The sequence below is a fragment of the Mesoplodon bidens genome (assembly GCF_964165515.1).
Source record: "Mesoplodon bidens genome assembly, chromosome: 18".
Classification (NCBI taxonomy): domain Eukaryota; kingdom Metazoa; phylum Chordata; class Mammalia; order Artiodactyla; family Ziphiidae; genus Mesoplodon; species Mesoplodon bidens.
Window position 1 is genome coordinate 5,063,701 of NC_138175.1, and position 140,126 is coordinate 5,203,826.

The 140,126-nt window shown below is 48.8% G+C and overlaps 2 protein-coding genes across 4 annotated transcripts; one reads left to right on the forward strand and one right to left on the reverse strand.

Moving 5' to 3' along the window:
* Positions 1-25,870: 25,870 nt before the first annotated feature.
* MEAK7 (MTOR associated protein, eak-7 homolog) lies at positions 25,871-63,993 on the forward strand. Of its 3 annotated transcripts, XM_081216444.1 has the most exons (9): positions 25,871-25,912; positions 29,388-29,422; positions 37,470-37,647; positions 39,924-40,154; positions 40,517-40,661; positions 49,652-50,074; positions 54,391-54,509; positions 56,164-56,343; positions 56,814-63,992. In XM_081216444.1, exons 3-9 carry the CDS (start codon positions 37,495-37,497, stop codon positions 56,925-56,927), a joined length of 1,365 nt encoding a protein of 454 aa, XP_081072570.1. In that variant the 5' UTR covers positions 25,871-25,912; positions 29,388-29,422; positions 37,470-37,494; the 3' UTR covers positions 56,928-63,992. The 3 variants fall into 3 exon arrangements, with proteins under 3 accessions (XP_081072570.1, XP_081072571.1, XP_081072572.1); XM_081216445.1 differs by lacking the exons at positions 25,871-25,912; positions 29,388-29,422 and adding an exon at positions 25,918-25,948; XM_081216446.1 differs by lacking the exons at positions 25,871-25,912; positions 29,388-29,422 and having other exon boundaries at positions 37,639-37,726; positions 56,814-63,993.
* A 7,362-nt stretch (positions 63,994-71,355) lies between these two features.
* ATP2C2 (ATPase secretory pathway Ca2+ transporting 2) lies at positions 71,356-120,888 on the reverse strand (the record flags this gene model as incomplete). The annotated part of the gene is made up of 27 exons (XM_081215304.1): positions 71,356-71,571; positions 73,048-73,189; positions 73,287-73,385; positions 75,339-75,486; positions 76,680-76,796; positions 76,874-76,942; positions 77,388-77,554; positions 79,085-79,135; positions 79,232-79,329; positions 80,107-80,277; positions 81,564-81,720; positions 83,506-83,607; positions 84,536-84,625; positions 85,803-85,904; positions 86,814-86,911; positions 87,060-87,184; positions 93,312-93,378; positions 96,920-96,995; positions 97,323-97,391; positions 97,478-97,627; positions 105,519-105,627; positions 109,555-109,616; positions 109,721-109,756; positions 111,014-111,103; positions 118,696-118,812; positions 119,899-120,009; positions 120,817-120,888. 27 exons carry the CDS (start codon positions 120,886-120,888, stop codon positions 71,453-71,455), a joined length of 2,814 nt encoding a protein of 937 aa, XP_081071430.1. The 3' UTR covers positions 71,356-71,452.
* Positions 120,889-140,126: the final 19,238 nt, after the last annotated feature.

Genomic DNA, 140,126 nt, shown 5'->3' on the forward strand with positions numbered 1-140,126 from the left:
TGGGGGCAGTGGGGGGCTAGCAGCCTGAAGGGGCCAAGGGGGCTCTGCAGTATGTGGCCCGTGGATGAGCAGCAGCCACTTCGGGGTGTGGAAAGCTTCATGAAATGATGATGAGGTCGCGATTCATAATGCATGAGGGGTCGGGTGGAGGCGCCTCTCGGGACACAGGGCCTTTGTTCCCGGCTTGTAATCATCTCAGAGAGGAAGGAAGCAAACAAGATTTATCTCCCAGAGTCTAATCAACTTCCTTTTGGGGCCGCCCCTATCTGTGGCGCAGAACTCTGAATGCCCGCCAGGAAATGCCTTGCGATGAGTTAGTATTGGTCAGACTTTGAAGGGCCGAAGATATATAACTTGCTTACAGTGTCTTAGAAAACACACGTTCTATTGTGTGTGTGTGTGTGTAGCTTCTTTCCAGACCAGCCATTTCACAGATCTCTGTATTGTTCACCCTTCCGGCCTCTCTGAGAAGTCGTCTTTATTTCGGTTTGGTTTGTTTTTAAATGGGAGGAGAAAGAAAATGACAAGAGGGGAGATGGTTTGCCCCAATCAATATAGCTCAGCTGGAAATGGACTTAAGGTCAAAGGTCAGCTAATCAATCACCAAATAGGCTTTGAGGAGTTCCCGGCCTAGAAGTGAAGTTCCTGGGAGACTGAACACCCGGTGCTTAAGCCATAAATTCCGGGAGGCTTCGAGGCAGATTTGTCTCTTGCCAACTGCTGACTCTGTTTTCTGCTGGACCCTGCCCCCTGGGCCAGAACGGATTGCACGAAGGCTGGACACCTGATCCGCGCTGGGCCAGTCAGCGTCTCTGCCCCTTGAAACGCCATCAGGACTGATTCTGGAACAGAGGAGATGAAATCCTGGGTGGGGCTGGCAGCCGTGTGTGTCTTGCTCAGAGAGAGAATAAGCAGGGGTGCAGAGGGAAGCTCGAGGGGGAGGCAGGGGCGGGGGAGATAGAGAGAGAGAGACCTCCTTCCTGTTTTCCAGGCCCTGCTTCCAGCTTGACACCTAACCGCATGCGTGCCTTTGGGTTCTCTGAGACACCCCCTGACCTTGCACTAAATCTCCTTTGGTAATTCAACTTTCTAGAATGGCTTTATGCAGGACCAGCCACATAATGCTGGGGTCTTCGTGCAAAAGGAACCCGTAGGGCCCCTTGTTCAAACATTATTCAGAATTTCAAGCTGGTGACAGCAGAGCGTGAAACCAAGTGGGGACCCTTCTAAGCCAGGCCCTGTGCTGTGACTATGCAGGCTGTGGGCCCCTGGGAGCCGGCCCTGGGTTCGTGTTACCTGCAACCCAAAGAGTCTTGAGCTAGACACACAGGCCCGGCCGGAAAGGTGGTCTTCCCACCTGAACAAAAGGTATTTCAAAATTCTTCCCAGAACTGCATCAAAGAGGGCAGCCACAGGCCAGGAAACCAGAGTGGACAGAAAAGAGTCCAGGAATAAAATGAAGGAAAAGACATCTAGCAGGGAGCCCTGCTAGCAGGCATCTAGCAGGCGTTAGCAGGGAGCCCTGGGGTGGGATGGGAGCTGGGAGCAGACTCCTTTACATTCCCTCCTGCGGGACAAGTGCAGACAGAGCCCGAGGTCTGGGGGAGGAACGCGCCGAGGGCAGGGCAGTGCAGCCTGAGGACCCCAAACGGGGCCACCACAGTGTATGACAGTGAAGAGGGGAAGTCTGGATCAGATCAGAGCAAAGAGAACCTTCCCTTCACCCAGTGCAGCGGAGGGGGGCCCCATCAGCACTGCGGAGAGCGGGGCTGCAAAGCACCATGGGTACCTCTCAGGAATGCAGGTGCACATCCCCTCTCTTGGTGTCTGCTGCTACGTTTAATTAACTGAGGAATTAACTGAATCCTCTTCTCGTTGTCCTTTGTGAGTTCAAGTATTCCCTTCCTATCTACACCCCCAAAGGCCCATCCCCAGCTGCTTGTCACGTTTGGGGGTTAAGGCTTCAACATACGAATTTTGAGGGGACACAAACATTCAGGCGATAACATCCAGCTGTGGGTCTTTGCCTTCTGATCTGGCTCCGCTGCTGTAAATTCATCTTTGCCGTGGAAATGACTCTGTGCTGAAAACTCGTGACTTCTTCCAGTGAGTCTCTGAATGTGGGTGTGGTCTGGGAACCCTCGCCACAACGGGTGTGTGTGATTTCTTGCTTTTTTGTTTCTGGCAGGTAGTTATGTTACTTTCACAAGGAACACATAAATATGCTTTAAGATTGTTTTGAAGGAATGCGCAGCCACAATGTTATTTCAGCAACAAGATCACCTTCTCGGTGCAGCATCCACATTGAGTGTTTCCAGCAGCCGCTCAGCCCTGTGGCTTCCTTCCCACTCCTGGCCCTCGGCTCTGACATCCCTCCTGTGAGGAGGAGATGGTCAGAACCCACGCCTGCCTCTCCTCCTGCCACTGAAGCCAGGAAGCTGCTGGGGTATCCTGGGGCAGGGCCTCGCCCCTGGAAGGGAGACCAAGTGTGTGCTTGCAGCCAGAAACCAGAACTCCCAAGTAGAGAAGGAGACTGTAAGCAGTGGAGGGGCATGCTTCCAGAACTGGTTCCGAGGTCCTCAGTCGCTCCTGGGGAATTCCTCTCAGGAATGCAGAGGCGACTGGCCCTTCTTTTCTGGAAAGGTCACTGCTCGCATCCCATTCACTGTCCCGGTGACTGTCCTGGTTGCGCCCCCGAATGAGAGAATCAGAACAGAGTGATATCAGCCAGCAGAGTGGGCAAAAGATCGCTGCGCCAAAAATGCAAACCCGGCAGAGTCCAGAGTGCTCCTAAATTTGCAAGTCGGTAACATTGTTGTGTTTCTTTGTTCCTGTTCTGGCTTGTCTGCTTGGACAGCGCGTTTGTCCAGAGTTTCCCAACTGGTCCCCGGGGGCCGTCTTCACACCAGGGGATGACTCCTCTCCCGGCTCCTGGAAGCTGAGGATGGAGGAGGGGAGAGAGCGGGCCCGGGGGTGGCTCTTAGAAATGCAGCACACAAGCCCAGGGTTCCAAACGGTGCAGGCTGAGTGACATGGCGAGAGAGCGCAGTGGTTAGAACAAGGGCTGGGGCATCAGACAGACTTGGTCCCCAGCCTGCCTCGGCCCCAGGGAACGGGGGCAAGTCAAGGGACGTCCCTCTCTGAGCGTCTGCTTCCTCATCTGTAGCGTGGTGACAGTAGATTCTCCTTCACCTGAGGGACACTGAAGGTGACATGAAGTTGTGTATGTGAAGGGCAGGCACTGGGCAGCTGCTGTTCACCGCTGGCTCCCCAGGGCCATCGTGATCGCTTGCTGGCGGAGGGCGGAGCCGGGAAGGAGCTGGCCTTTATCGAAGCCAGTAAGGTACCAGGAACTTTCGATTTTCTTTACTCCAGACAAGAATCCCATGAGGCATGGCAGGACTATTCAGAATTTAACGTGCATGCACACTCCCTGGGGGGTCTTGCTTAAAATGTAGATTCTGGTTTGGCAGGTCTGGGGGTGGGGGGTGAGATCCTGCATTTCTAACAGACCCTCAGACCTCACTGGTGCTGCTGGACCATGACCACACTTTCCTGCAGCCTGGCCTGATGTGTCCTCTCTCCTTACTGTCCATCTCCTAAGCTCCCACCCTCCCTGACCAGGTCGCATTCTTTTTTGTTGTTTTTTAATTTATTTATTTTATTTTTGGCTGCGTTGGGTCTTGGTTGCTGCGCGCGGGCTTTCTCTAGTTGCGGCCAGCGGGGGCTGCTCTTCGTTGTCGTGCGCGGGCTTCTCATTGCGGTGACTTCTCTTGTTGCGGAGCACGGGCTCTAGGCGCGCTGGCTTCAGTAGTTGTGGCACACGGGCTCAGTAGTTGTGGTGCACGGGCTTAGTTGCTCCGCGGCATGTGGGATCTTCCCGGACCAGGGATCGAACCCGTGTCCCCTGCATTGGCAGGCGGATTCTTAACCACTGCGCCACCAGGGAAGCCCAGGTCGCATTCTTCTGTGACCCTTTCTTCTGGTCCTGTTGTATTATCCTTCACAACACTTGTGATCAAGTGATTATGTACATTTTAAAGACGGGGAAACTGAGGCCAGCTAAAGAGCGGGCGCAGGTCACACAGCTAGGGAATCTGCAGAGCTTGGCTCCTGGGCCGCCTGTCTTTTTTTTTTTTTTAAACCCCGCATTTGTTTATTTATTTATTTTTGGCTGTGTTGGGTCTTTGTTTCTGTGCGAGGGCTTTCTCTAGTTGCGGCAAGCGGGGGCCACTCTTCATCGCGGTGTGCGGGCCTCTCACTATCGCGGCCTCTCTTGTTGCGGAGCACAGGCTCCAGACGTGCAGGCTCAGTAGTTGTGGCGCACGGGCCCAGTTGCTCCACGGCATATGGGATCCTCCCAGACCAGGGCTCGAACCCGTGTCCCCTGCATTAGCAGGCAGATTCTCAACCACTGCGCCACCAGGGAAGCCCTGGGCCGCCTCTCTTTACCCGGAGGCTCTGCCGTCTCTGTTTGATGGTGGGTTCATCACAAAAGCTGTTCGACGCTAAAGGCCAAGGGGATTTCTGCCCTTAAATTCAGTGAGTTTTGATCCTGTTCATGAGCCAAACCCACTTCTCTTTTCTTTGTGTTTCTTTTCTTTCCTCTGTGGCAGAGGGCAGCAATTAAAGCTCATTGATTCTTAACCACATGCCCGAGTGTACATCCCAGCTCCGACCTCCTTGTGTGATTTTGAGGGAGTCCATTAACCTTCCTGTGCCTCGGTTTCCTCGGCTGTAATACTTGAACCTGCCTAATGCCTGAACCTGCCTCCGAGATGATCAAATGAAACAGTGCCGGTGAAGGGCTCAGAGCAGCACCTGGCAGGTTGTGAGCACGATACGTGTGCTTGGTGTTGTTACATTTTAAAATAACAACAAACCTATGTTTGCTCAAAGAACAGCTCTGTTGGAGGATTCTTTTGGTCGGTTTCTGGGTGGCCAGACAAGCTGCCCTTTCCAGCTGTGTGACATTAGGCAAGTTCCTAGACCTTTCTGAGCAGCCTTTCTCCCACCTGCAAAATCAGGGGTTGTCCTCCCCACAAGATTCCTCTGAGCAGTCAGAGAAATACTGGGTCTAGAGAGCAAGGAACTGAACCTGAGACTCTCTGCCTTGGAACCAACGATCTGAGATTCACACGGGCAAATACAACTTCAGAGGGAGAATCATGTTTCTCTGAGCCTAGCGCGTGCACCGCTGGAAAGCCTCTGGGTCGTTGATGGCGCAGCCTCTGTCTCCCTGTTTCCCACCTTGTGGGCTGCCGAGGGGCTGGGCTTGTCATCTCCACGGTGGGGTTGGTGGGCCTTAGAAGAGCATCGGGAGCGCTTCAGTCCTGACCAGAGGCAACACACCCGAAGTTCTCCGAGGCCTCAGCCTCCACCACGAATGTGCTGGGGCCACTCGCCCCCGCTCTGGGTGTCCCGTGGCTTTCCGGAGCTGGAGGTTATGGAAGGTCGGGGCAGCCTCTTGGACTGGCGGGGCTGGCAAAGGCGGATTGTGCTTTCTGAGGGCGATTTGCATGGAATCTGCTTATGCTCTTAGCTTGGCCGGTGCGGATGAACAAAAGATGGATGCAGAGCCCTGGGGCCACGCGGCTGCAGGGAGGCCAGGAGGGAGTTTGGGGTCAGCAGGAGAGGGGGGGCCCTCCCCAAGCCTGGGGCTGAGGTGCTTCTCTGCACACAAGGCTTGTGGGGTGGAGAGTGGGGTGCTGTCAGTTTCAAGGTCGGGCTGGGGAGAGGGGCATTGGGGGCACCCCGAAGGCAGAGCTCCTGAAAGTGTCTGGGGACCACTGGCTGGTCAGGAGGGGCCTTCCTTAGGTTCTTCTGGGCAAATGGTCAGCAATTCCCTGAACTTTCATCTTGATGTAAAGTAAGGGATGCTTAGCAGTAACTCAAAAAGCGAGTTATTAAGTTATCGTAATTATGAAGTTGGTGTCCATGGGATGGGGAAATATTAACAAAAAGTATGCACATCCTTCTCCGCTCTTCCAAGTGGGGCTGATGGCAGGATTGCCTGGTTGGCATCTCTCAGATCTTTATAGCTCTGATCAGGGAAATGGGTTATGTTTCTCTGAGAAAGGGCACAGCGGAAAGATGCAGGGAAGAGGAGACCAGGTGTTTAAAAGGGAGAGAAGGATGGGAGAGAGGAGAGAGCAAGGGTGCTGGGGAGGGAGACGGAGGGGCGGCTGCTGCTTGGGGTGGGACTTTGGGGAGAGAGACGCACGCAGAGGACACTTGTCATGTTGTGGCCATGTGTGTCTCGAATCCCATGCCTGGATGTGGGGACCCACCCACCTGCTGGGTCCTGAGCTAGAAGCCACGTTGAACTCTGTGCCAATTCAGATGCCTGGTTGGAATTAGACGTGCAAGAGCCTGATTGGGTGGGAAGCCTGCGATGGATCGGTGGGGAGGGAGAAGGAGGGGAGACCTACGGTGCGGGTCTGACACCCGGGAAAGGAGACGCAGAAGGAAGAGGCTCGGCCTGCAGGGCAGCACAGAGGGAGTCTTGGCCCGGCTGATGGGGAGCCCCAGAGAGAAGGTGAGGTGATGGAGGAGCCCCCCGGGAGGCCAGAATGCCCCATTCCTCCAGGTCTGTCCTTGGCTGGGAGCAGGGAGGCTGCTGAGTTCTCTCTTGGAGAGAGATGTGAGCAGTGCACCCCCATGGCCACCACAAACCCAGGAGCACAGACAGAGTAGCCCCGAAGAGCGTTGGTTCTGGAGGCAAAAGTCCGCTGCAGGACAGGGTTAGAGATGAGGAGGGTCCCAGGCTGAGAGCCGCTGGTCTACACCAAGAGCGACGGGAAGTTGGATCTTTCGACTCAGCTACGCTGTGGATCCAACAGCCTGTGCTGTCCAAGTGTGTGTGTCACATGTGGCCCAGCTCAGGTAACCTCCAGCACCTGAGCCCCGAGGCCTGGGGACACTCACAGTCAGTGGGTCTCATCAAACCAACTCCCAGACCCTTCAGTGTCGGGTGTTAGGTGTTCAGGAAGCACCGCCAGATGCTCAGATAAGAACATCCTCTTATTTAGGGCCAGATCCTTCCCTGGTGGCCTCTCCTGGGCGCCCCAGTTTATTTTGTGAAATTTGCTGGTCGGTGGGTGGGGCCCTGTCTCAAGGCCACGCCCCCACCCCTGGGGGTGGAGTGCCACCTGGCAGTCCCTCTCCAGCCTCAGTCTCCTGGCAGGTGTCAATAGCCGCTGGTGCCACTGTCATCGAGGCTGGTGGCACCTGTCTGGGGTGAAGGCAGCCTCCGCCATTAGCTCTCGGCAACTGAAATCTCTTAAAGGAGGATGCAGCCTTTCTTCCTCCCAGATGAGAGTGGAGATTTAAGCATAAAACCTCCAGAGAAGAGGGGCTGAAATACTCAGAGGTGTAAGCCACAGAGCCGACCTTTGGGGGGCTGAATGGCAGCCCCCCTAAAAAGGCAGGTCCCAGCCCTCATACCTGGCCCCTGGACACGTGACCTTGTTTGGAAGTAGGGTCTTTGCAGATATAATTAAGAGACAGAAGTCACAGCCTCAGGAAGGCCGTGTGGTGATGCAGGCGGAGACTGCACTGATGCGTCTACAAGGTCCCTAATGCCCAGGATTGCTGGCAGCCACCAGAAGCTAGGAGAGACCTGGGACGGTCTGTCCCTCAGAGCCCCGGAGGGAACCCACTCTGCCGACACCTTGATTTTGGATGCTGACCTCTGGGACTGTGAGAGAATACATTTCTATTGTTTTAAGCCCCACAGTTTGTGGTGCTTCATTAGAGCAGCTCCAGCAAGTAATATTTACAAGAGCCATTCCAGGAAAATCAAGCTTGAACACTGTCTTATGAAGAATAGGTGGGCTTGGAGGCCTGGGAGGCCCAAACCCGGGAGGCCACCCCATTGACCATGTCCTTGCATTTTGCCTTTAGTGAACCAGGTTGAAGCTGGGTGATGCTGGGTCTGCCGGGGGTCTTGTTAAAATGCAGATCCTGAGTTAATAGTTGAGGTCGGCCTGAGGTCCTGCATTTCTAACAGACTCCCAGGTGATGCTGCAGGCCCAAGGACCACCCCGGGCAGCAAGGCCCTAGGATAGTGGGTCTGTGAGTGCTCCCTGGACCACGTGTGCCAGGGACACCTGGATGCTGAGCAAGGATGGGGACGTCCCAGGCCCCCACTCCTGACCTGCAGAGTCAGCCTCTCTGGGACCATGCATCACATCTGCGTGTTTAGCCACCTCCCCAGGACAGCCTTACAACCACTGAATTTAAGGTGCCCAGGACCGTGTGGGTTTCTGGGGGTGGTCAGGGCTGGGGAGACAATGGCCCTGAGGGAGCCAGAGTCCCTTTATTGGGGCCAGGGAAAAAGCATCCATGTTTTTTGAGCTCCTACTGTGTGCCAAGCCCTGTGACAAAATGCCTTCATTCATTAGCATATTTAATCCTCAGAACAACTCCTGGGAGGCAGCTCTTATTCTTACCCCATTTTACAGATGGTGAAACTGAGGCCCAGAGAGAGAGAGGCATCTTACTCAGTGTCCACAGACAGACATGGTGGCGGAGTGGGATGCACAGCCAGCTGTCTGACAGTTCACTGCCCCCAAATTCACGCTGTCTGACTGCGTGCCTTTCTGGGTCTCTGCAGAGCTCGGCTTGGGCAGCCCTTCCCAAGCTTTCCGGTGCCTGCGAGTCACCTGGTGAAACTTGGGTTCTGGCTTCCAGGTGATGCTTTCTGCTGCCCTCAGACCAGGCATCGATGGGCCCAGTTTAGGAGACATCCGCAGGATCCCTCTGCAAACACACACAGGAGGTGTGCGACGGCGTGCTCTCAGGGAGTTGGGGAGGGGGGTCAGACCGCCGTCCTGTTTTCTAGCCATTTTAACACCTGGATAGTAGAGACCAGGCAATTGAATTACGGAGCAGTTGGCTTCATCAGCTAGAGCTGAGTGAATGAGCACCATGCCAAAGGATTTCTTTGAGAATGATATCCAGTTGTCTCAAAAATCTCATCAGGCACGTGCTTGGAATTACCTTCCCCGAGCAACTCACTGGGCCCTTCCTCCTGAGGACAGAAGGCTCATTCTGCACTAGAGACACCTGGGACCGCAGGGCAGCACTGAGAGCAGGGTGGGGGCACCTGCGGGAGCCTCTCTTTACAAAACAACGCCCTTGGGGACGTTGGTGGGTGAGTGCTCGTGTGGAAAACCATTCCAGGAGGAAGTTACTGCAGGTCTGTAGTAACTGAGAAACGCGAATCTTCTACGAAGCAAAGCACGTCAGGTTTTTTTTTTTGCCTCTTAAACAAATCTTGTCTTGCTAAGATTTCGGTGTTAAAGTGGTTTTACTTTATGGAACAGAGGTGATGACAAATGGCATTACTTTTTTTTTTTTTTTTTTAACATCCTTGTGGGTAAATAAGAAGCAGGCAGCCTCGTGTCAGCTCCTTGGTGGTTTTTTTTTTTTTTTGCGGTACGCGGGCTTCTCACTGCTGTGGCCTCTCCCGTTGCGGAGCACAGGCTCCGGACACACAGGCTCAGCCGCTCCGCGGCATGTGGGATCTTCCCGGACTGGGGCATGAACCCGTGTCCCCTACATCGGCAGACGGACTCTCAACCACTGCGCCACCAGGGAAGCCCAGCTCCTTGGTGTTTTTAATTCATCTGTGAAATCCACAAATCTGGAGACCTTAGCGTTCGGCCGTTGGTATAAAGGTATATGCAAAAGGGTGTTAAACGTAACATCACACATAGAACTAAAAGATGGGGAGCAACGGAAATGCTCATCCATAGCGGATTGGCTCAAATCCGCTCAGACAGTGGCATGTAATGAAAACAGAGGCTTGTGTGGCTCCATGATTAAGTAGAGGAAGGAGAGGTATGAACTTGCAGTTGGCTGCTGGAGTGTGGGTTTAAGGGAAATGGATGGCTGTGAAGGTGGATTCATAGCAGAGCTCTGGGAAAATCCACCAGAAGCTTCTGGCCATGGTGGCCTCTGGGGAGCAGGACTGGGAACTGTGGTGAGATTTCCTTCCTCTCTTGGACTGTTTGAAATTGTTACTGTGTTGGTGTGTTAATATTTCAACCAACAAGTTAATTAACAAAGAAATTGGGAACCAGAGTTAGAGGGGGGATGTTGATTAGGAGGTCAGGAAGAAGATATCTGGTTTGTGGCTAGTGATGGATTTTGCTTCTTTTCACTGATGGTTCTTAAAACTCCCAACGGCTGGTTTGGATGGAGGCTGTTAAATGCACACCGAGCTCGGGGCCCACACCTCTCTGAGGCTTGTTCTCAAACTTGAGGTGCATGGGAATCACGAGGGGGGTGCTCCTTCAAACACAGCTTTCCGGGCCCCACCCCAGAGTCTCTGAAACAGGTCTGCCTGGGGCGTGAGCATCTGAATTTCCAACGAGCTCCCAGCTGGTGCTGAACTATTGGTCCAGGACCCCTGCTTTGAGGACCCCTGGCTTTGGGTATTTCTCTCCCCAGATAACTTGCTAGCCCTTTGCCACAAAGCAGTAGGCAGCAGATGATTTGCTGGCTGATGGTTAACTGGGGAAGCAGAACAGTGATTCCAGCCCGGCTACAGCTGGGAACCCCTCAGGAGCGTTACAAACGCCCACCCCTGAGCCTCCGCCTCAGACCCATTATATCAGAAGCTTTCAATGGGGGCTCAGCTGGGGGCACTTAACCCCCCCCCACCTTTTGAATACTGAGTGTCCTAGGCCTGGAGCTGCAAAGTACCACAAGGTGCATGGTTTAAACAACAGAAGTGTATCCCATCTTAGCTCTGGGAGCCAGAAGTGTGAACTCAAGGTGGCTCTCAGCAGGGGTGGTCCTTCTGAGGCCATGGGGAACGGGTCTGGTCCAGGCCTCTCTCTTTGGCTTGGAGACAGCCGTCTACTCTCTCTCTCTCTTTAAAATTTTTTTCTTAAATTTTATATTGGAGTATAGTTGATTTACAATGTTCTGTTAGTTTCAGGCATACGGCAAAGTGATTTAGTTATACATAAACATATATCTACTCTTTTTCAGAGTCTATTTCCCATATAGGTTATTACAGGATATTGAGTAGAGTTCCCTGTGCTGTACAGGAGGTCCTTGTTTGTTATCTGTTTTATATATGGTAGTGTGTATATGTTCATCCCAAACTCCTAATTTATCCCTCCCCCCACCTCTTCTCTTTGGTAACCATAAACTTTTTTTCCTAAGTCTATGTGTCTGTTTTGTAAATAAATTCATTTGTATCATTTTTTTAGATTCCACATGTAAGTGATATCATATGACATATATATCATGTGACAAACAGTCTTTCTCTGTCTTCACTTAGTATGATAATCTCTAGGTCATATTGCCGCAAATGGCATTATTTCGTTCTTTCTTACACTGTCTCTTCCCATCACCCTCCCTTTATGCATGTCTGTCTCTAATTTTTAAAATAAGGACACCAGTCATATTGGACTAGGGGCCCCACCCTATGCCGGTCTGACCTCATCTGAACGAATTACGTCTGCAATGACCCTATTTCCAAATAAGGCCGTAGTCCGAGGTCCGGCGGGGTTAGGACTTCAACGTATGGATTTTGAGGGAGACAGTTCAATAACAGACCGGATGTAAAGTTTGTTTCTCAAACTAATGGGCACACGAATTCTTCGGGACCTTACGGAGATGCAGAATCTGATTGAGAAGGCCTGGGGCAAGGCCCAGGACTCAGCATTTCTAATCAGCGTCCAAAGAGTGAAGAACGGCTTATACTGAGGAAATATTGTTAATGGCATTGTGGTTGGGTAAGAAGGTGTCATTTTTATAGAGATGCAGACGGATATATTTAAGGCTAAAATGTTAGGGTGACTATCATTTTCTTTCAAATACTCCCATGAACAGTAGGAAATAGGGCAAAATGTTGATCATGGTTAAAGCTAGGTGGTGGGGTAAGGTTTGTTTTATTACCCTGCTTTTCCTCATGTTAGAAATTTCTCTTTGTGTGTGTGTGAATGTTGGTCTGGTACTTTTTTTGTTTGTTTTTTTAAATTGAGGTATAGTTGGTTTACAGTGTTGTGTTAATTTCTGCTCTACAGCAAAGTGACTCAGCTATATATCCATATATGCACACACACATTTTCTTTACTGTTCTTTACCATTCTGGTTTCTCACAGGATATTGAAGATAGTGCCCTGTGCTCTACAGTAGGACCTTGTTGTGTGTCCATTCTCTATGTAAAAGCTTACAGCTGCTCACCCCAGCCTCCCATTCCACCCCTCCCCCGGCCCCCTCCCCTTGGCAGCCACGAGTCTGTTAGGCTGAGGCAGATGGGTGGACAGGTGGGCGATGCGGGACACTTGGGAGGCGGGCCTGAGTTCTCTGACTGGCAGCGCCAGCTGTATACGTCAGTGTCCTCTGTGTGTCGGCACGTTGTTTTTCCGCCACTGTCATTTCCTTCCCTGTGCCTCTCGCTGAGTTCTGGGAGGTGTCAGGAAGGGGGTGGGATTCTAGGATTCCCCTGCTGGATTTACCTGCTCTGGGGGCCAGGGACAATTCGTGTTTTTGAGCCACAGTCTTTGCTTCTGTGTCCCCAGCCCTTAGCGTAATGCCCAGCACACGACAGGCACTCAGTAAATGCACTGAATGAATGAGCAGTTGTACACTTACTCTGAAGGCCTGGTCTACTCCAGAGGAGCCAGGCTTGGGGAGGTCAAGTGACCTGTCCTAACCGCCAAGCTGGGTCTGAACTTCCAGGCCAGCGCTGTCCAGTGGAAACAGGCAAGCCCCGTGCACGATTCTAAATATTCTAGTGGCGCATTCTCAAAGCGGAAAGAAACGGGCGGCATTAACCCTAATGATGTATTTTGTTTAACCCAACACAGCCAAGATAAGATAAGATTTCAACATGCCATCTCTCTTTTCTAATTACTGTATCTTGATCATGGCGGTGGTTACACGAATGCACACATGCGATGAAAGGACGTAGAATTATACACACACGTCAGTTTCCTGGTTTTAATACTGTACAATAATTATGATAATTACATAAGATGTCACCATATGAAACTGAGTGAAGGGACCTCTGGGTACTGTCTTTGCAACTTCCCATGAATCTGTAATGATTTCAAAATGAAGCTGAAAATTTTGGAGATATTTTATAGTTCAAATTTTTTTAACTTAAAATTTAAAGATGCAACCAAGTCTCTGAACTCTGGTGTGTGTTCCACACTCACAGCACATCGCAGCTGGGACCAGTTCAAAGGCTTGGTAGCCACATGTGGCCCGTGGCTGCTGCGTTGAACAGTGATCCTTTTCAGAGGGGGATTCCTGGAGGCCTCTTCAGTCTCTCCTGCTTGCTGGTTGTCTGGTAGAAAAGCTACTTATCTTACCTTAGATAAGTTACTGCCTTCCTCTGAGCCTTAGTTTTCCATATCTGCAAAGTGGGACTAATAGTGGTACTTATCCTACTCAGCTGTTGTGAGCATTAAATGAGATACTGCGTCGAGCACTTGGTTCAGGCCTGGCCCATGGTTCACTAGAGCCGACGTTTAACTAGTATTGTCATATTCGAAACCCCAAACTGCAGCTTCATCTGGTTCCCCTAATGTTATAATGCCCTCCTGCCTCTGTCTGCTAGCTGCTGGCCTCCCCAGGCAATGAATGCCCAAGCATCTCTTCTGGTTTTAACTGCTGAGAAGGAAGTAGGACCACGTCCCCATGCGTCTCTGGCACCTAACTCCTGGCTGTTGACAGATACCCTGAGATACCCTGTAGCAAGCTGGCTGGGGCCCTGGAGGCCAGACCTGCAAAGATCCGTGCAAAGCTTCTTGCGAAACTGAGGACTTCCTTTCGGAGCCCTGGGCTGAACCCGCAGCGGGCGGGGCGGGCAGCTGCTTTTCACCTTATAAGGCAACCCCTCAACACACCAGGTGAGCAGGGGTGAGCGGGCCGCTGCAGGGGCCTTGCTCCTCAGCCCAGCCCCCAAGGCGCTGCTAACTGAGGGTGTGCACCACAGGATCTCAGCAACGAGGGCGGGCGAGGGGGCGATTTGACATCTTTTATGGTTTTAGAGAAGAAGAAAAAGACCGTGCACCACAAAAGCAGAAAAACAGCTTTATCGTGGTGAGAAATGCTGGGTTGACCTCCCAGACACTTATTGCAAAACCAGAATGTAACTAACCCCTCAGAGCGGAGCGCCTGGCTCACAGGATACCGCGAAGGAGGCTGTGTGTGCCCCCGGGGTGGCAGGAGGCGGCCACAGGAATCACCTGCAGAATTTAAGCCCCGTGGGGGGGTGGTCATTGGCTGGAGGGGGCGTAAACCCCCATCCCCCCTCCGGAGCCTCAGGGCTCATCCTTGGGGTCTTCCCTGCTGGCCAGGTTAGGTTTGCCCGCACGGTCCTTGAACCCTGTTCTATCTTCAGGGGGCATCACCCTCTCTGCTCCACTTCATCGAGGCATCTGGGGTGGGGATGGGGGTGGAGGCGGGAAGGTCTCTGGGAGGTGGGATCTGAGTCGAGGCCTGAAGGTGAGGGAGTGGAGAAAGTGGGGCACCTGTCCCGGGCAGAGTGGAAGGGCCCTTCCAAAGGCCCTGAGCTGGGGAGTTGGCGTGCCCCTGACCCGATGGGTGGGGGGATGTCGAGGCCCAGGGTGTGGAGGCCGCAGGGTCTGCCTGGGACCCGGGGAGGTCACACAAGGGTTTCTAAGCAGAGAGGTGTGACCTGACTTAACTCATGGAAACTCACTGAGCGACAGGGAGGCCGGCCTGGGCGGAGTGGGGTGGGGGCGGGGTGGGGGCACCAGTCTCCATTCTGAGCACCTGCTGCGGCGCCGGGGTCTGTGTGGGGCGCATGCGCGATGCCGCCCTCCTGGGACGCTGCATCCTCGTGCTGCTCCCAGGGCAGCGTGACAGGGTCCCCTCTCCCACCGCTCTCACTGGCCGCCCTCTCCTGTGCTCTCCTTCCTGTGACCCCTTCGAGGACACTGATGGAGGTTTACTTGGATCATCGGCGAGGTGGGAAGAGGCAAGAACCCCGAGTAACTGTCCTAGGCTCCAACCTTTGTACACCCTGGGTTGCATGTCTCCACTTACTTCTCACGCCATGTGAGGGGCACCCCCTGCCCCCCTCTTCTCACACCCACCCCCACTGTCCTAAGTGAACCAGGGGTGAGACGAAATGATTTTAAAAAGGAAACCTTGGGGAGTTCCCCGGTGGCCTAGTGGTTAGGATTCCAGGCTTTCACTGCCATGACCAGGTTTCAATCCCTGGTCAGGGAAACTGAGATCCTGCAAGCAAGCCATGCATCCAAAAAAAAAAAAAAAGGAAACTTAAAAAACACATGATCCAAGGAGCTCATTATGGAAAAGGGGGAGCAAGTGTAGAGAGGAGAAGCTGGACGGGACTGACCTCAGCCAGGTGATCAAGGCCAGCAACAGCAGAGAAGAGTCTTGGGGCCCGCGTGTGCCCTTGATACCTGCGATGAGAGGGCACTGGACCTCTGGGGTCCTCATCCGCCAAATCCCAACCCCCGTCTAATCATGAGAAAAACCTCAGACAAATCCCATTAGAGAGGCACCTTCCAGAACACCTATCCAGGTCACCAATAACCAGGAAAAGTCTGAGAAACTGTCATAACCCAGGGATGCCTAACGAGATATGATGACTAAATGTAATGTGGGATCAGTATTGGTTCATCAGTGCTGACAAATGTTCTACACTAATGTAAGACGTTAATCACAGGGGAAGCTCGGTCTGGGACACACAGGAGCTCTTTGTATCCTATTCTCAACAAGCTTGTAAATCTAAAACTATTCTAAAATATTTTTTTGTGACAACAATGACCGGAGCAAATTGTTTCGCGGAGATCATGAGCGCCACCTTGTGGGAACACGGCTATATTAGCTGTTTCGGGTCTCCTCAGAAACGCAGGGGCGCAGACTGGGCTTGGGGAATGGGATAGGCCTGCTTCCGGCTCTGCACTGGCTCCACATCCAGTGGGGAACGTGCAAAGCAAACACAGGACTCCTCATGGTAGCCAGCATCTATTTGCACCTTTACCTTGGGCGGGAGACGGAGCTGACCCATCCCACTGTCACTGGTCCAGGTCAGCCCGGCAGGTGCAGCAGCTTTATTTTCTGCTGTCCCTCCAACCTTCTCAGTGTGATGGAGGGAGGGAGCCGCCTTTTCATCCTTGGATGAAAAGCCCAGACATTCCCTGTGGTTTTTTCTTTCCAATCTTAGGAAATTAGGTCCCCGGGTCACTTTAGATTGAAAGTGGTCCCAATTCAGGAACTAAAACTGTCCAGTCCCAGCTAATAAAGTTTGGGGCTTGATTTAATATTAAATCTCTCTTCTCCCCTGGAGCACTTGCCGTGGGTATCAGGGAGAGGGCAGTTTTCCTCTTCTTTGCTCTTTTCTTCCCCTACAACTGCTGTTTCTGGCTAGGGTTGCCAGATACAGCCACAATATCCAGTTAAATTTGTATTTCAGATGAAAAACAGATCATTTCTTGTCAGTGTAAGTATGTCCCATGCAATATTTGGGACTTTCCATACTACAAAACGATTCATTGTTTATCTGAAATTCAGAATTAACGGGGCGTCTTGTATCTTTATTTGCTACGTCTGTCCATCCTATCTCTGTCCCCTCCAGGCTCGTGGCGGAGGGAGGAGAGGTGGTAGGTAGGCAGAAGGTTTTTACGTGACGGATGACAGTTTATTCATTTCCCATTGCTGCTGGAGCAAATTACCACAGATTTAGTGGCTCAAGATATTCACTTATTCTCCTACAGTTCAGAAAGTCAGAAGTCTGAAATCAAGAACTCCTTCCTTTGCTTTTTCCAGATTCTAGAAATCCTTCATCTTCAAACCAGCAGGCATAGCAGCTTCCAGTCCCTCCCTCCCTCCTTCCTTCTTCGCCCCTCCCCCGATCATCACATCTCTTTGTCTGACTCTGACACTCCCGCTCTCTTTTTTTTAAAATTAATTAATTTATTTTTGGCTGCGTTGGGTCTTTGTTGCTGCGCGCGTGTTTTCTCTAGTTGTGGAGAGCAGGGGCTACTCTTCATCGCTGTGCATGGGCTTCTCATTGCGGTGGCTTCTCTTGTGGAGCATGGGCTCTAGGCGCACAGGTTTCAGTAATTGTGGCACATGGGCTCAGTAGTTGTGGCTCGCGGGCTCTAGAGTGCAGGCTCAGTAGTTGTGGCGCACGGGCTTAGTTGCTCCGCGGCATGTGGGACCTTCCCAGACCAGAGATTGAACCCGTGTCCCCTGCATTGAAAGGCAGATTCTTAACCACTGCATCACCAGGGAAGTCCTGTCCTGCTCTCTCTCATAAGGACCTGTGATGACACTGGGCCCACCTGGATAATCCAGGATCATCTCCCATCTCAAGATCCTTAATCACATCTGCAAAGTTCCCTTTGCCATGTCAGGCCACATAGCCCCGCAGGTTCTGGGAATTAGGACCTGGACATCTTTGAGGGCTGCTGTTCCGCGTCCCACGGGAAGCACGCTGGCTTCAGGTCATCTGGGCCTGGCCCATGTTTTGAGCTGACTTTGATCTTATGGTCACCTCTGCGCATCCTTGGGAGGCCTCCTTGGCCACTGCAACTCCCCTGACTGGGCACTGCCTGCCCTGGGCTGGCTGATGCCCTGCAGCCTGTTGCCATGGGGCCCTGGGGAGACTCACTGTGATTCCAGGCGGCTGCGCCCAGGGTGTGTCCTGAATCCTGTCCCAGATCCTCCTCCTCTGACGGGCTGCTGGGTGGCAGGGTGGTCACCGCCGGGAGCAGAGCCCGCTCCGCTGCCCTCACACCTCAGCTGTGTCACGTGTGATGTGGCCATTGGCTGGAGCCCTCGGAGGGGCACTGTAGCCCCAAACTCCCAGGCCCTGAGGTCGGAGGCAGGCTCCCCCCTCTCCTCCCGGGGAAACAGACTCGGCCCTCCAACAAGTCTCTCCCCAGATCCCCCCCTCATCTCCATGACCTTGACCCTTTGACACCTTCCTCCTGCGAGGGGTTGAGCCTCCCAGCAGTGGAGATGTGAGCTCACGGGAGGGAAGAAAGAAGGCCTGCCTGGCAGTGGGAGAACGGTCGGTGAGGCTGGGAGAGATGCGGACTGGGCGGAACGTCCCAGAGAAAGCGGAAATACACAGGGGACCAGGGGGTTGGGGGTCCCCGGCCTGCAGGCCAGCTTCATAGAGTGAAGAAGCTGCCTTTGCTGGGTCCGTGATGAGCTGAGGGCTTCCCAAACCAAGGTCACAGTGGGACCCTCTGGTCAGAAGGGCCCATTGTATCCACGTAATTTATGACTGTTGATGTCAGCTGTGATCATCTGCGTGCGGTAGCCTGGTCAGTTTACTGCCCTGTATGGTTCACGCCCATCTCCATTTCCATCCTGATCTCTCTGGAAGGAAGTCACCATGTGCAGCCCAGGCCCAAGGAGAGGGAGTCATACTCCGCCTCCCCCACTTGGGAGCATCTGCATAAAGTACTGGGGTTCTCTGGAAAGGGAGATGTGCCTTCCACATTTATTTAATCCATCACATATATATGAACAAGTTTTATTAGCTTTGCTTTCAAGATTGCTTTCATGAAGCAGCAGCTGTATGAGTAGGGAAAGCTTTAAGCCTAAGGCTATGTTTGACAGAGATTCACCCAAATTGCATTACATTCTACAGTCCAGAAACTGAAAAGCATTTATGTCTCAGTTCCTTTGGGATTTATTCTAAAGGCTTTTAGATTGTTTTGGAGTTGAGAATTTTTAACCACAAAAAGTCCAAGTGGTCGTGTAGAATGTCAGCACTGAAGTAGCCCAAGGCCTCTTTCTTGGTCATGCGCATCACCATGTTTATGATGTTTATTTCAAATCTACTCTTTCAACGCAGGAATATGTCTCACAGGAGGGGCTGGAGACCCAAAGTACACCCTGAGTGACCTCAGAAAATTCCGGGTATTTCAAACTTGCTCTTGAGTTGAATGCCTGTAGCTGTATCCATGTGTGTTGGGGCCAGATCTATAACTGGGTATTCTCCAAATAAACCCAGTGTTTTAAAAAAAGTCTACTTTTTATTGAAGTATAGTTGATATACAATATTGTGTTAGTTTCAGGTATAAAGTGATTCACTTTTATACATATGTGTATATGTGTAATGTTTTTTCAGGTTCTTTTCCATTATAGGTTATTACAACATATTGAATATAGTTCCCTGTGCTATACAGTAGGTCCTTGTTTATTTTATACATGGTGGTGTGTATCTGTTAATCCCATGACCCTCTTTTCCCCTTTGGTAACCATAAATTTGTTTTCCTTGTCTGTGAGTCTGTTTTGTAAATAAGTTCATTTGTATCATTTTTTTAAAGATGTCACATATAAGTGATATCATATAATATTTGTCTTTGTCTGACTTACTTCACTTAATATGATAATCTCTAGATCCATCCATGTTGCTGCAAATGGCATTCTTTCATTCTTTTTTATGGCTGAGTTATTCCATTGTATATATGTACCACATCTTCTTTATCCATTCATCTGTTGATGGGCACTTAGGTTACTTCCGTGTCTTGGCTATTGTAAATAGTGCTGCTATGAACATAGGGGTGCATGTATCTTTTCGAATTGTAGTTTTGTCTGGGTATATGCCCAGGAGTGGGATTGCTGGATCATATTTTTAATTTTTTGAGGAACCTCTGTACTGTTTTCCATAGTGGATGTACCAATTTACATTCCCACCAACAGTGTAGGGGGGTTCCCTATTCTCCACACCCTCTCCAGCATTTGTTATGTGTAGACTTTTTAACGATGGCCATTCTGATGGGTGTGAGGTGGTACCTCATTGTAGTTTTGATCTGCATTTCTCTAATAATCAGTGATGTTGAGCATCTTTCCATGTGCCTATTGGCCATCTGTATGTCTTCTTTGGAGAAATGTCTCTTTAGGTCTTCTGCCCATTTTTCGATTGGGTTGTTTGTTTTTTTGTTGTTGAATTGTATGAGCCATTTGTATATTTTGGAAATTAAGCCCTCGTTAGTTGCATCGTCTGCAGAGATTTTTCTCCCGTTCTGTAGGTTGTCCTTTCGTCTTGTTTATGGTTTCCTTTGCTGTGCAAAAGCTTGTAAGTTTGATGAGGTCCCATTTATTTATTTTCATTTTTATTTCTATTGCCTTGGGAGACTGACCTAAGAAAACAGTGGTACAATTTATGTCAGAGAATGTTTTGTCTATGCTCTCTTCTAGGAGTTTTATGGTGATATATCTTATGTTTAAGTCTTTAAGCCATTTTGAGTTTATTTTTGTGCATGGTGAGAGGGTGTGTTCTAACTTCACTGATTTACATGTAGCTGTCCAGCTTTCCCAAGATCACTTGCTGAAGAGACTGTCTTTTCTGCATTGTATATTCTTGCCTCCTTTGTTGAAGATTTATTGACCATAGGTGTGTGGGCTTATTTCTGGGCTCTCTGTTCTGTTCCATTGATCCATATGTCTGTTTTTGTGCCAACACCACAGTGTTTTGATTACTGTAGTATTGTCTGAAGTCGGGGAGGGTTATGCCTCCGGCTTCGTTCTTTTTCTTCAGGATGGCTTTGGCAGTTCTGGGTCTTCTGTGGTTCCATGTCAATTTTAAGATTATTTGTTCTAGTTTTGTGAAAAATATCATGGGTAATTTGATACGGATTGCATTGTATCTATAGATTGCTTTGGGTAGTACACCATTTTAACAATACTAATTCTTCCAATCCAAGAGCATGGGTTATCTTTTCACTTCTTTGAATCATCTTCTATCTCCTTTATCAGTGTTTTATAGTTCTCAGCGTGTAGGTCTTTCATTTTGTTGGTTAGGTTTATTCCTAGGTATTTTATTATTTTTTTGACGCAATTTTAAACAGGATTGGTAAACTCAGTTTTTAAAGAAATGTCATAAAAATGTACAATTTGAAGCTTATATAAATATTATAAATATACATGAAAAAATATAAATACAAAATATAAATATTATTAAAATATAAGCTTCTTGGAGCTCACTGATTCTCTCTTCCATATGGTCTGCTCTATTTCCAGTGCTTTTTAATGCATTTTTCATCACATTGAGTTCTTCAGCTCCAAAATTTATTTTGTTCTTTTTTCGAGTTTAGTATCTTTACTAAAGTCTTTCTTCTGTTCCTTAATTTTAGTCCTGAGCTCATTGAACTGCCTTTCTGAGTTCTGTTGTAGCTCTTTGAGTTTCTTTATGACAGCTATGTTGAATTCTCTATCAGTTAGATCATAGTATTCCTTGACTTTATGTTTGGTTTCTGGAGACTTGTCATTTTCCTTTTGTGATACGATGTTATTGTGGCTCTTTATGCTTTACGAGTTGTTCCTCTGTTGGCACATTTGAAGTAGCAAACACCTTTCTTCTTTGGGTAAAGTTTTTTTTTTTAATTCTAAGAATTCATTTTATAAATAAAATATATAAATAAATAAAATATATAAATAAAAATATAAATATTATTAAAATATAAGCTTCTTCAAGCTCACTAATTTTCTAAGAATTCATTTGAATTCTAAGAATTCTAAGAATTCATGCTAGTAAAAAAAAACCCAAACAAAAAACCATAACAGTAACTGCAGTCCGGCCACTGTCTGCTTTTATACAGCCAGTGAGCTAAGAATGACTTTCACACTTTAAACAGTTGGAAACAAAATCAGAAGAATAATATTTTACGATGTGTGAAAATTATGTGAAATTCACATTTCTGTGTCCATAAATGTGTGACATAAACAGCCATGTCCAACTCTTTTTCTATTGCCTGTGGCTATTTTGGTGCCACAAGAGCTGTGAGTAGCTGTGACAGAGATGGTATGGCTTGAAAAATCAAAAATATTTACTGTCGGTCCCTTGACAGAAAAAGTCTGCCACCCCTGGTTTCGTGCTTAGCCCAATAAAAGGCTTTTTCAGGGAGGAGAATGATATCACTTGATGTTGCTTAGAATTGCTGGTGCTTAGGGATAAAAAGCAGACCAACTTTTAGTTGGTTTTATTGTCGGTATCTCTACAGCCGGGGGGCCCCCGCTGCACCCCATTGCCTGCACCTGGGACCACCATAGCCCCCTGCCCTGGGCGTGCTCTGGCCTCTAGGAAATTGCCTTTTTGCACAGAATGCCACCACCTCGGATATTCCTGAAAGTATACTCATGAAGTTTGCGCGCATAAGTACAGGGGATCTAATCCTTCCACTCCCTTGGCTGCAGGCAGCAGAAACCTGAGCGAGTGGAGACAAGAGCTGGGGTTACTCCCTCGTGTCCAGGAGGGTGAGGGCGCCTGGGCTGCGGAACACTTTGCTCCCACGGGGCAGCCTCGGTGCTCAAACCCATCTCTCCACGAGGGCCTGTGCCTTACGGGCGGAAGCATTCAGGCAGTCCCCAGGTAGTCCCCAGGCAGCAGGCAAGAGGGGCTGTGGCCAGGAAGCACCCGATTGGCTGGAACGGTGGGGACGAGGGTGAACTAAATGAGTCTGGAAGGCAGTAGTCCCTTGACACAAAAAAGGAAAATGTTCAGATGGCCTCTGAGTTTTTTTTTTTTTTAAGTGAAGTACAGTTGACTAAAATGTCGTGTTAGTTTCAGGTGTACAGCAAAGTGATTCAGTTATACATATATATATATATATATATTCTTTTTCAGATTCTTTTCCCTTATAGATTATTACAAAATATTGAGTTTAGTTCCCTGTGCTATGTAGTAGGTCCTTGTTGGTTTTCTATTTTATATATAGTGGTATATATCTGTTAATCCCATCCTCCTAATTTATCCCTCCCCTCCCTTCCCCTTTGGTAACCATAAGTTTGTTTTCTATGTCTGTGTGTCTGTTTCTGTTTTTGTAAATAAGTTCATTTGTACTTTTTTTTTTTTTTTTTAAGATTCCACATATAAGCAATATCATATGATATTTGTCTTTCTCTGTCTGGCTTACTACATCCATGTTGCTGAAAATGGCATTATTTCATTCTTTTTTGTGGCTTAGTATATTCCATTGTATATGTATGTATATATATACACTACATCTTCTTTATCTAGTCCTCTGTTGATGGACACTTAGGTTGCTTCCATGTCTTGGCTATTGTAAATAGCGCCATTATGAACGTAGGCATGCATGTATCTTCTCGAATTATAGTTTTCTATGGATATATGCCCAGGAGTGGGATTGCTGGATCACATGGCAACTCTATTTTTAGTTTTTTTAAGGAACCTCCATACTGTTCTCCAGCTCTGAATTCTTTTTTTTTTTTTTTTTTTTTGTGGTACGCGGGCCTCTCACTGTTGTGGCCTCTCCCGTTGTGGATCACAGGCTCCGGACATGCAGGCTCAGCGGCCATGGCTCACGGGCCCAGCCGCTCCGCGGCATGTGGGATCTTCCCGGACTGGGGCACGAACCCGTGTCCCCTGCATTGGCAGGCGGACTCTCAACCACTGCGCCACCAGGGAAGCCCCTGAATTCTTTTTAAGCCTTGAAGTCTCTGTGTATTTTTTAATATCCCATCTATTTTCCCACCATAGCTTCTTACCGTCCTGGTTTTTCTCCCTCTTATCTTCCCCAGCCTCTCCTCCACAGCCAGAAACCCCCCACCCATCCCCTCCCCTCCCCTCAATTTAATCATGCTTCTCCCCACTCATTCAGCAGGTGGATCTGAATGATAAAGGACTAGAAGACTGAGGGCAGGGACTGTAATGCTCACTGCTGTATCACCAGGCCTGGCATGTATGTAGTAGGTGCTCAATACTATCTGGGGACCTGTGACCAGCACTGCCCTTGCCCTTTGGACCTTACAGCTGTCCTTGCCCCACAGGCCCAAGACCACCAAGATCAACCCGCAGTCTGACAAATCAGGCCTGTTCACCCAGGGCACTGGGAACCCTGGGCAGCTCAAACTGACAAAGGCAAAGAGAGATTTCACAGGACTTTGTGGAAAGGGGTTTGGGTGAAACTTAAAAGAAGCAGCGTTTCAACAGGCTCAGGGCCAAACAGGGCTGTGTGGGAAGCAGCCAGCATCTCGTCTGGGCTGCAGTGTAGACTCGGCTCTCGTTCCCTTGGGAACCACAAAGTTAGGAGGGCAGTGGACCATCATGTCCAGAAACCACGTATATGGATCTGCACCTGGGTTGGAAATCCAGGCTGCTTCTCCGTCAAAGTTGACTTAAATTCTCAGGCAGGAGCAGGAAGTTTCATTCTGAGTGATAGAATTTCAAACAGCGAAGTTTCTGCTCGTCTATGATCTTACAGTTCAAAGTTCTTTTTGAGTAAAACAGTCACTACACAAAAAAGGGGGTTGTTATGACACTTCACAGCTGCAGCTGAGTGTCCTTGAGAAATGTTGTTCCTTGTGAACTTGAGGACAGCAAAACCCAGCAGCTGGTTTTATCTGTGTCTGTTACTCTGCTTGATCCTGTGATGCCATTTCTCAGTCTTGGGGGCAGGATAAGGATTTCTGTGCTAACTGTTCCATTGGCTCTGGCTGGGAGATGGGTTGGAGGAGGGAAGGAGGCTGTTATTGGGGTCTGGCCCAGACAGGGGGCCCTGGGGACATGGAGGGAAGTGGGTGGATGCAGGCCAGATCTTGGAGGTAAAACAGATTGAGTAAGTAATGGAACATGGGGAGAGAAGGAGGAGGAAGCATCCAGGATGGTTCCAGTTCTCTGATTTGGGCCTGGAAGGTGGTGGCCGGCCCTCAGGGAGGAGGTAAATAGGAGATGCAGTTTTGGAGGGAAGAGTTTGGGTTTGGCTGGGCTGAGTTTGAGATGCAGCCTGATGGGCGTTAGGGGTCAGAGTGCAGTCTAGACCACCAGCTGGACGTGCAGGTTTGGGGGTCAGCAGAGCAGACAGGTGGGAAGTGAAGTCACCAGGAAGACAGTCAGGAGGAAGGAATTAATCTCAGGGAGGATGCGTAGAGTGAAAACTACCAGGGAGGGAGGGGAGAAAAGCCAGGGCGAGTGACCTAGATGCCCAGGAAGGAGAGTTTGAATAAGGCAGGAATGCTGACTGTGAACCCCTGCATGTAAGGACTGAAAGTGCCCCATGGATCTAGTGACAGAGCCCCTGGGGCCAGGTTTCAGTGGTTTGGGGAACGAATGGAAGGTTTATAAATCCGGACAACAGTCCTGAGACATTTTGGAGTGAAGCTGGGGTCGAGGGGTTGGGGATGGGGTGGGAGAAGCTGGAGAAGGCCTGAGGGTCTAGGTGACTTTATTTATCAAGACTGGACAGACTTAAGCACGTTGAAATGCCACTGGAAAGGACTGGGGGTCAGAGAACCAAGACAGAAGTGAGGGCTCCCAGGAAGAGAGGGGGGCTGGGCTGCGGAGGGCCAGAAGCGGGGGTGGGGGGCAGGCAGGAGCCCGGGCCCTAGGATGCGAGGCTGCGCCCAGATTGGTTGGGGGAGGGGGAGGGGTGCCAGAGGAGGGTTGCCTGGGTCTTAATCCATGGAGGCCTCAGTAGTGGAGGGTCCCGAGGCTGGGTTACCTGCCTCTCTCGTCTCTCGCTGGGTCTCCCGTAGGCCCGCTCTCCTCTCTCCCAGCTCCGTCCTCATCCCGGCCACACCCTGTGCTCCCAAAGCCCAGCTACTTTACCCGAGGCCAGACAACCCCTCCCTCCCCAGGTGCTCCTCCCTGGCTCCTCCCATGAACCCTCAGCCACTCTCTTTAGCAGTTCCGCCTCCAGCGTCTTTTCCAGCTCCTCCCACTGCGGCGCCCCAGGAATCCCACCTCCTTCCTTCCTGCGGCCGGCCCCGCCCACGGCCCTGCCCTCACCCTCCTGCGCCGGCCCTCTCCCCATGAGGTGCATATCCATTGGCTGAATTCTTTATAAGGCTCCGCCCCCTAGACTTCAGCTTCTGCGATTGGGGCAGATAGCCGTCCGTCAGCGCCGTCGCCTGGCAACGGGGTGGGCTGCTCTAGAGGAACACCTGTGGACTGCAACCGGAACGGCAGGTCAGGTCGGCTTTGGGGCGGAGGGCGAGGGTCTCGGTGAGCGGAAGGGTGGGGGTGTGGGAGGGGGAAGGTCGTTGGTCAGGAGGCCTGGAGGGGGCAGCCTGGCCAGCTTAGGGGTGGGGGCGATGACCCTGGTCCTGGGAGCGAATGGTGCCAGAGTGGAGCTGGGCCCTGCCCCTCCCTGGCAGCCCGTGCCTCTCTGCCCTGCGGCGGGGTGGGGAGTGGTGGGGGGACAGCTGCGAGGGAGGAAGTCTCCCCGCGTGGTCAGTTGGAGCACAGAATCACTCCTCACATTCTGCTTCCCGTGTGGTTGAGATCAGAGGGTTCCGGCAGATTCTTACCCGAGGGTTCTCAGGGTGGAGGCCCGCTGTCAGAAGGGAAAGCGAGAGAGAGCTGTAGGGACGCAGGAGGAACTGGGGTGCATCGGCGGGAGGAGGCGAGGCAGGGGGCTGTACTGGAGTGTGTGCCGGGCTGGGGCGGTCTCTCTAATGACCACAGCCTACTCACTTTGTCCCCGGAGAGTGGAAGTGATGGCTAAATTCAGGGCAGAGGGGAGAGAAGTGCTCCTAGGCTGGCACCCTGCAGATGAGCCACTGGGGCTCCCTGGAGGGAGGGAAGCCAGCATAGGGCAGGAGCGGGACAGGTCACCTTCTGGCTAGCAGGGACTCTGCACAGCTGGCGGCTGGCCCAGGCTCAAGCTGACCCTTTGCAGAAGGGCTGCCGATTCTGGGATGTAAACAAAGCTTGAAGCAGATGAGGGGCTGGGAGTCTTCCCAGAAGGGGCATGCTGAGGGCCAGGTTGCTGCTCCCAGGACAGTGGCCCCTTGGAGGTGGAGAGTCCAGGGTGTCCCTCGAGGACAGGAGTCCTCAGAGAGGCTCTGAAAAGAGGTGCCTGAGCCATGCTAGGATGCCAGCATTAACTGCGGCCCATTCTGCAGAAAAACAGCTCCTGGCTCCCTCCCTAGCCCTGGGGAGTTTGTTCCTTCCAAGCTGGGCTGTTTGTCTTGTTCCAAGGCAAGAAACCTTCTGCTGCCTTGGGCTCATGTGTCTCCTCCTCTGGCCTCCGGAAAGCCGAATTATTGATAAATGCCCTATGCTGCCTCATTTAATCCTTTCCCCCTCATTACAGGGCTGGTGGCACTTTCCCTGTTTTACTAGGGTTGGAAAAGCCTTCATAACTTGCCCTCAGTCGTAACACCGACCAGAGTCAGAGCTTGAACTCGGATGTGTGCATCTTTGCTTACACCATCTGGATACCAGCGCACTTCAGTGCCCACCCTCCCACTCTGCCCCACGGCCCTGCATCTTTGGAAGCCAGTTTCTCATTCTCAGTCCTACTGACATTTGGGGCCAGGGACTTCTTTGTTCAGGGGGCGCTGTCCTGTGCGTTGTAGGGTATTTAGCAGCACCCCTGGTTGTTATCCACTAGATGCCAGCAGCACCCCTCTCCCTGGTTGTGACAACCAGACGACATTGCCAGCTGTCCCCCGGCAGACAAAACCGCCCCCAGTTGAGAACCACTGGGGTTAGCAATCTTAAAGGAACACTGAGGCGCGTCCTCTTGAAAGAGAACGTGATATACGTAAACCTGCAGGAGACTCAAGCCAGCGTTGGGTTGTTTTATGCACAGCTTGCCCGGAAAAAAAAAAAAGCCTGTGGCACATATCGAGGTGCACCCAGGACAGTCCCGTGAGAAAACCGTTGCCAGGGACTGAGAGAAAGTTCAGGAATATGCATCTGGGGAGAAGTAAGGATGCATCAAAGGCCTTCAGTTCCTCCCCAAATTTGATTAGAGAGATTTCAGGCCTGATAAAACGATGGAGTCTAGGCTGGATGAACTTGGGGATGCTGTATCACTGCCATTACTTCATCCTGCCTTGTGGAGCTCTTTAACAGGAGCGGGGTGTCCTTGGAGCTGTCTGAAGATGTGTCCTCTTAGCAGTGCCCTGCGGACGCCGAGCATGGTGGGCTGGGGGCCTGGGGCGTGGTCTGAGAGGCTGCCCTTTCTTCCACCTTTTGTTGACCCCAGGCCTGTGGCTCCTGCTTCAGGGTGTAGCAGTTCTCCCTCCAGGAGGAAAAACCAGTGTTGCCAGCCGCCCTGCTTCTGGGCCTTCCCTGGCATCTCTTCCAGGTGCCGCCCTGAGCCTACCGCATGCCGATGGGCTTCTGCCCTCCGGTCCTCCCTGTGGGCGCCTCGCCCAGCTCTGGTCCTTTCTCGCAGGCATTTGGACCCTGAGGAGGCCAGGCTGCTGTTTCCAGACGACAGTGGAGGAGCCTGTTTCCCGCGGACAGAGGAGGGGGCTGGGATGGGCTGCAAGGGAGGGGCTGGGTAGAGGCAGACGAGGCCACCTTGCTCTGTAGCCCCCTCTGGCCCCCTCCGCACACCAGACCTCGCCTGGACGATGTCGGTTTCACGCTGCACCTTTGTGTGCACTGCCCTGCTTCCTGGGTGAACCACCTGTGGGTGCCGGGAAACCCAGCCAGAACGTGTCCTTTGGGACATTTTCCACTCTCGCCCCATCCCTGCCGATCCCCGCAGCATTTGCTGGACGGGCCGCTCCTGCAGGCCCTGAGCCTTTCTGAGGCTTCTGTCTGCTCTCCCTCTGACGGGGCCTGGCCTAGGAGACACTGAGTTTGTTATCTGTTGAAGGAATTAGATGCATGTGCTGATGTCAGGAAGGCCAGGGTGCTAAGGAAGGATGTTTTCCCAGGATGTGGGGAGTTCGAGGTGCGTCATTTAGATGGAGCCCCCGTCCTTGCCGTCAGCTCTCCCTGGTGGCCCAGGCCTGGTGGGCCATGGGGTACAGAGGTGGGCAGGGGACTGGTCACGGGTGGTGGAGTGAGTGGCACTGATCCAAGGGGCCCTGAGTGCCTGGGGTCTGGGAGTGAGTCCCGTGGGGCCTGAACGTGAGGGACCCAGGCAAGGCCGCCTTCCTGGAGTTAGCACACGGGACCTCACGAGGTGGTGAGAGAACGGGCCGTCCACCCGAGGGGTGGGCGGGGAACAACACAGCCGTTGGACCGGGACGTCTGCATGCCTGCGTGTGCCAGGCTGGCTCAGGTGCTGGCCAGGTGGCCGTGCGGCGGTCTCTTTAATGGCATTCAGATTCTACGGTGGCTGAGTCAGGCATGCAGGTGTGGGTGCAGCGCAAGCAGAGTGAGTCAGGAGGGACCTGAGTCCACGTCAGCCAAGGCAGCAGTCGGTTCTGGGAAAGTCAAGAAGGCCGGGTAGTCTTGGAACCTGAGGCTGAGTAGATGGTGAGGGGTGCAGAGGTGGACATGAGGGTCCTCTGAGCCAGACAACGGGCAGAAGGGAACTGTCCGCAGAGACTGGTGTCTGACGTTCCGAGGGGACCACACGCATCCGCCAGGTTGGCCTTGGGAGCCCACCTGGGTGGGCACGGCTGTCAGCCGGCCTGGAGGGCCCAGCTCTGATATGAAGCTCTGCTGACGTCTCAAAAACCTTTCCCCCCAGGTGTTCAAAAGGCCGTCATCTCTTCCAGAGTTTAGGTGAGTCAGGGGCCTTCTCATGTCACACAAACCTTAAGGTTTTCTAGATGAAGTGAAAAAACGTGGTGATCTTTGCTAGGAAGACCCTGAGAACGAAACAGATTTCACTAGGGTACCTTTAAATTCATGTACCATTTCCAGGCTTTCAGCAGGATAACAATGTAGGGACGCAGGGAGAGTTGTGTGACAGGTCTTTTGGGGACTTGATAACTTAACACAGATTTTGAGAGAATCTTGAATTTCCGTGGTTGGAAGGGTATGAATCTACAAATACTTTTGACTAAAGCTATCGTGATTTATCACTAATGGAAGTAAAGCTGGGGTGGAACCAAGTGAAAGCAAAATCATACTGTGTGGACAGATCAGGTCACTGTGCGGGGTTCCAAAATAACCTGCAGCCTGCTTTCTGGTCAACAGAACAGGGCAGCATCCTTCTTAATGATTACCCTAGCCCTCCTCTGTTCCTCCTGCATCCTCGATGAAAAGGGTTAAGCTACCCAGTCACTGAATGGCACCAACCCCTTCTCTGAACTTTCCAAGAAAGCATTCCCCTTCACGCTCTCACCGAGACCCCATGCCTCCTCGCTGCCTTGGGTTGGAAATGTGACTCTGACCACACGCGTACTCCACTTGTCTTTAGCTAGGGGGCATCGACCTATTTTCTATTGTGACTTCTCTTAGGCGTTGCTTTCAGACACTTAATACTAAGAGCACGGCTTTGCAGTTGGCAGAATATGTTGAATTAACTGCAGCGTCAGCGATGTTCGTACCTTCTTTCTGCCTTTGCTTGGCAGTCTTTCCTGCTCTCTTCCGGAAGTGGCAGGTATTTAAAAATCAAATGATGATGGCTCGTCTCCTCATCAAGTCCTACGTGATCAGGTTGTTTCTTGGGGCTCTTAGAAAAGTTGACAAACAGGACGGGACTGCCTTGGCACGGCCGCTTGGGCTGTGCCCCCTGGAGGGGACCAGGCACCAGGTGGCACCACTCGCTGTATCTTAGACATGAAGAGAGCCTCACGCAGGCTGGACCTCGAGCCCAGGGCCGGAAGTTTTCCTTCTTGGCTCTTACACTGCTGAAAAACTTGAGAATTGGAACCATTTAGATCAGGTGGCCCGTGAGTGATAGCCCCAAACTGGGCTGCACAAGCACCCGTTTCCAGCAGCCTTGGCAAGTGCGCTACAGCTCCCGTCCATGGAGCCCTCTGCTGGAGGCTTCCTGTTTGGGGCAGATGGGCACCCCTGCCAGAATGGCTGGATTAAAAAGATGGAAAAATAGCAAGAATGTCAGAGAGGATATGGAGAAATTGGAAGCCTCATGCTTTGCTGCTGGGAATATAAAAACAGAAAATAGTTTGGCAATTCCTCAAAAAGTGGACATCAGATTATGCAACCCAGCAATTCCGTTCCTAGGTGTAGTACCTGCTGCCCCCAAATTTGAAAGCAGGGACTCAAACAAGTACATGTACACATATGTTCACAGCAGCACTGTTCACAACACCCAAAGGATAGAAACAGCCCAAATGTCCATCAGCAGATGAATGGATAAACCAAAGACGGTATCTCCATATACCATAAATATTATTCAGCCATAAAAAGGAATGAAGCACTGATCATGCTACCATGCAGATGCAATTTTAAAACATGCTGAGTGAAAAAAGCCAGACCCCAAAGACTGTGTACTGAATGATTTCATTTACGTGAAATGTTCGAAATAGGCAAATCCACAGACAAAGCGCTTTAGTGGTTGCCAGGGGCTGAGGGATCGGGGATGTGGAATAACCGCTAGTGGGTGTGGGCTGTCTTTTGGGGTGATGGAAATGTTTTAGAACGAGATAAAGGTGGTGGTCTCACAATGTGGTGAATGTCCCAAATGCCACTGAATTGTTCACTTTTCTTTTTGGTACCTGGAGTTTCCTTTATTTTTTTTTATCTTTTGTTTTTATAAATAGATCTTTATTGGAGTATAATCGCTTTACAATACTGTGTTAGTTTCTGTTGTACACTAAAGTGAATCATCCATATGCATACATATGTCCCCATATCCCCTCCCTCTTGAGCCTCCCTCCCACCCTCCCTATCCCACCCCTCTAGGTCATCACAGAGCACCGAGCTGATCTCCCTGTGCTTTGCTGCTGCTTCCCACTAGCTAACTATTTTACATTCAGTAGTGTAAATATGTCAATGCTACTCTCACTTTGCCCCAGCTTCCCTCTCCCACCCTGTGTCCTCAAGTCCATTCTCTATGTCTACCTCTTTATTCCTGCCATGGAACTAGGTTCATCAGTACCTTTTTTTTTTTTTTTTTTTAGATTCCATATATACACGTTAGAATATAGTGTTTGTTTTTCTCTTTCTGACTTACTTCACTCTATGACAGACTTTAGGTCCATCCACCTCACTACAAATATCTCAATTTCGTTTCTTTTTATGTCTGAGTAATATTGCATTGTATCTATGTGCCACATCTTCTTTATCCATTCATCTGTCGATGGATACTTAGGTTGCTTCCATGTCCTGCCTGTTATAAATAGTGCTGCAGTGAACATTGTGGTACATGTCTCTTTTTGAATCATGGTTTTCTCAGGATATATGCCCAGTAGTGGGATTGCTGGGTCATATGGTAGTTCGATTTGTAGTTTTTTAAGGAACCTCCATACTGTTTTCCATAGTGGTTGTATCAATTTACGTTCCCACCGACAGTGCAGGAGGGTTCCCTTTTCACCAAACCTTTTCCAGCATTTATTGTTCCTAAATTTTTTGTTAATAGCCATTCTGACTGGCGTGAGGTGATACCTCATTGTAGTTTTGATTTGCATTTCTCTAATAATTAGTGATGTTGAGCATCTTTTCATGTGCCTCTTGGCCATCTGTATGTCTTCCTTGGTGAAATGTCTTTTTAGGTCTTCCGTTCATTTTTTTTTTTTTTTTTTTGCGGTAGGCGGGCCTCTCACTGTTGTGGCCTCTCCCCTTGCAGAGCACAGGCTCCGGATGCGCAGGCTCAGCAGCCATGGCTCACGGGCCTAGCCGCTCTGCGGCATGTGGGATCCTCCCAGACCGGGGCATGAACCCGTGTCCCCTGCATCGGCAGGCGGACTCTCAACCACTGCGCCACCAGGGAAGCCCTCATTTTTTAATTGGATTGTTTGTTTTTTTGATATTGAGCTCCATGAGCTGTTTGTATATTTGGAGATTAATCCTTTGTCTGTTGTTTCATTTGCAAATATTTTCTCCCATTCTGAGAGTTGTCTTTTTGTCTTGTTTATGGTTTCCTTTGCTGTGTAAAAGCTTTTAAGTTTAATTAAGTCCCATTTGTTTATTTTTGTTTTTGTTTCCGTTTCTCTAGGAGGTGGGTCAAAAATGATCTTGCTGTGGTTTATGTCAAAGAGTGTTTTTCCTATGTTTTCCTCTAAGAGTTTTATAGTGTCTGGCCTTACATTTAGGTCTTTAATCCATTTGGAGTTTATTTTTGTGTATGGTGGTAGGGAGTGTTTCATTATTTCACATGTAACTGTCCAATTTTCCCTGCACCACTTATTGAAGAGGCTGTCTTTTCTCCATTGTATGTTCTTGCCTCCTTTTTCATAAATTAGGTGCCCATATGTGTGTGGGTTTATCTCTGGGCATTCTGTCCTGTACCACTGATCTATATTTCTGTTTTTGTGCCAGTACCATACTGTCTTGATTACTGTAGCTTTGTGGTATAGTTTGAAGTCGGGGAGCCTGATCCTTCCAGCTCTTTCTTTCTCAATATTGCTTTGGCTATTCGGGGTCTTTTTTGTTTCCATACGAATTGTAGTGGCATTCTACATTGGTAGTTTGATAGAGATTGCATTGAATCTGTAGATTGCTTTGGGTAGTATAGTCATTTTCACAATATTGATTCTTTCAATCCAAGAACATGGTATATTTCTCCATCTGTTTGTGTCTTTTTTTTTTTTTTTTTTTTTTTTTGCAGTACGCGGGCCTCTCACTGTTGTGGCCTCTCCCGTTGCGGAGCACAGGCTCCGGACGCGTAGGCTCAGCAGCCATGGCTCACGGGCCCAGCCGCTCCATGGCATGTGGGATCTTCCCGGACCAGGGCACGAACCCGTGTCCCCTGCATCGACAGGCGGACTCTCGACCACTGTGCCACCAGGGAAGTCCTGTTTGTGTCATCTTTGATTTCTTTCATCAGTGTTTTATAGTTTTCTGAGTACAAATCTTTCGCCTCTTTAGGCAGGTTTATTCCGAGGTATTTTATTTTTGTTGAGATGGTAAATGGGATTGTTTCCTTAATTTCTCTTTCTGATTTTTCGTTGTTGGTGTATAGGAATGCCAGAGATTTCTGTGCATTAATTTTGTATCTTGCAACCTTACCAAATTCATTGATTATTTCTAGTAGTTTTCTGGTGGCATCTTTAGGATTTTCTGTGTATAGTATCATGTCCTCTGCAAAGAGTGACAGTCTTACTTCTTCTTTTCCAATTTGTATTCCTTTTATTTCTTTTTCTTTCCTGATTGCCATGGCTAGGACTTCCAAAACCATGTTGAATAATAGTGGTGAGAGTGGGCAGTCTTGGCTTGTTCCTGATCTTAGAGGAAATGCTTTCAGTTTTTCATCATTGAGTATGATGCTTGCTGTGGGTCTGTCATATATGGCCTTTATTATGTTGAGGTAGGTTCCCTCTATGCCCACTTTCTGGAGAGTTTTTATCATAAATGGGTGTTGAATTTTGTCAAAAACCTTTTCTGCATCTGTTGAGATTATCGTATGGTTTTTATTCCTTAATTTGTTAATGTGGTGTATCACATTGATTGATTTGCATATATTGAAGAATCTTTGCATCTCTGGGATAAATCCCACTTAATCATAGTTTATGATCATTTTAATGTGTTGTTGGATTCTGTTTGCTAGTATTTTGTTCAGGATTTTTGCATCTATATTCATCAGTGATATTGGTCTCTAATTTTCTTTTTCTGTGATATCTTTTCCTAGTTTTGGTATCAGGGTGAAGGTGGCCTCATAGAATGAATTTGGGACTGTTTCTCCCTCCGCAATTTTTTGGAAGAGTTTGAGAAGGATAGGTGTTAACTCTACTCTAAATGTTTGATAGAATTTGCCTCTGAAGCCATCTGGTCCTGGACGTTTGTTTGGTGGAAGATTTTTAATTACAGTTAAAAGTTCATTTCTTGTGATAGGTATATTTTTTATCAAAAATATTTATTTTTTTAGGATATATTTTCTAATTCTTCCTGGTTCAGTCTTGGAAAATTGTACCTTTCCAAGAATTTGTCCATTTCTTCGTGGTTGTCCATTTTATTGGCATATAGTTCTTTGTAGTAATCTCTTATAATCCTTTGTATTTGTGCAGTATCAATTGTGATTTCTCCTTTTTCATTTCTAATTTTATTGATTTGTGTCCTCTGCCTTTTTTTCTTGATGAGTCTGGCTAAGGGTTTGTCAATTTTGTTTACCTTCTCAGAGAACCAGCTTTTAGTTTTATTGATCTTTGCTATTGTTTTGTTTGTTTCTATTTCATTTACTTCTTCTCTGATTTTTTATCATTTCTTTCCTTCTACTGACTTTGGGTTTTCTTTGTTCTTATTTCTTTAGTTGTTTTACATGTAGGGTTAGATTGTTTATTTGAGATTTTTCTTGTTTCTTGAGGTGAGATTGAATTGCTATAGACTTCCCTCTTAGAACTGGTTTTGCTATGTCCCATAGGTTTTGGGTCGTCATGTTTTCATTGTCATTTGTTTCTACGTATTTTTTAGTTTCTTCTATGATTTCTTCAGTGATCTCTTGGTTATTTAGTAGCACACTGTTTAGTCTCCATGTATTTGTGTTTTTTTTACAGTTTTTTTTCTTGTAATTGATTTCCAGTCTCATAGTGTTGTGGTCAGGAAAGATGCTTGATATGATTTCAGCTTTCTTAAATTTTCTGAGGCTTGATTTGTGACCCAAGATGTGATCTATCCTGGAGAATGTTCCATGTGCACTTGAGAAGAAAGTGTATTCTGCCACTTTTGGGTAGAATGTTCTATAAATATCAGTTAAATCTAACTGGCCTATTGTGTCATTTAAAGCTTGTGTTTCTGTATTTATTTTCTGTTTGGATGATCTGTCCATTGGTGTAAGGGGCGTGTTAAAAGTCCCCTATTATTGTGTTACTGTTGATTTCTGCTTTCATGGTTGTTAGCATTTGCCTTATGTATTGAGGTGCTCCTGTTTTGGGTGCATAAACATTTATAATTGTTATATCTTCTTCTTGGATTGATCCTTTGATCATTATGTAGTGTCCCTCCTTACCTCTTGTAACCGTCTTTATTTTAAAGTCTATTTTATTGGATATAAGTATTGCTTCTCCAGCTTTCTTTTGATTTCCCTTTGCAAGGAATATCCTTTTCCATCCCTTCACCTTCAGTCTGTATGTGTCGCCAAGTCTGAGGTGGGTCTCTTGTAGACAGCATATATTTGGGTCTTGTTTTTGTATCCATTCAGCCGGTCTGTATCTTTTGGTTGGGGCATTTAATCCATTTACACTCAAGGTTATTATTGATATGTATGTTCCTATGACCATTTTCTTAATTGTTTTGGGTTTGTTTTTGTAGATCTTTTTCTTTTGTGTTTCCCCCCAGAGAAGTTTTTTTAGCATTTGTTGTAAAGCTGGTTTGGTGGTGCTGAATTCTCTTAGCTTTTGCTTGTCTGAAAAGCTTTTGATTTCTCCCTTGAATCTGAAAGAGATCCTTGCTGGGTAATCTTGGTTGTAGGTTTTTCTCTTTCATCACTTTAAGTATATCCTGCCACTCCCTTCTGGCCTGCAGAGTTTCTGCTGAAAAATCAGCTGATAACGTTATGGGAATTCCTTTGTATGTTATTTACTTATTTATTTTTTAATAAATTAATTTTATTTATTTATTTTTGGCTGCATTGGGTCTTTGTCGCTGCATGCGGGCTTTCTCCAGTAGCGGTGAGTGGGGGCTACTGTTCATTGTGGTGTGCGGGCTTCTCATTGTGGTGGCTTCTCTTTTTGTGGAGCATGGGATCTAGGTGCATGGGCTTCAGCAGTTGTGGCATGCGGGCTCAGTAGTTGTGGCTCATGGGCTCTAGAGCACAGGCTCAGTAGTTGTGGCACATGGTCTTAGTTGCTCGGCAGCATGTGGGATCTTCCCGTACCAGGGCTCGAACCTGTGTCCCCTGCATTGGCAGGTGGATTCTTAACCACTGTGCCACCAGGGAAGTCCTGATCTCACAGCTTTGACCAACCATGATCACAGCCGTCTGAGGTTGGGCTCTGATTATTCCCATTTTACAAACGAGGAAACTGGGGCACAGAGAGTTTTGGTCGCTTGCCCAAGACCATACAGCCAGCCAGGTGGAGCCAGGATCACAAAGGGAAAAACATGTCTAATAGCACGTCTGCTCTGTAGGTGATATTTGCAGGGTGTTGATTTTATTTAAATATGTATGATCATCCAGCCTTATAGATTATTTTTTCAACTCAGACTTTTAAAAAATGAATATTGAGATTGAAATCCTGATTTTTCTACATTTTAGTTACATTAGCTTAGAAACTGTTTTTGAATAAAGAAATCGGCTGATGGGCTTCCCTGGTGGCGCAGTGGTTGAGAGTCCGCCTGCCGATGCAGGGGATGCGGGTTCGTGTCCCAGTCCGGGAAGATCCCACATGCCACGGAGCGGCTAGGCTTGTGAGCCATGGCCACTGAGCCTGCGCATCTGGAGCCTGTGCTCTGCAACGGGAGAGGCCACAACGGTGAGAGGCCCGCGTACTGCAAAAAAAAAAAAAAAGAAATCGACTGTTGGTTGGCAATTATGAGCAGGCCTCAGGCAGTCAGAAGAATTAGAATTGGGTTTTCCCACTTTATTTGTGTCGACCATTAATTTCTACCACACTGAAACAACATTACATAGCTCTGATGTGTTGTAGCTGCATTTTGCAAGTAGGTCAATATTGATTACCTTGACCATATGATTATCGATGTTTATTTTCTATGATTATTACATTTTGATTTCCCTCCTAACTGGTTGTGAACTTTCCTTCTGCAGAGAATCCTGCCAGCTACCAGGACAGATGGGGAATAACGGGAGCCACCCAGGGCAGAGTTTCTCCTCACGGTTTCGTCCTGAGGAGCAGGCCGAGATTGACAGATTGTTTGATGCTCTGTCGTCAGAGAAACTCGGCTCCAGTACCTCGCCCAGATCCTTCTCTCTGCAGGCACTGAAGGCAAGAGGAACAGTCAGAAGTTCATGTTTAGTTTGGAGAGGGGTCAGGCCAAAATCGGCTGTCTGTTCCTGTGAGACAGGTGTGGGAACCACGGGGGCATGTGTTTTCTAGAAAGGGACAGATAGTACCTATTTTCAGTTTTGTGGGTTCTGTGGTCAGTGTTGCAGCTGCGCTGCTCAGCCTTTGTTTCACAGTGTTTTGGGTCTTTTCCCACCTGAGGTTGACTGGAGGGGCTGGCCTCTTCCTGTCTCTTGAACCACTGTCCCTGGTTTCCCTCCAGACGAGAGTGACAGGCTGTCCTTCACTGTATTTGTGGGTCCAATAACTGCAAAGTTTCAAGTCCACCTTGGCCTTTAGGATTCGTAAATGTTTGACGTCCTAGGAATTGTGTGGTTTTCCTAACAAAATAACGAAGTTTCAGAGTCAAGGTTCACCTGACAACGCGTGAGAACTGCCCATTTACCCATTTTCGGCCCCATTCCATGGGGCTCTTAGCCACGCCTGGCTCTGGCCAGGGAGGATTGGGGTCACAGCTTGTGTGTGTGTGTGTATGTGTGTGTATCATGTGTGTATCGCCACTAGACCAAAAGCACTCCAGTCCGCTGGGTCGCCCACTAAGCTGGAGCAGACAGAACAAGACAGGCCACTTAGGGGCTTAACTGCTGAGTTGGTGACAACGTTCACACGTGTTTATCAAGAAAAATAGGGTGGGGCTTCCTTGGTGGCCCAGTGGTTCAGAATTCTCCTGCCAGTGCAGGGGACACGGGTTTGAGCCCTGGTCCGGGAAGATCCCACATGCCGCAGAGCAGCTAAGCCCATGCGCCACAACTACTGAGCTTGCGTTCTACAGCTCGTGAGCCACAACTACTGAGCCTGCACACCACAACTACTGAAGCCTGCGTGCCTAGAGCCTGTGTCCACAAGAGAAGCCACCGCAATGAGAAGCCCGCACACCGCAACGAAGAGTAGCCCCCACTCGTCGCAACTAGAGAGAGCCTGTGCACAGCAACGAAGATCCAATGCAGCAAAAAAAAAAAAAAGATAAATAGGGTGAAAAGTTGGTCAGAAAACCTTGGCCACCAAAGAAAGGTTCCTTTGGGAACGAATTAGAGGTTTCTCTTCCAGTAGAACTTTGGAAACACCGACAGAAATAGGAATACTCTTTTTGAGCAGTGAGGGTGGGAAACTGCTTTATAAGAAATGCAGAATATCGATGTTGTCACCGTGTAGACGCGGGAAGTTGTTACAGGAGAGTTCAGTTTTCAGACCCCACTGATTCAGTTCATGGTTTGCCTTCTCTCCCCCTGTATTTATGATCCCTGGACCAAATCAGATTTGATGTTGGAGTCAAAGAGAAAAGGATATTTACAGAATGGTACTGGCAAGGCAATTAAGAACTACATTTTTTTTTTAATCTTTTGGCCGTGCTGCGTGGCATGTAGGATCTTAGTTCCCTGACCAGAGATGGAACCCATGCCCCCTGCATTGGCAGTGTGGAGTCTTAACCACTGGACCACCAGGGAAGTCCCAAGAACTAGATTTTTAAATTAAAAAAAAATTTTTTTTGGAGTGTAGTTGATTTACAGTGTTGTGTTAGTTTCTGCTATACAGCAAAGTGAATCAGTTATACATATGCATATATCCACTCTTTTTTAGCTTCTATTCCCATATAGGTCATTACAGAGTTTTGAGTAGTTCCCTGTGCTACATAGTAGGACCTTATTAGTTATCTATTTTATATATGGTAGTATGTATATGTCACTCCCAATCTCCCAATTTATCCTCCCCCGCCTTTCCAATGCATACTGAGCACAAAGAACTTGGATTGATAAAGCTAGCTAATATATTTGGAAGTCCATACTATAGAGGAGACCAATTTAGCACTACACAGACCGTATGTTCCATATGGAAATAAATTTAGACATGCAAATGACAGCTACTAGAATCTAGAATTGAGGAGATGTGAGCAGAGTGAAGAGCAGACGATGGCCAGAGGCAGGAATGACATGGCCAGTCTGGGGAGACTGGGAAGTCTGGAGGGCAGGATGGGAACAGATGATGGAAGAGTCTGACGGCCAAGATGAGCCACAAGCCAGGACGCATTAGGTCCTGGGGTGTCATGATGCCCTTAGGTGGGGAGAGATGGTGCATTTGGGGATCTAGGAAGGTTATGTGCTGGTAGCAGTGGTTGGTCTTTCTCCCTTAGCTATTTTTCCATCATCCTGCCTCATTTGACTGGCACCCTGTCTGACCTTTTCACCTACCTGTCCCCGCAGAGCCATGTGGGGGAAGCTCTTCCCCCAGAGATGGTCACCAGACTGTTTGAGGGCATACGGAGGGTGGACGTGACTGGGAAGACCAAGGGGCCCAGTGAGCGCATCTCCCAGGAGCAGTTCACAGTGTCCATGTCCCACCTGTTGAAAGGAAATGCTGAGGAGAAAAGTCTCGTGATCCTGAAAATGATTTCTGCCACAGAAGGTCCAGTGAAAGCAAGAGAGGTCCAAAAGGTAAGAGGCCACCAGGCCCTTTGCAGCCATCCCAGGCAGCCTTGGTTTCCTTTGGTGGGGGACCTAGGACGATTAAGCAGCTGATGGAGGCATTGTGCACAAGTCCACCCCGGGGGGTGGGTGGTACCTAGACCATGTCACTGGTTGAGGTCAGAACTCCTGGACAAAAAGGCACTGGCAATCTAGACCAGCCAAAGGTATCATTAGAAAAATGAGTAACTACCCAAGTTACATCATCTGTTTCAGATTGTGGTCCATCACATTTGGCCTTAAAGAGATGAGACACCCTTCCCCATGTTGATATGATGTAGGTCATAGGTCACAATGGAAATGCGATTAATGGTAAAATTGCGGTCTTCAAGTTTACAGAGGATCTGGTTGGCTCTGTGGCACACGTGCTAAACTACAGACAGGAGCTGAGAGGCTGGACTCAGAAGCAAGCCCCAGGCTCCCTGTCCAGGGTGCAGGTGCTGGCTGCTCAGCTGTGCTCCGAGATGAAGCTTCAAGGCAAGTGCCCTTCCTCAGTCCTTAGACCTTGGCCTTGTAGAGTGGTATCACACCATCTCCATTACTGTAGGCTTGTAGTAAAGTTTGTTTGTTTGTTTGTTTGTTTGTTTGTTTTGCGGTACGCGGGCCTCTCACTGTTGTGGCCTCTCCCGTTGCGGAGCACAGGCTCCGGACGCACAGGCTCAGCGGCCATGGCTCATGGGCCCAGCCGCTCCGCGGCATGTGGGATCTTCCCGGACCGGGGCACGAACCCGTGTCCCCTGCATCGGCAGGCGGACTCTCAACCACTGCACCACCAGGGAAGCCCTGTAGTAAAGTTTTGAAACCAGCAAATGTGAGTCTTCCAACTTTGGAGGACTATTTAGATTATTTAATTGTGGGCAGTCGTTCATAGTATTTCCTTATAACCCTTATTTCTGCAGGGTCAGTAGTGATGTCCCCACTTTTATTTCTGATGTTAGTTAGCCATTTGATTCTCCTCCTTTTTTCTTGGTCAGTCAAGCTAATGGTTTGTTCACTTTTTGTTACTTTCAAAGAGCCGACTTTTGGTTTTATGGGTTTTCTCTGTTGTCTAATCTCTATTTCATTTATCTTCATCCAAGTCTTTTATTTCTTTCTTCTGCTTCTTTTAGATTTAGTTTGTTTTTCTTTCCTTTTTTAAAAAAAATTTATTGAAGTATAGTTGATTTATAATGTGTCAATTTCTGCTGTACAGCAAAGTGACTCAGTTATATATATATATATATATATGAATATGTACATTCTTTTTAAAAAAATATTTATTTATTTTTGGCTGCATCAGGTCTTAGTTGCAGTACACAGGATCTTTCATTGCAGTGTGCGGGCTTCTCTCTAGTTGTGGAACATGGGCTCAGTAGGTGTGGCGCATGGGCTTAGTTGCCCCACGGCATGTGGGTTCTTAGTTCCCTGACCAGGGATTGAACCAGAGTCCCCTACATTGCAAGACGGATTCTTAACCACTGGACCACCAGGGAAGTCCCTATATTATTATTCATTTCCATTATGGTTTGTCATGGGATATTAAATATAGTTGCCTGTGCCATACAGTAGGACCTTGTTGTTTATCCACCCTATATATACTAGTTTGCATCTGCTAATCCCAAACTCCCAATCCTTCCCTCCCCTCCCTCACCCTTGGCAACCACAAGTCTATTCTCTATGTCTGTGAGTCTGTTTTTGTTTCATAGATATGTGTCATATTTTAGATTCCACATATAAGTGATATCATATGGTATTTGTCTTTCTCTTTCTGACTTACCTTTCTTAGTATGATAATCTCTAGGTCCCTCCATGTTGCTGCAAATGGCATTATTTCATTCTTTTTTATGGCTGAGTAATAGTCCATTATATATATCTGCCACATCTCCTTTATGCATTCATCTGTTAGTGGACATTTAGGTTGTTTCCATGTCCTGGCTATTGTAAATAGTGCTGCAATGAACACTGGGGTACATGTGTCTTTTTTTTTTTTTTTTGCGGTACGTGGGCCTCTCACTCTTATGGCGTCTCCCATTGCAGAGCACAGGCTCTGGACACGCGGGCTCAGCGGCCATGGCTTACGGGCCCAGCCGCTCCATGGCATGTGGGATCCTCCCGGACCGCGGCATGAACCCGTGTCCCCTGCATCGGCAGGCGGACTCTCAACCACTGCGCCACCAGGGAAGCCCTGTATGACTTTTTTAATGTGTTGTTGGATTCGGTTTGCTAATAATTCGTTGAGAATTTTTGCATCTATATTCATCAAAGATATTGGCCTGTAATTATCTTTTTTGTTAGTGTCTTTGTCTGCTTTTGGTATCAGGGTGACGGTGTCTTCATAGAATGTCTTTGGGAGTGTTCCTTCCTCTTCAGTGTTTTGGAAGAATTTGCGAAAGATTGGTATAAGTTCTTCTTTGTATGTTTGGTAGAATTTGCCTGTGAAGCCATATGGTCCTGGAATCTTATTTTAGGCAGGTTTTGTTTTGTTTGCTGTTTTTTTTGTTTTTTAACAGATTTGATTTCTAGTGATTGGTCTGTTTAAGTTGTCTCTTTCTTTGTGATTCAGTTTTGGTGGGCTGTATGTTTCTAGAAAGTTGTCCATTTCTTGGAGGTTGTCAAATTTGTTAGCATATAATTGTTCATAGTATTCACTCATGGTTTTTTGTATTTCTGTGGTATCTGTTGTGATTTCTCTTCTTTCATTTCTTATTTTGTTTATTTCATTTCTTATTTTGTTTATTTGGATCTTCTCTCTTTTCTTTTTGGTGAGCCTGGCCAAAGGTTTGTCAATTTTGTTTACCCTTTCAAAGAAACAGCTCTTCATTTTAAATAAAACTATGGTTTTATTGATTTTTTTTTGTTTTTTAATCTCTCTTTTATTTATTTCGTTTCTGATCTTTATTATGTTTCCTTTGCTTTATTATCTTTTCCTTTAGGTTTTGTTTGTTCTTTTTCTAATTTTTTTAGGTAGTGTGTTAGGTTGTTTATTTGAGATATTTGTTTCTTTTTTTAAAAAATATATTTATTTATTTAGTTTTGGCTATGCTGGGTTTTCGTTGCTGTGCACGGGCTTTCTCTAGTTGCGGCGAGCAGGGGCTACTCTTTGTTGCAGTGTGCAGGTTTCCCATTGCAGTGGCTTCTCTTTGTTGCGGAGCACAGGCTCTAGGCACGCGGGCTTCAATAGTTGTGGCACACAGGCTCAGTAGTTGTGGCTCACGGGCTCTAGTGCACAGGCTCTGTAATTGTGGTGCACGGGCTTAGTTGCTCTGCGGCATGTGGGATCCTCCCGGACCAGGGCTTGAACCCGTGTCCCCTGCATTGGTAGGCAGACTCCCAACCACTGCACCACCAGGGAAGTCCCAAGATATTTGTTTCTTAAAGAAGGCCTGTATCACTATGAACTACCCTCTAAGAACTGCTTTTGCTACATCCCATAGTTCTTGTATGGTTGTGTTTTCATTGTCACTTGCTCAAGGTAGTTTTTAATTTCTTCTCTGATTTCATCATTGACCCATTGGGTTTTTTTTTTAATTATTTTAATTTTTGGCTGCACTGGGTCTTCGTTGCTGCATGTGGGCTTTCTCTAGTTGTCGTGAGTGGGGGCTACTCTTTGTTGCAGTGCACGGGCTTCTCATTATGGTGGCTTCCCTTGTTTTGGAGCAGGGCTCTAGGCTCGTGGGCTTCAGTTGTGGCACATGGGCTCAGTAGTTGTGGTGCATGGGCTTAGCTGCTCTGCAGCATGTGGGATCTTCCTGAACCAGGGCTCAAACCTGTGTGTCCCCTGCATTGGCAGGCACATTCTTAACCACTGCGCCACCAGGGAAGCCTGACCCATTGTTTTTTTAGTAGCATGTTTAGTCTCCATGTAATTGTTTTTTTCTCGTTTCTTTTCTGTGGTTGAGTTTTAGTTTCATGCTGTTGTGGTCAGAAAAGATGCTTGAAATAATTTCTATACTCTTAAATTTGTTGAGGCTTGTTTTGTGCCCAAGTGTGGTCAATCCTAGAAAATGTTCTGTGTGCACTTGAAAATAATGTATTTTTTTTAGATGTAATGTCCTGAAGATATCAATTAAGTCTAACTGTTCTAATGTATGATTTGGGACCTCTGTTGCCTTAATGATTTTCTGTCTCAAAGATCTGTTCATTGATATGAGTGTGGTGTTAAAGTCTCCTACTATTACTATATTCCTGTCAGTTTCTTCCTTTATGTCTGTTTGTTTTCTGTATTTGGGAGCTCCTATATTAGGTGCATATATGTTGACAAATGTAATATCCTCTCCTTGTATTGATCCTTTTATTATTATATAGTGTCCTTCCTTATCTTTCTTTATAACCTTTGTTTTAAAGTCTTTTTTGTCTGATATGAGTATTGTGACCCCTGCTTTCTTTTCATTTCTGTTTGCATGCAGTATCTTTCTCCATCCCCTCACTTTTAATACACACGTGTCCTTTGCCCTAAAGTGGGTCTCTTGTAGGCAGCATATTGTAGACTCTTGTTTTTTATCCAATCTGCCACTCAGTGTCTTTTGATGGGAGCATTTAGTCCATTGACATTAAGGTAATTATTGATAGATATATATTTATTGCCATTTTAAACCTTGTTTTCCTGTTGATTTTATATTCTTTTGTCCCTTTTTGTTTTTCCTTTTGTGGTTTGATGCTTTTCTTTTGTATTTTGCTTATAGTTTTTTCTTTTTGATTTTTGTGAATCTGTTGTATGTTTTTGATTTGTGGTTGCCCTGTTTTTCAAGTATGTTAACCCCTTCCTTTATCTACTTGCTTTAGACTGGTAGTCACGTAGGCTCAAACACATTCTAGAAAAATAATTGTGATTTTCTCTTTGTTATAGATTCTTACTACTTTTCTATTTAGAGAAGACCTTTCAATATTTCTTTTAGGATAGGTTTAGTATTGCTGTATTTTTTTTAGTTTTTGCTTGTCTGAGAAACTCTTTCTTTCTCCTTCTATTCTAAATGATAATCTTGCGGGGTAGAGTGTCCTAGGTTGCAGATATTTCCCTTTCAGGACTTTGAATATATCTTGCCACTCCCTTCTGGCCTGTGACGTTTCTGTAGAGAAATCAGCTGATAGCCTTATGGGGGTTCCCTTGTCATTAACTCTGTGTTTTTCTCTTGCTGCCTTTAGAATCCTCTTTTTATGTTTAACTTTTGACATTTTTATTATAATATGTCTCAGTGTAGGTCTTTTTGGGTTTATCTTGTTCAGGACCCTCTGTGTTTCCTGTATCTGGATATCTGTTTCCTTCTTTAGCTTTGGGAAGTTTTAAGCCATAATTTCTTCAAATACATTTTTAGTCCCCTTTTCTCTTTCTTTTCCTTCTGGGATCCCTATTATGTGTAGATTGGCAGGCTTTATATTCTCCCATAGGTCTCTTATATTATTTTCATTTTTTTCACTTGGCTTTCTGTCTGACCTCCTGATTGGGTGATTTCCTTTACCCTGTCTTCCAGATCACTTATTCGTTCTTCTGCATTATTTATTCTGCTATTCATAGCCTTTGGTTCTGCTTTCGTCTCAGCAAATGAACCTTCTAATGTTTCTTGACTCCTCATTATAGTTTCGAGTTCCTTTTTACAGTAATCTGCATTTCTGTCGACAGCCCTTCTTAATTCCTTCAGTATTTTCATTATCTCCTTTTTGAACTTGGTATCTATTAGACTGAAGAGGCCTGTTTCATTGTTCTTTTAGGGGAATTCTCTCGATATTTTAATTGGGAGTGGTCCCTCTGCTTTTTCATTTTACTTATGTTTCTCTTGCTCTATGAGTTTAGGAGAAACAATTATCTACTGTGGTCTTGGAGGGCTATTTTTATGTGGGAGTGTCCCTATGTAGCCTGCATAGGTTTAATATTTTTTTGGTGCAAGGGCTGTTTTTAGTAGGGATGCCTGCTGCCGCTTTCCTCAGTGTGTGCTGGCTGTTATCCCCTTGATAGGAGGTGCGACTGGTGTTGCAGTGACCAGAGCCTGCACTGGACAGTGAGTGGGGACTCCTCTTCCCTCTGTGGTTATCACTGCCCTGTCCAGGGCAGGGTCTGCTCTCTAGTTGTTGGTGTAGAAGCCCCCAGCTCTGTTTCTTAGCTGCATTTCTGATCTGCACTGCAAGAATAGGCAGGATTGGAGCGCTCCCACTGGGAGAGGAGCCACTGAGTATTACTCTGCTGGAGCTGTTCACCTGTGAGTGTGTCACCTTTCACCTGCTGTGTGGGCTCACAAAGTACACTGTTGTTGGCACTGCCCTCAGCCCCACCTCAACTGTGGGTGTGCTGGCAGTCAGCCCTGGTGCCTCTCAGGCTTTGTTTTCACAAGGCCACCGGCGCAGATCCACTGAAGTCAGGTCCCAGGACTGCAGTAGTTACATACCTGGACCCACTGTGGGAGCTTATGGATGCAGCTCAGACCCTGGCCCAGCCCAACCCATGCGTGTACGTGCCCACAAAGCCCAGAACTGCTAATGCCAGACCCGTCCCAGCTGCGGGAGCACCAGTTGTCTGTCTGGATGTTCCACAGGCACTGAATTTACAAAGTCGGCCGTGGAGGTATAAATCCAAGGTTCACGCAGCCGTGGGGAGAGATTTCAGCTCTGCTTCCTAAGTCACACAGCCTGTGGGCCTCAGCTGTGATTTCAGCCCCAGCTCTGCATACGGGAAACCCACTGGTGTCTGCTTCTGGGGGCACCAGGGCAGGGGCACACGAGCCTGCCCAGGCAGGAGGGGACCGGGGTGGCCGGGGTGTGTGACCTGCCTGGGCAGGAGCCTGTCCTGGAGCCTGCATAGGCAGGTGCCGGCGGGTGGGGAAAGAGGCTGCAATGGCAGCCCCACCTCTACCTTGGCATGCCACTTAACAATGGCGCTTCGCTTCTGTGGCGGCCCCGGGTTCTTCCGCAAACACTCCTGGTTGCTGTGCCCCACGCTCCAGCCCCTTCAGGCTGTCTCTGCACAGCCAACAGCAGTCCTCTCCCTGGGTCTGTCCTCTAAACCCCGTGTTACAGCACCCAGCCCCCACCCATACCAGCGGACGCGCGTCTCAGGCTGGGGCACACAGGGCGGTGGCACAACTGTCCATGTAGGTCTCTCTCTGTCCTGCCTGCCACTGACTGGTTGCTGTGCTCTCCTTGAAGCCTCTGAAGGTCCCTTTCTGTCCCGGCCACTCTCCCTACCGGTGAGGCTTCCCTGGGTGCGGGAACCTCTCCTCTCCTTCAGCTCCACCCCGCCAGGGGCACAGGTCTTGTCCCACTTCCTCTGTTGTTTTTTTCCTTTGTCCTGCCCAGTTACTTGGAGATCGTTCTTGTCCTTTGAGGTGTTTGAGGTCTTCTGCTAGTTTTCTGAGAGCATTGTTCCATTCATAGATGTATTCTTGATGTTTTTGTGGGAAGAGGTGAGTTCCACGTCCTACTACTGACCATCTTGATTCTGATCGCTAGTTTGATTTTCTTTTTTTCATTTCTCAAGTTAGAAGTTTAGGTTATTGATTTGAGATCTCTCTTCTTTTTCATATAGGCATTTATGACTATAAATTTCCCTCTAAGCACTGCTTTAGCTGAAGCCCATAAGTTTTGGTATATTGTGTTTTTGTTTTCATTCATCTCAGTTTTTTCTTTCTTTCTTTTAAAAAAAATTATTTATTTATTTATTTATTTATGTGGTCGTTCCGGGTCTTAGTTGTGGCAGGCGGGCTCCTTAGTTGTGGCTCGCCGGCTCCTTAGTTGTGGCATGCGCACTCTTAGTTGTGGCATGCATGTGGGATCTAGTTCCCTGACCAGGGATCGAACCCGTGTCCCCTGCATTGGGAGCGTGGAGTCTTAGCCACTGTGCCACCAGGAAAGTCCCTATCTCAGTATTTTCTAACTTCCCTCGTGATTTCTTCTTTGGCCTGTTGGTCGTTTAGAGGTATATTCTTTTTTTTTTTATTATTATTTTTTTATTTTTTTATTTTTATTTTTTTTTTTTAGAGGTATATTCTTTAATTTGTACGTGTTTGTGAGATTCCCAAATTGCCTTGTTACTGATTGGTAATTTCATTACATTGTGGTTGAAGAACATACATTACATGATTTCAGTTCTTTTCAATTTATTGAGGCATGTTTTATGGCCTAACGTATGGTCTGTTCTGGAGAATATTCCAGGTACACTTGAGAAGAATATATATTCTGCTATTGTTGGCTGAGAAACAGTATATAATTAAATTTACTTGGGATTTAAAAATACCTTGTGGTGAATCTCTGCAAAGTAGATTCGTTTTATAAAAGTGTTACTGTTTTATTATAAAGCTGGATTTTGAAACACAGTTTGAAAAATTAAGTGAGGTATTTGGAACTTGGAAAGAATAATGACAATATACTGTATAATACTGTTATATATATAGACACATATATATACACATATATACACATACATACACACATATATACACATATATACACATACATACATATATATACATATATACACATACATACACACATATACACACATATTACACACATATACACACATATATACACATATATATGTATACACATATATATATATATGAATGAAGTACTGATAGCTTGTCTTTTGGTATCACCTCCATGTCACCTCTGTTCTTAGTAGGTAAGAGATGGAAATCAGAAGGACGGGTGCTGGTCGGAAACAATTAAGTATAATTTGTAGTTAATGAAATCCGTGCTCCCCAGATAAACTAGAGGGGTGCCCAGGAAGTAACCGACCACTACCCTGCCGTAGCTGGAGGACAGCACACTTTCTAAATCCTTTCCAAATGATTTTGTTAGGACTAGTGGCTTTTGGTGTAGCCCTCTCAGGAGGGATTGCTGGGGAGTCTTGGGGCCCTGGGGTGAGGGTGTAGCTGTCTCCTGTGTCTCTGAAATGCAGCTTGGAGCGGAGAGAAAAGATAAGAGTGTCGATGTTGAATTGTTTAGATGAGCACTGTCCGACAGAGACAGAATGTGAACTCCAAAGCCAACCACATACGAAATTTTACATATTTCAGTAACCACATGGAAATACCAAAAAGAAACAAGCAAAATTAATTTTAAGAATATGTCCAGGGCTTCCCTGGTGGCGCAGTGGTTGAGAGTCAGCCTGCCGACGCAGGGGACATGGGTTCGTGCCCCGGTCCGGGAAGATCCCACATGCCGCGGAGCAGCTGGGCCCATGAGCCATGGCCACTGAGCCTGTGCGTCCGGAGCCTGTGCTCTGCAACGGGAGAGGCCACAACAGTGAGAGGTCTGCCTACCGCAAAAAAAACAAAAAAGAATATGTCCAAAGTATACTTTAACATGGGCAATCAATGTAAAAAAAATGAGATATTTTACGTTCTTTTTCTTTTTCACGCCAAGCCTTTGAAATGGGGTGTGCATTTTACACTTACTGTGCATCTCGATGCGTGGCTCTTCTGCTGGACAGAGCAGGTTTAAGTAAGTAGATAAAAGGTGATGTCATCACCCACTAATACTGTTTTCTCCTCCCCTAGGCGGTGAGGAGCTTCTGGGGCCTCAGCGGCTGGACTGTGACCAAGCCACGATTGAGGACTGGGTGTTCAGGGCCCCCCACGTGGCCACGTTTCTGAGCGTGGTCATCCACCAAGGCTTTCTCCTCCTGTGCTCGTCCCTCGATCTGGCCACCCTGGTCCCTGAGCGCCAAGTCGACCAGGAGCGGGAGTTTGTGAGCATCCTGGATGTCCTGTCCGTCATCTACATCAACTCCCACCTGCCCAGGGAGCAGCGGCACCACTGGCGCCTGCTGTTCTCATCCGAACTCCACGGGCACAGCTTCGCCCAGCTCTGTGGGCGCATCACACATGGGGGGCCCTGCGTGGTGCTGCTCGAGGACCATGATGGCCACGTGTTCGGTGGCTTTGCTTCCTGCTCCTGGGAGGTCAAACCTCAGTTTCAAGGTAAGTCTTGGCCACCAAAACCCCACGTGGTAGCACCAGTGCTCATTACAAGTTCTGGTCAGACGGCTGCCGTGTGGAGGCCTCCAAGCCCCACCAGGGGCTGTGCGTGTTTCTTCCATCTCCTCCCATAAGCGTTTTGCTAGACATGTTTGGGAGGATAGTGAAACGTGGTGTTTCTTTATGATGGTTTAACTTCATGGATTTCTTTATAGATTCTGGCTGCAGGGTCAGGTAAGCAGGACAGCTGTCCTCACCCCTGAATTTCAGGTGAGGAAACAGCAGATCAGCATCATTAAATGATGCCAGGTCCTGACCATGGGCGAGGCTGGGCTGTAGGTGCTGCGTAGGGGACTGGGAGATACCGGCTCTTGCAGGTGGGGTGTATTTTCTCGCGGAACCGTCTTCCTTTCTTGGAACCCCCTGTGTGGGTCTGCTTTGCTGCTAATGCCCGTAGTTTTTCGGTTTTGTGATTTTGCTGGAGATAGGAAGCTCTTTGCTAGACCTTGAATGCCCTGGATGAAAGGCCCTAATGAAATACTTCCCCTCCTCAAAAAACTACTCTGATAAACGCTCTTAAAGGACTCGTTTTGAAAACGCTCATCTCCTGTCAGTGGGCTGTCCTCATACTCAGAGGTGAACCTGTCTTCCCAGGATGGATGTCACTGTGTGTCCCCTGGGACCTGCCCTGGGCTGCCTAAGTCTGTGTTCTCAGAAGGTCTCCTGGGGGCCAACAGCTGTGAGGTGGAGGGCTTTTCCTAGTGGCTCTGAGCAGCCAGATACAGGCCTGTCCTCACTCCCCTCAGCTAAATGGGGCAGCCTGGCTGACGCAGTTCCGGGGAGGGTCCCTCCCAGTGAGGGGGCGAGGCTAACACCCTCCCTGGCTGGGTCAGTGGAAGGGAGAGCCCAGGGTCCTGAGATACGAAATACGGGGGAGAAAGGCCACGTGCTCCTCTGGGGTGGGGCCTGCACGTCGTAGCCAGACAGCTGTCAGCTGCGTCCCCGCCCCCCCTTCTCTCCACCCCGCTCTCACCTGCATTGCTGCAGGTGCCTTCTGCCTGGCCCTCGGCTCTTGGTCTCACCCATCCAGGTCATTTGCCACATCCCAGCCCACCTGCTGTGGTGCTTGTCCCCCGGAGACCCTTGGACGGACCCCCAGTGCGCTCAGAATGGTGAATCCTTTATCTCCAGGCTCACGACCTCTACTGTGCCCTGTGCTCTGGACTCAGTCTCACTGAATTACCCAGAGTTGCCACAACAGGCTGCGCTCTCATCTCAGGACCTGGCACGTGCTGCTTTTTCTCCCTCTTCCACCTGTTGGCACAGTCAGCTCCTTGTCGGGACTCAGTCCAGGGTCACCTGCTTCAGGAAGCCTTCCCGACCACACGAGTGCCACCTACTCCCTGTGGTCCTCTACGGGACTGCACGCTTCTGGAATTGTTCCCATCTTCCTTGCACCAGGGAAGCTTCTGCTGGTTGGGGAGCCGTGTCCAGGTGCAGAGGTGCCATTGCGGGAGAGGTTTTAGCCGTGGTGGGGTGGCCCTTGTCTGGGGTGGGTGGAAGGGATCATGGTGTGAAGGCTGGGTGCCTCCATTCCTGAGATCCTGTTGTTTCCAGGGTTTGGTTTTCTCTAGGTTTTAGATTGTTCTAGATCTTTAATCCAGCTGTTGCTACCAGCCCTTCCCCACTGTGTCAGGGTCCCTAAGACCACCCACGTGTCAGTGAGTCGCTAGGAGGACTCGGGGACTCAGCACAGAGCTGTCATCACAGCTGATCTATTACAGTGAGAGGATGCAGAGCATGACCAGCCCTGGGGCTGGGTAGGGGTTGGGGGGTGAAGTCCGGGGGAACCAGGCTCCAGCATCCTCTCTAGTGGGGTCGCACAGGACGCGCTAAGTTTCCCCAGCCACGAGCTGTGACGGCACGTGTGCAGTGTCGTCCATCAGGGATGCGTTAGAGCTTCAGTGCGCGGGGTCTTTATTCGGGGGGCCGTTCACACGAGCACCCTCTGCCTGACGTGCACCCAAACGTCAGACTCGCAGGAGGACAGCAGGAGTCCGGCACCACCGCCCCCCGTCTGTTCACACGGCTTAGGCACAGGGAGCCAGTCACCAGTCCTGGGACGGGGGACCCTCCCCAAATCCACCTTCCCAGACGCTGGCTGAGGGCCGACCCTGGAAGGCGGCCCTTCTGGGGACCCCAGTCTCAGGCCTGGGCTTCCACACACCCAGGTCTCTCTGCCACGGTGTCACGGGGAGGGGCTCTGGGGGGGTGACGGGCTGGGTCTCTATGTGGTTGGAGGATGTGGAAAAACCCTGAGAATCATTATTGTAGACGGAACTTCCGCTTCTTCCAGCTCCTTTGGTATTAACTCCAGGTCAGCTCTGCTGCGTCTTCATGTTTTATTAACAAGCAGAATTCATGTTCTTGAAGAAAGGTGGAAAAATGCAATTACCGAGTTTTCAGACTTGAGCTCATTCTATTCTGAAGTGAGGACGGAGTTCCAGCAGAGGGCAGCCTAGCATCACAGGTTCCAGTCAAGTTCAGGGCGTTCCTGTCCATTTGTCCTGGGAAACAGTCACTTCGAGTATTTGAGCCTTGAGTTGATAGGACAGCCGCTGGGTCACTTCCTTTTCGCCTCTGTCGTCCATGGGGCAGCCGCAGGCCCGCAGCTCTGGGCTGAGTCCGGCTCTGTCCTGGGCAAGCTGATGACCCTCTCTGGGCCTCCGTTCCCCAGAACCACAGGAATGGCAGCTTGTAACCCACTGGGCGATGGGTGGTGGGGTCACTGAGAGTTGGCTGAGGAGCCCCTCTGTGGAAGTGATGTTTTTACGGGTCATGTGACTCCTTGGTCCTTGCCCTGCACCCTCGAGGGTCATCTTCCCCACGGGGCCCTTCTCTCTGGGCACAGACCCCAGGATGGACTAGAGTGGGGTCCGTTGTAGCCAAGGGGCCCACGCTTTGTGGCCCCGTCACCTCACTTAGCATCCGGGACCCAGTAAATGTTGGTTGAAAGGCAGCCTTAGGATGGCAAGGCAAAGTGATGCTTAGGCCCAGTGCCCGGGGCCACAGGTGGGCCCAGGCAATTCCTTGAGGCTAAACCCAACCTTCTGAGGCACATGGACTCAAGCCGGAGTCTTTAGCCTGGAGGGGAGCCCTGTGCCACCTGGTCCCGGTGAGCTCCCCAGGCTCACCTCCCCCTTTCCCTCACCAGGGCTCCCACCCTGCGCTATAGCTGAGGGCCCTGCTGTTCCCCCATGCCCTGCCACGTCCCTGCGGGGTCCCTCCTCCATGAGTGGCTCTCACCCAACCGTCTCCACCTCAGGACGTCCTTCCCGACTTCGGGGGAGCTGAGTCCCTGCAGAGGCCCCCTGGGGTCCATCTTGATCAGGTCACAGGTCCTGACTCTGCAGGTCCAGGCCCATCTGTGGCCGAGGGCTGTCCTCCCCAAGGCCCCTCTGGGGCTCAAAGCCCCCTTCCTGTCCGCCCTCCACATTCGGGCTCCCCGTCTGCTTCCTGGAGCTTCCTTCCCACCTGACGAACGGCCCGACCCCCAAGTACCTGAGCTTGGTCCTGTGTCAGGTGCCCTCACGCTGTCACCGTGCAGGGGCAGTCCTTCCGGCCAAGGTCTCACAGCTGTGGGGAGCATCCCTGGTTTGGCTCTGGCCTAGCCGCGAGTTCCCTTGGTGAGGTGCAGCCTCCGTCCCCTCCCTAGTGAGTGCATCGGGGAGGGGAGGAGTCTCTGAGATGGAGGGTGCTGTTCATTTCCAGGATTTTGACCGGTACCTTCTCTGAGTGGTGGCATGCCCACTCCTGTGCCCGGGCAAAGGTAGAGGGTCACCTTTCCCTGCGTGTCCCCTCCCCTCCCTGTGGGCAGCTGTGTCTACAGGTACCCTGCCTTCTCCGCTCTGGATGGTGTGCCTACTTGAGGCCGTGTGAGTGCCCAGCCAATACCTGGAGTGGCCGCCTGCCCCTTGCTCCGTAGTTGAGACGAGGCTGCTCTTTCTGACTCTGGGGCGGTGGGGCAGGGCTCCCACCTCCCCGGGAGAGCGCTAACAGGTGTCCCCAGCAAGCAGATGTCACATTCCTTTGTAACGGTCACGCTCAGCCTGCACCCGCAGCTCATCCTACGGTCCCGGGCTCCGCTCGCTGGCCCGCCGGCCCTGCCCCCGATGCACAGGAGCCCCGCGCACGCTGAGGACCCGAGGGGAGCTCTTCCTGCTCAGCCATCCGAGCCGCGGCCCGTTTCCCTTTCCTGCTTCTCCCCGTGCGCAGCTCCGATGGCTGACCTTGCTTCCTTTTGCTCTGGTCAATTTCAGGGGATGACAGGTGCTTCCTGTTCTCCATCTCCCCCAGCATGGCCGTGTACACCTGCACGGGCTACAATGACCACTACATGTACCTGAATCAGGGGCAGCAGACCATCCCGAATGGACTGGTAAGGACGTGGGAGGGCAGGGCACGTCCCCCCCACCGTGGTGAGGCACTGACCCCGCCGTGCCCGGGGACACTCCGCCCTGCGTCAGGGCAGCCGTTCGCGCTCAGTGCGTTCTGCCCGAGTGTCCGGGTGGTGGTGCGATGCGCGACAGTGAGGACGGCATTTCTCTCGTGGAGAAAAGGGGCCTCTGCGGGGGCATTTCCGGGTTTTGTGTGCACGTGACCGAGTCGGCCGGTGTTCCTGGCCATCACGTGGTTGGTCTGTGGCCTTTGTGACTGGAGATGCTGCCCTGCCCGGGGCACGACCCGGGCGCGGGGCCAGGGCTGGGCTCCCCAGACCCTTTGGACCCATTGTGGGTTGTCTGCTCTGTGCTCCAGCCGGGACTCGGCCACAGGAAGAAGAGGACGCGGGGGAAGCCTGGGGGGCGATGGTGGGGACAGGGCTGGGGTGAGGCGCGGGGACGGGCGCCCGCACAGATGCTTAGCTTGGGTGAGAAATGTGTGTCCTGGCAGCACCAGCCTATTTCTTTCCCCTGCTTCTTAAAAAGCCCCTCTCGGGAAATTCTAGCCCTGTGTCTGCAAAGCCAAGGGCCGGGGAGGCTGGTCCATCTTGTCGGTGTGGAGAGGGCCCCGCGCTCCTTCCCAGGCTCACTCTGAGGCTCCCATGGGGCCACCTGATGACCCCGGACGCCTTTCAGAAAGGTCAGTTTGGTGATGACAGGGCCGAGGGCCTTGGCCTCAGGAGCAGCACCCAGTGGGTCCCGGTGGTGGTCAGTAATCGGCCCGAGGGGAGAAGTAGCCCCGAGGTTAGCTGCTTTTCCTGCCCTGGTCTCTTGCTCAGCGTTAGCTCCAGGCTCCCTGGGCCCGGGGGAAGGCGCTGGTGGAGAGGGCACCTAGAGAAAGGGATCAGAGAGGTTGAACAGCAGTCTGTTCCCATCGGCCGCTAGCTCAGAGCCGGCAGTGTGCCGAGTGGTTCCCGCCTTCCCGGGGCTGCTTCCTCCTTTCCCTCCCTGCTGTGCTGAGTGAATGACCTACCTGCTTGAGCACCCGGTCCTGGGCCGGGTGAGGATCAGCATCCCTGTCTGGGAAGTGCTGTGTAGACCTCTCCCCTTATTTTACTGATTGGGGTCTCTAGGCCTGATGGCCTGTTTTCTTTTTTTTTTTTTTTTTTTTGCTGTATGTGGGCCTCTCACTGTCGTGGCCTCTCCCGTTGTGGAGCACAGGCTCCAGACGCGCAGGCTCAGCAGCCATGGCTCACGGGCCCTGCCGCTCCACGGCATGTGGGATCCTCCCGGACCGGGGCACGAACCCACGTCCCCTGTATCAGGAGGCAGGCTCTCAACCACTGCGCCACCAGGGAAGCCCGGCCTGTATTCTTTTGTCCTCTGTTGTCACTTATGTTTCCCGCCAGGGCATCCCCGTGAGAAAGGACCATGGGGTAGGAGTCAGGACACGGTGATGAGTGTTCTAGGAACTTGTCATGGGATACTTAAATTGTATCAATCTGTGAATATGTATTTCACAGTTAAAAAAAAAAAAAAAAAGGAAGAAAATTGCGTCCACTTCTTATACGCCCTGGTGGCATGACGGCTGGGGTGGGCTTCAGGTGTCTGATGCGCCAGACCGAGGCGGTGCTGATGCCTCTCCCTCCGCAGGGCATGGGAGGGCAGCACAATTATTTTGGCCTGTGGATCGATGTCGATTTCGGGAAAGGACACAGCAAGGCCAAGCCCACATGCACCACATACAACAGCCCTCAGCTCTCGGCCCAGGAGGACTTCCGGTTCGAGAAGATGGAGGTGTGGGCGGTGGGAGATGCTTCGGTGACACAGCTGGTGAGCATGGGGGTGTTTCTCCCCTTTCTCAGCTTTGTCCCTTTTACTCCTCCATCTGGAGATGGTTTATTCCAATTTGTTTCCTGCAGCCGTTGCTGGCCAGAGGGATGCCAGTGGGTGCACAGGAGAGGAGAGAATCCTGTCTGGGGTCTGTGGAGGTTTAGTAGAAAGAACCACCCCAGGGAGGTGGGATCCCGGGGGGGTGGGGACTTGTCTGCAAGATGAGGAGGGTCTGGGGTTCCTTCTAGTTCCGGGGTTTGACGATGAGTCGCCGTTGGGGCCCCTGCGCCTCGTCACCTCCCGACGATGGCATCCCAGGGCCTGGGGGACTCTGGGGCTCGGGGGAGGGCCTCTACCACATTTCCCTTGTGGCAACAGTGGGAAATTCCCCTCTGATAAACTTGACAGCAGCAGGACGTCACTGCCTGGTTTTGGTCACTGAACACACCCATCCTTCCCTTCTTCCCAAGGCCAAGAACACCAAGAGCGTTCTGGACGTGGACCCTGCGGCCCAGGCCCTGCTGGAAGTCAGTGGGCGGATTCGCCACAGCGAAGGGCTCCGGGAGGTGCCTGATGACCAGTGAGGAGGAGCCCCCAGCACGGGCCTTCCTGGAGCTGGAGCACAGCCTGCAGACTGTGCTTTACTTTAATCCAGAGCGTGCTGGTCACGTCTAGGTGGTCCTGGAGGTGCCTAATTGAAACAGAGTACAGTTCCTCTGATGCTATATATCGATTGGTGGGTGTGTCTCCCCCGAAATCCTGAGTGTCCAATTACCAACTTGATTCTTAGACTTTGCTCATTTTGTACAGATGAAATCCAAAGACGATGCTGAGACGTTTGAGGCCGACTGGAATTAGCAGTGGTTGGGGATTTGAGTTCTTGCTGTAGGGGGGGGTGTCCACTCACTGAGGGTCACTTGGCCTCTGCACAGGCCTCCCAGATAAAAGCCTCGATGTCCCATTTCTACTGGTAAAGGGCAGAGGTGCTCAGATGGGAATCTCAACGCTTTGGGGAACAGCTTCCTCTGACATGGAATTTCTGTATTTCGAAAAAAAAAAAAAAAAAGCACAAGAGTGTACTAACGGGGGTAATAGCTGGAGATTTTGAAGATAACGGTGACATGGGTCTTCAGTAAGTTTCAGTATCTGCCTTTCTCAGCTGTTTTTAACACATTACTGACCAGAGACTTATTAATGCGTCTTTTGTTACCCAAACATCATTGACCGGAGACGTTTCAGTATTCATTTACATAACAAATTGCTGTCCTCAGGCGTTAGTTTCTGCAAAAATCCCCCAGTCAATGATGAGTTAAGTGAATCTGTGCTATGAGCAAATGGGAAAACCAGGAGGTCTACAGAGAAGCAAAGTTGTGGTTCTCCTACTAATTTAAACGTGGGGACATGCGGGGCCCTGAGGCTAAGATTCCTGTTAATACACGTATGGCTTGTCGCAGGAATTGGTGGTGAGTAACTTGACTGGCCCGGGCTCCTGACCTCCCAGCATCACCCCCACCCCATGCTGCTTCCCGAGGGGATGTTGGGTACTTTGACAGCGTGGACTTGCTTTAAACGAACAGTGACCCTGAAGGGCTAGCAGAGATGTTGGTGGGCTGGACCTCAGGCAGGGCTGCCGTGTCCCTTCCAGTCCCTGCATCCCTCGGAGGCGGCCTGAAGAACCTCCGGACACACCGAGAATCCCGCTCAGCGGAGCTTTCTCCTTTGCTACACATTGCCCTTCTGCAGATCTGACGAAAATGCTGCCTTGTTACTGAGTTGCCCCCAGTTATAAGCCATAGTAAACCGAGCTGTTTGCATTTTACAGGCTCTGCATTTTCTACCGGGAGGCTCATCAAACTCTGCGCTGAGCCCTGAGCAGAAGGCCTTGCACGTGGGCCTTCGGAAGAGAAGTGCTCAGACAGTGACATGCACACTCGGTCATGATTGATTTTCCTTATAAAAAGCTAGTTTTTAATAGCTTCTCAGGTACATTTTGTGCCTTCTTAATTGATGGGAAGCAGATGCAGCATCTTAGGACCCTCAGATATCCTTACCATAATCGGAAGAATTAGGCCCCGAGTCTTCAGTGTCTTACAGAATATTTTTTTTAGAAAAATGCAATGAAATAATGCCTCACTAATAAAAGGTCCGTTGAAGACCCCTTACCACCGCCTCTGTCTGTGGCTGTCAGAGAGGCTGGATGTGTCTGCCCGCCTGTTTTCTGCCTTGTGCCTCTTCTAACGAGAGTGCAGGTCATACCTGGGGGCCTGACGGTTTCCTAAGACAGCACACCTCCATGAGGGAAGCTGGGCGCCCAGCCCAGGCGCTTGGTCACCTGGGGGTGTTCGGCCCTCACAAGGGGTGTGGGGCAGCCGTGTGATTCCCCAGCACGTGTGGTCCCGAGCACACAGACCAGTTTGGTGTCAGCCGTGCCCAGGGCCACAGGACCCGAGGAACCACGCTCCTCCTGGGCCTGAGAAACCCGTGATGCTAGTTTTAACATGTGATGAGTTTGTTCTTTGATAAAATGGGAATAAGAATTCAGGTTGTAAGGACTAGCGGTCTCCCTGGAGGTGAAGACTCATAAGGGCCCCTGCTAGGCGCTGGAAGGAAGGAGTGAAGAAACGCTGTTCATGGTATGGCATGGCTGTTGTTACTTTTTTCCCCCACCATATTTTTTTCTGGAAATTTTTTTTTATTGAATGGAAGAATCTTTAAATTCTCCAGTGCTTTACAGTTTTAAAAGGTTTCACACACATGATCTTATATAATCCCATAATTCCCCCCCCATTGCCCCTCCCCACTGGTAACCACTAGTTTGGTCTCTGTATCTGTGAGTCTGCTTCTTTTTCATTTTATTCACTAGTTTGTTGTATTTTTTAGATTTCACGTATAAGTGATACCAGACAGTATTTGTCTTTCTCTGTCTGACTTATTTCATTTAGCATAATGCCCTCCAAGTCCATCCATGTTGCTGCAAATGGCAAAATTTCATTCTTTTTTATGGCTGAGTAATATTCCATTATATATATATGTACACACACACCACATATTCACATGTATGTATATATATGCACACCACATATTCTTTATCCATCCATCGGTTGATAGATCCACCGTATTTTTTTTTAATTAAAAAATTAGCTTACGCATACACAGCAAAAAAGGTCAAAATACAAAAGGATGTACCTTGAAAGCTAAGTCTTCCTCCTGCCTCCGCTCCAGCATTTTGTTCCCAAGAGGTAACGTGTTGTACCCACTGGTCTGACCCTCACCTTTGTTTTGGGTGGAAATTGCTCTGTATCTACCCATTTATTCTCATTGTCTATGTTATGTCCCAGGAGATGGATGCCCCATCCTTTCTGGTGTTCAGCCATCCCCGGCTGGGGAACGGTCTGTTTGTAGCTAATCGTTACTGGAATGAATATCGTTTATATACATCTTGGTGTGGTTTTGTCTGGCGAATAAACTCTTTGAAGCTGAATTTCTGGATCAAAAGGTACATGCTTTTTTATTTAGATATTAACAAATGAACCTCTTTCAAGCTAGATTTATACTTTTGAGACCTGGAATGCCCGTTTGCCATGTTTTCACCAGTACTATATTAAAATTTAGTTTTTGTTTACCTGATGCCTGAAAACTAAATTTTTTTTCTATTTCTCTTATGAATGACAGTGAAGAGCTTCATTTTTCAGGAACGGTGTGTGTCCTATCCCTCACCTGGTTTCCGAGGGTGTGGGTTTATTGGTTTGCAAGAGTGCTCTTGTTTTAAAATACATTTTATTTATTTATTTATTTTTGGCTGTGTTGGGTCTTCATTGCTGCACGCGCAGGCTTTCTCTAGTTGTGGCGAGCGGGGGCTACTCTTCGTTGCAGTGCATGGGCTTCTCGTTGCAGTGGCTTCTCTTGTTGTGGAGCATGGGCTCTAGACGTGCGGGCTTCAGTATCTGTGGCACGCGGGCTGTGTAGTTGTGGCTCGTGGGCTCTAGAGCGCAGGCTCAGTAGTTCTGGTGCACGGGCTTAGTTGCCCCGCGACATGTGGGATCTTCCCGGACCAGGACTCAAACCTGTGTCCCCTGCATTAGCAGGCGGATTCTTAACCACTGTGCCACCAGGGAATTCCAAGAGTGCTCTTATGAATTAAGTAAAATGGCATTGGCCATGTGTGGTAAATGTTCTCTCCAGTTTGTCTGCCTTTATTTTTCCGTACATAAATTTTGCATTTGATGTCCTCATATTTGCCAGCTTCTGAGATCTGTGGTTTGCTTAGGAAGTTTTTCTCCACTCTGAGATTAAACAAAAAGAAATACCATGTTTTCTTCTACTACTACTGCGCTTTCCACTTATACTTCTGAATCTTTGATCCATTCAAAACGTATTTTAATTTTTTATTTATTTGTTGTTTTGATTCTCTTTTTAAATTTTTTTATTTTATATTGAACTATTATAGTTGATTTACAATGTTGTATTAGTTTCAGGTGTACAGCAAAGTGATTCAGTTATACCTATATGTTATTTTCCAACTTCTTTTCACATGTATGTTGTTATAGAATATCGAGTAGAGTTCCCTGTGCTGTATAGTAGGTCCTTGTTGGTTATCTGTTTTACATATAGTAGTGTGTACATGTCAATCCTAAACTTCCAGTTTATCCCCCCATTGCCTTTCCCCTTTGGCAACCATAAGTTTGTTTTCGAAGTCTGTGAGTCTGTTTCTGTTTTGTAAATGAATTCATTTGTATCATTTTTTAAAGATTCCTCATACAAGCGATATCATATGATATTTGTCTTTCTCTGTCTGGCTCACTTCACTTAGTATGATAGTCTCCAGGTCCATCCATGTTGCTCCAAATGGCATTATTTCATTCCTTTTAATGGCTGAGTAATATTCCATTGTATATATGTACCACATGTTCTTTATCCATTCCTCTGTCGATGGACATTTAGGTTGCTTCAATGTCTTGGCTTCTGTAAATAGTGCTGCAATGAACATTGGGGTGCATGTATCCTTCCGAACCATGGTTTTCCCCCCGATATATGCCCAGTAGTGGGATTGTTGGATCATATAGCAAGTCTGTTTTTAGTTTTTTAAGGAACCTCCATACTGTTCTCCATAGTGGCTCTACCAGTTTACATTCCCACCAACAGTGTAGGAAGGTTCCCTTTTCTCCACACCCTCTCCAGCATTTATTGTTTGTAGGCTTTTTGATGATGGCCATTCTGACCTGTGTGAGGTGGTACCTCATTGTAGTTTTGATTTGCATCTCTCTAATAATTGGCGATGTTGAGCATCTTTTCATGTGCCTGTTGGCCATCTGTATGTCTTCTTTGGAGAAATGTCTATTTAGGTATTCTGCCCATTTTTTGATTGGGTTGTTTGTTTTTTTGATATTGAGCTTCATGAGCTGTTTGCATGTTTTGGAGATTAAGCCCTTGTCGGTTGCTTCGTTTGCAAATATTTTCTCCCATTCTGTGGGTTGTCTTTTCATTTTGTTTATGGTTTCCTTTGCTGTGCAAAGGCTTTTGAGTGCAATTAGGTCCCATTTGTTTATTTTTGTTTTTATTTCTATTACTCTAGGAGACAGATCAAAAAAGATATTGCTGCGATTTATGTCAAAGAGTGTCCTATGTTTTCCTCTAAGAGTTTTATAGTATCTGGTATTACATTTAGGTCTATTTTGAGTTTATTTTTGTGTATGGTGTTAAAGAATGTTCTAATTTCATTCTTTTACATGTAGCTGTCCAGTTTTCCCAGCACCACTTATTGAAGAGACTGTCTTTTCTCCATTGTACAGTCTTGCCTCCCTTGTCATAGATTAATTCACCATAGATGCGTGGGCTTTCTATCCTGTTCCATTGATCTATATTTCTGTTTTTTTGTGCCAGTACCATACTGTTTTGATTACTGTAGCTTTGAAGTATAGTCTGAAGTCATGGGGCCTGATTCCTCCAGTTCTGTTTTTCTTTCTCAAGATTGCTTTGGCTCAAACTATATTTTAAAATATACCTCTATCTTACCCCCAAATAAATTCCAGTACACTTTATACTAAACTCTGTGTCTCTTTCCCACTGACTTAAAATGCTACTTTCTCACTGAAGGTCTCTGTCTCATCTTTTAATTATCAGAGTTTTATGATAGAAAGATGTAAGAGCTATTCCTTTATTACTACTGGGTTTTTTTGTTTCTTTGTTTTGTTTTTCCTTCAAATACTTGCCTGCTTATTTTGTCTGATCTTTGGTAGCACTTTGACTACGTCTAAGAAGTTTGATAGTATTTTCTTTTTCTTTTTTTTTGATAGTATTTTCAAGATGGCATTAAGTATCAATGAACGTAAGCAGAACTGACATTGGCTAATGCTGATTCTTCTTATCCAAGAACAGGAACATCTCAGTTTGCTATGTAAATTTTTGTTGTCATTGCTGGCACTGTGAGTGGACTTGCCCCCCGCCCCAACTGATGGTTCTTTGAACATTGGAAAGCTCTTGATTTTTCTACATAGTGTTGTACCCCGTTACCTTACTGAATTCTTTTATCTAGTGGTTCTCGACCTTGAGCCCGCATCAGAATCACCTAGAGGGCTTCTTAAAGTACAGACTGGGGACCTCCACTCCCAGAGTTTGATTCAGTAGTTCTGGGGAGGGACTAGAGAATTTACATTGCTAATAAATTCCCAGGTGATGCTGCTGTGACTGGTCTGGGGACCTCACACAGAGAACCACTGCTGTTCATTGTTTCTGATAATCTATGAATTCTCTGGGAGTTTGCAGCTGTTATGATTCTTTTTGTCTGAAAAAAAAATTTTGCCTTTATTTTATTTTGGCTGCGTTGGGTTTTCGTTGCTGCGTGCAGCTTTCTCTAATTGCTGTGAGCAGGGGCTACTCTTTGATGTGGGCTTCTTACTGCGGCGGCTTCTCTTGTTGTGGAGCACGGGCTCTAGGCACGCGGGCTCAGTAGTTGTGGCGTGCAGGCTCTAGGGCGCATGAGCTTCAGTAGTTGCGATGCATGGGCTCAGTAGTTGTGGTGCACGGGCTTAGTTGCTCTGTGACATGTGGGATCTTCCCGGACCAGGGATCAAACCCGTGTCCCTTGCATTGGCAGGTGGATTCTTAACCACTGCACCACCAGGGAAGTCCTTCCCTTTATTTTTGAAGGATCGTTTTTTGCTTTTTTTTTTTTTTTTTTTTTAAGATATTTTGACATTTTCCCCCTGGTACTTTAAAGCATCTTTCTGTTACGTTTTGGCTTGTGTGATTTCTTTTTCCCCCCCGCCCCCAGCTTTATTGAGATATAATTGACACATAAGGTTGTATAGTTTAAGGTGTACACTGTGTTGATTGCAGCTATTATGATGGCATACCTGGAAATAAGGATAATTTCCCTACCTGATTCCTAGACCTTTCATTTCTTCCTCTTGATTAATTGTATCAGCAAATACTTTATGAATTTTAACAATAACGATGCATCCTTCTTATTTCTGACTTGAATGGAAATGCATCTAGTCTTTTATACATTAAGTGTGATGCTGGCTTTTGTTTTGAGATGCTTCATATATACATATATATATATAAGTATACACTTTTCATGCAAAGAAAGTACCCATTTGTATTTGTTATTAAGAGTGTCAAGAGTAAATGTTCAATTTTATAAAAAGCTTTTTTTTTAGCATCCATGTTTTTCTTCAGAGTTATTAATAAGAAATACCAAATTCTTCCAAATATTAAGGTTCCAAATACTGAGCCATCTTTGTGCTTCAAAAAAAAAAATTTGGGGGCTTCCCTGGTGGCGCAGTGGTTGACAGTCCGCCTGCCGATGCAGGGGACACGGGTTCGTGCCCCGGTCCGGGAGAATCCCACATGCCGTGGAGTGGCTTGGCCCGTGAGCCATGGCTGCTAAGCCTGCGCATCCGGAGCCTGTGCTCCGCAATGGCAGAGGCCACAACAGTGAGAGGCCCGCATACCACAAAAAAAAAAAAAAAAAAAAAATTCTTTTAAATTTTATTTATTTATTTTTGGTTGCATTGGGTCTTCATTACTGTACGTGGGCTTTCTCTAGTTGCAGCGAGCGGGGGCTACTCTTCACTGCAGTGTGCAGACTTTTCATTGCGGTGGCTTCTCGTTGCAGAGGATGGGCTTAAGTAGTTGTGGCACACAGGCTCAGTAGTTGTGGCACACGGGCTTAGTTGCTTGTGGCACGTGGGATCTTCCCGGACCAGGGCTTGAACCCATGTCTCCTTCATTGGCAGGTGTATTATTAACCACTGTGCCACCAGGGAAGTCCCCATCTTTGTGCTTGAAACTGTCACTCTTAATGTGTTCATTCAGTTGGCCCATGTTTATTAGCGTTTTTGTGGCAGTGTGTATAAATGAGTTGGTCTGTGGTTTCTTGTTTTGGTCAGATTTTATGTAAGTCACACTTTAAAATTGTGCTGGCCCTACAAAAGTAATCTAGAATCTTTCTGTCTTCCCGGTTCTAGAAAATGCAAATGAAAGGAGTTCTTTAAACTTTGGGTAGAATTCATCTGGTATTTCTTAGTTTGGTGGTGGAGGGAAGGGGTTAATTATTGATAACCTTATCTTTTTTTTTTTTTTTTTTAATCATCTGGGTTGTCTGAAATCTCTGCTGGGATCAGTTTTGATGATTTTTTATATTTCTTAGTAAATTTTCCACATCATTTATGTCTTCAAATTAATTTACATAGATTGACTGAAATATTTGAAATTTTTCATAGTTGTAGATTTTTTTCTGTGTTTTCCTTTCATTTTTTTCCCTAGGTTACGTTCTACCAATTTTGTTTGTAGTTAATATTGTTTTTATATTATTTTTGCTGTTTTATATTTATTTTTCATTTTCATTTTTTTGAGTTGATTGTTAAATGACTAAATAAATAGAAGTAAATGAGAATATATGGGGCTACTACTTTTTTTCTGTGAGCTCTGCTTTACCTTGTGGCGCGATCATTGCATTTACAGATTCTGATTGGTGTGTGTGTGATGAGCTTCCAGGTTTTCTGCAGTTCCATTTTGATTTTCTCTTGGGCCCAAGAGTTTTACAATTTTGGTGTGCTAGAGAATTTCTCCACAGATTCTTTTGTGGTTTTGTTGAACAGTGATTAGAGAGGTCGACTGTATCACATCTACTTCCTGGAATCAATCGAGGTTTCGGTGGTGTCCTTACATGGCAGGTTAGTGATGAGGGAGGTCACCTCTATCTACTTTTTGAGATCAATTTATTTCCTTGCTTGTGGTCAGTTAAGAGTCTCCTAGTGAAGTTTCTGTGTTTTTCCTAAATTTTCTCTACTGTGCTCTATGAATTTGGATGTTGTGTTGGTATATACCCAGGCCTATTAGATTTTTGGTGGTGGTTATGTCTTATTAAATTCCCTTCTTTGTCTCACTGAATGCTTTTGGCCTGGATTTTTAAAATCTCATCTGACATTAGTAGTGTCACCCCTGTTGAGTAAGTTGTTGTCTGCATTTGCCTGGTATATTTTTGCTCAATTTTCTTGAGTCTTTTTTTTTTCCTTGAACTTTATTTTGAAATAATTTTAGATTGACATAGAAGTTGTAAAAATAGTGCAGAGAGTTCCTGTGTGCCCATCACCCAGCTTCCCCCAATAAAAACATCTTAAATAACCACAGACCAAATGATCAAAACCAGGAAATCAGAGTTAATGCAATACTATGAACTAAACAGCTCAAACCTTATGTGAATTTTACCAGTTTTTCCATAGTACTTGATTTGAGGCCTACTTGAAGTTAAGGGCACAGTCCTCCAGATAGCAAAGTCTACCCAAGACTTCTGAAACCAATTGCAAGTTCAGGGAATTCCCCAAACCACCCTCAGGTTGGATAATTTGCTAAAAAAACAAAAAACAAAAAAAAACCTCATGGAAACCTATCATACTGATGGTCATATTTATTACAGGGAAAGGATACAAATGAGAACCAGACAAAGGGAAGAATCTGGGAGAGTTCAAAACACAGAGCCTCTGGTTGTCCTCTTCTTGTGAGTCCTAGAGAATCACTGAGCCTGAGGGTAGTCTTGGGGACCCCTGCCACAAGTTATATGAAATTTTACTACACGTGTAGATCAGTGAAACCACCACTACAATTGGGATACAGAACTGTCCTGTCACCCCCAGACTCCTTCAGGTTCTCCCTCGACAGTCGCACCCTCTTAATCCTACCCTTAGCAACCTCAAATCCATTTTCCATCATTATAATTTTGTCACCTTGGGGATCTCTGTAAATGGAACCATTTAGTATGTAACCTTTTAAGACTGGATACTATCACTCAGCATAATACCCATGAGATCCATCCAAGTTGTTCTGTGTATGTTCCTTCTCATTGCTGGGGAGCATTCCAGTGTATGGTTGTACCAGTTTCTTTATCTGTTCACTCTCTTAAGGACATTTGGGTTATTTCTAAGATTTGGCTCTTGTAAATAAACCTGCCATGAACTTTCATGCACAGATTTTTGTGATAAGTCACCTTTAGGATCAATACCTAGGAGTAGGATTGATGGGTCACGTGCTAAGTGTATGTTAAAGTTTACAGGATGTTTCGAAGTTCTCCAGAGAGGCTGTAGCATTTACGTCCCCATCAGCAACATATAAGAGTTCCAGATGCTTTGCATCCTTGTCATCACTTAGTATTGTCAGTATTTTATTTTAGCCACTTTGATAGGTGTGCAGTGTATTTCATTGTGGGTTAAGGTTGCCTTTCCCTACTGGTTAATGATGTTGAACATCTTTTCTTGTGCTTACTTACCATGGGTTTGTCCTCTTTGGTGAAGACTCAGTTCAAGAATTCTGCCCTTTTTCTAAAATTTAACTGTTAAGTTTTGAGATTTAAAAAATATTCTGGCTCCAAGTCCTTTGTTAGATATGATTTGATAATGCTTTTCTTTCAGTGTGTAGGTTCTAAAAAATTCTCTTAATTGTAACTTTCATGAGTAAAATTTTTTAAATTTGTGAAATTCAATTTATCAATTTTTCTTTTCTTTTATGGGTAGTACTTTTGGTGTCATGTCTAAGAACTCTTTGCCTAATCCTCAATTCCAAACATTTTCTCTTTTGTTTTCTTCTATGATTTGGTCTATTGCCCATTTTTGGTTAATTTTTGTAGAAAGTATAAGAGGTTCTTTTTTGCTATGGATGTCCAGTTGTTGCAGCACCATTTGTTGAAATGAGTATTTTTTCTCCCTTGAATTGCTGTTGGCTTTTTGTCAAAAATAAATTGGCTATACTTGTGTGGGACTATTTCTGGACTCAATTCTGACATTGATCTGTGTGTCTGTTACTTTACCAATATTGCCCTGTCTTGATTACTGTAGCTATATAGTAAGTCTTAAAACCAGGAAATATGTTTCTTCCAACTTTTTGCCTCTTTTTCAGAATTGTTTTATCTATTTTATAGTTCCTTTGTCTTTTCATATAAATTTTAGAATAAGATTATCTGTCTTAAAAAAAGATCCTGCTGAGATTTTGATAGAAATTGTGTTAAGTCTGTAGACCAATTTAGGAAGAACTGATATCTTTACTATATTGAGCCTTCCAAGGCATGAACACAGTATGTCTCCCCGTTTTTTTAGGTTTTCTCTGATTTCTTTCATTGGTAGTTTGCAGCACACAAACAGATCCTAAACATGTTTTGTTAGTTTATACTTATTTCAATTTGCTTCATTGTAAATGTGTATTACGTTTAAATTTTCAGTTTCCAATTGTTCATTGCTAGTATATAGAAATACCAGTGATTTTTTGTTAACCTTTTATCTGTGGCTTTCCTAGACTCACTTATTGGTTCTGGAAAGGTTTTTGTGTTTTAGATTCCTTGGGAGTTTCTACATACAGTGTCATGTGAATAGGGACAGTTTTATTTCCCCCTTTTAAATCTCTTTTCCAGTGCCTTTTAATTTTCTTTTCTTGCTATTATTGCACTGACTAGGAATTCCACTATTATGCTGAATAGGAGTGGTGAGGCTGGACATCTTTGCTTTGCTCTTAATGTTATGGGGGAAGCATTCAGTCTTTCATCATTAAGTATGATGTTGACTACAGGGTTTTTTGTTTTTTATTTTTTCTAGATAATTTTCATTTGGTTCAAGAAGTTTCCTTCTATTCCTAGTTCACTGAGTTTTTATCATGAATGGGGTTTGAATGTTATGAATGCTTTTCCTGCTTCAATTGATATGACCTGTGGTTTTCCTTCTCTAGACTATTAATATGGTGGATTGCATTGATTATTGAATATTGACCTAGCTTTTCATTCTTGGATTAATCCCACTTGCTCTTGGTGTCTTGTACTCTTTATATATGGCTGGATCCAATTTGCTAATATTTCATTGAGGATTCTTATCTCTGCATTCATGAGGGATGTTGGTCTATGGTACTGTGTTTGTATGGTTTTGATATCAGGGTAATGTTAGCTTCATAAAATGAGTTGAGAAGTGTTCTCTTATTTCCTGGAAGAGATTGTGCAGGATTGTTATTTCTTTAAACATTTAGTAACATTTACCAGTGAAACCATCTGGCTTTGGTGATTTCCTTTTTGGGGGACGGTTTTAATGATAACTTCAGTGTCTTTGCTAGTTATACGACTACTCAGATTATGTATTATTTCATCTTCAGTGAGTTTTAGTAGTTTGTGGTTTTCAAGGAATTGGTTTATTTCATCTAACTTGTTAAGTTTAAGTGCATAAAGTTGTTCTTAGTGTTCCTTTATTTTTGGAATATCTTGAGAGATCTGTATGATATACTGGGATCTGTGTGATACACCATCTCTCATTCCTAATATTGGTAGTTTGTATCTTTTTTTCCCTTTGATGAACCTTTAGCAAGACTGACACTTCCATTGATTTTTCAAAGAACTGGCTTTTGATTTTATTTTTCTATTTTTGCCTTTGACTTCATTGTTTTCTGGTCTTTCTTTACTGTCTTTATTTTGGTGAACGGCCCCCTGCTGTTGATGGGTGGAGTTCTATAAAAATAAATGGAGCTAAGCTGCTTAATGGTCCTGTTCTATTACATCCTTGGCGAGAAGAGGGTCTTCACTTGCATGTAGTCCAGTCGATCCGGTATATATAACACTTAGTGGCTAGCTCTTTGTGTCTTATTTGGTAAAAATTTACCTATCCCTATTTTTTCTTTCAAAAGCTTTACTGTTTTACCTTTTACATTTGCACTTTATCCTGGCTTGTTCTGTATGGTATAAGTAAGGGTTAAGAATACTTTTTTGTTGTTTCTATTCCAAGTATCAATCGACCCTAGTTATTTTTATTATTATTATTATTATTAATTTATTTATTTTTGCAGTACACGGGCCTCTCACTGTTGTGGCCTCTCCCGTTGCGGAGCACAGGCTCCGGACGCGCAGGCTCAGCGGCCATGGCTCACGGGCCCAGCCGCTCCACGGCATGTGGGATCTTCCCGGACCTGGGCACGAACCCGTGTCCCCTGCATCGGCAGGCGGACTCTCAACCGCTGCACCACCAGGGAAGCCCTTATTATTACTATTTTTAATGAGAAACCTATTGCTTGGGCCAGCAATTTGCTGAAGAATCCTGAAAAGGGAGGGAGCAGCAGGGAGTGTCCCTGACTCAGAGAGAAGCCCCGTAGCAGGCTGTGTGTGTGTGACGTTATTTAGCCTTTACGTCTAGGCAGTCACTAAAGGTTGGTAGCTGTGGGCAGGTATCACCCCTGCCCCAAAGGGGTCTTCTCCAGCCAGCCCCCTCCCTCTTGTGGGGATGGCTTATATGTGTGTCTCCTCATTTAGCTCTGGTGTCACTTGGGGCCAAGGAGCCTAGTGAGGCTGTGAATCTTACTTTGGAGGAATGTGGGCTTTGCCTGGGAGCTTCAGGGGTCCACTTTGATCTTCTTCACCCTGTCTGGCCTGGGTGTTACCACCCGGGGTAGCCTGTCTCACAGCTCCTGTGGCTGGGTGTAGTGATTCACTTGTGTGTGTCAGTTTGGCTAGGCCATGGTGCCTAGATGTCTCTGGGAGTTTTTAGATGTGATTAACATTTAAACCAGTAGACTCTGAATGAAGCAGATGACCTTCATCGTGTGGGCGGGCCTCATCCAATCGAAGGCTAGAAGACGGAGGTCCCCGAGAAGAAAGGAACCTAGACCCGAGCCCTGCAGTACCAGCTCCTTCCTGAGTCTCCAGCCTGTCGGCCAGCGCTGGAAACGTCGGACTCCCTGGCCCTGACAGTCACGTAAGCCAACTTCTTAACACAAACGTCCTTCTTTCTCTCCTCTCCATCCCGTTGGTTCGATTTCTCTGGAAAGCCCTGCGTCGGGGCGGGGGGTGGGTGTTATAGCTTTGGCCTCATTTCATGAAAGATGGAGTTGCATTTCTGGTTCTCTGTGGTTGTTTTTGCCCGGCCACAGACCTCCCTGCTCTTCCATCTTTCAGCTGGAAGGGTGGACACGTGTTAAGAACAGTCTTGGGGCCAGTGGGAAACAAGCCTCAGGCTGGGGGGACATATTCCGGTTCCTGATTCTGGAGGGAAAGGCCACGTCTTGTTCAGCCTCAAAAGCCGAGGCTTTTGTTTAGGCTGTTCAGGATGTGACTGCCTCTCGCCACATACGTGGTCATGAACCTGAGGTTGTGCGTTTCCCACCTGGCCACGTGTAGGAAAGGGCTGATTAAATCCATCAAAATAATCGTCAGGCCCCAGGCATCACACTTAAAAATACCCAAAGCCCCCCTTTAATGGATGAGGAGATGGGGCCTCAATTGGGCAGTGTGACCAGAAGCCTGGGTCCTGCCCTCTCCCCCCCACCGTCTTCTCATCCTACCAGGGGCTGCATGGCACTAAGCTATGGCACAAATACGTAGCCAGACGTGGTTAATAAAAATCATTGTGATTTAATAAATAGTGAGGTGTTTCTGTGCAGGTCCTTCACTGTTTGGCCCAGGGCCTGGCGGGACAGACTGGTGGATGGACGCAAGGCTGGGCCCAAGCTCCCGGCCGGTTTCCCAGGAATAGCCAGGTGAGTGACCTGACGCCACGGTGTCCTGAAAGCTCCTCTCGGAAGAGGCGGGGCAGGGGGAGGGCCACAGTCACATAAAAATATAGATTTAGGGGAATTTTACATGGGTCAGGGTCCACTATACATCTTCCTGGTGGATCTGGGCTTTCTTGGCTCTGGAGCAGAATTTTTCACCTAGTTTGAAGAGCTCTGACAAAATGAACACGGAGGAGGCCAATCCAGTTAAAAGCAATAGATCTGCCAACAGGTGAAGAGAGAAAAAGGTCAGAGAGTGCAAGCTGGCCCCTCTGGTCCCCAGCCCTGCGCTGCCCAGCACTGGAGCCCAGGGGGCCGTGGAGTTCTGTTCCCCATGCTTGGTTCGTTCTGAGTTACAGAGGTGAGGGGCCCGGACCCGGGAGCTGAGGACCAGACTTGCCCCTCTCCTGAGGGGGCAGAGATCTCCCCAGCCCAGCATCCGAAACGCTGCAGCGCCAGCTCCACAAGGACCAGCTGGCCTTCGCAGGCGGCTCAGAGCTGGGGGGCGGGCAGGATGCAAGCTGCAGCTGGAAGGAGACCCTTCCCTGAGCAGACACCCCCGGCCACAGCTCAGGCTCCCAGTCCAGCCCGACTCCGGCTCGTTGTGGAGGGCTGGCCCTATGTTCTCCCCCTGAGCCTTTGCTCGGCTCCCTGTGGGCAATGATTCGTGACGGACATGGTGCCCAGCACAGGCCCTGTACTTCCTTTAGACTTGGGAAGCTTCCTGAATTCCCAGTGGATGGAAACATCTGTAAAAAAACATTTTTAGGTTTTTTTCTTTTCTCCATACCCTCAGGGACCCTGCTTTTTAGATTTTGGGGAAGAAGCAGCTGAGGGTTCCCAGTCTTGCCCAATTTCAGTGCCCTTGTCTCCACCACCTCGGATGCTGCTGAGCATTTCATGATCCTGGGATGGGCCCCACCCTGTGCTCTGCCTTGGGGGCTGCCTCGCCAGCCCCCTCACCCTCTGGCTCCCCAGTGGGGTCGGGGATTGCCGATGGAAAGCGGGGTCGGCGGTCACCCGGGTGCCCTCCCTACACTGCTGCTCTCCAGGCCGCCTCCTCCCACTTCTGGTCCCTGTCACCACCGTTTCAGGCAGAGGCGGCCAAGCCACCCGGCGCAGCTTCCGAAGAGAGACCACGGATCTGCCAGAAGCCCGCTGAAGATGCAGGGGAGTCCCTGGGGTCCCCCACGTGGCATGCGTGCTTGGGGCCCAGAGAGCTGTGGTCATTGCATGGGGCCCTTTCAGCAGGAACTGCCAGCTGGCCCACTCCTACCTCCCGGTAAGTGGGGTCCCAGTGACACAGGCCCTGTTAAAACCCCCCAACAGGGTAAACTCACTCCTAAGCTGGGGCAGCACATCACAGGCTGAGCCCAGACTGTGGTCCATCCTGGTGCTGCCCCTGGGCCTCACCGTCCCTGCTCTGAGCCTCCTGCTCTGGGGCAGGGAGGGGGTGGGCCGGGACGTTGAGACCCCTGTGCCCTCCCCTGACTCCTAGGAGCTACCCCCGTGTTTCCCGCCTTCTCCACTCCCCCCATCACGTCGCCCCCTCCTACCCAGTGCAGGTGTCCAGGAACGAGCCCAGTCCTTTGGGGACAGGAGGGCCCCATGCGGGGAATTCACACCCCGGAGAGGTCTGCAGCTGCCCCGTGCATGCGGCGAGGACGGCTGCGGTCCCGGGTGACCCCTCCCACTCACCGAGCGCCCCCAGGTTCTCCGTCTGGAAGACCTTCTGCAGGGGCGGCAGGTATATCACCGCCAGCTGCCCCAGGACAGACCCGAGCACAGAGTAGAGGAACGTGCGGTTCCTCAGGAAGCCGATCTCGACTATCAGCTTGGTCTGCGGAGACGAAGGGCACAGTTGGGGCACAGGAGCCGCCCAGAGACTAGGGCCGGGAAAGCAGGAGCCGGTGCTGCCGGGGGCAGCGGGGTCTCACCTGGGAGCGGCAGGTCAAGGCGTTGAAGAGGTCGAAGAGCACGAAACAGGTGAAGGTCATGGTTGTGGTGCGCGGGGTGCTTGCCTTGTCTTCGGGCATCTGGAACGCGAGTGCACAGGGTGAGAAGGTGCGGGGGAGGTGGGGACTCCGCCCTCAGGACCCCTGTGTTAGAACCGACAGATCTGTGCCTCTCCCCCCGCCTGGCGGAGCACATGTGCTGGACAAAGGCGGGGCCTCTTCCACCTTCCGGGCCGTTGAGGATGCAAGAAAGAGCCCAGCTGCTCCTTGGGGGTGCTGTGGGGAACACCCCTGCGAAAAACAGACCTGGGGCTTGCCCGGCACCCCATCCCCCCTCCCACACAGGGGCGAGCTGGGTTTAAACACCTGGACGACCACATGCCTAATTCTCTATCTAGCTCACTGGCCGTCTCAGCACAGGGGCTGCCTGAACCTGCAGGCCACGGAAAGGTGATGCATAATAGGATCCCCTACAGTGAGAACAGATGGCCTCTTCGGTAAGTGGTGCTAGGAAAACTGGACAGCTACATGTAAAAGAATGAAATTAGAACACTCCCTAACCATACACAACAATAAACTCCAGATGGATTAACATATAGCTCAATATCAACAAAACAACCCAGTCAGAAAATGGGCAGAAGATCTAAATAGACATTTCTCCAAAGAAGACATACAGATGTCCAAGAAGCACATGAAAAGATCCTCAACATCGCTAATTATCAGAGAAATGCAAATCAAAACTGTAAGAAATAACACCTCACACTGGTCAGAACGGCCATCATCAAAAAGCCTACAAACAATAAATGCTGGAGAGGGTGTGGAGAAAAGGGAACCCTCTTGCACTGTTGGTGGGAATGTAAATTGATACAGCCACAATGGAGAACAGCATGGAGGTGCCTTAAAAAACTAAGAATTACCCAGACAAAGCTATAATTCTAAAAGATACCTGCACCCCTATGTTCACAGCAGCACTACTCACAAAAGCCAAAACATGGAAGCAGCCTCACCGTCCATCAACAGAGGAATGCATAAAGAAGATGTGGTACATACATACAATGGAATATTACTCAGCCATAAAAAAAAAGAATGAATGCCATTTGCAGCAACATGGATGGACCTGGAGATTATCATATTAAGTAAGCCAGACAAATATATGATATCACTTATATGTGGAATCTAAAAAAAAATGCAAATGAACTTATTTACAAAACAAACAGACTCACAGTCTTCGAAAACAAACTTATGGTTACTAAAGGGGAATCGTTGGCAGGGAAGATAGATTGGGAGTTTGAGATTAATTTACACACACTACTACTACATGTAAATAATCAACAAGGACCTACTGTGTAGCACAGGGAACTCAGTATTCTGTAATAACCTATAAGGAAAAAGATTCTGAAAAAGAATGGATACATGTAGATGCATACCTGAATCACCTTGCTGTACACCTGAAACTAACACAACATTGTAAATCAACTCCACCCCAATATAAAATAAAAATTAAAAGTAAGATCTCGGGCTTCCCTGGTGGCACAGTGGTTGAGAGTCCGCCTGCCGATGCAGGGGACGCAGGTTCGTGCCCCGGTCCAGGAGGATCCCACATGCCGCGGAGCGGCAGGGCCCGTGAGCCATGGCCGCTGAGCCTGCGCTCCACAACAGGAGAGGCCACAACAGTGGGAGGCCCGCGTACCGCAAAAAAAAAAAAGATCTCCCACATAGTTACCTCCCGAGAATAAGACAGGAGTTTCTTTAGTAGATGTCAGATTGTCTCCTGGGGATAATAGAAAGCAGGAGACGCACTGTGTCCCATTTAGGAAAAAAATCTGCCGCCTTTTCTCCACCTGTGAGGCCTCACGTCCCTTCCACCTGGTCCACCTCTGCAGCGTTGGCTCGCAGCCCCTCCCCACCCTCTGCTGCCCCCTGCCCTGCACGTGTGTTTGTCTCCCCCAGCCACGGCACCCCTGGGGGCCGGGACCACACCCCTGCCCCGCGTCTGCCACCGCACAGACCCACTGGCCATGAGGACTCCCCCACCTCTTTCCAGAAGATGAAGAGGGTCCCGCTGATGATGGTGGCGGCCGACAGGAGGATCTTCAGGATGAGGGCTCTGCCGAGTATCACATCCTTGATGTGCCTTGGTGGCTGCCTGAGGGTGTCCCTGTCGACCGGCTCTACCCCCAAGCTGCTCGGAACAAAACCGGACGCTTTGAAATAAACCACTGAAAAGACGTGCAGTGGTTAAACGCGCGAGGCCACCCGGCGAAGTGACGCACAAGGGTCCACATCGAAGGCCTGGATGGGCGCGGGCAGTGCCTCCAGCTTGTCCCCAGCCCCTCCTGCCTCACGTCCTCTGCTCCGCTGCCACAGCCTGGACCCCCACCGACAGCCCAGCAGCTCCACCGCCCTCCCGCATCCCCAGCCACGAGTGCGGTGACAGAAGACCATGCCTGTGGCCGACCACGTGGTCCTGAATGGTGCCCGGTCGTTCCCCGCCACCTCAGAGACCCCCGCCCCCAGCTCGGGCCTGGCCTCATCCCAGCTGGCCTGGAGAAATGGGATCCTGGCCCTGCCCACTGAAGAGCCCCCAAGCAACTGAGGGGACCTGCCTTCAGCCAACTCCAAGGCAGCGGGATCGGGGCTGGGCCCCAGTGGACGGTGTGGGGCACCAAGGAGGGAGCAGGCTGGGGGACACCCACGCGGGGCAGATACGGCTGGGGTCCAGCTTTGCTCGCGCTCCGTTCCCGGGGAGAGCACGTATAAGAGGTGCACTCTCGCTGGGCGTGGCGGGGAGCAAAGCCATCTCCGGTGGTGATTAGATTAATAACCAACAATTCAGCTGCACCGACAGCGACACCCGCCTTGTGCTCAGAAGCAGGGAAGTGCCTCGCTCGCTCACACCAGCCTCCCTGCCTCCAGGGCCCATCCTTCCTCCTGCATCATTCATTCCGTTAGCCTCACGTTCCCTCCTCATTCATCCAGCCAATAACGTCCTGAGCACCTAGTGTGTGCCGGGCACCACTGTAGGAGTCAGGGATCCTGCAGGGAACAAAAAAACCTTGCCCCCAGGAAGCTGACATCCCAAAGGGGATATGGATTATGATCAGATAAACAAGGAAATATGTTCCCCTCCAGGCAAAAATAAAGCAGGGTAAGGTGACTGGGAGGGAGAAAGCTGCTGCTAGAGAAATCAGGGAGGACTTCTCGGAGGCAGTGACCCGAATGAAGAGAGGGCTCGAGCCATGCAGGTAGCTCAGAGAGAGCATTCCAGGCAGAGGAGCAGAAAGTTCGTCGTCCCCCTGCCCGCCCACCAGACGCCTCCTCCTGCGCCTGGTGCATCCCCTTGCCGTCTCCCCTGCACGCTCCCCACTGCCTTACCTCTGCGCCGGCGGCCCGTCCATGATGATGTTGATCCACAGGATCTGCATGGCATTGAGGGGGCTGGGCAGGTTGCACACGGTGGACAGTGTGATGAGGCTCAAGGCCGAGATGCTCCTGCAGGGCACACACAGGGCACTGTCACCAGCTGCTCCCAGACCTGGCACACAGCAGGGACGCCGGCCTCGACTTACGTGCTCAGCTGAAATCGGACAAAGTTCTTGATGTTATGAAAAATCCCCTTGCCTTCCTCCACCGCATTCCTGCAAGAGAGGAGAAAGCATTTATTCACAAAGACGGCCGGGAGAGAAGGGTCAGCCAGCTCCGTCACCTGCTAAAGGAAGTGACGGTGTCACCAGAGGTCACGTTTCTCCTTGCTGGCATTCTCGGGGAATCACCAGTAGAGGATGCCGATGTCCTAACAGGTGGCTTCAGCCGCTGGGGACTGGTCCCCAAGCCACGATCGCTCTTCTGTCCAAAGACTGTAGACCATCCTCTCGTCCCAGCCCTGGGACCCCAGCCCTCACCCAAGGCTCCCGAAGTGCCTCCTGCCCCTCGGTGATCCACCAAGGAGAAGGAGCCCCCGTGGCCCTGCTTTCCGTGAGGGGGGGTGGGCCTGGGGACACCGTGTATACCCACCACAGCAGAGGAGGGGGCTGCCACCCCAGGCATTTTTGCCACTGAAGAAACACCTAAAGAGCAGCTTACATGATGGCTGAGAAGTCATCGTCCACCAGGATCATGTTGGCGGCCTCCTTGCTGACGTCCGTCCCTGTCTGCCCCATGGCAATCCCGATGTCCGCCGACTTCAGGGCGACCGCGTCGTTTACCCCGTCCCCTGTCATGGCCACGATGGCCCCCGACTCCTGCAAAGCCTTTGGAAAGAGGAGGCCAGTGGAGGCCTGCAGCCTGAGGACCTGCCTTCCAGATCCTTCCCTCCTCCTGCCCCGCCTCTCACACTGAGTGGTCCACGGCAAAGGCCCCTCTCTAGAGGGCACTGGGGTCAGCTGGCCCGGGTCTGAATCCCAGTTCCCCCCGTACGAGCTGTGGGCACAGGGCAAGCCCTGAACCTAACCTCAGCTTCTCTATCTGCAAAGTGGAAGCACGGTCCCTCCTTATCAGGGCTGTTGTGAGCCCTAAACTAAGAACACAGAGGGGACAGTGCCCGGCACAGAGCAAAGGCGTGAATGTGTTATCCGTCACCACACCAACTAAAAACTGTCGCTTGCCGTCTGGTTCTATAAGGATGAAGTCACTGGCCACTGCAGCCGCTGACCTTCCACAGCCCCTGAAAGGAGTTCAGGGCGGAGATCGGGAATGAGGGGAGAACTGCCAGAACAAGCCTTCAGGTGGTTGGCTGTTTCCAGGAGCAGATTTTATGCACCCAAATTCTTACAACTTTTCGTATCTAGAAAAGCACTAAAATCACTAACAGAGACGTCTGCTCCTCGTGGCCAGGAGCAGCCTTCTGCCAAAACGTGTGCATGACTGCTGGTACCCCCTTCACTAAAGTCACATACATGCCCCACCCCCTACCTCTTCGGAGCGGCCCCTCAGAGCTGAGACGCTGTCTCCCCAGCTATAGTCCTCATTTTGCCCCCAATAAAACTTAACTCACAGCTCTCACGGTGTGCTTTTCAGTCAACAACCATTAACAAATAATAATCAACTCGTCCCCTGAATCCATGTGGTACCCAGTAAGTATTAATATTCTCTTTGAGGAATGACTGGCACAGAGATTCACTCTGTAGAACTAAAAAACCCCAAAATGACACAAAAGGAAAAACACACGTGTTAAAGAGCAACTTTTCAAAGCATCCGTGTGCGGGAAAACGCAGGAGTCTCTCGTTCTAGTCCTTTCATTTTTGATGCACCATCAGGAGGCACCTGCGCTGGGCCAGGCAGCTGCCAAGGGCTTCACAGGCCCTGCTTCGTTTCTTTCTTTTTCTTTTTTGGCCGCGCCACGCAGCATGTGGGATCGTAGTTCCCTGACCAGGGATTGAACCCGCACCCGCTACACTGGAAGCGTGGAGCCTTAACCACTGGACAGCCAGGTAAGTCCCCTGGCTTCGTTTCACCCTCTCCTGCCTTCTGAATTAGCTGGTGTCATTCTGTCATTCACATTATCCCCATTTTACAGATGAGGAAAGTAAGGCCTGGAGTTAAATAACAGGAATACACCAAGGAGCACCCGACTAACGAAGGCTGGGCTCTGCGTTTCTCCCTTTGCGCCACCCAATTCCCGCTCCCTGCTTTTGGTATACGTGGCACGGGGCCCCCAGTTCTCCCTTCCCCAGAGGCCAGTGCAGAGGAGGCGGCCACCGCTGGGCCCTGGACCACCTTGTGAGCAGAGCCGCCACCGCCCTGGGCTGTGCCCTGAGGGACCAGAGAGGCACACAACTGACCTTGATGATTTTGAGTTTGTGCTTTGGGCTGGTCCTGAAGAAGACAGACACCTGGATACGGAGACGGGAGAGGGCCGAGCATCAGTGACTGAGGAGGTGGCACCTTCACCCCACGCCCCTCGGCGGCAAGCCTCGGGAGGACCCCACCTTCCCGACGCGCTTGGCCAGCTCGCCCTGCTCGGCACTTTCCACCTCTTCCCCGGACATGGCGCTCAGCTTCCCGTTGCACAGGCCGATGTTTCTTCCTGCAGGGTGTGGACAGTCCCTTCTGAGGGCCTGAGCCTGTGGTCCCTGCACGTGCCCCTCACGCCACCTACCTGACATCAGGCCCCGCCTTGGCCACAGGGAAAAACAAAACCACGGTGGCCCCAATTAGAGAGCACCTGCTATGGTATCTGACCTTAATTCCATCCACAGAAAGAACTGGCAACAAAGACCTCTTATCCCCGCTCTAAAGATGAGGAAACAGAGAGCGGTGACTTTCCCAAGGTCATAGGGCTAGTAAGTGCTAATACTGGACCTGACGTGGTTCTTTCTGTCTGATTCCAGAGTCTGTGATCTTTCCATGGTGCCAGGCTGTCTCAAGACAGAGAGGGAAGAAACCCAAGGTGTGGCAACCCTACTAACAGTAATAAAAAGAGTAGTAGGAGGAAGGTTGCTAGCCCTCTGCTGATGAAAAGCCTGAGGGTCAGAGTGGCTCAGTGGTTTGCCAAGGGCACACCGCTACTGGCAGAAGCCAGACTGGAAGTGTGCACAATGATGCTGCCTGTGGAGATGAGGTGAGATCATGGATGGAAGGCCCCCAGGACAGAATGTTCTTGGTGCACACGAGGTCTTTTCCTCTTTAGGAGAACCTGCCAACATTTTAGAGACAAACACCCACTCGGAAGGTGGGATGCTGGTCCTCGAACCTCAGAATCTCTTCCAAGCACGTGGAAGGAAGGTGTGAGCTCTCCTGACCAGGTCCCTCGAGGAGTAAGCACTGGTAGCGACCCTCACCCTCCACCCCATTCCCTGGTTACCTATCGCCAAGGCCGTCTCCAGAGCATCTCCCGTTATCATTTTCACGGACAAGCCCGAATCAGAGAGAACGTGGACTGCTTCCTCCACGCCAGCCCTCGGAGGGTCGATGATTCCTATGAGACCCAGGAACGTCAGCTTCCCCAGCTCGGGCCCAGAAGCCAGGGCCAGCACTGCAGACAGAGCAAGACCCACAGAAGGTTCAGAAGATTTTCGTCTCCAGTCAGCCCAGCCCCACCGTGTCCCAGACCCTCTTCTGTCCGCGAGGGGCTTGGGCACTAAGTCCCTGGACCACAAAGGGAAGGGACGATCTTTCCGGTGGTCGTCAGGCCCGTGCAGGGCAGCGGCTGTTGATGGCTCACCCACGATGGAGAGCAGGGCAAGCAGCAACTTGCCCAGCAGGAGACGGGCCTCTGTGCACTGGTGGTGCAGTCCCCAAGGGGAGTGGCCACGAGAACACTTGTGGGCTGGCGCATACGGGCGCATTTCTGGTGGCCTGCCTATCTGTCATTGCCAGCAGACTCGGGGCAACAGCTACCGAGGTCAAGAAAAATGTGCAGGAGGCAACACGGGTCAGAGGACTCTGTTTCAGTGGCACAGAAGCCAGACCTGGCTCTTGGGGACAGGTGCTCTGAGGGGGTGGTGTGAGAACTGACCTTACTTTGTCACCTTACTGATATGGGAGGGGAGATAGGCCAGCAAGTTCCAGCTGTGACCCCTCAGTCATGACACTGTACCAGTGATGCAGGGGGGTGTGCCAGCGATGCGGGTACCATTCCCCCCTTTCTCAAAGCAACCCTCCCTGCCCTGCTCAGCTAAGCTCAGTTCTGTCCTGACATGTCCTCACCTTCTAGGCTTGTCAGTTTATAATTACTGTCCCCTGAAGGGGAAAACTAGGGCAACTGAAACCAATACAGCAAGCCAACGCTTCTCACTTTCCCCTGAGGGAATACACGTGTTCCAGAGTGTTTTTAGACATTTTCTCTGAAAACCGACAGGCTGACATATGACACTATGGGAAACATGAGATTTAATGTTCAGCCCATCGGGGAAGGCGTCGGCCCTGGTGCAGAAAATTGGAAATGGCCAAGCAATGAAATGTCTATTAATTTACAAGAGCTTTGGGTTTTCCTGACAGCGAGCCGTGAGCAAGACGACCAATCGGGAAAATCATTGTTTCAGGGGCGGCCTGTTCACCTGCCTTAGAAAACTCAGAACCTCTTCTTGCACACGTGAGCTGCGTCTGGGATAACGGGTGTCATCTGGCGGCTGAGATGGGTGGGGGTCTCCCTATCTTTCATCTGCCCAAGAGAGCCCACCCTGGCTTTGCTTGCATTAGCATCCTGCCTGACACCACTCTGATCATCACTGCGTTGACTCGGGACCCTGCATTAATACACTTGAGAAGTCAGTGTTACGTGCAAACTTAGAGCTTGGGGCTGGGACCACAGGCACTGACCCCGCAGGCCGAGCGACCCCATCCTCTTCTCCTCCTGCTGGCAGAAGGCTCGCTGCTGGGGCGTCAGCGGCAGGGGGATACCCCCATGGTTGTACATGGTACAGTAACGAATCACTTCCTCGAAGGCCCCCTTCATGAAGTAGATGTCTTCTTGCTCCTTGGAAAAGACAAAAGGAAAAAAATCGGCTGACACCGGCTGCTTCAGCTCTTGGTGACCGTCACCTCATCCACACAGAGATGTTCACGGCAGGGTTATTTATCCCGGACCGTCATTGTTCACCGATACAGGACAGGTTAGAGAAGTTACAGGAAATCCACACGATGGAATACCTTGCAGTCCAGAGAGGGGTGAGGCCGATCTCTGACCCAAACCAGGCCCCGCCCTACATCGGGCTCCCTGGTTGATGTCACGCAGAGCATCCGCACGTTTCACGAACTGGTCATATCCCAGCCAGTGCTGTGCCTTTAAGTGTGTGACTGACCACTAGATGTCTATTTCAGGGAGACTTCCAAGCAAGGCAGGCACCATGAACTTGGCCCATAAGAATGAACCCAAATGAGCAGCTGACCCGTTTCCTGTGCATTTGTTAAGCTCCGTCTCCCCGAGACCGTAAGCGCCAGGTGCCTTGTCAGTGTGGGTCACACTGTAACCCCGGCACGAGCACAGCGCCTTCCTGCTTGCAGTGGGCAGCGAATGAGCTTGTGCCAACTGACACGGAAAGCTGTCCGAGACAGCATTTAAGGGAAAAGAGCAAACTACACACACTGTATACGGCATGACCTTCTTTTGAAACTACCACCCCCCATGCTGCATGTGCACGTTTAGAATCTGGAACACTCTATCTCTGACTGCTAAGGGGTGTTAGCATGGGTGGGGAGCGGGTAGGGAGAAAAGAGGGGCAGGATTGTCGTGAGCTTCCATTTTTGAAGTTACATTTCTATAATTTTTTTCAATGAAAATATATTACCATTGCCTTTGGGGGGGAAATAAGATTTGAAGGTATTAAAACATTAAAAAAAAAACCCAAAACCCCTCTTAAGCACCCGGAATTTGTATGCCTGTCCGCTCATGGCAAAGACCTGGGATAAGCTGGCCGAGCTACCCGCCACTGTGAATGAGATGGGAAATCTCAGCATGGGCAAGACATGACAGATTCCAGAAAGAGCAGAAGGTTTGGAGAGAAAGGTAGAAAGAAGGCAATAAAAATCTCTTAAAAAAAAAGTTTTTTCATTTCAGAAAATCTGAAGAGCTACAGAAAATTTAAATAGAAAAAGGTGGGGGAAAAACGTTGGCTGAATCCCCACCCAGGCACAGCCAGTAAGAATTTGGTACCTGTTCCCCTGGTGGCCTAGAACCTATGTGTGCACACACGTGCGAGCTCACTGTCCACACCATCTATGGTGGATGCCGGGGTGTGTGTCCTGGATCCCCCTTCAGGATGAAGGCTCGTTCCCCCGTTGTGACAGTTACATGAGATTCATATGTGTAAAGAACTCAGCACAGGGATGCGAAAAAAGGACCCTAAGGTAGCAGTGGGGTCTGTGTCGTCAGTAGGACATGCAGTCACGCCAGTAGTAATTACTCAGTCATTGTACTGTAGGCCAGTGAGTCTCACACGTGAACTTGCATCAGAATCCCCAGCAGACACAGGTGACCAGGTCCCAGCCCTGGAATTTCTGATTCAGTGGGTCTGGGGTAGAGCCTGAGAATCTGCATTTCAAACAAATTCCAAGGTGATGCTCCTGCGGGTTCAGGGACCCCACTTTTGAGAACCAGAGATTCAGATGACAATCTCAGAAGAGGGCCCAAGATAATCAAAGGTGTAATTGCCATCAACTGTACTTTCACATATTTGGAAGCTCACAGAAGTAGCCAGGAACTTTAAACTCTTCTGATGTCTGCATTTTGCTTTGCTGGAAAGGGGCAGAGAGGCACACTCACCTCATTCTTGGGGCTGCATTGAACCGCCATCCACTTCTGCTCCGAACGGAATGGAATCTCTTTTTTTCGCATGTATGAATCTTTAATATCACTTAAGCCCATCTAGGAAAATAAAATGGGACGTTTTCAGTGAGTCACCCTAAACCAATCTCTAGGCAAAGCTCAGTGCATTTAAATTATTCATTATTCAAACCACCTCAGGCAGATGAGAAACCCAAGCGTTTAGCACACAGAGAAAAGCCATTTGCTTTCAAACGTCCCACCCGAAAAGAAATCAATCTCTTTTCTCTTGTCCCAGAGGCACAGCCTGATGGCCTCTGCCACAGCTTCTAGCTGGAACCTGTGGGGTTTCTGCCAGGATGAATGTTTCAGACTTGAAGAGGCGGCAAAAGGAGCCCTGGGAAGTGGGGTGCCTGCGGTCACCACCTGGGGTCCCTGCCAGGCCTCACACTCACTCTCTCTTTGATGGCTTTCAGGCCAGTTCCTTGACAGCTCTGAGCCTTGGTTTGCCCAGTTGTAAACCAATCCTAACCCATGCATCCCATCGCCCCCCAAGGGGTGAAAATGGGTTCTTAGGGGGTGAAAAAAATCTCCTTTTGTGTATAAAGCACAGATACCCATACAGTACAGGAACAGATACATACTATTGGGCTGACAAAAAAAGTTCGTTTGGGTCTTTCCGTAATATCTGCAGTATTAAAATCTCATGGGGGGAGTGATTAGGGAAAAAACATCTAAAAAGTCTCCTTAGGGGAGTGTCATCCGTTGCACTGTGTCCCTCAAAGACTTATGGAAGGTGTAATTCCCCAGTGCCTGCGAACAGGATCTGATTTGGAAATAGGGTCTTTGCAGGTGTAACGAAGTTAAGATGAGCTGGTTAGGGGGAGCCCACGACGGTATGACCGGTGTCCTTCTAAGAAGAGGACAAGGCCATGTGAGGACCTCCCTCACTCAGACAGGACCTGGAATTGTGCTGCCAGTGTAGCTCCGAGTGAAAGAATTCCCCGTGCAGACGTCCCAGACCTCCTACCTTCATTGCCAGGGCCATCAAGGCGCCTTCCGTGGGCTGCCCCATCATGGCGTTCTTTCCGATGATGGCGTTGTTGGCGACACAGCCTGCCTGGAAGGAGAGGTTTCCAAAGATCGTCTGTTAGTATTTGGAGCTGCACCCACCGGGGTCCCCGGCTTACTGAGGCACGTGAAAAGGTGCAGCCCTGAACACTGGACCCATTTTCAGAGCTGGGGCTGGCATGGGGGCCCGGGGACAAGTTTACTCTTCAAAATACATCAGTCCCCGATCTTCAAAATTCACACCATTAATATTTACTGACTCTGCTGAATGCTGGTCGTCACACAGCTGTCATGACGAACTACAGTGGGAAGGCAGGCAGACTGGGGGGGGGGTCACGCGTGTGGGGTGATGGCCAGTGCCCGCTAATGGGGACGGGGTTTCTGATTGGGGCGACAAAGTGTCCTGGAATTAGACAGCGGTGATGGCTGCACAACCTTGTGAATATACTAAAACCCACTGAACTGTACACTTTAAAAGGGTGAATTCTGTGGTGTGCGACCTACATTTCAATTTAAAATAATAACTGAAAAAAGAGAAGTAGAAACAGACAAAAAGAGCATGGGGGTGAATCCCGGCTCCCTCCCACTCACTGGGGGACCTTGGGCACTCAACGCTACCTCTCTGAGCCCCCTGTTTTTTTTTTTTTTTTTTTTTTGGCCGGCGCTGTGCATGCCAGCATGCCGTATCTTAGTTCTCCAACCAGGGACCGAACCTGTGCCCCCTGCATTGGGAGCGCGGCGTCTTAACCACTGGACCGCCAGGGAAGTCCCGAGCTCCCGTTTCTCAATCTGCACAACTGAGATAATGGGGCAGCCCTCTCAGGGCTCTGTTAATTGTCACTGTGGAGGTGGGACCTGCGCGGAGGGGATGGTGGTCAGACTTCCCGTGGGGAGGGGACGTGAGCTCCTGCGAGGATAGGAATGGCTCACATCACAAGTACTGATGGTCACAACAGGCGGCGTTCGTCCCGTGCTTGTTTCCCGACATTCACGGAGCCCCTTCCCTGTCCAGCCAGCAAGCGGGGAGGAAGGAGCTCCCGGCTCTTCCCTTACGTCCCATATTTCCATGTGTATCTGGGCCGCCGTGACAACCTGACCCCTGGGCCGTGGCCCGGTCATCACCGAGAACCAGCTGGTCCAACTGCTATCTCTCTTTCCGGAGAGAGTCCCCATTAGCTCTGTTTTAAATTCATGTTTACTTCCACGGTGGCACTTCTGACACTTACCTCGACTAATTTCCCCACTGAGACGTTGGAAAACTGCTTAATGACTTCCTTTGAGGGTACCAGACAGACAGTCCCTTGGCCATTGTAGCCAACTCCACTGACCTACAGGGCAAAGGCAAAAAACGGGGCGTCACTAGGAGGCAAAAAGACGCTTCCCCGCTTGACCCATATCCCTTTCTGGGGATCCATCCCTAAGGACATGGTCCCACCACGAACACATCTCCAAGCATGAAATGTTCCCTGCAGGATTACGTATTAATCAGATACCTCACCGAGTGCCATGCTTCAGTAAATTGCAACAGGGCATTCTTCAGCCAGTAAAAATTATGGTTATGAAAACCAAGTATTAGCATACAAGGGTGCTTATGTTCTAGAACCGGGGCGGGCAAGCTCTTTATTTTTTTTTAAATTAATTAATTAATTTATTTTTGCTGTGTTGGGTCTTCGTTTCTGTGCGAGGGCTTTCTCTAGTTGTGGCAAGCGGGGGCCACTCTTCATCGCGGTGCGCGGGCCTCTCACTGTCGCGGCCTCTCTTGTTGTGGAGCACAGGCTCCAGATGCGCAGGCTCAGTAGTTGTGGCTCACGGGCCTAGTTGCTCCGCGGCATGTGGGATCCTCCCAGACCAGGTCTCGAACCCGTGTCCCCTGCATTAGCAGGCAGACTCTCAACCACTGCGCCACCAGGGAAGCCCCAAGCTCTTTCTTGTAGAGCCAATAGCAAATATCGTAGCCTTGGCAGTAATCTCTGCTGCGATTACTCTGTGGCTGTGATATGACAGGAAACACGGACAACGTGACAACACAAGGGTGCAGCATCCTCCGCCAACCAGAGGGTGGCTGCCTCCCATCAGTCATGTTCCTTGCTGCTATTTGTAGCAAGGAGATTGTCCAATAACCCATATTTGTTTCTTCCTTACTGTTCTCTGGAAGACTCCATGTGCTTTCTCTGGGAAGGAAGGGGTCTGGCAGGGCACAACCTGGACTTGAACCTTATAAATTCACACGGGCTCACCTCAGCGTGGAGCCCGTCCGACGTCACAAGTTGGGTGACAGTCATTTCATTGGCAGTCAGAGTCCCCGTCTTATCAGAACAGATGACATTGCAGCAACCTGGCACAAGAAGACACCAGAGTTTATAGGAACAAGAAGTCGTCCCCACCAACTCTCAGGCTTAGGAAACACCCAGGTTGAATGATCACGGCACTAAAATGCCCATGCAGTCCAATTTGGAAGAATCCAACCAGCTGGATTCCCTCACCTAAAGTCTCCACGATGGGCAGCTTCTTCACAATGACCCGCTTCCTGGCCATCCGCAGCACTCCCAGGACCAGCGTAACTGTGACGACGATGGGCAGACCCTCGGGAATGGCGGCCACAGCCAGGCTGGATCGAAAAGGCCAGGCGGATCACCTCTAGCACGCACTTAACGATGACGTGCATCCCACCTGGCGTTGGCAGCATGTTTACCCGGTGAAGCTTGTCCGTGGTTCCCCCACCTTCTCTGTTCTGTTCTCTGCTCCCAGCCCCATGACACACCTGCCTCCTTCTTCAGCATCCATTGCTCTGAGCTTTCCCCCTGCAAAACCCTGCTTTCCTACCAGACATCCACACTTTAGTGTGAATTAGCCTGTCCGTTGTTTTGCCTATTTAAGTGCTTTTGCATTTAAATTGTCATCTCTTAAGAGACAAAAGTCTTGGGCCCTATGAAAGCAACTTCCAGAATCAGACACTAAGTGGGAAGTGGAATTATTAGGTTCAGAGGGTCCTCCGTGGGTCCCTTGAATTTTACTTTAAGTTGGTCTAATGGTTTAGACACTTGCTGTGAGAAAAGCAGACAAGGAAATGACAGCTGGGGGAGGTGAAGCGGCCCGGCGAGGCCTGAGCCTAAGCAGATTGTTGTGCTCATCTGCTTAGGACGCCCCCCCGCCCAACTCTTTCTGTACCACGGGGCCCCGCCCGCCCACAGCCAAGGTTGATTGGGTTAGAGGAGAACATGTGACTCCACTGAACCAATGAGCTTCTCCCTTGGGAATGTGCATTGGGACTGAGCACAGGATCCCCTTCCTGTGGGCAGGGTTTGTGTCTTGCCAGTGACCTCAGGCCGATGGGGGAGGCTGGAGAGTGCGGGGCAGACTGTGCGGAGCTGTGGGGTGAGCATTACCATGCCACGCCCCAGCGCGGTCCATCCTTTGCACAGCACGGTGCTGCAGGTAGTCAGTAAATATTTGCTGAGTGAACACACAGGAATGAGTGAACACATGGCAAGTGCAGGAGCCTGGACCCACCCTGGCGTAGCATATAGTGAGCGCTCTACATAGGCTGGTTAATAATCAGAAAGCCCCGCCACCGAGGAGGACCATTCAACCGAAGCCACGCACGGCTACCGTATTTCATCAGATCTAAGGCGCTGCTGATCGGGAAGGGCACCATTATCCTGCGCACCCTCTAAGAAAGGAAAAACATGCTGCCCATTAACGGTGCCGGGATGCTTTCTTATCACCTCACTTGTGAGAAGCAGTCTGACTTGAGAAGGCAGAAGGTGAAAAAGAATGTGTGTCTTAGAATCAAAGAAATACGGTATATGAATGGCGGCCTTTCACCTGGAGACCATGGAGCATTCAGGGGTGAGTTATATAAACCAAGGTGACGGAATTTGGTCAAGGGACTGTGCCCGGTTTCTACGGTGACAGCAAGAAGGCTTCCGTGGTTTTATGGCACAGGCTGACAAGGCCAGCTAAGCAAACATTTGCAAAGGGTTCTCACGGGCACTTTCCTCCTACATGGCATGAGAAGGGCATTGTGTGTGCCTGGATGTTATCATAATAATAAAAAATTAATTGGCAAACTAACAAAGATTACAATAGACCAGGAAAAGCAAGTAGACCTTGGGTCATCTTGAATGTCACTCAAGGCAGAAGGAAGTGGGATAAAGTTTTTAAAAGAATGATTCTCATGCTGTTTATTTTGGAGAATCTCTTCCTCACCAGCTATCCTGCCAGTTCTACCTTATGACGGAGAGGTTTTGAGTGATTTTCTTCTGCTAAAAACTGAAGAACCTCATCCTTTCAAAGTCACAAGTGAAATGACCAGAGTCAGTTTTCTTTCAATTTCAAGTTTCCCATGGACCCAGTGAGATGAGAGAGATGAGAGGGGCTGTTAGACAAGAAATCAGAAATGATCTTGGGGAAGCAGGGATGCAGTGGACACAGGAGCCTTTTCTCTTACTGACCTGGAAATATTTAACAGTCTTTTTGCCTTGTGGAACTTTCTGTGGTTTACAAGATGGGATGGAACGCATCCTTATTTGGGGGAGGTTCTCATGCATCATGGCCTCTGAGAGTTCTGCTTTTTCTGGGACCCCCTCGTGGCTGAGGCTCCACCCTCTGCCACCACCCCTACCTCTAAAGACCTAGTCACCTGAGCCGCCTTTTTGGGGCTCCACCTTCTTCCCTAGCCCCACCTCTTGCTGGAGCCCCGACTAGGGTAATTGTAGCCATGGCCTCACTGCTCAGAGTGATGCTTCCTGAACCGGCAGCATCAGCATCCCTGGGGAGCATGTGAGGAATGCAGCATCTCGGCCCCCCCCCCAGACCCACTGAGTCAGAGCCCCGGCAATCTGTGTGGGACAAGCTCTCCCAGGGACCCTTGTATGGTGAGGTGAGTTACGGTCAAGTCCGAGACCCCCTGCTCTATGCGTCCTCCTCTTGCAGGAGGCCCTGCCCTCACCTCAAACTCCACCGTCCACAGCGCAGCCAGCTGCCCGCTGCCCTGTTCCCTCCTCCCCCTCCCTCCTCAGAACAAGCCAGGGGTCACACCTCCCATCACCGTCCCAAGAATGGCCAACACTTTTCATCACTCTGCTGCAAAAGAACAGTAGAGATGGCCTGGCACGGCGTGTTGAGAAGGCTTCTGAGGATGTGATTAGAATTCAGAGAAAAAGGGGCCCGTGAGTTTCCACGTGACCAGCCCCCTCATCTACCCCACCGTCTGGTCTTATCACCCAGCCCGACCACAGCCTCCCCGCGGCTTCCGCAGATGCGCTAGGCTCACTCCGCCTCCGCGCCTTTGCCCCTGCCATTCTCCTGCCTGAACGCCCCGCCCACCCTTAGCAGCATCTCTCCAGCTTCAACTCCTCAGAGAAACCTCTCCTGGCCACCTTTTCCAGCCACATCCCTTCCCGCCTCCCTTTTAATCTCTCTTGACCTCGTTTCCTTTGCACCTTTGATCATAAGTTTTGATTATTTTGCTAACATTCACTTCAATTGTTCACGTTTACTTTCCCCACCAGCCTGCAGACTCCGTGGTCCAGCTCCATCAGCACTGGACGATGCAAGCACATAGTAAACAGGTGCTCAAGAAACACGTGTGGGGCAAATAAGCAAACCAAGTGCCATGGCCGGGGAGGGTAGGGAGGGTCCCCGCCCTGTCCGGGAGGTGGCCAGGGGCACTGAGCCGGACCCTGGCTTTGGATCAGAATCGTGGGGTCTGCAGGCTGTCTCCTCCACTCCCTGATCCTGTAACTACAGGCAGATGTGTCGGCCTAACCCTCAGCTTCTCCATCTGTGAAATGGAGACCGGCCTGCCTCTGGGAGCTGTGCCTCGATGAGCGAGGTCACATGCTCCTCCAGAGTCCTTCCCCCTCCTCCACTCGGCATCAGCAGACCCTGGCCGCGCCCCCTTCACTTTCTCGAAGATTCTAGAACCGCCTCACCTAGCTGGTCAACACTCCGACACAGACATGGAAGGATAAACGGCCATCGAAAGCTCTGGGTCCTATTTTCCTTTATACCATTCACGGCACGTAGCTCAGGATATAAAGTCAGGAAACCCCGCTCGACTTGAGATCATGACCTCGTCCACTCAAAAGAACACGCTGGGCTCTGTATCTAGAGCTCTGCAAGCCTTCTGCTGTGGCCACTACCCAAACGTGACGATGATGATCCGGGTGTGTTTCAGGGAAAAGGCCTGAAATCCAGCAGGAACATCTGTACAGCACAATGGCCTGATTTCCATGGTTCCAAAGAGTTTGGGGGGAAGACCCAAGTCCTGGTATCAATCCATTTATTTATAGCTTATATAAAGTGAAAACCTAAAGACAATTGCTGTTAGGGTATCTTTTCTTTTTATACTCAGAATTAGTCTGAGATGGCGTTTTCCAATTGTTTGCCATTTGTATTTTGCTTTTATGGTTTTTGTCACATAATATTCTAACTGCATAATATTCTTTAAACCAACTTTTCCTTTTTCTTTTTCATGTCCCCAGGATTTGGCATTAATGAGATTTTGTTTGTTAAGGAATGGCAAAGCTTCTAAAACCAGACACAGACTTTTCCAGCTTCCATTCAGTCACAAAATAGTCACTGAGTAATAGGATACACACCTGCCCACGGGTGGATTTTGCTGGCCTGCTTCTCAATGCACACAGGGCAGTGTGATTAAAAAATGAGGCATTTGAAAGAATGTATATATATATATGTATGTATAACTGAATCACTTTGCTGTACAGCAGAAATTAACACAACATTGTAAATCAACTATACTTCAATTTAAAAAAGTGAGGCGTTTGGAATTTTAAAAGACCTGCATTTGAATTTCTTCTATTGCTAATTGCTAGGTAATGGTGTCCACTCATTTTTACACAGACAGACTTGACTCTGTACCAGAGACGTGTACACTCAACCCCCTAAAGCAAGGTTCTCTTGCCCACACTGGCTGGCCCTGTGGGAAGCAGCACCCCACAGCCTCCGTCCTGCACTGGGATGCCCCGATCCATTGTGAGGTGCGTCACTGTAATTTACTGCAATGACAGTTACAACGTGGCTGTTTGCAAACAGTTTACTTTTTATATATAAATTAGAAAGGTTCCAAGGATCCTTGTAATAACAGCTTTCCTAATTACCTGCTTTGTGTTTTCTTTACTGAGATGTAATTCACGTACCATAAAATTTGCCCTTTTAAAGTACATAATTCAGTGGTTTTATATTCAGAGTTGTATAACTATCACTACAATCACTTTTAGAGCCTTTTCATCACCCCCAGAAGAAACCCCATAACTGTTGGGGTCCCTCCTCATTCCCCGACCCCAGTCCCTGGCAGCCACTAATCTACGTTCTGTCTGTATGGATTTGCCTATTTGGTGCATTTCAGAGAAACAAAGTCACATGGTGTGTGGCCATTTGTGTCTGGTTTCCTTCTCTTAGCCTCATGTTTCTACGGCATCCACACTGTAGCATGTGTCAGTGCTTCACTCTTTTTTTTTTAACATCTTTATTGGAGTATAATTGCTTTTCAATGGTGTGTTAGTTTCTGCTGTACAACAAAGTGAGTCAGCTATACACATACATATGTCCCCATATCCCCTCCCTCTTGCGTCTCCCTCCCACCCCTCTAGGTGGTCACAAAGCACCGAGCTGATCTCCCTGTGCTGTGCGGCTGCTTCCCACTAGCTATCTACCTTACGTCTGGTAGTGTATATATGTCCATGCCACTCTCTCACTTCCTGCCAGGTGCCCTTCCCCCACTGGCTTCCCTCCTTCTCGTGGCTGAATAGTATTCCACTGTATGCTGTTTATCTGTTCTACTTGACGGGCACCTAAGTTTGTTTACACTGTGGGTTTGATGTACTAAGTATGTATTTTTGCTCACCGACATTCATCTTCCACGTAACACCTGACCATCTTACAGACAACAACACAAGGGGGGGTCACCCTGAGGAAACCAGGAGGGGCCTGACGTGGGTCCTCCACATCCCCGATTACCGGCTTCCCTTCCGCTGGGACGTGCCCCATTAGGGACGACCCCCAGCACCCCGTGTCCCCGAGCAGCCGTGGAAAAGCTGTGGCAACTTCACGCCCCGGCATAGAGCCTGCCTTCTCCTGTCTGCCTCTGCTTCTCCACTGGGACCCAGGGTGGGGCGGTGGCTTATGAGCATCACCAGGTCGGGGAGGGGCAGGTTCCCTGGGCTTGAAGTCAAGGCCCCGATCCCCAGCCCTACAGCCAGCCGCGTGGCCCCGGCTACATGTTCTCTGACCTCGCCTGCAGCCGCCTCCATAAATCAAGGGCCGAACTCCACATGTGTAACGGGAACGCGCGCTCCGCGTGGCTGCAGCGCCTGCGCAGGGCACCCGGGGCAGCCGCACCGCGCCCCTCGGAGGGCTGACATCACACCCGTTGACAGAGGGGGAAAAGGAGGACCAGTAAATGAAGACGCTGGGCCGGGGTCGCATGGCTAGCAAGCGGCAAAGGCAGAATCTAAACGTGGGTTGGCTGCCTCTGGAGTCCGCGCTCAGCCAGGAACACCCAAACCCACGGGCCAGGGGGACAGGGACTCCGAATCGTCAGCTTTCATTCCTTCTGGAGACATTCGCTGGGCACCCACCTGCCAGACAACGTGCTACGGGGAGACTGTGGCTTAGGGGGGAGGGCTGCATCTGCCCCACGCCATTCCTGCCCCCAAATCTCCCCACCTTCTCTTGTGCACAGACGAGGGGGGACGGCGCAGCGCCCTTACCTGACTCCGATGGTGAACATGCTGAGGAGGTGCTTCCCTTGCAGCCAGCCCGTGAACATGATCAGGCCTGGGAGGAGATAAAAACATACACGTATGTATGTATACACACACAGACGGACACACACACACACACACGCACGAGTATGTCCTCCAAAGGTCGAAAGCATTCCAAACTCACTTCCTTAAAGTTTCCAGTAATATAGACACAGGACCATTATGAATAACCTCAAACACGTGCCACTTCTCCCCTTTTTCTTTTTAAGAAAGAAACTCCCCTGCCTACGAGAAAGAGGATGGTTTTACTTTTTCAGGAGAGGATCAAGCCAGCTCAAGTAAAAGAAACAGCCAACCAGTTTATTTGGGGCTGTTGTCAACATTTCTGTATTATTCCACAAGTTCCCATGGGCTGCACGCCCCCAGGACTTGCCCCAAGGTGTCTGCTGTGCTCCCGTGACGCACAGATGGACCGCTGTCTCGACTGACTTTAACTATGTATCTTTCTAATTTATTTATTTATTTATTCATTTTTGGCTGCGTTGGGTCTTCATTGCGGTGCGCTGGCTTTCATTGCGGTGGCTTCTCTTGTTGCGGAGCACGGGCTCTAGGCGGGCGGGCTTCAGTAGCTGTGGCTAGGGGGCTCTAGAGCGCAGGCTCAGTAGTTGTGGCGCACGGGCTTAGTTGCTCCGCAGCATGTGGGATCTTCCCGTACCAGGGCTTCAAATTGTGTCCCCTGCATTGGCAGGCGGATTCTTAACCGCTGCACCACAAGGGAAGTCCCTATTTTCATACTATGATTAGCAACAGGATTCAGTAGTCAAATAAAATCTTAGCTTCAATCCAAATGAACCCAGATGCAAAAAACTGGGGGGGGAGGGAACTCTATTAAAAATAGGGGCAGGGTCGCACCCACCAGGACCCGCCTCTACCCTGGGGGCCTCCCTGCAGTAGGAGGCTGAGCTTGTTCACCGGGGGGCTCACAAGAGCTGACTGTGCTCATTTCTTCCCAAATCCACGTTCAGTAACTTTGCACTGGTAGCTTGAAATGGGCGGCTGTGAGTATTGATACCATGGAAAGTGGCAAACACAGCTTTCTGCTGGAGCCCGCTGTTCCCCTGAATCTCCTCCTTGGACCCTCTGAGGGTTCAAAATTCCCACTCTGCCAGAGCAATTCTTAAAATATTTATTAAAAAGAGAAAACGTCTGAATGGTATCATGGGCCTGGCCATGGACATGCTGATTTACTTTCTAATTTAACTTGAGGAATAATGGCTTATAAGAGGCAATGACCTTGCAGGACCTCTGACTTGGATTTTTTTTTTTAAAACAAATTTCATCTTTTGGAAAGGCCTGTTAAGAGCATCTGTTTGACAATGTGCCTTGAAGCACATCTACTTGGTATTTGCTCTTGGGGCCATTATTATGGCCCAGTCTCCTTCTGGCAACCCCAATGTCTAGAGCAGGTGGTGGAAAGCTTTTCATATAACAGATCAGATAGTAAATAGCATCGGCTTTATGGGCCATATGGTCTGTTACAACTCAACTTGGCCGTTGCAGCGTGCAAGCAGCTAAAGATAATATGTGAATGGGTGTGGCCGTGTGCCCATAAAACAAATTTGTGAACACTGAAATTTGAATTTCATATAACTTTAATGTCATAACATATTCTTCTTTCTATTTTTTTCAGTCATTTAAAAATGTAAAAAAAAATTCTTGGCTTGTGAGCCACACAAAAACAGGTGGCAAACCCGATTTGGCCCGTGAGTCATAGTTTCCATGCCCTGCTCCAGAGTGTAAAAGGGTCCTCTGGCCAGCTGGGGCCGTGTGGGCATCCATTCTACCCCAGAAGCCTGATCAATGTAACCCCAAGGATGGCAGGTGAACGGCGATGCAGAGCCACTTTCCCCTCCTGCGTCCATGACAGACATCACTAATGCATCACAGTTCTCTGCCACCAAGCCTGAGCATGGCCTCCAAATCGTCTCACAAGCACAGAGCCCCCTTAGCTGTGATCAGACTTGGCAGGTTAAGATAAAACACATTTTCCATAACTGCTCCAGGACAAAATAGGGTGGAGAGGAGGGAAGAGGACATAGAGCTACTTGAAAACAGTAAAACTACTGACTGAGCAAAGTCTGAGCACTAAATCCAAAGTTGACATTTGAAAAGGAGACTGGATACTAGAGGGTTGGGATGGGGTGGCCAGGGAGGCAAGGGTGGGCAGGTCTGTCCCCAGCGTGACAGAATTGAGAGCTCTGACTTCAGACCATATCCTCTTAACACTTTGCTAAATTTACCACCTCTTACAAGTTGTGAAGGAGTGGGAGATACCTTCCATGCCTTTGAATCTACCCTTTCCTCTGTCTGGAATTCCCAATCTCTTCTTTTTTTTCACTTGGAAAACTCCTACCCATCCTGCAAGACCCAACTTAATGTCACCTCCTCCTGGGAGCCTTCCCAACTCTCCCATGCAAAATTAACTGCTGCCTTCACATTTCGTATTTGTTCAGGTGTCTCTCTATTTCCCTGGGGTCCTTCAAAGGGCAGAAGCTGTGCTTGACTCATCTTGGTGGCCCCAGAACCTATCATAGGGTCTAGCATGTCATAAGATACTCACTAAATGCATGAATGCATCTAGATGCCCAGAAGCACAACAAAACTGCTGCTAGGAGGGACAGATGTTTCTCCTAAGAACTTTATTGGCTCTGCAGTTTAGCCAGATTCTCTAGTACTTCCTCCCATCACTGCTCATGCTATGAGCAGTGGTTGGTTGGTTTGTTCCTTTATTCACTAGTTCATTCAACCAACATTTATTGAGAACCTACAGTGGCCCAGGCACTGGTTGATCCTGAAAGCTGGGAATGAAGGACACAGACTCAAAACCAGAGCTGGAGACAGCAGGAAGGAGCAGGTGAAGGGACCAGGGCAGCCCCATGGGGATCTTCAGGAGTAAGACCTGAATTTAGCTCTGCAGCATCTGTGGATGCTGTTTGGTGTGTTGCCAAAGGCCAGGACGCGCAAGCCCAGGCACAACCTGCTTAGTAGAACAGAAACATGGCTGGGTGCACCACCAGACTACATTTCCCAGTCTCCTCTGCAGTTAGGTAGGCCATGTGACTTCATTCCAGCCAATCGAGAATAGGCAAAATTGATGACATCACTTCCTGGTCCCTGCCTTAAAAATTTCCCCCGACAAGCCTCTGTATTCTCTCTTTCCCTACCTGCTGGCTACATAGAATTATGGCCCACCTCCCAGGACCTGCAGGAAGGCGGAGCAACAATACGGTAGGGGCCTGGGCCCCCAAGTCAGTGTTTGGAGGTGAGCTATCCAGGAAAGCCATTTCACCAGGAACATGCCCATGGACTGTGGTGTGGGCAAGAAATAGATTTTGACCACGTTAGGCCATTAAAATGCGGGGCTGCCTGTTACAGCCATTAGCTTGTTCTGATAGAGAAACCTCTTGTTACTGTCCAAGAACCTCTGATCCCAAACCCCAGTTCTCACCCAGGTGAGTAGCAGGGTATTTGAGAAACAGCTGTGGGTGCTCAGGACGGCTCCCTCCACACACCCCACCCCCTCTGGGACCCCGTGCAGAAACTGCTTCACCCACCAATTATGCCGAATGAGAAAAGTGTCAACTGCTTCCCCAGTTTGTCCATGCTTTTTTGTAGAGGAGTTTTAGGCGTCTGAAAGGATGAGAACAATGGGTTTGTTAGATGAGATCCCAGCAGCGTCCCCCGGCTTCTGCCTGGATTTTTTAATGTCTTAAGCTGAGTGACGATTACACAAGGACACATATATAAAAATTCATTGACTGCTACATTTCAGATCTGTGCATGTCACCATAAGTTATCTTGACAAAAATCCAAATGTTTTAAAATAAAAATTTTGGAAAAGTGTACTCACGTTAATCATACCATCCTTATCCCTAAGGAGCAGGCAGGGCTGGTGTCACCAGCTGAGCATCATCTCAAACCCCAGCTTACAAAAACCCAAAGCCCCACTGCCCTCACCTCTTCAGCCTGCATCATCTTAAACACTTCTCCGAACTGGGATCTTTCTCCTGTTCCGATCACGACGCCCTGTGTTTAGGAGAGAGGAGCTTGAGTTCTGAGGCTGAAAGCCTGCAGATGACAGAGGCCAGGGCCCCCAGGCACCCGGGGCTTACCTGTCCTTTCCCGTACTGCACCAGGGTCCCCATGAAGACGATGTTGCTCAGGGTGGTGAGGTCGCCCCCGCCCGTCAGTGGGGTGTCCGTCTTACTGCTCGGCTCGGCTTCTCCCGTGAAACTGGACTCGTCCACCAGGAGGTCTGTGACCTGGGGGAGCAAAGCAAGAAGGCGTGCCACCCACCCTCCCATCTGTGAGCTGGTTTTCAAAGCCCAGAATGGTGTCTAGCACCTTAGTGTCATTGCCAACAGACAGCAAACAGGAACGTGATGAAAGCAGGAAGCGAGTATCAGAACACAGCCTCAGATGCCTCCAGGAAACAGAAAAGCTTTGAATGTACAGCCCCTTTCAGAAAGCATAAAGGTCTCATATCCTGTTTTAACATTATTTTAAATTTTAATATTTTTTAAAAACTTAGGCAATGGTTAAATTAGAACATCCCTTTCAGAGCATCCTGTCTTTCCCCTAACACTCCACACCCCACCCACGTTGGAAGGTCCCGTACAATCTGTGTAGTCTGAGCAGCACTGAGCCATGTTATGCAGTGACAGCCTAAGGTCACGTCAACACCCAAAACACCTGGGCACAGATACACACACACACACAGACGTTTCCAGGGTGACGCTTCCAGAACACCTACCATGCGCCAGGCCAGGCGCGGAACACTTCACAAGGCTTATCTCTTTTTTTTAAATTTATTTTTTATCTTTGGCCGCATTGGGTCTTTGTTGCTGTGCGCAGGCTTTCTCTAGTTGCAGTAAGCGGGGGCTACTCTTTGTTGCGGTGCGTGGGCTTCTCATTGCTGTGGCTTCTCTTGTTGTGGAGCACGGGCTCTAGGCACACGGGCTTCAGTAGTTGCAGCATGTGGGCTCAGTCGTTGTGGCTCACAAGCTCAGTAGTTGTGGCGCACGGGCCCAGCCGCTCTGCAGCATGTGGGATCTTCCCGGACCAGGGCTCAAACCCGTGTCCCCTGCATTGGCAGGTGGATTCTTAATCACTGTGCCACCAGGGGAGTCCCACACAAGGCTTATCTCTCAATCCTCACAGACTCCATGAGAGATGCTATTATTTTCTCCTCTCTACATGTGGGGTAACTGAGGCATGGAGTGATTAAGAAATGTGCTCAAGTTTACACAGCTAGTTAGTGGCAGAGCAGAGGTCTGCACCAAGGCGATGGCTCCAGAAACTGCACTCTTAACCCCCTTGCAAAACTGACCACAGGCCCAGTAGGTATCACTCAAGAGGTGAGTCTCCTGTGGCCAGAACTGTGCCAGGTACCACCGAGGACAGGCAAGGCATCGGGGTGGGCTCTGCCCCTAAGGACCTTCTCATTTAAGCAAAATCGAGCAACCGAGAGAGAGAAGCCACCTTTCTGCAAACTCACAAAAGAACAGTTGGATCAGGGTTTCTCAAATAGACGTCTGTGAGTGCTCCATGATTCCGAAAGTTTACAATTCAATAACAGTCCTTAAAAAAAAGTCACACTCGGGCTTCCCTGGTGGCGCAGTGGTTGAGAGTCCGCCTGCCGATGCAGGGGACACGGGTTCGTGCCCCGGTCCGGGAAGATCCCACATGCCGCGGAGCGGCTGGGCCCGTGAGCCATGGCCGCTGAGCCTGTGCGTCCGGAGCCTGTGCTCCGCAACGGGAGAGGCCACAACAGTGAGAGGCCCGCGTACCGCAAAAAAAAAAGAAAAAAAGAAAAAGTCACACTGCCACGGGACCCCAGTCCCCAAGGCTGACAGGGGCCACCACTTGCCTAGTAGTGCCCACCTCCCCTTCCCCCTTCCTAACAGAACCCCATGGTGCTGGGAGTGATGATGTGCCCCCCAGCGCACCCCCAACCCTACTTCCCAGCTTCCCTGGCAGCTCACGGTGTCTCCCCGTCTGGACAATGGGATGAATGGTCTTGGGGAAGATCTTTGAAGGTGGCTGAGCTGACAGGCCCTCTCGTCACGTGAGAGAGGAATAAATCCCCGTTCAAGCCCATCCATCTACCTTAATCTGTTACCACAAACAACTACAAACTGATCTAGAGTTTGTGTTTGTGTTTTTTATCCCCAGGACATCAAATGAGCTCGTGGGGCAGCTCCTAACCCACAATGAAAGAAGAAATGGGAGAACTGAGTCACCCAGCACCGCCAGCTGCTGACTCCACAGGCCCCGGGCAGCAGAAACTGGCACGTCTCCATGGCAAGCGGGGATTTCGTTTCCAAGACACTGTCTAATGGGACATGATAATCACACGAATAAGTTGTAACTTACTTACTTTGAAGCACAAGGAATTTGTACCTAACTTGATGTTTGTTACATTTAAGTAACACTGTAATAAAAATAATAGACAACACTGGAAGGCAACCCTTCCACTGGCTGAGTTTGAGAGATGCAGTTAGAACAACCTGCTGTTCTATTCAAATCTAATCTGCCACAGAAGGTTTGGGAAACAAGAGGGTGGAGCGGCTGGTGTGGGGAGGATGAGCTGGAGAGTGTCCTGGAGGGTCTGGGACGTGAAACAGGCCTTGAAGGATGAGCAGACATTTGGTGGGAGAATCAGGAAGGTCTCCAGGGATGGAAAAGAGGGCAAGTTGGAGAACTGCTGGTGGGTGAACTTAGTAATAACAAGCTGCATCAGAGCAATGGAGAGAGGGGGGAGGTAAAGAAAAGACCGCTCATGTCCCAGCAACCCACCAGCACTAGGAGGACAGAAGCCCAGCGCGCTGAGCACTGGCACCAATTCACCCTCTCTGGGGACAGGCTCTTGGGAGTAGACAGGGAGTGGACACAGGTGGGCACTGTCCCAGGTGCTGAAGCCACAGCGGGAAGGAGAGCTGGCCCTGCTCTCAAGGGGCACTGATTGGAAGAGGGGGACTTAACCCCATCAACGCAAGAGGGCCCAGGCAAAGAGACAGGAGGTTTGGTCCACCTGGGGACCCGGGTGGGGACCAGCATGACTGGACCAAGGATGTATGGAAGGTGTGGTTGGAACCCAATTGTGTTTGGCATTGGTTAAGACATTTGGATATTACCTGGTAAGCAATGAGGAGCCATGAAAAGTCTTGAGCAGAGAAGGATGGACATGGGGGAGATATAAAAAAAAACCATGTTAGACGTTGGAAGAGGTAGGCCCGTGACACTGGGAGGGGAAGCATACAGTCCAAGGAATAGAGGCCAAGTGAAGCATAGTGTGGCTCTCAACAAGAGGGCGGGAGTGGGCACAGAAAGAAGAGCCAGAAAGAGAGAACAAGGAAGCAACTGGCAGCAACTGGAACTAAGTAGACAGGTTTACTTGTTCTGGTTTTAATTCCAGTGTTTACACTTGTACAAGACTATGTGAATGCTAACTGCGTGCCCAAGAGCCCCCCTGTACCTCCATGCTGGTTTCCCAGTGGACCCACGAGGGCTAGAGACTTCTTAAAGTTCTTTTCCTTTTTTTAAAATCGTATTTGCATATCTGTGATTTGGGAAGCTTTAGTTTTTCCACTTATAAAATGGATGAGTGAGGAGTTAGAATATCATTTTCCCACTTGTGTCTTGGGGAACCCTCTTTCACAGGGAGTTAATTGGTGCACTATGGAGAAAGGGTTCCACGGTGAAAAACATTTTGGGAAACGTGGAGTTAAAGCCAGCGAACTGGTTCTCCTGAGTGCAGGACTTTTCAGGGCCTTTACTATGCAAATAGGTGCTGAGACTCTCCAAGCGGGGGAGGTAGTATGTGGATCATCTTGTGGGGTAAGTTTTGCGAGACACTGGGCTGGAAGGTTGAGACACTGGGCTGGAAGGTCGCCAAGTCTCTTCTAGTTCCAACCCTAACCCCTCCAAACACACAGAGAACCACATAAGCAGAACTCATTTTGACCACTGGTTTTTGCTGGTTAAAGAAAGACCAACTGGAATATAACCTGCTCGCCCGGTTTCTCAATTGGTCAAGTCAACAAGACTTTAGTGGATGCCTATTATACACCCAAAGAATTTTAAGTCAGACTCTATTCCAAGAAATTTGGAAATCAAGTTCTTGAAACAAACAGAGGGTGATTAAGTGCTAAATAGGATGGTGCTAAGTTAAGAGTACAAGAGAAATTCAGAGAAGAAATACTGCTGTTGATGGTATGCTAATGCTAATAAACGTTTGCTGAGTGCTTGTATTTTCTCATGAAACATTCACAATTATCCCATGGAAAAGACGCTGCTCTGATCTCTACTTTACAGATGAGAAAACTGAGGCCCTGAGAGCTTAAGAAACTTGCCCAAGGTCCCAAAGGCTAGGTTGTGTTGGAGATGAATTCTAGTGCATTTTCTTAGCTCAGGCTTCCGTTCTCTCAGCAGACTTAGGGATGGGGCAGTGGGGGCAGGCCAGGCTGTGAGCAGTCAGAGGGCGGAGCTTCCAGGGCAGTAGGAGGCCCATGAACACAGAGCCTGGGGAGAGGACCCTATGAGGGGATGCTGGATGGATAAGATGGGGGGAGGTTCCAGCTGGAGTGACATCAGCGGTTGCCCAAGCATGAGGATCTTTCACAGAAAGAACCCCATTCATTGGCAACACATTAAAACGTGAGGAAACAGACCTCAGCCAGCTGATCAAGGTCAACATCAGCAGTGATGGGTCATGGTGGCAGCATGCACCCTTGATGGGACGTGAAGAGAAGGCCCCTGTATCTCTAGGGTCTTCTTCCCCCAAACCCAAGTCTAAGCATGAAAAAAGTCTAATCAGACAAGTCCCGATTGAGGCACATTCTACAGAATACCTGACCAGCCCTCCTCAACTGTCAAGGTCATCAAAAACAAGGCAAGGCTGAGCCACTGTCACAGCCCAGAGGAGCCTAAAGAGACATGATGGTTAAACGTAACATGGGACCCTGGAACAACGACACAAAAAGGGCAGTAGGGAAAAGCTAAGGCAATCTGGTAAAAGCACGGACCTGAGTTAATAATAACGTGCCTCGATTGGTTCATTAATTGTAACCGAGGTCCCCGGCTTGACATTAGAGGAAAGGGTGTGGGATCTATGGGAATCCTGTCAACTATCTTCTCAATGTTTCTGTAAAGCTAAAATGGCTCTAAAAAATAAAGTCTGTTTTTCTTAAAAAGAGGAAAGGAAGAGAGAGATGAGACAAAGGTGCCTCTCTGAAGGCAGATGGCCAGAGAAGCAGGAAGAATGGGGCGCGGGGAAGGGAAGGGGATGCAGGTGCGGAGGTAGGTGTGGGTTTGGATGTATTGGAATGGAGGTGGGCAATCTGTCCATCTGTCCGTCCATCTCCTACGAGGGGCCAGGCATTCTTCTGGGCCCTGGGAATCCAGCAGCAGGGCCGAGACAGACAAACTCCCTGCCCTTGTGGAGGCACTGGCAATAAACGTGAAAGCAAACAGACTTTGGAAGGAGCAGCAGGTATCCAGGGCAGGGGGGTGGGGTGATGCCTCAGGAGAGGGGTCAGGGGAGGCCAGTGAGAAGGGAACAGTGAGTTGAGACCTCAGGAATGAGAAAGGCTAAGTCATGCTGGTGGAAAGTGGGTTCTGGCGGCAGAAATGGCCCTCCTGAGTGAAGACACACTGCAGGCAGTTGAAAGCATCAATGCGCCTGGCTTCTAAGTCAGGGCTGGGCATACAGTTTGGGCCTCCTCTGCCTAGAACAGCTGATTCATGTCCATTCCAGGATGGCTCAAAAGCCACTGCCTCCAGGAAGCCCTCTGTGACTACACTGGGCCAGGCAAGTCTGTCCTGTTTGGGAAACCCAGAGTTCCCGGTGCTTTTCCCTCAAGTCCCTGCAGCAATCATGACCTGTCATGAGTAGATATGGTTTGTCTGTCACTCTGGGCAATAAACCCATGAGTACAGAGATCTCATCTGTTTTCTCCACTGCCTCCTCAGCACCCAGCACAGTTCCTTGCACATAGTAGGTGCTCAAGAAATATTTGTTAACTGAATGAGTGATGAGGATATGGGGAGGGGTGCCCTGAAGCAGGGAGGGAGGGCAGAGAGGCTTAGAGGAGGGCTTTGAGTGTGCTGGGCTGAATAATAGCCCCCGACCATCCGATCCCCCAAAGACACCCAAGTCCTAATCCTTGGAACATGTGAAAGTGTTACCTTAATGGCAAAAGAGCCTTTGCAGACGTGACTGAATTAATGACCCTGCAATGCGGAGAACACCCTGGATGATCCTGACAGGGCCTAAGTGTCATCACAAGGGTCCTTGTAAGAGGAGGATCAGAGAAGTGTCTGAGAGAAGGAAATACAAAGACAGAAGCAGCGGTTGGAGCAATTTGAGGCCACAAGCCCAGGAATGCAGGCGGCCTCTGGAGGCTGAACAATGCAAGGGAACCAATTAATAGCTTAATTTGGCTAAGTGGAACTAATTAAGAGCTTAATAGTGGATAAGAATATTCCACTGTGAGTAAACAAAGCTACTGATTGTTCAGTGGAGTAGCAAAAAGACAAAAAAGGAAATCTGTAGAGCGTTGGCGGCTGGCAGCCTTGAAAAAACATCCTCGTGGTGGCAACGACCAGGCACAATTTAATTTGACAGAAGCAGGTCAGGAAGAAAACCAGCTGAAGTAGGAAAGGAGTCATTTGGGGTTTAAAAAAGTGTTTCAAAGAACTGTTGTAGAGCCTGGTACTGATCAACAGTAAAATCAACTGCGGATATTTGTGACTTTGTCCCCCTATCAGGTGCTGCACAAGCAGGCAGCAGGTCTTAGCGTTTCAGCTTCAGGAGAACCCCGCGAGGTGGGAATAAACATTAACCGCTTTGATAGATGAGGAAACTGAGGCAAAGAGAGGGTAAGCAACTTGCTCCAGGTCACACAGCTTACGAATGACAGGATCCGGCTAATGCCCAGTCCCAGGGCACTAACCACTCGGCAACACTGCCTCTCTGTAGAGCCTGTGGTATATGTGTATCCTCCCTAACGGCATGGGGACTCCCCACCCCATACCTGGGGACTCCTCACATTGTGGGGCACAGCCCACCCCTAGGGGAGGCATGGACAACGTCACGTTGGCTTCCCCAGCCTTCCCGCACGTGGGGCTTGGCCACTGGACAATGGTTCCTCAAATGGGACCCACCTGCCCTGGACTTGGAGTCGGAGGCCGGATGCTGGCGGGGGGAGAAGCGGACGGGGAGGAATCCTCTCTGGTGCGGGGCACCTCCTGCTCACCCTGCCCCACCCTGCTCACCCTTGTCCCTGCCCTGCCTGGAGATCTGAAAGCCAGGGGCAGAGGGGCTTGAAAGCCTGGGTGCCCTCTGGCCTCTGACTCTACTTCAAAGACTGGCTCAGGACGCTGTAAACACAGCTCCCCGGGGTTAGCTGCCAGCCTCTTTGCCTCTCTCCATCCCCCCACTCCAGGCCACCCTTCAAACAGCCTGCTATGGACCCTGAGAACATGTCCTCCTTAAATAAATGAATCAGGCTGATAACCTGGGCTTAACCCTTTATCACTAAAAGCTTTGAACAATTCTTACTTATTCCAGGGATCATAAAATAGATCACTCCCATTAACGGATCCCTCTGAACTTGATTTAACCTTTTCTCGAGAATCAAATTTATCTCGGAGAGCCTCAGGAAATGTTCTGTGAAGCTGTGACACCCTGAGACCCACAAAGGTTGGGTATAGAGCTTGCCCCACACCCGATGTCCCCAGCTGCACTCTTGTAAAAGCTTGAGCTATTGTTTATGGCTGTGCTGGTTGTTCCCATCCTCGTGATTAAGTAGTCAGTCAGCGTTTCTCTCTGACATCAGTGTGGCCGTTTCTAGAAGCAACTTTTCCTTCATTCCTCAGCCCCACCCTGGTTTAATTTGCCACTGCAGTTTGCTATAAACTAGAAAAATCACATAACCACAATTTTTAGGCTTATACTTAAATGAGAATAAATAATTTGTGAAATGCCATTGGAGGAGCTTTATGCTTAAAATTAGCTTGCTTGCTCACTTCCTGTTTTATGTGCACACATGCCTGTGTCTGTGCACATGTGTGCACGAGACAGAGAGAACGCCTGCCTCTGAGAAGCTAAGTGTCTGCATGGCCCCTGGACCAGGGTCTGGGGCCCCTCACCTCTGTGAGACGGATGTCTGCAGGGATCCGGTCTCCGATAGAGAGAGACACGATGTCTCCAGGCACCAGGTCTCGAGCAAGAAGATGCTGGAGCTTTCCTTCTCTTATGCTGTGTTTGAAATGGGAAAAAGCAAAAGCACCCATGTTGACATCTCATTTTTAGGCACTTTGAAAAACTTGAGCAAAGATTACAGAAACACACTTTCTCTTTCCCTTATGGACAAACCCTTGTGCCTTTACGGTTTTATTATTTTTTAAATTCACCTATCCTAAAAGACTCTTGGGAAAGTGTATGGCTCCTAGGAGACCCTGAGCCTCATTTGAAAAGTGGGGTGACTACTGTTCACTCTGCCTGGAAACAAGGCTGGGCCACACGGCCTCCAGACACTTCTGATGGTCTAGGGAAGCGATTCCTTAATGAAGCTGGCAGCTAGCGGCACTTCTGCCCTCAGAGGACACAGCACTCTGGTGTGCAGAGCCCGGCTCGGGACCTCAGGGATGGCAGAGGCTTGCCAAAGCTGGGAGGAGCATCTTAAGTGCTCGAGAAGCTGGGGACACCCCCTCCCACAGGGCCAGGACCGTTCCTCATGGCCATCTGCCGTTAGACACGGACGTGCTTCTGTGCACGGGCTCCCACTGGAATCCCACCACACGCTGCCCCTTGCCCGACATGGCAGGAGCCTCCCAGATGGACCTGTGCCCACCCGCCCCGACCTCCTTCAATTCATCCTGTACGTGGCAGCCAGAGAGCTCTTAAAGCACAAAATCGGATCACAACTTCCTCCTACTCCAACCCTCTCCAGTGACCTTGGAGTCAAACCCAGAGGCCCTGCCTCCTGTCACCCCGCCCCGAAACGCACCCAACTCCTTCTAGTCTCAAGGTGTTTGCTGACCTTGAATGCTGGAGCAGACATTCCCCTCTTCCCTGTTGACAGAATTCAATCTTATTCAGGTACTGCCTTTCTCCCCACAACCCAGTGCTCTAGCGGGTGGGTCCTGAGTGGCTGAGACCATCAGGGTGATCCCAGCGCCTGCCATGACTGGCATAGGGACAGGCATGATCTACAACACTGGCCTAAGAGACAGGAGTGGATATTTGCTGGGGGCTTGAGAGAAAGTTTTTTTCACTCTGTGCGCGCGCGCACACGCACACACGCACACGCGCGCGCACACACACACACACACACACACACACACACACACACGGCCTTTTCCTCTGTTGGACCTTTTTATACCTGGCTGTGATGCCCGGAGCTGTGGCAGCCATTTTGGGATCATGAGGGAAGCTGGCCCAAGAACAAAGCTAACAAGCTGAGGATGGCAGAGTAAAGAAATAAAAGGCACCAGGTCCTTGGTGCCATCTTGAATTAAGTAACCCCACTATCCCCCCCACCTCAGATCCCTTACCATAAGACAACACAACTTCCTTGTGGTTTGCACAGCTGAATTTTCTGGGTTTTGTATCCAAGAGCACCTATCAGATATACATCTGCTCTTCCCTCAGCTCTTCCCATGGCTGGCTCCTGCTGTTTCTCAGACCTCAACCTAAAGGTCAGCTCCTCCTTACATGTCAGATCAGGGTGGCCTGCCAGCCAGCTATTTAAGGTTGTTCCCACACCTCCCCTGGTCACTACCGCGTCTCCGTGAGGTTCTCTTTCTTCTAATTTTTGTGTGGCTTTGGGTTTCAGGGGGTCTTTTTGGCTTTAATGCACCTGCCACATTCCAAAATCATCTCATCCTTCACTTCATCATCTGCCTCCCCTGTCAGAAACGTGAGCGCCCCGAAGGCCAGGGCCTTCCCATCGCTTCACCTGGGACAATATCTCCCTGCACACAGTAGGTGCTTAGTAAGTATTTAGTGAATGCATAAAGGATGGAGGTGATGCAGGAAGGGTCTGCAGGGCAGATGCTGTTCCCGATTTGTGACACGCGTCTCAGGGACTCGGGGAGTGAGGCTGTGTCCCTTCAGTGCTCTTTCAACTCTACCAGCCTGTCCGCCTCCACTGCTCTTGAAAATAAAAATATCTTTCAGAAGTGACTTCCAGGGACATCAATAATGCATACTATTCACCCAAAAGGCCGAGACTTGATATTTAAACTTAAGATCAGCTCATCAAGCCATTTAAATCATAGATGCTTCCGTCTGCTTATAGGATTACGTCACACATCACACATCTGGATTTCTGACAGCCTTGTTCATCCAGTCATTAGGCCCAGACGTTTTTACCACCCCCCGATGAACCTTCTAGAATTGACTCCTCCTCTCTCATGCTTTCACATTGTGCTCTTTTGTTACTCATTATTCTCTGCCTGTTCTCACACACACACGCGCACACACACATGTGCATGCACACACGCACACACACGTGCACGCACACATACACGCGCGCGCGCACACGCACACACGCGCACACACACACACGCACACACACACTCTTTGCTTGCTGTTTCCATGAGAGGTGGAACTGTGTCTCACTAGATCTTTCTATCCCCCAGCCCTAGGCTCCATTTTGCCAAATACACGTTAAGGTTCTTTCCCCAAAATTATCCTTCAGGTAATAGAGAGTTACTGTATGTTTAAACCCTTCCAAAGTACCTCAGATCATGAGATACTTTCAGTTACTTTCTTTTGAGCAACAACGTCTATTTGGGAAAGACACGTGACTTTAAAACAACCTCAACGGACGCTAGCAGGAGTAAGGGAGAAGACCTGGGCCTTTTCCGAAAGAGTTTCATTTTTACAGGGAAAATAACATAGGGATGACTGATACACTAAAAAATTAAATGGACAAAAAAAACCAAGCCTAAAACATTCTCCAGGGACTTCCCTGGTGGCGCAGTGGTTAAGAATCCACCTGCCAATGCAGGGGACACGGGTTCGAGCCCTGCTCTGGGAAGATCCCACATGCCGTGGAGCAACGAAGCCCGTGCGCCACAACTACTGAGACTGCTCTCTAGAGCCCACAAGCCACAACTACTGAGCCTGCGTGCCACAACTACTGAGCCTGCGTGCCTAGAGCCTGTTCTCTGCAACAAGAGAAGCCACCGCAGTGAGAAGCCCGCGCACCGCAATGAAGAGCAGCCCCCGCTCGCCGCAACTAGAGAAAGCCCACGCGCAGCAACGAAGACCCAACGTGGCCAAAAATAAATAAATTAAATTAATTAATTACAAAACAAAAACAAAAACAAACCTTCTCCCTTCTGCCTCTGCAGCTCCCTTTACCCACGGCGGCAGCCCCTGCACATCCTCTACGCTGAGCTGTCCAAGACTGCAACCACTAGCCTGTGAGGCTACTTGAATTCAAGTTAAATAAAATGAAGACTTCAATTCCTTGGGTGAAGTCCTCAGTAGCTATATGGGACTAGTGATGCCGTCCCAGGCAGCACACATGATAGAACATTCCAGAAAATCCTATGGCACAGCACTGTGCTAAGCAGACAGGCCCAGGAGGAATGGGGAGACATTTTCGTCTTTCTTTTTTAAATGTCTTTGGGGAGGGCTGTGTGATAACCAAATGGCAAAGCAGGAATGTCCGGGCAGGAAAGAGGCTGGCGGGCAGCTGAGCAAATGGCCGGAGTTCATTACTGAGTTGTCCACCCCCTTCAGCTAGAGTTCTGATGCCTCAGCTTGTTCAAGCCCCGCCTCTCAGCCTCTTCCGATCCCCCCTTTAAGAATCCAGTGAAAATTCCGAATGCCTCCCTAGGAAAAACGCACACATTTTTTGCGCACTTTATCACAAGTTTTGTGGACTACCCTCTCCCCACAGCCATTCCCGTCACCCGTGGCCCCCAAGCTGGGCACCAGGCTTAAGACACCAGTGACAGAGTGGAGGCCCAGAGAGGTTGAATGACACACCCAAGGGCATGTAGCAATCAGCTGGCAGGGCAGAGACCAGGTTTCCTAACCCCCAGTAAGACATGCTCCTCCCATATCACATTACAAAGGATATAAATATTGCCAAACTTTTTGTCAAACTCACCAGCCCACTGGCTCCTCTGATGAACCAAAAAGTCCCAGGGGGGGTCTCTGACTTACCAGTTACATTCAGGAGGTACCAGCTTGGTCAGCTCTTCCAGAGATTTCTCCGACCTGTACTCCTGGCAGGAAGCATGTGAAACGTGGTGTTTAAGAGGGAGGCTTCCACAGAGCTCCCATCAGCCCGGGTGACCCCGCCCAGGACCTCAGGACACACATTACACACCTGGATGAAGGCCACGGTGACCACAATCAGCACGGCCTAGGGGGCAAACGGGAGGGGACGTTAACACCCAACTGCCCAACGACAGGTGAAGGAGCCCAGGGGAGGCAAGGGGGGGGCATCGTCTTGCAAAATATTATTTCCTTTCTTCTTGCAAAATAAAAGCACTGTACAGAAATTTAGAAAACAGATGAGCCAGAAAAGCACCTCCAGTTCCGGCACCTAGAGATTCACATCTGGGGGTTATCTTTCTAGATTTTTCAGCATAGATACACTTACAACACAGCATCATCTAGTACAGAGATAATCGTTTATATCTCAACAGCAGCTAATAAACATCAGTCCACATCAGAAGATGCGGACCTAGCCTCAGGCTTTCGAACGGAAGCACCGAATTCCACTGCATGGAAGGAGTCTGTTTTTGTATTTTAAAAGACGGCACCTGACAGATAGAAGGAAGCAGGAAAGAAAGTCATCAAAATGTGTTCAGAGCCCCATTTAAAAGGTCACATACTGTATGAGTCCATTTATAGGAACTACCCAGAACAGGTAAATCCGTGGGGACAGCGATGGTGGTTTCAAGGGGCTGGTGCGGAGGGGGAAGGAGAGCGTCTGCGTAATGGGTACGGGGTCTCTTTTAGGGTGAGGAAAACATTTTGGAACTAGACAGAGGTGGTGGTGGCACAACACTGTGAATGTAGTAAATGTCCCTGAATGATTCACTTTAAAACAGCTCATTTTTTAAATTAAAAAAAAAAACATTTTTTTTAAAGGTGCCCAACGGTTCTCTCTGTGTAATGATTACGAACAATGATTCTTGTTTTGTTTTGTTTTTGTTTTTTTTGGACGCACCACACGGCACGTGGGATCTTAGTTCCCTGACCAGGGATCGAACCCACGTCCCCTGCCGTGGAAGCACAGAGTCTTAATCAGTGGACTGCCGGAGAAGTCCCCGAGCAATCATTCTTTGTACTGCGCCCACAGCCAGGATCCAGCAATTCCACCCAGGGGTCACAGGGGAGGAGTTCATTACAACATTGTTCCTGACGGCAAAGAACTAGAAGCCACCAGCGAAACCGCCAAGAGAGCGACAGCCAAGGAACCAGGACGCCCTCCTTGCGGGTAGAGAAGGATGTGGATTTCCTGTCCTTTCTTTCTGTTGTGTTTTCTTTTTCTAAAAAAATCTACAGCCAAACTCTTTTTTCCTTGCACAACAAAGACAAGCACAGACTCAGCAAGCCCCTTGGCAGCCGGGTCTGGGATCAGGGCGCTGCCCCCCCGACGGGGTGCACTCACCATGGCGATGCTGATGGCATCCTCGTACTTCTTTGTGAGGATGCTCACCAAGGCAGAGGCCAGAAGCAGCAGGATCAGGGGGTTCTTAAACTGAAAAATGAACACAGGGCAGGGGGATCTTTTCTAGGCTCACAGAGATCAGAGGCTGGGCTTTCTCCTGTGTAGCAGCGTCAGCTCTTCACTCACAGCCCGCTTCCAGGCCAACCCTCCAGTGATCCGAGGGCTAGGAGAGGAGGAGGACCACCGCCACCCGATGGTTCTCCTCCACCTGAAGACCCACCACTGCAGTTTCACTGACATCAACTTCCTGGGGTCATCCTGACACTGTCCCTGTCAAGACGCCAGCCCTGGCCCTGCCTTTGAGTTCTTGGTCTTGCTGTGCCACATCTCCACGATGCTCCAGGTCAGAATCTTCCCCTCTGATGGGATGCCAGCCCTGGTCCAGCAGGGCCAAGGGGTCCTCTCTCACCACACCAGTCCTGCAATCCTGTGTGTCCCAATGACAACAATCCACTCTTGTAACTGCCTCTGGGAGCTCCAGTGATGTCCCTCCTGAGAAAAAGTGTTCCAGAAACTTCCCAAAGGATTTTTACTTTATTATTTTATGTACAGTGGTCTTCTCTTATCAGTGGTTTTGCTTTCCACAGTCTCAGTGACCTGTGGTCAACTGTGGTCCAAAGATATTAAATGGAAAATTCCAGAAATAAATAATTCATAAGTTTAAAATTCTGTGCCGTTCTGTGTAGCATAATGAAGCCTGTGCTATCCCATTCCATCCTGCCTGGGATCCCCAACCAAACACATCCTCTGCTCCTGGCACCCAACCACTGACACCCTCGTGGCTCAATGATCCAGGATGACATGAAGCAGATAAGCCTCCCTCTATGTCACAATGCCTGCGTCACTCCCGTCACTTCAGCTCTTCATGTAGGCATTGTACCATCTCACATAATCACAAGAAAAAGAAAGGTGAGTACAGTACAATGAGATATTTTGAGAGAGAGAGAGAGAGAGAGAGAGAGAGAGAGAGATTAATTCACATGGCTTTGATTACAGTATATTGTTATAATGGTTCTATTTTATTATTACTGCTGTTAATCTCTTACTGTGCCTAATTTATTAATTAAACTGTATCATAGATATGTATGTACAGGAAGAAACATAGTATATATAGGGTTTGGTACTATCAACTGTTTCAGGCATCCTTTGGGGTCTTGGCATGTACCCTCCACAGGTAAGGGGGGACTACTGTATCTGTCTCATTTCACACATACATTTCAATTGTTACAGACAAGTGAAAGGAGGCATAAACACAAACATATAAAAACAGGATCGGGGAGAGTAGACCAAAGATCAGGATCAGGGTGGGAGTCAAAATATCAATAAGAAAATCATGGTTGTTTAAATTGGGGCTGTACCTTTGGCTCTGAGCTTCCCAGCAGCAAAGGCAAAAAGGGAAATGTGATCAGATGTGTGATTTGTACTGCTGACGTTAAGAAGCACATCAGCATCATGCCAGTGTGGTACATGAAGGGATCTAATGCCTCTCACCCCAGAACTGCTGTGTTTTAACTCCTCTGAATGAGGGACAGGGCACTTTGCGGTCAGCTCACGGGCCACCTGGTGTCAGCCACCGCGTCTACTGTGAATCCTCAAGACTGAGCAACTCAAATGTATTTCACCTTCTTAGCTACAATTTTTCTGCGACTGTATCAAATTATTTGTCTCTATTCTCTGCTAGAATGTAATCTTCTTAAGCACACAGGCCATACCCATCCTGGGGTCCCCAGTCCTTCCAGGACCCAGAAGGGGATCTGAGCACATGGGGAGGCAGGCAAGAGCTCAGGAATCTGATAGAATTCCAGCTGTCTCCACCATGACGTCATTGACAGACCTCGAGCAAGCCTCTGACTTCTCCAGCCCCTCCCCCCCCTCGGCTGATGGGAGGACTAAAGGGCATAAGGAGGGTAGAGTGACCTGCCCAGTGGGTGGCACACAGTAGGTGCTCAGTACCTGGGAGCCAGAAGGACCAAGACTGATTACAAAAGGCACTGGATAAACACTGGTCAAAGGGAGGAATCGTGGCTGCCTGAGCTCCAGAAAACGGTCCCTCTTATCAGGGCTCTTGATCCAATAGCTGGCCCTCAGGGCAGCTTTCCCATCGGATCCTCGCCAGGGCTGGGCTGGGCTGGGGTAGAGGGGGTCATCACACCTTCAGAGAGAACCACACCTCAAAGCCAGCTTGCCTGGGAGCCCCGGTGCTCCGGTCTGAGACACACTGGTGGGAGTCAACCCCAGGAGACCCGCGAAAGAGCTTCCCACAAAACCTTGAAACCTGCATCAGAGTTTCTGAGATGGACCTTATTCAATTAGCTACAGGCTTCTTCCCAAGAGTGATGTCTTCAACATGTAAATAAACTATGTATATCCATTTTACGGATCTCATAAGCCATTCCATGGGCATGAGTCCACAGATTAGGAAAAGGGATTAGATTTAAAGGGCACGCCATTGAAAAGCAAAGGGTGGGCTTTGTTTAGACCCCGAGTCTAACAAATCAACTGTGAAGAGGTGCCTTTGAGGCATGTGGGGAAAACCAGCTCTGGACCAGGCACTGGATGATGTGAATGAAGTGCTCATGGTCTTACTGGGATAATAGTATTGTTGTTATGGTTTTAAAAAAAACAAACAAAAAAAGACAGTCTTCCCTGGCTAGTGGTTAGGACTCTGAGCTTCCACTGCAGGGGGCATGGGTTCGATCCCTCATCAGGGAACTAGGATCCTGCGTGCCGTGCGGGGCGGCCATAAATACATACATACATACATACATACATACATACATACATGCATAAATGAATGAATGAATGAATGAATGAATGAATGGGCTTCCCTGGTGGCACAGTGGTTGAGAGTCCGCCTGCCGATGCAGGGGACATGGGTTCATGCCCCGGTCCGGGAAGATCCCACATGCCGTGGAGCGGCTGGGCCCGTGCGCCATGGCCGCTGAGCCTGCGCGTCCAGAGCCTGTGCTCTGCAGTGGGAGAGGCCACAGCGGTGAGAGGCCCTCGTACAGCAAAAATAATAAATGAATGAATGAATGAATGAATGAATGAATGAATGAATGAATAAATGAGAGAGAGAGAGAGAGAGAGAAAGAACAATGTCCTCCAGGGCAGAGATAAACACCAAAGTATAGATGGTAAAATGATTCCGTATCTAGAATTTGCTTTAAAATGCTGCAGAGAAAAAAGGGGGATAAAAAATGGGGCAAAACGGGTTGACAATTAGTAAAGCTAAATGGTGGATACATGGGGTTTATTATCTAATTCTCCCTCCTAATGTGTGTGTGTGTGTGTGTGTGTGTATATATATATATTTGTTTTTGCGGTACGCGGGCCTCTCACTGTTGTGGCCTCTCCTGTTGTGGAGCACAGGCTCTGGACGCGCAGGCTCCGGACGCGCAGGCTCAGCGGCCATGGCTCACGGGCCCAGCCGCTCCGCAGCATGTGGGATCTTCCCGGACCGGGGCATGAACCCGTGTCCCCTGCATCGGCAGGCGGACTCTCAACCACTGCGCCACCAGGGAAGCCTGCCTAATGTATATTTTTGAAATTTTCCCTAATAAAAGGTTTTGGTCAGAGAAGTTCCAGTTTTGGTCCTGAGAGCACCTGGAAGCACCGGAGATGGGGGTCAGGGGATCGGGGGCAGTTTGCAGAGGGAAGGGGCTGCCGAGAGTCCTTGGGCTAGACTCAGAGCTGCCCAGCAGAGCTCACAGCCATGGCCAAACACCACCACCCCGGAGAGGGACACACCCTTTCCTTGGAAGTCCAGGGAGGAGGAAGGGCCAGATAAAGGGGCAAAGCAGCTAAGAGTGTATTAGCGTCCTGGGGATGCAGCGATAAATGACAACTCGGGGGGCTTAAAACGAGAGACTTATTCTCTCACAGTTCTGGAGGCCGGAAGTCCAGAATCAAGGTGTCGGCAGGGCCGTGCTCTCTCTGGAGGCGAGGCCCCAGGGCCTCCTAGGGGAGGACCCTTTCCTGACTTCCAGTTCCTGGTATTGCCGGCTTGTAGACACATCACTCCACCTCTGCTGTCCTAGGGCCTTCTCCCCTCTGTGGGTGTCTGAGTCTCTTCTAAGGACACCAGTCACTGGACAGAGGCCCACCCTAACCCAGTATGACCTCATCCTCACTCATCACATCTGCAAAGACCTTATTTCCAAATAAGACCATATTCTGAGCTTCCAGGTGGATGTGCATTTTGAGGGGACGCTATTCAACCTCTCACAGGGAAAGAGAACCCCTCAGTTCAGTGGAGTTAAGAATAAGATTTCATTTCAGCCCCGAGCCCATCACAGACTTCCCACCCAGTTGGACAGAAGTGAGGGGTGAGGAGGCACAAACACGCCCTGAACACCCGTCATGCACCTGCATTCTCCAGGCCACCTTCTGAGGCCGGGTTACCCCACATGCACCAGGCCTCTCCTCAGGGCCTTTGCACGTCCCCCTCCTGCAGCCTCCTTCATCCAGACCCTACCACGGCTCCTCCCCTCACTTCACTGGGTCTCTGCTCAGACATCGCCCCCTCCAGACACCAGTCAGATGCCTCTGCTGGCCACCCAGTTCCCCGCCGGCATGTCCTCACTCCTGTCTTGACTCATCTCCTCAGGCCACGCCCACTGGGTGCTGTATCACTCACCGAGTGTCTGTTTCCCTGAAACCAGAAACTTGGTTTAGGCCACTGCTCTATGCACAGTGCCTCGAGCAGGCCAGGAGCACTAAAGGCGTTTATCTAGAATGAATGAACGGATAGCCAATGCCCATTGTTAGGTGGGGGAATCGGAGGCTTGGTGGGGTTGGAACTCCTGATCCCGGTCACCCAGCGGGGCTCAGCACTGGGTCTGCACTGCCCCGGCGGCGTGTCCTCCTGGCCAGGTCACTTTTGCGACGCCGCCTGGATCCCTGCCCTCACCTCTCCCGGCCCTGGCTGGCAGCTCCCTCCCTCCCTGCAGGCTGTACCCAGTGGAGACTCAGAGAGTAGGGGGCCTGTTTCTGCACAAGGGACCCCTCCAGCCATGGGCTCAGGGCTAGCTCATGGGTCCACAGTCCTGGCAGGGACGCTCTGAAGGCTGCGACCACATGCTGGCCTCACCATGAACTCTAATTCCAAGCCCATAATCTCACCCCGTCCCCATGAGGCTGGACCTGAGCAACCCTCCAGGCCGACAATGATACCACCAGTCTCCCTCCCTCCCTCCCTCCCCTCCTGGAGACCATCCCAAGCACCTGCCCTCTCCCCCTCAAAACAGGTGAGTCACCGTGAGACACAGCACACAAGTGTCAGATGCAATGGGAATATCCCACCACGTGCCACTAGTGCTGCCCTGGCCACAGATAATCAGACTCTTCTGGCTCTTGGGGCCCCTCCTAAGCCCATAAGTAAAGGGGGACAGGCAGAAAGCGGTCTGGTGAAACCATACTGTGCGGTGAAACAGTGGCACACTGGAGACGTTCGTTACAATGACAGTAACAACTGCAACAACCAGCATTTCCTGAGCACCTCCTCCAGGCCACGCCCTGTGCTCAGTGCTTTACCTGCATCATTTCGTAGGCTCCTCCCAACCCCATGACACAGGTACTGCTAAGTAGTCCTGCTTGATAAATGACCAACCTGAGGCTCTGAAAGAAACTGAACTGCCAAGGCTTTCATTAGATCAGGCAACTCCAAAACCTGTGCTCTTAACAGCTACGCTCAAATCAAACCAGGGCTAACTGGCAGACACTGGGAGCTGGGGCAAGCTTTATTAGGCACTTAATATGGGCTAAGCTTCTTCTTTTGTAAAACTCAGAACAGGAGGTACTTATTAGGCCTATTTTCTAGATGGGGACAATTGAGGCTCAAGGAGGAGCAACAGTCACAAGGCTGACGCGGGAGCTGAACCCGGCTGACTCGAATCTACCTTGGCCTCATGACTCCAGGGCAGGGATCTTGGGTCACGCTAAGGTAGAATTCCTAATGCTGAGTCTCCTGAGACAGAGAAGCACAGCTGCCTCGTGAAGTGGTTGTGTTCCCTGTCACTGCAGGTGACAGACAGGAGAATCACAGCATCTGGCATGTAGCAGATGCTCAATGAACAAAAAGAATGAATAAGTGAGAGGACATGGACTTCCTGTGCCCATCAAGAGCGGGAAAACATGGCCATCGGGAGCTGCCTTCCAATCCCGCGAGGATTCCCTGAGATGGATTCCTGAACTGATGAGGCGAAGAAGAATAAGCATGTTTCCTGCTCTTAGAAACTGAAGAGGTTTCATTCCTGGAAAGGGCCTGGCTGGAGGCTGGAGGTGAGCCCTTGGCGTGAGCGAGAGGCCAGGTGAGCAGGTCCTAGTGGAAGGGGCAGCCAGGGCAGAACTGACCAAGGCCCCATTCCAGAAGGGAGAATGTCCCTCACAGCCTGCGTGTCTGCCCCCTTCCCTGAACGACACCTTCCAGGAGTCTCTGCTGCCTCTTCCCAACACTGGGATTCCAGGAAGTTTCTGGGTTGGCCAGAACCACCTGCATACCTAGAAGCCTATATTGGTGCCAAAATGCGTCAATGAATGACATCCCTAGGGCACTGAGAACCGACCAATGAGCAGGGTGGGGACTGCAGGAGAATGGAGGGTGAGGATGCTGCAAAGAGGTCTGTGATTGGTCCCTGAACTGACCAATCAAGAAAGCCCTAAGTGTGAGCCAGGGGAAGGCAGCTGAAGCCGGGCAGCCCTGAGTTAGGCTAAGAGGGAGGTGTCAGGGCTGGGAGAGGGTGCAAAAGGCCAGAGGGGAAACTGAGGCAATCTGCATGGCTTCACGTTCTCATGGCTTCATGGGAAGTTCTGCCTGTTAACTGGAGCTTTCAGAGCTGGTCCTGGGGGGTGGGGGGTTGATTTCTAGACAGGAATTTGCAGCCGTGTCTATTTCCATTTTCCCCCCCCTTCCCAGTGGCTTCCAGGAATTTGACTCATGCACCATGCATTCAGCACCAGTGGCAGAGGCTAAGAGGGCCGGGGCTCTGGAACCAGATGCCTGGCTTCATTTCCCGGCAGTGCCACTAACTACTGCGTGACTCTGGGCCCTGGCTGCCAGATAAACTACAGGTCACCCAGTTAAATGTGAATTTCAGATAAACAAGGAACTTTTTTTTTTTTTAAGTATAAGTAGGTCCCATGCAACATTTGGGACATAGATAAAAAAAGAACAGTTTTTTCATGTATGTGAAATTCAAATGTAACAGGGCATCCTGTAACTTCATTGGCTAAATCTGGCAACCCTACACAGCCTTGGGAAATATTTCAGCTTCTCTGTATTTCACCCTCCTCATCTCGAAGTGGGGATTAGGAGGAAGATTAGTAAGTTGATGCTTGCTTACTTACTCAGTCAGCATGTGCCTGGCACATGGTAAACCCTCCATGAATGAAACAACTACCGTTCATGGCCATGGCTGCTGGGGTAGTTAGTGATCCCTCCTGCCGGCTAAGAGCAGCCTGAATGGGGAGAGCCTTGTTTAACTTTGTAGTACAGTTGCTCCACACCCTGGGACTTGTCCACGGACACCCTCAATCCATACTTAAACAATGAATGGCTGTCCCCCACCCCTACCCCCCAGGCTTACACGAGTTCATTCACGGAATGACAGCTACAGTCCTACCTGATCGAGATATTTCTTCCACACGGGTTCTGTGTTATCAGCGACAAACTCATTCCAGCCATGGACCAGCCTGCGCTGTGTCACTGAGAACTCTGACAGCCCGTTCTGTAAATCCACCTGGAGGGAGAAGGATGGGCCGGTAAGGATTAAGGAGCCCAAGTCACAGGATTCCCACTCTGGAAGCCAGCCGCTTTCACGATGCTCAAGGAAAATGGGCTGTCACAGAGGAGAGGGCACCAGTTCAAAGACAGCCTTGGGCCTACATTTCAAGGAGTGCAATTGTAGTATGGACACCTGGAGATGCAGGAACACTTACGTTTCATCTTTAGAAAAATGGGCGGGCCTGGGAATGTAAAATGGTGCAGCTGCCATAGGAAACGTTATGGAAGTACCTCAAAAAATTAAAAATAGAACCACCATACAATCCAGCAATTCCACTTCTGGGTGTATATACCAAGAGAACTGGAAGCCCATCTCAAAGAGATATTTATCCACCCATATTCATAGCAGCATAACATACAATAGCCAGAGGTGGAAGCAACCCAGTGTCCACCGATGCATGAATGGATAAGCAATATGCGGTGAGGACACACACACACCACACACCACACACAACACACACACACACACCATGTTTGCTCAGTTATCTAAGTAAAGATAATTAAAAACATAAAGCAAGCAAAGTCCTTCAGCCTCAGAGGGGAGCCTCATGGAATGGAAGGGGTTTCTTGGTTTGGGTTTTGTCTTGTACTGGCCAGGAATTCAAATTCGCTGGAGAAACTGGTGAGATTTGTTTGCAGTCACTGGAAACACCATGGATTAGAAAAGATGAAGCATGTGCACAGCAGATGGTGAAGAGTTTGAGCTTTGATGTCAAAACACCTGGACTCAACTCTGGCTGTGCTGCTGTGGAACCGTGTGGGTCCCCTGAGACATCCTCTGTCTCCCATCAACAGGTACACAGAGAGCTGGGAGGATCCTGGCTGCTAGGAAGGGCCTTGAGGATTAGCGCCACTGCCATTAATGTGGATGCCATTCCTGGTGGAAATCAGAATGGTTCAGCAGCGATAGTCTTTTCTAACAGTGACGATAAACAAGTACTACAGCACAGAATTCTAAAGCCACTTTCAGGACTTTGGATTGCTTTCTTCTTACTCTAAAAACCCTACCGCACCTGGCATCAGATACAAATCCAATCCTTACATAAAATGCTTCGGCCAGATCCTCTCTGTGGCATTTGCTTGCTTCCTTGGCTGGCAGAGCAACCACCGTCTTCTCTTTCTCGATGGCTTTCAGCTCATTCTGTCCATCAATCTGTGAAAAACAGCAGGATTGCTATCAGGCACATTGGTTTTGTACCGACATGTCTTTTTAAAGTATAACATACAAAGAGAAAGTGTGCAGATCTTAACTGTACAGCTCGAATTTTCACAAACTGACCCATATAACCAGCCTCCAAATCGAGAAACAGACATTACCAGCCCCCAGGAGATTTGTTTGGCTGGGGTTTGAACTTTGTGTAAATGGTAACATGCAATATATATGCTTTTGACTCAAGGTTATTAGTGAGATTCATGCATGATGTGTGTAGTGATGGTTCGCTAATTTTCAGGGCTGCATAATATTCCACCAAATGACTAGAGCACAATTTATTTATCTGTTCTACTGCTGATGGATTGTTTCCAGTTGTTGGCTATTACAGATGCAACCACTGGAACTCACAAAGCTGACAGAACAAGGCAACAATGCACAGGCTTAGAACCCTGGACCCTGAACGTCTGGGATTCTCAGTTAAGTGTGCCCCATACCACAGAGAGTGCCCCCTGATGGTGACTGGCGATATCACAGCCTGTTCTAGGAGATGTCTGCAATAACCTAAGGAGGGTGGGGAACCTGGCCAAGGTCTGGGTGTCTAGCAGGTCTGGGAAGAAGCCACATGAAACACCTGAAGGGTGTGGGAGGACACGGTACCACAGAGGAGACCTCATAATTAGGAAAACGCTGAGTATTTTTGCAAAATTATTCCTGGTATTCTGACACCTAGAACATGATAATCATCTTTTCCTTTTCCACCAGGTAGTCTGGCACTGGGAAGGAGGAAGGGGAGAGGCACTGGCCAACCTCTTCCTTCAGCTGGAACAGAGACGGTAAATTCCTCTTGCACTTCTCGCCATCCCCCACCCCCGCCCCCATCTCCCAAATGCCTTGTTTGCTTAGAAAAGCACTGCTAACCACACCCACTTCCTGGGGGGTGCTTCTCACTGTGCCAGTGACCAGGAAGCAACCCATGATTATTACACAGATCACTGGACAGACTCTCTCTTCTTAAGTCAAGCTTACTTTCTTCACTGTGCAAGATCCACTTCCCGGAGAAACGCCCATCACAGCCGAGACGGGATGTTTTTTCTGCTCTCAAGACCTGGTTCGGTCGTACCAAATCAAGCGCTCAATCCTTGCACACACTGCAGATGGACACAGTCCTGGGATTACAGGACCTGCCTGCCTGGCTGTTCTCCAGCTGACCACTTCTGTCTGGCATGACCACACCCAATTCACTTTTTATGCAGCATCTCAAGCAACCCTGAAGGTATAAATCTAGCCCCCTCCTCTACCTTCTGCTCTCTGTCTGTCTGTCTCTAACACACACACACACACCCGCACCATGCTGGGAACATCTGGATAGACTCCAGGTACAGGGCAGTACCCAACCGTCTCCAACAGGGCTGCCGCAGACCCGACCTCACATCCACCCTCCATGCTCTCCTGGTCTTGGGTGGAGCAGCAGCATACTAGCTAAGAACCCACTGCCCACTGGAGGAGTCCTGTGTCCCCCGGGAATGGACTGCTCCGGTGCCCCTGCAGAGGATGGCACATTTTCCCGACTGCCAAACCAAACTTTAAATCCAGGGTTCTCAACCAAGGGCAGTTTTGCCTCCTGGGGGACTTTGGCAGTGTCTGGAGACATGTTTGGTTGTCATAATGGGGGTCAGGGGTGCTACTGGCATCTAGTGGGTAGAGGCCACATGTGCTGCCAAGCATCCTACAAGGAATGACCTGGAACAGAAATGTCCATACAGCTGAGGGCGAGAAGGCCTGCTTTAGAAATAGATGATGGGGGGCTTCCCCGGTGGTCCAGTGGTTAAGACTCCACGCTCCCAATGCAGGGGGCCCAGGTTCGATCCCTGGTCAGGGAACTAGATCCCGCGTGCTGCAACTAAGAGCACGCATACTGCAACTAAAAGATCCTGCACACGGCAAGGAAGATCTCACAGAGGGCAACAAAGATCCTGTGTGCCGCAACTGAGACCCAGCACAGCCAAATAAATAAACATTTAAAAATAATAAATATTTAATAAATAATGAACAAATATTAAATTTAAAAAATTTTAAAGAAAGAAATAGGTGGTGGTCTTGTCCTGATGTCTTCCCAGAACAGATGAGTTACCCTGCTCTACCCTCTCGGCACCCTGGATGTCTCCTTGATGGCACTTACACAACTTTCATTTGCGTCATGACCAGCAAGTGATTATCACTCAGATGCCTCCATCTGCTCATGACGCAGCCCCTCCAGAAGGCGGGACCAGTGCCTGGTACCCAGGGGCTGCTCCGCGAGCATTTGTCAGTCAGAGCCCAGGACACCAATCCAAGTGCATGTGCACTTAGCGCCACGGTGTGGACGACTGGATACGCACTCTCAGCCACAAGCCTCAGTTTACCCTCACTGTCAGCACTGCCCAGGAGACAGTCCAGCTCCATTTGCCAGCATGTCACCTCGGGCAAGTGATGACCTCTCTGATCATAATTTCCTCATCTGCAAAATGGGGGTGATAATGGCTAGCTACCTCGTCCTGTTGTTTTGGAATCAGGCAAGTGTGTGCCTGTACAGGGCTTGACACAGTCCAGACTCACCATGAACTCCAAGTAAATGCTGGCCTGGTACCTGTCTCAGGGACCAGGCCTCTGACACTTGGTTGGAATGACAATGATGGTGACATCACTTGGGTGGCTCAGCCAAGTTTAGACAACTCAAGAGCAGGAAGACGCATAGAGCGAAAGAAGGGGCACGGAGGTTGGAATCACACAGACCTGGGTTCAAATCCTCCTCTGTCACTGACCAGCCCTGTAACCAGGGATGATAATCTGTCCCAGGTAGTTTTGAAGATTTAAGAAAACCCAACTCTGTAACTGTGCCTTGCATGTGGCAGGCGCATTCAGTAAATATTTCACAAACGACCAGCAGCCTAAAGAACCAGAGGGATTTAGGAGGTGTGGTGACCCCAGCACTGGAGTAGCTTCTCTCTGGGACTTTGTCTTGTTGGGGATGATATTCCCTGATGTTCTCTCAGAGGCTGAGGCTTCTACAAGTGGCTCTGGAAGATATATAAATATTTAAATCTGTGTGGTTTTATTTTATTTTTAAATTTTTATTCATTTTTTTGAATCTGTGAGCTTTTATTTATTTATTTATTTATTTTATTATTATTTTTTTTTCCCTGTACGCGGGCCTCTCACTGTTGTGGCCTCTCCCATTGTGGAGCACAGGCTCTGGACGCACAGGCTCAGCGGCCACGGGTCACGGGCCCAGCCACTCCGCGGCATGTGGGATCTTCCCGGACCGGGGCACGAACCCGTGTCCCCTGCATCGGCAGGCGGACTCTCAACCACTGCGCCACCAGGGAAGCCCTATTTATTTTTAATGTATTTTATTTTTGGCTGGGTTGGATCTTCCTTTTTGTGTGCGGGCTTTGTCTAGTTGCAGAGAGCGGGGGCTACTCTTCGTTGCGGTGTGCGGACTTCGCACTGAGGTAGCTTCCCTTGTTGCAGAGCATGGGCTTCAGTAGTTGTGGTGCATGGGCTTAGTTGCTCCATGGCATATGGGATCTTCCTGGACCAGGTCTTGAATCCATGTCCCCAGCAGTGGCAGGCAGATTCTTAACCACTGCGCCACCAGGGAAGTCCCAAATCTGTGTGTTTTTAATCAACACTGAAAGTACAGGCAGAAAAATTGTGAATTCTATTTTTTTAAAATCTCCTTTGATTTGCATTTGATGCTAGGCTCAAAGAATTTCTCTATATTTCAATTAAAAAAAAAAAGAGATCAGGAAACTTCCCCAAGCCTCTTAGATAGCCTCATTCACCAGAGGGCAGACAGCAGAACCAAGAAGAACTACAATCCTGCAGCCTGTGGAACAAAAACCACAGAAAGATAGACAAGATGAAAAGGCAGAGGGCTATGTACCAGATGAAGGAACAAGATAAAACCCCAGAAAAACAACTAAATGAAGTGGAGATAGGCAACATTCCAGAAAAAGAATTCAGAATAATGATAGTGAAGATGATTCAGGACCTCAGAAAAAGAATGGAGGCAAAGATCAAGAAGATGCAAGAAATATTTAACAAAGACCTAGAAGAATTAAAGAACAAACAAACAGAGATGAACAATACAATAACTGAAATGAAAACTACACTAGAAGGAATCAATAGCAGAATACCTGAGGCAGAAGAAAGGATAAGTGGCCTGGAAGACAGAATGGTGGAATTAACTGCTGCAGAACAGAATAAAGAAAAAAGAATGAAAAGAAATGAAGACAGTCTAAGAGACCTCTGGGACAACATTAAACACAACATTTGCATTATAGGGGTCCCAGAAGGAGAAGAGAGAGAGAAAGGACCAGAGGAAATATTTGAAGACATTATAGTCAAAAACATCCCTAACATGGGAAAGGAAACAGCCACCCAAGTCCAGGAAGCGCAACGAGTCCCATACAGGATAAACCCAAGGAGAAACACACCGAGACACACAGTAATCAAACTGGCAAAAATTAAAGACAAAGAAAAATTACTGAAAGCAGCAAGGGAAAAATGACAAATAACATACAAAGGAACTCCCATAAGGTTAACAGCTGATTTCTCAGCAGAAACTCTACCAGCCAGAAGGGAGTGGCATGATACACTTAAAGTACTTAAAGTGATGAAAGGGAAGAAACTACAGCCAAGATTAGTCTACCCGGCAAGGATCTCATTCAGATTCGATGGCAAAATCAAAAGCTTTACAGACAAGCAAAAGCTAAGAGAATTCAGCACCAGCAAACCAGCTCTACAACAAATGCTAAAGGAACTTCTCTAAGTGGGAAACACAAGAGAAGAAAAGGACCTACAAAAACAAACCCAAAACAGTTAAGAAAATGGTCATAGGAACATATGTATCGATAATTACCTTAAACGTGAATGGATTAAATGCTCCAACCAAAAGACACAGGCTTGCTGAATGGACACAAAAACAAGACCCATCTATATGCTGTCTACAAGAGACCCACTTCAGACCTAGGGACACATACAGACTGAAAGTGAAGGGATGGAAAAAGATATTCCATGCAAATGGAAATCAAAAGAAAGCTGGAGTAGCAATACTCATATCAGATAAAATAGACTTTAAACTAAAGAATGTTACAAGAGACAAGGAAGGACACTACATAAGGATCAAGGGACCAATCCAGGAAAAAGGTATAACAATTATAAATATATATGCACCCAACATAGGAGCACCTCAATACATAAGGCAACTGCTAACAGCTGTAAAAGAGGAAATCGATAGTAACACAGTAACAGTGGGGGACTTTAACACCTCACTTACACCAATGGACAGATCACCCAAAATGAAAATAAATAAGGAAACAGAAGCTTTAAATGACACAATAGACCAGATAGATTTAATTGATATTTATACGACATTCCATCCAAAAACAGCAGATTACACTTTCTTCTCAATTGCGCACGGAACATTCTCCAGAATAGGTCACATCTTGGGTTACAAATCAAGCCTCAGTAAATTTAAGAAAACTGAAATCATATCAAGCATCTTTTCTGACCACAACACTATGAGATTAGAAATGAATCACAGGGGAAAAAATGTAAAAAACACAAACATATGGAGGCTAAACAATATGTTACTAAATAACCAAGAGATCACTGAAGAAATCAAAGAGGAAATCAAAAAATACCTAGAGACAAATGACAATGAAACACGACAATCCAAAACCTATGGGATGCAGCAAAACCAGTTCTAAGTTGGAAGTTTATAGCTATACAAGCCTACCTCAAGAAACAAGAAAAATCTCAAATAAACAATCTAACCTTACACCTAAAGGAACTAGAGAAAGAAGAACAAACAAAACCCAAAGTTACTAGAAGGAAAGAAATCATAAGATCAGAGCAGAAATAAATGAAATAGAAACAAAGAAAACAATAACACAGATCAATGAAATTAAAAGCTGGTTCTTTGAGAAGATAAACAAAATTGATAAACCATTAGCCAGACTCATCAAGAAAAAGAGGGAGAGGCCTCAAATCAATAAAATTAGAAATGAAAAAGGAGAAGTTACAAAAGACACCGCAGAAATGCAAAACATCCTAAGAGACTACTACAAGCAACTGTATGCCAATAAAATGCACAACCTGGAAGAAAAGGACAAATTTCTTAGAAAGGTATAACCTTCCAAGACTGAACCAGGAAGAAATAGAAAATAAGAACAGACCAACCACAAGTCATGAAATTGAAACTGTGATTAAAAATCTTCCAAAAAACAAAAGTCCAGGACCAGATGGCTTCACAGGTGAATTCTATCAAACATTTAGAGAAGAGCTAACACCTATCCTTCTCAAACTCTTCCAAAAAATTGCAGAGGAAGGAACACTCCCAAAGTCATTCTATGAGGCCACCATCACCCTGATACCAAAACCAGACAAAGATACTACAGAAAAAGAAAACTGCAGACCAATATCACTGATGAATATAGATGCAAAAATCCTCAACAAAATATTAGCAAACAGAATCCAACAACACATTAAAAGGATCATACACCATGATCAAGTGGGATTTATCCCAGGGATGCAAGGATTCTTTAATATGTGCAAATCAATCAATGTGATACACCATATTAACAAATTGAAGAAGAAAAACCATATGATCATCTCAATAGATGCAGAAAAAGCTTTTGACAAAATTCAACACCCATTTATGATAAAAACTCTCCAGAATGTGGACATAGAGGGAACCTACCTCAACATAATAAAGGCCATATATGACAAACTCACAGCAAACATCATTCTCAATGGTGAAAAACTGAAACCATTTCCTCTAAGATCAGGAACAAGACAAGGGTGTCCACTCTCACCACTATTATTCAACATAGTTTTGCAAGTCCTAGCCACGGCAATCAGAGAAGAAAAAGAAATAAAAGGAATACAAACTGGAAGTAAAACTGTCACTGTTTGCAGATGACATGATACTATACATAGAGAATCCTAAAGATGCCACCAGAAAACTACTAGAGCTAATCAATGATTTGGGTAAAGTAGCAGGATACAAAATTAATGCACAGAAATCTCTTGCATTCCTGTACACTAATGATGAAAAATCTGAAAGAGAAATTAAGGAAACACTCCCATTTACCACTGCAACAAAAAGGATAAAATACCTAGGAATAAACCTACCTAGGGAGACCAAAGCTCTGTATGCAGAAAACTATAAGACACTGACGAAGGAAATTAAACATGATACCAACAGATGGAGAGATATACCATGTTCTTGGATTGGAAGAATCAATATTGTGAAAATGACTCTACAACCCAAAGCAATCTACAGATTCAGTGCAATCCCTATCAAATCACCAATGGCATTTTTTACAGAACTATAACAAAAAATCTTAAAATTTGTATGGAGACACAAAAGACCCTGAATAGCCAAAGCAGTCTTGAGGGAAAAAAGCGGAGCTGGAGGAATCAGGCTCCCTGACTTCAGACTATACCACAAAGCTACTATAACCAAGACAATATGGTACTGGCACATAACAAACACATGAAAGAATGCTCAACATCTTTAATCATTAGAGAAATGCAAATCAAAACTACAATGAGATATCATCTCACACCAGTCAGAATGGCCATCATCAAAAAATCTAGAAACAATAAATGCTGGAGAGGGTGTGGAAAAAAGGGAACATTCTTGCACTGCTGGTGGGAATGTGAATTGGTACAGCCACTATGGAGAACAGTATGGAGGTTCCTTAAAAAACTACAAATAGAACTACCATATGACCCAGCAATCCCACTACTGGGCATATACCCTGAGAAAACCATAATTCAAAAAGAGTCATGTACCAAAATGTTCATAGCAGCCCTATTTACAATAGCCCAGAGATGGAAACAACCTAAGTGTCCATCATCGGATGAATGGATAAAGAAGATGTGGCACATATACACAATGGAATATTACTCAGCCATAAAAAGAAATGAAATTGAGCTATTTGTAATGAGGTGGATAGACCTAGAGTCTGTCATACAGAGTGAAGTAAGTCAGAAAGAGAAAGACAAATACCGTATGCTAACACATATATATGGAATTTAAGAAGAAAAAAATGTCATGAAGAACCTAGGGGTAAGACAGGAATAAAGACACAGACCTACTAGAGAATGGACTTGAGGATATGGGGAGGGGGAAGGGTAAGCTGTGACAAAGCGAAAGAGAGGCATGGACATATATACACTACCAAGCGTAAGGTAGATAGCTAGTGGGAAGCAGCCGCATAGCAGAGGGAGATCAGCCTGGAGGGGTGGGATAGAGAGGGTGGGAGGGAGACGCAAGAGGGAGGGGATATGGGAACATATGTATAACTGATTCATTTTGTTATAAAGCAGAAACTAACACAACATTGTTAAGCAATTATACTCCAATAAAGATGTAAAAAAAAAAAAAGACAATATGGTACTGGCACAAAAACAGAAATATAGATCAATGGAACAGGATAGAAAACCCAGAGATAAACCCACACACCTATGGTCAACTAATCTATGATAAAGGAGGCAAGGATATACAATGGAGAAAAGACAGTCTCTTCAATAAGTGGTGCTGGGAAAACTGGACAGCTACATGTAAAAGAATGAAATTAGAACACTCCCTAACACCATACACAAAAATAAACTCAAAATGATTCGAGAGCTAAATGTAAGACTGGACACTATAAAACTCTTAGAGGAAAACATAGGAAGAACACTCTTTGACATAAATCACAGCAAGATCTTTTTTGATCCACCTCCTAGAGAAATGGAACTAAAAACAAAAATAAACAAATGGGACCTAATGAAACTTAAAAGCTTTTGCACAGCAAAGGAAACCATAAACAAGATGAAAAGACAACCCTCAGAATGGGAAAAAATATTTGCAAACGAATCAACGGACAAAGCATTAATCTCCAAAATATATAAACAGCTCATGCAGCTCAATATTAAAGAAACCAACAACCCAATCCAAAAATGGGCAGAAGACCTAAAGAGACATTTCTCCAAAGAAGACACACAGATGGCCAAGAGGCACTTGAAAAGCTGCTCAACATCACTAATTATTAGAGAAATGCAAATCAAAACTAAAACGAGGTATCACCTCACACCAGTTAGAATGGGCGTCATCAGAAAATCTACAAACAACAAATGCTGGAGAGGGTGTGGAGAAAAGGAACCCTCTTGCACTGTTGGTGGGAATGTAAATTGATACAGCCACTATGGAGAATAGTATGGAGGTTCCTTAAAAAACTAAAAATAGAATCACCATATGATCCAGCAATCCCACTACTGGGTATATACCCAGAGAAAATCGTAATTCAAAAAGACGCATGCACCCCAATGTTCATTGCAGCACTATTTACAATAGCCAGGTAATGGAAGCAACCTAAATGTCCATTGACAGACGAATGGATAAAGAAGTTGTGGTACATATATACAATGGAATATTACTCAGCCATAAAAAGGAACGAAATTGGGTCATTTGTTGAGATGTGGATGGATCTAGAGACTGTCATACAGAATGAAGTAAGTCAGAAAGAGAAAAACAAATATCGTATATTAATGCATGTATGTGAAATCTAGAAAAATGGTACAGATGAACTGGTTTGCAGGGCAGAAATTGAGACACAGATATAGAGAACAAAGGTATGGACACCAAGGGGGGAAGCGGTGGTGGGGCGGGGGAGGGGTGGGATGAATTGGGCGATTGGGATTGACATGTATACACTGATGTGCATAAAATGGATGACTAATAAGAACCTGCTGTATAAAAAAATAAATGAAATAAAATTTAAAAATTAAAAAAACCCAAAAAAACTAATACTAAACTTTCTTTGGGTTATTTGTGTGGAAATATGTTAATATAAATGTTTCAGAAAAAAAAAAGAAGATCCATCACGAGATAAATGCGTAAGCAAAGTGTGGTCTAGCCACACAATGGAATATTATTCAACCTTAAAAAGGAAGGGAATTCTGACACCTGCCACATCATGGATGAAGCTTGAGGACATTATGCTAAGTGAAATACGCCAGTTACAAAAGGACAAATGCTGTAATGACACCACTTATGTGTGGTACCCAGAATAGAGAAATTCATAGAGACAGGAGGTAGAATGGTGGTTACCAGCAGCTGGGGAGGAATTAGTGGGGTTTTTGTTTGTTTTGTTTTGTTTTGTTTTTGGCCACGTCTCTCAGCTTGCGGGACCTCAGTTCCCTGACCAGGGATTGAATCTGGGCCACGGCGGTGAAAGCGCCAAGTCCTAACCACTGGACTGCCAGGGAAGGCCTGGGAGTTAGTGTTGAATGGGGACAGAGTTTCAGTGGGAGAAGCTGAAAAAGCTCTGGAGACGGATGGTGGTGATGATTGGAGGACCACGTGGATGTACTTAATGCCTCTGAACCATGCACTTAAAAACAGTTAAGATGGTAAATGTTATGTACATTTTACCACACACCCACAAAATCCACAACAAGAAAGAAAAAAAAAAGGATCAAAGGAATCCACTCCCTCTGCCTTTGTGGGTCAAGATTAGCAGGAGTTCCCACCACTTCTCAGGAACTCCCAGTTTGTCCGAGCGCAGGTCCCTGGGAACCAGCCAAGTGGCTGAAAAAGGCTTGGGTGTGTAAGGGGAGGGGCCAGGAAAGGCAGCCTGGAGGGGGAGGGTCCACATTCCAGCTGTGTACTGTGACCATGACTGTGGGGACAGAGTCTGAGCCCAAAGTGGGAGGGCACCTGGCCTCCAACTGTGTTCTCTGAGTCAAAGCCGTGGACACACTCCCAGGTATGTGAACAAGAGAACAGAAAATAGGGACTCAAATAACTACATGTTCATGGACGTTCACAGCAGCACAATTCACAGCAGCTCAAAGGCCCACCAGCAGATGATGGATGAACAAGATGTGCTCTCTCCCACAGCGGAATGTTATTCAGCCTCAAAAAGGAATGAAGTGCTGACGCATGCTGTGCTGTGCGTTGAACTGTGTCCCTTCCAAAAAGATACCTTGATATGGAAGCAACCTAAGTGCCCACTAATAGATGAATGGATAAAGAAGATGTGGTGTATATATATGTGTGTGTGTGTGTGTGTGTATATATGTATATGCACACACACGCACACTCACACACACACACAATGGAATATTACTCAACCATAAAAAAGAATGAAACCTTGCCATTTGCAACAGCGTGGATGGACCTAGGGGGTATCATGCTCAGTGAAATAAGTCAGACAGAGAAAGACAAATACTGTAGGATATCACTTCTAAGTGGACTCTAAAACAAAATGAACAAACATAACAAAACAGAAACAGAGTTATAGACGCTGAAAACAAACAAGTGGTTGTCAGAGGGAAGAGGGGTGGTGGGAGGAGAGAAATAGGTGAGGGAGATTAAGAGGTACAAACTTCCAGTTGCAAAATAAACGTGTCGCAGGTATGAAATCGACAGTGTGAGGGACACATGCAATTATTAAGTAATATCTTTGTATGGTGACAGATTGTTACTAGCCATCCTGGTGATCATTTTGAAATACATGGAAATATTAAATCACTATGTGGTACACCAGGAACTAACATAGTGTCATAGGTCAATTAAACTTCAAAAAACAAAATTTGATCTCATAGAAAAAGAGATCAGATTTATGGTTACCAGAGGTGGGGAGGGTGAATTGGATGAAGGTGGTCAAAAGGTTCAAATTTCTAGTTATAAGATAAATAAGTACCAGGCATATAATGTACAACATGATAAACATAACTAACACTGCTGTATGTTATGTACAACAGTTGTTAAGACGGTAAGTCCTAACAGTTCTCATCACAAGGAAAAAATATGAGATGGATGTTTGCTAAACTTACTGTGATAATCATTTCATGACGTGTGTAGGTCAAATCATTCTGCTGTACACCTTAAACTTAGTGCTGTATGTCAATTACATTTCAATAAATCTGGAAGGAGGGACTTCCCTGATGGTCCAGTGGTAAAGAATCGGCCTTACAATGCAGGGGACGTGGGTTCGATCCCTGGTCCAGGAACTAAGATCCTACGTTGGTCAGGGAACTAAGATCCCACATGCCTTGGGGCAACTAAGCCCGTGTGCCACAACTACTGAGCTCTCACACCTCAACCGGAGAGCCTGCTTGCCGCAAACTACAGAGCCCATGTGTTCTGGAGCCCACACGCCACAGCTACAGAGCCCATGCACCCTGGAGCCTGCGCGCCACAACTAGAGAGAGAAAACCCGCGTGGCACAACTACAGAGAAGCCCCCACACCACAATGCAGAGCCCGCGCACTGCAACACAAGATCCCACGTGGCTCAACGAAGATCCCGCGTGCCGCAACTAAGACCGACACAGCCAAAAATAATAAACAAACCTTAAAAAAATAAATCTGGAATGAAGAAGAAGCTACCTTCAAGTCATAACCCCCAGAACGTCAGAATGCGACCTCATTTAGAAATAGGGTCTTTACAGAGGTAACCAAGTGAGAATGAGGTCACTAGTGTGGGCCCTCATCGAATACGCCTGATGTTCTCATAAGAAGGGGTGCTCTGGACACAGAGACACACCCACCTGGCGGGAAGACAATGTGAAGACAGAGCAAGGAGCAATGCCTCTGCAAGCCCAGGGCATCAGGGATCGCCAGCGGCACCGGAAGCTAAGAGAAAGGCATGGGACAGGCTCTCCACTACAGCCGTCAGAGACAGCCAGGCCCTGCCAACGCCGTCATCCTGGACATCTGGCCTCCAGAACCGTGAGAGAATAAATTTCTGTTGTTTGAAGCCACCATAATTTTGGGTGCTTTGTCTCAGGAGCCCCAGGGAATGACGACATTCTCCGACACGGATGAACCTCAAAAACTTTGTGTTGAGTGAAGGAAGCAAACACAAAAGCCACATTATCACCTGATTCCGTTTTCAGGGAATGTCCAGAATAGGTAACTCCATACAGACAGAAAGTGGATGCGTGGTTGCCAGGTGCTGGCGGCAGGGGGATGACTGGAGAGCAGCTGCTGTGGGTGTGACGTTTCTTTCAGGGGTGACAAAATGTTTGGAGCCCTGCACTGGGGGTTCCACTAGAAGCAGGGGTCACATGACATTAGTGATGCACTACTCGGTGCCACGGAATTGGTCACTTTAACGTGGGGAATTTTATGTTATGTGAATTTCACCACAATAAATTTTATTTTTCAAAAAAAATTTAAAAAGCCACTTGGGTGGCGCAGTGGTTAAGAATCTGCCTGCCGATGCAGGGGACACGGGTTCGAGTCCTGGTCTGGGAAGATCCCACATGCCACGGAGCAACTAAGCCCGTGGGCCACAACTACTGAGCCTGCGCTCTAGAGCCGGCGAGCCACAACTACTGAAGCCCGCGCGCCTAGAGCCCATGCTCTGCAACGAGAAGCCACCACAATGAGAAGCCCGCACACCGCAATGAAGAGTAGCCCCCGCTCGCCACCACTAGAGAAAGCCCGCGGGCAGCAATGAAGACAAAACGCAGCCAAAAATAAATAAGTAAATTAAAGTAAAAAAAGAAAATATTCCTTCTTTAAAAAATAAAAAAATAAAAGCCACTTAGACTGGAACTCCCTCCAAAACCTTGACCTGTGTCCCCAACTCGCTCTTGGGCCCCAACTGCCTCAGGTCTCAGACCTCCGCCCCACCCCTGCGGGTCTCCAATCCCTCCACCGCATTTCCGTGTGGTTTTCCCCGTACCCCTAACCTCCGTTCTGGGCTTCACGCTGGAGACCACACACTCACTCCTCTCCTTCCCCACGATCGAGCTTGGGAAGAAGCCGTCTACACTTGCTGTCTCTGCTTTGTTAACGCCCATCCACTTCCCAACCCACTTCAGCCGGGGTCCCAGGTCCCTCCTGTGTTCCCAGGCTGCTAGGACAGGGCATCCGCAGGGGCTCACCCCGCCTTACTGCAGGGCTGCCATTCTCAGAAAGCAGAGCCCTCAGAGGGGACTGGAATGTGGTCCCTGTTCCCACCGGCACGTGGGTGCTTGCGCGTGGCCCCCTCTCCCCCTTAAGGACATATGCTTTGTGGATTCTGCCGGGTTTGAATCGCGGCGTTTTCCTTCTGTAAAGAGTGGCCCATCCTGACTCAGGTCAGGCACCCTCCGGGGCACCCCTGATTCTCCCTTCCTGTCCAGCCTGATTTGGGGGGCACCACCCCTCCCTTCTCCTTGGTGTCTCTCTTTTTTTTACAAAGTTCTTTTTCACTAAGGTGAAATTCACATAACATAAAATGACCCATCTTAGAGTGAACAATTCAGGGACATTCAGAACATCCTCAGTGTTGTGCAATCACCCCAACTACCTAGTGGTAAGACATTTCCGTCACCTCAAAAGGAGACCTTGTACCACCATCAATCACACACACACACACACCCCAACTCCTGGCAACCTCCAATCTGCCGTCTGTCTCCAGAGTTTTACCGATTCTGCATATTTCATATGAATAGAATCATATAATATGTGACCTTCTGTGCCTCCTTTGTGACCCCCGAAGGATCGTTAGCTCACAGAGGACAGACCCACACTGGTGATGGCGAGTGGGGTCTTCCCGAGCCCTGAGGAAACAGTCTGGAACGTATGGACTTCTTAGGGCATTTTCACCAAGCAAGACAGCCCAGTGCTGATGCTACCTGGCGGAGCCTTCCAAGGGAACCACAGAGGCAAACAGCATCGCTGAAAGATGAGCTGTGAGCTCACGGCAGAGCAAGCGACCACATGGCACCTGGGGGTGAACCGTCTCCTCTGAGCAGAGCCCGGCTTCCTCTGCGTCCCATCCAGCTCTGGGAACTCGGTTCACCTCAAACACTTACTGAGTTAGACCCCAAGGCTCGCTTCCCTCTTTAAAGGGTTCATGCAAACATTTATTTCTGCAACATATTTGCCCAAAACCTCCCCAGTGCCTCGATTTCCCCCTCTGCAAAGTGGGGGTTATAATAGCAGGGATTCCATAAGCTGCCATGAGGTAACAGGAAACCAGGGACTCGGAGCCCCGAGTTCAGGGCCTGCCACCTGGGAAGCATAAGCAAACCTAAGCAATGGGGGTGATGAACAGGGACAACAGAGTGGGGGGATGGCCTCATCCTCCAGCAGCTCCAAGAACACGGTAGGGGAGGGGGTTCCTAACAGGGCTGCCAGAATAAGTAAAAAAAAAAAAAAAAAAAAAAAAAAAGAAGGGCTTCCCTGGTGGCGCAGTGGTTGGGCGTCCGCCTGCCGATGCAGGGGACACGGGTTCATGCCCCGGTTTGGGAGGATCCCACGTGCCGCAGAGCGGCTGGGCCCGTGAGCCATGGCCGCTGAGCCTGCGCGTCTGAAGCCTGTGCTCCTCAACGGGAGAGGCCACAACAGTGAGAGGCCCGCGTACCGCAAAAAAAAAAAAAAAAAAAAAAAAGAAAAAAAATGCAGGATGTCCAGTTACTTCCGAACGCCAGATAAACAATGAATCATCTTTCAGTATATGTACTTGGCAAACACTGCACAGAACTCACGTATACTAAAAAGCGATTCGCTGTTTATCTGAAAGTCAAATGCAGCTGGACGTCCTCTGGGGATCTGGCAACACCAGGAAGGAACAAGCCAAGAGACGCCCGTGACCCGTGCGGCAACACCGTGACGGGGACACCTCACCCTACGAAGGAGCCACGGGGCCCCGGTTCAGAGTGCGGGCGCTCAGGAATTGCGAGAAAACAGCCTTGAAGAAGGTGCAGGAGGGAGCTCCCACGGAGCAGAGGGGGCCTTCAGGTGGAAAGGCCACCAGGAAGAGCCAGCGAGTGGCCCACCTGGGGAGCTCCGAGCTCCCAGAGTTGGGGAGAGAGTTGGCGGCCCTGGAGGGTTTCGGAGGGAGAGACGGGCCCAGAGAGCAAGCCAGGGGCCTGGTGAACCACACAGCCCTGACTTTTCGAGAAGGCCATAAAATGGGTGGATGCAGTTCCTGGGATCAATGCAATGGGAGGGGAACGACGTAAGGGTCGCGGTAACCCAAGAACAACTGGCCAGGGGTCACTAAGGAGGTGATGTTGGAAACGAGGGGCGAACGAGCCTCACTCAATGCAAATGCTTCCTTCTTTCTAAGACTGCCTGACCAGTCTCTCCCAAGGCGTGTATCTGTGAAGTATCCAGTTTTACCTTAGTCTGGTGCTTCTCAATGTGTGGTCCTCAGCCAAGCATCATCTGGAGCTCCCTAGAAATGCATTCTCTTGGGCCCCATCCTGGATCTAATGGATCAGAAGCCCTGGGGGTGGGCCCTGCAATCTGTGTTTTAACACGTTCTCCAGGGGACTCTGATGCACTTCAAAGCTGGGCAACCACTAGGACCGTGTAAGAATACACCTGCTGTGGCCTATACCCAGGCCACCTGAGCGCAGGCGTGCCAGCCACCAGGATTCCCAAGAGCCCCAGGTGATTCTGATACTGAGCTGAGGATGCCTGGCTGGGAGATGCATTCAAAGAGCAACCCCAGGACTTCGCTGGTGGTTCAGTGGTTAAGACTCCACGCTTCCACTGCAGGGGGCATGGGCTCGATTCCTGGTCAGCGAACTAAGATCCTATGTGCTGTGCGGCCAAAAAAATAATAAAAAATAAAAATAAATAAATAATAATAAAAACCTTTCCAAAGAGCAACATCATGGGTCCTGTTTTTAAGGGGCCACCATCTTGGAGGAGAGACAACACTGTGACCAATGGCCAACCAAGCAGCAGGTGACAAGTGTCAGGAGCCCCAGGAGAGCTGTGGGAGTCCAAGCAGGGAGCATCCTTCTGCTTCCTGGAGGAGGAATGGGGGTGAGGTCCTGAGGCAGCAGGTGCCCCAAGTCCTCCTAGAAGTCGGGCGGACAAGGAAAGGACACGGCCAGTGAAGGGGAGGCAGACAACAGCTAACAGCTCGTGATGACAATGAAACAACCGTAGCTGCAACGATCGATACTCACGGTACAGCGGATAAATAGCTGACGTGTTGATATGAGACATCTTACCCAGCATTGGACATATACGAGCTCATCTAAACATCACGGCAGCCCCTGGGGGTGGATGCAATGTTTTTTTTTTTTTTTTGCAGTACGTGGGCCTCTCACTGTTGTGGCCTCTCCCGTTGCGGAGCACAGCCTCCAGACGCGCAGGCTCAGCGGCCATAGCTCACGGGCCTAGCCGCTCCGCGGCATGTGGGATCTTCCCAGACCGGGGCACGAACCCGTGTCCCCTGCATCGGCAGGCGGACTCTCAACCACTGCGCCACCAGGGAAAACCAGATGTAATTTTTTTATCCCCATCTTACAGATGAAGAAATGGATGACTTGGTCAACTCCCAAGACAGCACTTTTAGTCTCTGCTCGATAAAAACATGAGAAAACTTCCTGGTGGGCATTGTGTTGTACAAGTGGGAGAAAACAGATAGAAAAACATGACTTTCTGGATCTTCCAAGTGGAGAAGAGGGAAAGGATGGTGGGAGCAGGGAAAGCTGAGTCCACCAAAGATGCCCACGTCCTAATCCCTGGAATCTGTGCATATGTGACCTGACCTGGTGAAAAGGACTTTGCAGATGACATTAAGTTGACAACCTTGAGTTGGGGAAACCATCTGGATTATCCCAGTGGCCCCATGTCATCACAAGGGTCCTTATAATGGGAGGCAGGAGGGTCAGAGGAGGAGATGTGAGGACAGAAGCAGAGGCTGGAGGGATGTGATTCCTGGCTTTGAAGTCAGAGGAAGGGGCTACAAGCCAAGGAATGGAATCAGCCTGCAGAAGGCGGATAAAAGGCAGGGAAACAGATTCTCCCCCAGAGCTCCCAGAAGGAAAGCAGTCCTGCTGACCTTTTGATTTTAACCCAGTGAGACCTGTGTCAGACGTCTGACCTCCAGGACTGTAAGAGAATACATTTGTGTGTTTCAAGCCATCAAGTCTGTGGTGATTTGTTACCGCAGCCCGAGGAACCTGACACACCATCCATCCATCCATCCATCCACCTACCATCGGTCCCAGAAGGAACCCAGCTCTCTGAGCTCCCAGACCCCCAGTCCTCCTGTGTCCAGCGCACTGCTGACCCACTTGTCCGCCTCCAGCATTGGACCATGAGCCTCCCCGGGCAGTGGCTGGTCCTAACCAACTCAGAGCCAAGTGCACCGCTCAGCACTTGGCAAAAGAAAGTACTCAAGGGCTTCCCTGGTGGCGCAGTGGTTGAGAGTCCTCCTGCCGATGCAGGGGACACGGGTTGGTGCCCCGGTCTGGGAAGATCCCACATGCCGCGGAGCGGCTGGGCCCGTGAGCCATGGCCGCTGAGCCTGCGCGTCCGGAGCCTGTGCTCCGCAACGGGAGAGGCCACAGCAGTGAGAGGCCCGCGTACCACACACACACAAAAAAAATCCTATGATAAGCCATAATGGAAAAGAATTTGAAAAGGAATGTGTGTGTCTGTATATATATGTATGTGTATATATATACACACACACACACATATATATATAACTGAATCACTTTGCTGTACAGTAGAAATTAACACAACAGTGTAACTCAACTATACTTCAATAAAATAAATTTTAGGACAAGTAGGGACAAAAGAAACCACTGAAGTACTAAAAGAAACTATGCACTACATTTCAAAAACATCTCAGAGTAAGAGTGTCAGATGAAGCCAGAAGCCAGGAAGGAAAAGACTGATAAATTCACTACATAAAACCGGGCTGTCTTCTGCAAGAAGCACCACATGCAGAGTCCAAGGGTAAAAGCCACACTGTGGAAAGTATCTGTCGCTTGTAACACCGATGAAACACAACTCCCCAAACGAACGAAGTTCTTGCTCATGAAGAAGGGAACAGAGTAGCAGTTCATGTCTTTCAAAAATGGGCAAAGGACATAAACTAAGAGTTCACAGAGAGGGGATAATGACGAATAACTCTGAAACATGAAACGATCATCAAACTCATGTACAATCAGAGATCCGCATTCAGCAGACTCCAGTACACCCTCCGCCACCTATCTGATAGGTAAGGTTCCAGAAATTTGTAACAGGAGAGCTGGTGACAGGGGCTGGGGATGGAGCCTCTCATCCGAGGCCGGGAGGGGCAGGTGACGCCAGATGAGCCCCAGTGGAGGGCGGCTGGCAGCACCAAAGCTGAAAACGGACCTGTTCTGACGCATATCTTTTGCAGATTCATTGACTGCAGAATGGTTTCCGTTCAAAGTCATCCACTGCAATACTGTTCATAGTAACTAAGTACGAGAAACAGCCCGCGTGCTGCTAATAAAGGATTGGTTAAATTAGTTACGGTAGCACCATACCATGAAACCCTTTGCTGCCACCAAAATAAGAGCACAAACGTTTTTTTTTTTTTTTTACCTATATGGAAAATGTTAAATATATAGGGCAGTATAACTTACATACAGTCCTGTACACAAATCCTGCGTGTGCCCGGACGCACTTCTGCACATGTGTACAATAGAGTAACCCCACCAGGTGCCATGTGGAACCTCTCCAGCTCCCAAAAGGCTCCCTCGTGCCCTCTCCCGGTGGACAGCCCCCCAGAAGATGACCAACCCTGGGACTTCTATCAACATGGATTTGTTCTGCCCGTTTGGGAACTCCATATAAAGGAAATCGTACACATGTACTCCTGCATCTGGCTGCTTAGCAAGGTTCATCCAGCTTGTTCCATGATCTGTAAGTCACTGTCTTTCATTGCTGTGTAGTACTTCCAGGATGCCATTGCATGAATATGCACGATTCATGTACCTCTTTGCATGTGGTTGGGTGTTTAGGCTGTGCCCAGTTTGGCCTCTTATACATAACACTGCTGGGACCACTGAGTGCATGTCTTTTAGCAGATAGAAGCCCCATTTCTCCCGGGCACAGACCTAGAAGTGGACTGCGGGATCACAGGGTGGGTTTACGTGCTTTTACTGACAGTAGACACTGCCCAACAGTTTTCCCAAGTAGTGGAACCATTAGCAATAGTTTGAGAAGAAAAAAAAAAAGGTGCAGCATATCATGAGCAATACGCCAGCCTATGTATAACCCAAAGGAGAAGAGGATGGATTTGCTGGTATAACCAGGGCACACGTCCAGCAGGAGCCACAGAGACCGGGGGC

Excerpts from the sequence above, each read along its gene's own strand:
- MEAK7 (XM_081216444.1), top strand. The coding sequence starts at position 37,495 with ATGGGGAATAACGGGAGCCACCCAGGGCAGAGTTTCTCCTCACGGTTT. Across the intron at positions 40,662-49,651 it reads CTCCGAGATGAAGCTTCAAG|GCGGTGAGGAGCTTCTGGGG; the intron begins GCAAGTGCCCTT and ends CTCCTCCCCTAG. Across the intron at positions 54,510-56,163 it reads AGACCATCCCGAATGGACTG|GGCATGGGAGGGCAGCACAA; the intron begins GTAAGGACGTGG and ends CTCCCTCCGCAG.